At 46.5% G+C, this 140,373-nt stretch overlaps 23 protein-coding genes across 23 annotated transcripts; 11 read left to right on the top strand and 12 right to left on the bottom strand.

The window, feature by feature from the left end:
* Window positions 1-4,253: 4,253 nt before the first annotated feature.
* On the top strand, window positions 4,254-4,925 carry PtA15_1A114 (uncharacterized protein; the record flags this gene model as incomplete). The annotated part of the gene is made up of 1 exon (XM_053165107.1): window positions 4,254-4,925. The coding sequence occupies one exon, from the start codon at window positions 4,254-4,256 to the stop codon at window positions 4,923-4,925; it is 672 nt and encodes a 223-aa protein (XP_053016331.1).
* Window positions 4,926-11,154: 6,229 nt separating this feature from the next.
* On the bottom strand, window positions 11,155-16,012 carry PtA15_1A115 (uncharacterized protein; the record flags this gene model as incomplete). Its single annotated transcript, XM_053165108.1, has 5 exons — window positions 11,155-13,162; window positions 13,253-13,467; window positions 13,567-13,667; window positions 13,741-14,687; window positions 14,832-16,012. 5 exons carry the CDS (start codon window positions 16,010-16,012, stop codon window positions 11,155-11,157), a joined length of 4,452 nt encoding a protein of 1,483 aa, XP_053016332.1.
* Window positions 16,013-21,620: 5,608 nt separating this feature from the next.
* PtA15_1A116 (uncharacterized protein) lies at window positions 21,621-22,247 on the bottom strand (the record flags this gene model as incomplete). The annotated part of the gene is made up of 2 exons (XM_053165109.1): window positions 21,621-21,980; window positions 22,131-22,247. 2 exons carry the CDS (start codon window positions 22,245-22,247, stop codon window positions 21,621-21,623), a joined length of 477 nt encoding a protein of 158 aa, XP_053016333.1.
* Window positions 22,248-22,650: 403 nt separating this feature from the next.
* Window positions 22,651-24,711, bottom strand: PtA15_1A117 (uncharacterized protein; the record flags this gene model as incomplete). Its single annotated transcript, XM_053165110.1, has 9 exons — window positions 22,651-22,786; window positions 22,920-23,096; window positions 23,214-23,290; window positions 23,355-23,378; window positions 23,491-23,724; window positions 23,803-24,062; window positions 24,144-24,258; window positions 24,322-24,390; window positions 24,475-24,711. 9 exons carry the CDS (start codon window positions 24,709-24,711, stop codon window positions 22,651-22,653), a joined length of 1,329 nt encoding a protein of 442 aa, XP_053016334.1.
* Window positions 24,712-25,883: 1,172 nt separating this feature from the next.
* On the bottom strand, window positions 25,884-27,751 carry PtA15_1A118 (uncharacterized protein; the record flags this gene model as incomplete). The annotated part of the gene is made up of 7 exons (XM_053165111.1): window positions 25,884-26,543; window positions 26,628-26,715; window positions 26,804-26,955; window positions 27,054-27,202; window positions 27,279-27,395; window positions 27,487-27,542; window positions 27,657-27,751. 7 exons carry the CDS (start codon window positions 27,749-27,751, stop codon window positions 25,884-25,886), a joined length of 1,317 nt encoding a protein of 438 aa, XP_053016335.1.
* Window positions 27,752-28,011: 260 nt separating this feature from the next.
* Window positions 28,012-29,075, top strand: PtA15_1A119 (uncharacterized protein; the record flags this gene model as incomplete). The annotated part of the gene is made up of 2 exons (XM_053165112.1): window positions 28,012-28,725; window positions 28,794-29,075. 2 exons carry the CDS (start codon window positions 28,012-28,014, stop codon window positions 29,073-29,075), a joined length of 996 nt encoding a protein of 331 aa, XP_053016336.1.
* Window positions 29,076-30,645: 1,570 nt separating this feature from the next.
* PtA15_1A120 (uncharacterized protein) lies at window positions 30,646-31,685 on the top strand (the record flags this gene model as incomplete). The annotated part of the gene is made up of 2 exons (XM_053165114.1): window positions 30,646-31,389; window positions 31,473-31,685. 2 exons carry the CDS (start codon window positions 30,646-30,648, stop codon window positions 31,683-31,685), a joined length of 957 nt encoding a protein of 318 aa, XP_053016337.1.
* An 848-nt stretch (window positions 31,686-32,533) lies between these two features.
* Window positions 32,534-33,595, bottom strand: PtA15_1A121 (uncharacterized protein; the record flags this gene model as incomplete). The annotated part of the gene is made up of 2 exons (XM_053165115.1): window positions 32,534-32,749; window positions 32,858-33,595. The coding sequence occupies 2 exons, from the start codon at window positions 33,593-33,595 to the stop codon at window positions 32,534-32,536; spliced, it is 954 nt and encodes a 317-aa protein (XP_053016338.1).
* Window positions 33,596-34,282: 687 nt separating this feature from the next.
* PtA15_1A122 (uncharacterized protein) lies at window positions 34,283-35,087 on the top strand (the record flags this gene model as incomplete). The annotated part of the gene is made up of 2 exons (XM_053165116.1): window positions 34,283-34,774; window positions 34,905-35,087. The coding sequence occupies 2 exons, from the start codon at window positions 34,283-34,285 to the stop codon at window positions 35,085-35,087; spliced, it is 675 nt and encodes a 224-aa protein (XP_053016339.1).
* Window positions 35,088-54,909: 19,822 nt separating this feature from the next.
* On the top strand, window positions 54,910-56,240 carry PtA15_1A123 (uncharacterized protein; the record flags this gene model as incomplete). The annotated part of the gene is made up of 2 exons (XM_053165117.1): window positions 54,910-55,662; window positions 55,752-56,240. 2 exons carry the CDS (start codon window positions 54,910-54,912, stop codon window positions 56,238-56,240), a joined length of 1,242 nt encoding a protein of 413 aa, XP_053016340.1.
* A 789-nt stretch (window positions 56,241-57,029) lies between these two features.
* Window positions 57,030-58,082, bottom strand: PtA15_1A124 (uncharacterized protein; the record flags this gene model as incomplete). Its single annotated transcript, XM_053165118.1, has 4 exons — window positions 57,030-57,215; window positions 57,385-57,485; window positions 57,630-57,733; window positions 57,829-58,082. 4 exons carry the CDS (start codon window positions 58,080-58,082, stop codon window positions 57,030-57,032), a joined length of 645 nt encoding a protein of 214 aa, XP_053016341.1.
* Window positions 58,083-59,175: 1,093 nt separating this feature from the next.
* PtA15_1A125 (uncharacterized protein) lies at window positions 59,176-60,978 on the bottom strand (the record flags this gene model as incomplete). The annotated part of the gene is made up of 6 exons (XM_053165119.1): window positions 59,176-59,310; window positions 59,398-59,691; window positions 59,774-59,937; window positions 60,006-60,145; window positions 60,264-60,528; window positions 60,600-60,978. The coding sequence occupies 6 exons, from the start codon at window positions 60,976-60,978 to the stop codon at window positions 59,176-59,178; spliced, it is 1,377 nt and encodes a 458-aa protein (XP_053016342.1).
* Window positions 60,979-63,308: 2,330 nt separating this feature from the next.
* On the top strand, window positions 63,309-63,871 carry PtA15_1A126 (uncharacterized protein; the record flags this gene model as incomplete). Its single annotated transcript, XM_053165120.1, has 3 exons — window positions 63,309-63,519; window positions 63,627-63,736; window positions 63,809-63,871. The coding sequence occupies 3 exons, from the start codon at window positions 63,309-63,311 to the stop codon at window positions 63,869-63,871; spliced, it is 384 nt and encodes a 127-aa protein (XP_053016343.1).
* A 2,320-nt stretch (window positions 63,872-66,191) lies between these two features.
* On the bottom strand, window positions 66,192-66,754 carry PtA15_1A127 (uncharacterized protein; the record flags this gene model as incomplete). Its single annotated transcript, XM_053165121.1, has 3 exons — window positions 66,192-66,254; window positions 66,327-66,436; window positions 66,544-66,754. 3 exons carry the CDS (start codon window positions 66,752-66,754, stop codon window positions 66,192-66,194), a joined length of 384 nt encoding a protein of 127 aa, XP_053016344.1.
* A 2,149-nt stretch (window positions 66,755-68,903) lies between these two features.
* On the top strand, window positions 68,904-69,706 carry PtA15_1A128 (uncharacterized protein; the record flags this gene model as incomplete). Its single annotated transcript, XM_053165122.1, has 5 exons — window positions 68,904-68,961; window positions 69,045-69,132; window positions 69,245-69,314; window positions 69,387-69,498; window positions 69,585-69,706. The coding sequence occupies 5 exons, from the start codon at window positions 68,904-68,906 to the stop codon at window positions 69,704-69,706; spliced, it is 450 nt and encodes a 149-aa protein (XP_053016345.1).
* A 21,612-nt stretch (window positions 69,707-91,318) lies between these two features.
* On the top strand, window positions 91,319-92,151 carry PtA15_1A129 (uncharacterized protein; the record flags this gene model as incomplete). The annotated part of the gene is made up of 3 exons (XM_053165123.1): window positions 91,319-91,343; window positions 91,419-91,909; window positions 91,996-92,151. The coding sequence occupies 3 exons, from the start codon at window positions 91,319-91,321 to the stop codon at window positions 92,149-92,151; spliced, it is 672 nt and encodes a 223-aa protein (XP_053016346.1).
* Window positions 92,152-93,544: 1,393 nt separating this feature from the next.
* Window positions 93,545-94,687, top strand: PtA15_1A130 (uncharacterized protein; the record flags this gene model as incomplete). Its single annotated transcript, XM_053165125.1, has 4 exons — window positions 93,545-93,568; window positions 93,643-94,444; window positions 94,521-94,552; window positions 94,628-94,687. The coding sequence occupies 4 exons, from the start codon at window positions 93,545-93,547 to the stop codon at window positions 94,685-94,687; spliced, it is 918 nt and encodes a 305-aa protein (XP_053016347.1).
* A 2,898-nt stretch (window positions 94,688-97,585) lies between these two features.
* Window positions 97,586-103,929, top strand: PtA15_1A131 (uncharacterized protein; the record flags this gene model as incomplete). Its single annotated transcript, XM_053165126.1, has 12 exons — window positions 97,586-97,706; window positions 98,081-98,301; window positions 98,394-98,978; window positions 99,068-99,243; window positions 99,329-99,983; window positions 100,067-100,458; window positions 100,529-101,978; window positions 102,058-102,244; window positions 102,305-102,938; window positions 103,013-103,463; window positions 103,543-103,648; window positions 103,733-103,929. The coding sequence occupies 12 exons, from the start codon at window positions 97,586-97,588 to the stop codon at window positions 103,927-103,929; spliced, it is 5,175 nt and encodes a 1,724-aa protein (XP_053016348.1).
* A 2,228-nt stretch (window positions 103,930-106,157) lies between these two features.
* Window positions 106,158-106,702, bottom strand: PtA15_1A132 (uncharacterized protein; the record flags this gene model as incomplete). The annotated part of the gene is made up of 3 exons (XM_053165127.1): window positions 106,158-106,274; window positions 106,371-106,434; window positions 106,554-106,702. The coding sequence occupies 3 exons, from the start codon at window positions 106,700-106,702 to the stop codon at window positions 106,158-106,160; spliced, it is 330 nt and encodes a 109-aa protein (XP_053016349.1).
* Window positions 106,703-107,014: 312 nt separating this feature from the next.
* On the bottom strand, window positions 107,015-107,751 carry PtA15_1A133 (uncharacterized protein; the record flags this gene model as incomplete). Its single annotated transcript, XM_053165128.1, has 4 exons — window positions 107,015-107,022; window positions 107,101-107,167; window positions 107,243-107,309; window positions 107,384-107,751. The coding sequence occupies 4 exons, from the start codon at window positions 107,749-107,751 to the stop codon at window positions 107,015-107,017; spliced, it is 510 nt and encodes a 169-aa protein (XP_053016350.1).
* A 10,846-nt stretch (window positions 107,752-118,597) lies between these two features.
* PtA15_1A134 (uncharacterized protein) lies at window positions 118,598-121,233 on the bottom strand (the record flags this gene model as incomplete). The annotated part of the gene is made up of 11 exons (XM_053165129.1): window positions 118,598-118,630; window positions 118,726-119,468; window positions 119,533-119,914; window positions 119,978-120,080; window positions 120,152-120,367; window positions 120,447-120,476; window positions 120,565-120,684; window positions 120,764-120,799; window positions 120,861-120,914; window positions 120,983-121,005; window positions 121,099-121,233. The coding sequence occupies 11 exons, from the start codon at window positions 121,231-121,233 to the stop codon at window positions 118,598-118,600; spliced, it is 1,875 nt and encodes a 624-aa protein (XP_053016351.1).
* A 15,188-nt stretch (window positions 121,234-136,421) lies between these two features.
* On the bottom strand, window positions 136,422-137,316 carry PtA15_1A135 (uncharacterized protein; the record flags this gene model as incomplete). Its single annotated transcript, XM_053165130.1, has 6 exons — window positions 136,422-136,475; window positions 136,547-136,645; window positions 136,708-136,808; window positions 136,877-137,029; window positions 137,091-137,168; window positions 137,241-137,316. 6 exons carry the CDS (start codon window positions 137,314-137,316, stop codon window positions 136,422-136,424), a joined length of 561 nt encoding a protein of 186 aa, XP_053016352.1.
* Window positions 137,317-137,890: 574 nt separating this feature from the next.
* On the top strand, window positions 137,891-138,806 carry PtA15_1A136 (uncharacterized protein; the record flags this gene model as incomplete). Its single annotated transcript, XM_053165131.1, has 2 exons — window positions 137,891-138,071; window positions 138,166-138,806. 2 exons carry the CDS (start codon window positions 137,891-137,893, stop codon window positions 138,804-138,806), a joined length of 822 nt encoding a protein of 273 aa, XP_053016353.1.
* Window positions 138,807-140,373: the final 1,567 nt, after the last annotated feature.

The following is a 140,373-nucleotide window of genomic DNA, read 5'->3' on the forward strand; positions in this document are numbered from 1 at the left end:
CTTGCTTTGCCGGAGATGAAATTCAGCTTCTTCGAAGTCGCGGATTTCCTTGGCTAACAGCTCATCCCTCTCATCGTAGCGGGTCTGCCTATGATGAGGAGGAGGAGCATTGTTAGTTACACGTGGGTTTGGTATCTGCGGGCTGCTCGGTAGTCTCGGATCCATATGTGGCGGAGGTCCTCGATCATCCGCTTGCACTGAATCTCTTGGCTTGTTCTGTGTCGCCTTTCCTTTCTGACGACCCTGTGCTCCCGTCGTCTTGGGGCTTGGCGGCATTCGATCCAGATTGGATTGAAGGAGTGCGATATCCTCCTCCAACCTGGCCCTGTGGGACAGATCGTCAATATGCCAGTTGGATGTGGCGGCCGATTTCGATGTTGATTGCCGGTCTTTGGTGGGGTCCATCTGAGACTTCGGGTAGGAAAAAAGGTTCTATGGGAAAGTTGGTCGGAGAATTGATAAAATGAGGTACGGGAAGAGGATTGGTGATGGGAGATAGGGGAAAAGATCGGAGAAGGAAAGGAAACAAAACTGATGAATAGTGTGGGAAAGTCGGTCGGAGGATTGATAAGAAGGAGGTGTGGAAAGAGAATTGATGATAGGAGATAGGTGAAAAGATTGGGAAAGGAAAGAAAAATGCTGATGAATATTGGGCGTAAGGAATTCAATATTTCGGATTGTCGGGAAAGTGACGATAGAGTATAGAGAGGAAAATATGAAGATGGGAATGAGAGAGGATTAACGAGGTTAGGGAGAGTGTATAGATGAATATCCGGGGATGGCGAGGACAGAGAAGTTAAAACAGAATAGAGTATGTGGATTCAGAGGGGATATCGGGTAGATAAGAGAAGAAAAAAAATGGGAGAGTCGGTCCACGTGTTGGAGGTGAGATAAAAGGTTGGACTTGTCTCCTCCAAAAATCACCAGCTTTCAAGACTGGGCCACAGTCTTGTGTTCGGTAGGATGGCTAGTCCTCCTAGCCTATGAAAATTTTTGAAAACAAATCCTTACTCTTATAACACCGTCGGAGTTGATTCTGGGCAATTGTTGGAAGCCCGGATTTGACCAAACTAGTTAGGTTTGGGATCGACTCGGTGATTTGATGAGTAATCGACCTTCTTTCTGATGATTAGTCAGTCGGATAAGCAAGCTAGTTAAGCTTGACGGTCGAAAAACGGGAGTGTGTCGGAAAGAGTGTAGCGTCAAGGGCTCATAACCTGTTGTGACACGACAGGCTAGGGTGACTCTGAATGGTGATGAAATGACAACAACGGCATCCAGGATCTGATCCTGGATGCTGAATATCCCGCTACTGCGGCGAGGTTGAGTATGCGTAGCCCCTTGGGCTACAACACAGAAGCCCTAGAGGGACACGCATCCGGCCACCGTTTTGAAAAATAAGGCCCTGTTTGGAGCCAATATAAATATAGGTGATATAATCATTGGTTAATTCAATGAAAACTACAAAATTCAACATAAAGCCTCCAAATATTTTTTCTAGGCAACCTACAACACTGGTCTCTTCAATTATGAAGTCAGATTCAACTGATTCAGCCATATTCAGTACTGTAGTACCATTATATTGCTTTTGACCAAAACAAAGCAATATAATGGTATTATGGTGCTGAAGATGGCTGAATTAGTTAAATCTGACTTCATAGTTGATGAGACCAGTACTGTAGGTTTCCAATAAAAAAAATGGATTCTTTATGTTGAGTTTTGTATTTTTTATTGAATTTACAAATGATTATATCACCTATATTTATATTGGCTCCAAACGGGGCCTAGAAAAATGTGATTTCACAAAACACAGATGCATGAAATGTGTACCAAATGACCTTCCAACTCCGGGTTTCCATGAAAAAAGAAGTTGGATTCTTGAATTGGCTTCCTTCTAAACATAGCGTTCCAAAGAACCGTTACTGTTTCTCAAACATGCAAAGGCATTTTTTCTCCAAAAAAAGCATCTTCAAATATTTTTTTCTCAAGCTCTTGCATGAAAAAATGAGCTCTAAGATGAGCAGGAAACACTGCGCTGGGGCAGGCCTCAATAGCAAGCCGGCGGCAACATCTGGTCATCCTGACCCGGGTGAGCCTTGGCATGACAGCTTCCGGGTTGATTTGACAGCTGCAGCCATCACAATCAGATGTGTTGGAGCAACTCTCACCCACCTTACAGCATAATGTGCGGACAAGTGATTGGGCGGCTAACAGTCAGCCCAAGGTGGGTCAAGCCACCAAGTGGCCGCCGGGGAACAGACCGGCAGACCTTTGGCGAATTGACCAATGTCAGTCTGCTGCACCTGCTGTTGTCAAGAGGTACATACGGCGGACTGAACTAGGGATGGCAAAAGGGTACCCGGCACCCGTGGGCGGGTACCCGCCTGCACTGACAGGTTCCCGCAGACAGGTAGCGGGTGTGCGTGCAGGTGTCCAGTTTGTGTGAAATTTGAGGCAGGTACCCGCACCCGTGTTAGGCTAGCCTAACTAAGCCCCTCAAACAGAGGGGGGGGGGGGCACGTTCCAAAGGGACTCTCTGTAGGAGAGGCTTATGACTTATGTCATACTTTTTGCCTGAGAGTTTGGGGCTTTTGTGGCTTTTTATGCCCTTTTTTCCTTTCGTCCTCCACACAGCAAAAACTGACAAGCCTCTGCTGAAGCCCTGAAGGGTCAATATAGCTGACCATCTTGGCTTCATATCCATTTCCTCATAATGAGGATTGGATGCATGAGCTGGATTGGCCGAGGCATATTGACCAGAGCTTGGAGAGCTTGGATCTTGTGGAATTGAATTGAATGAGCATACTGTTTTCCGAGGTCAGTTCAATCCACACATGTTATACAGCCCAGAATACCCCAAAAACCATAAGTTTGGAGGGTCATGGGAGGAGAACGCTTGGACTTCCAGAGACGTGTGTAGCGGCAAAAGATAGGGAAGAGTGAGACAAGTTTCATGATCCAAAGGGCATGCCTGGGGCCCTTTGGGAACAGGGTCAAAATTTGAATGGCACAAAACACCCACCAAAAGGCCTCAAACCCTCAGGCCAAAAAGTGGACATTAGTCCCAAGTCCCTCCTTCGGAGGTCGCGCTTTGCGCCAGCCCAGGCTGTACCAGGGCCCTCCGCAGTGGGGGACTTGTGTTAGGTACCTGCAGTCAAAATGCCTCCCATACAGGCTAGGGATGGCCCTGGTTAATAGTTGGTGGGTACCCGCCTACAGGCGCCGGGTACCTGTCTGTTGTTGCAGGTACCCGCCGGCAGGTGTGGGTGTCAAGAATTAGTGAAGTTTTGGGGGGGTACCCGCACCTGCAACAGGTACCCGGGTGCCATATGCCATCCCTAGACTGAACGTGCTGCCCTGAATTTGCACGGCAGCTCAATCACAGGGTGGCTGCTGTTGTTGGGTTGTTGGTCCAAGGCGGAGGGAGCCCAAAGTGCTTCTATGGTGTAGACAGAGAAAGAGAGAGAGGCATACCTAATACCTACCCAATCAACCAGCTTCTTTGATCAGCTTTGTCTGAAATTATCAAGACAGGTCTCCACTTAACTTGGAATCAGCCCTTTTGGTTGGTGGTTGGATGGTGCAAAATAACAGTTTTTCCACATGTTAAAAGATGTATTTTGACGGAAACAAGAATACAACTTCTTGTTTCATGGAATCCCAAAGTTGGAAGGTTTAACATGTGGTACACGTTTCATGCACGTGTATTTTGTGAAATAGCATTTTTTGATTTTTCCAAACAGTGGCCGGATGCGTGTCCCTCTAGGGCTTCCGTAACGGGGGGTTTCAACTACATAACACAAGGCAAGACAAGGGAAAAAAAAAACTATTATAGCTTCTCCTGCTTATTGTCAGTGTCAGGAATCACCAGCCATTTTTTGTACCATCGCGCCCGGTGAAAAACTCATATCATCCTGACTTGGTAGAGATCAATTTAAGGTATGTCAGGGTGTCCAAGGGTAACTGTAAATTCATACTTGTAGGATTAAAGTAGCTCATACTAATAGCTTTACACTTGGATTCCACAATTCAAAAACCTCACCACGATATTAATCACTTTCTTACTACACGACCCGCAGCCCGAGTCTTGTCATCCACCTCACGAAGTTTGTCACACCTGATCACAAAGTTTATCAGTTCTATTCCCTCAAATCCCATCTTAGTCGCTAACCAATTAAATGTATGCATTCATATCAGCATCTTTCCGCGACATAGTTTGATCCCAAGACTACCTCGAAATAAGAGACACGAAGATGAGAAAAAACGTACTCTTCCTTCTTTCAAAATGGCTTGTGTTTCTCGTTTCAAAGAGCAAGGGTGTTCCGGCCATGGTAGGAATGGGCTCTACGGATTGCGATGCGTTCGGACCGTCGGGAATAGACAACATAGATTGGGATCTGCTCGGAGGATTTCATGATTATATCTCTGGTTCCACAAGCCCCGGTCAATTGAGCCAGGGTGGTGATCGCTCCGGAAGTTCACTTCGAGATGTCAAAGCGGGTGATCCTTCGACATGCTGGGTCACACTCATGTCTGGTGAATATGAGAAGCTCACGCACGGTGTCCCTCACGCCATCCAAATCGGCAGCGACAGAGGGAGGAGTGTAACCGATCCAGCAAAAAATATCGACTTTCATTTGTTCAAGAGCGGTCAGTGGAAAGCTACCCAAGGGTCGAGATACTTCACTATCCGCAACAATTCGCCCACTCATTCAGTCGCCTATACCCTATATCATCCTGATACTCGTGAATTCCTTCCAGAAAGACAACTCAATCCCCGCGGTCAGAAAGTTGTCGCGATCAATTTTGATGAGGGAAAAATACTAGTAAATGTCAAGCAGGGTCACCAGGTGATTTGGCTCGGACCAGCTGATGCGGCCGGAGGCATTGTGGAAAGGCGAGCTTGGCTGATACGTCAAACGTGATCCAGGATCGGGTGGAAACTTGAATACTGAAGGAAGCCAGAAGGATCACTTACAAAATTTCTCAATTATTCACGTGCACATCATACAACACTGTACAACTTTGTTTCTCAAAAACTTGGACCAGTTGCTCTTTTTTCAAGGTTTTTGTGTAACAAGTTGACAACCATACAGAGATCAATGTTAAATTGATCATCATACAAAATTTGAGCTGGATCACCTCAACATCCAAAATTCACATATGTGTAAGATGCCCCACTAGTGGTCCATACTACTTTTCACCTTGGAAATTCCAATAGCCATCGCATTTGATTATGCCTCAACTGCTCCAGTTTTCCCAAACTTCAATGTTTGTGTAAGAGCCCTATAAGGGGAGCTCTTCACTGATAAGGACAAGGGCGCTGAGACAGAGTCTTGAAGTTCTAGTACCCAATGTTGTATTGCAAAGGGGCGGAAGGCTAGCAGGGGAGAGATCAGTATCTCTCTATACAATCAGGAAAAGGAAAACAGAGAGAGAGAAGAAGAGAAACATACCTAGCAGGGGAGAGATCAGTATCTCTATCAAGCTAGGTGGGAGCCGGAGGACATGGAACTATATGGGTCCCACTTGGGACTCTGTGAAATCTTTGTGACACCCCAAGAGGGGGCTCACAGTTCATCCCCTCATCCCCAGGCCAAAAATGCAAGGGTGATCACCAAAAATCTTGTGTTCCCTCACTTGATCATGACCAACAATGGCAGTGAATTTATCAGTTGCATTTTCAAGCGATTCATACCTAAAAGATGGTGGGATTTTCCTACATTACATCAATCAACCGCTGAATTAATCACATTGTTCCCAATGCCACATCAGACAAAACAGTTTTTTTTGTTCTTGAATGTTTCAGGTTATATTTGCAGTATTCACAGAGGGGATTTGATCAGTGAGTTAAATGTATTTTCAGTAAGCCACTAATTGAAAAGTGCAATTCAATCCAAATTTAACTGTCTGTCAGATCAAAGTATAGAATCTAAAGTGATACCTGTTGGGGGGTACCCAGCACTTTACCTCTTGCACCTCCAGGGCACCTGTGTGGTGCAGTGTGAGGTATCAGCTTTTGGAAAAAGAATCTGTGTGCCACCCCAGTACCACCCACAAGTACCACCCCAGCCATGAAGACTGCACATTCTCCATGGCTAGAAAAAATTGGCAATGAGGATTTAGCAGCCTCAATGGCTGAGGGGATTTCTACCCAGCCATTGAGACGGACAAGTCCAGATGGTGAGAAGTTCTTTTCAATTGAGATGGGCAGGATGAATCATCTTGGCCATTGAGATTGAGTCTGTATGGTCTAGTATTACATTCCAGAAAGGGTTGCAGAGCAACTATGGCAAGGCTGGTGAAAGGGAGAAGAACTGTCTGAACTGACACCAGGGGGGGGGGGGGTATCCGTGGCACTTCCTACAGAGTGCTATACCGTAATTCCATCAGACCAGGGTACTGATGTGATGTGTCTATTTATCATGAAAAACAATGGGTAGTTATGTTCTGGATAACAGTAGTGTAACGGTAATGTAACAGTTTTTTAGCCATTATTGTTATAGTTACTGTAACAGCAGTGTGTTATGTTACCACTGCAATGTAACAGAACATTATTGATTTTTGTTACTTTATTGGTGCCCGCAGAGTGCCAGATAAATGATAAATTTTGGGGTGGAAAGAGCCTATTTTGGCCTGTTGGTACAGGTGCAGGTGTCCATTCTGGGTCAAAATTCAGGTTATAGGTGCCCACACCTGCCATGGGTACCCGGGTGCAAAGTTTCAGCTCTAGTGGGAGGTCTGATTTTGCTCTGGTACTACGATTTGACTTTGGCGCTGTGGGGCCAACTTTCACAAAACCATGTAACCTGTGCGGGTTTCTGTGACACATAGAACATCACGCAGCCATATTGTGCCAAGATGAGTGCCCCGCAAATCCGATCCCAGGGGCATTAAACTAGCTGATTCCTTTAACAATTGTATCTGATTTTCATCCATCAGTACAGAAATCCTTTCAAGGATATTTTCTGAATTAACTCACAAACCCTGGGTAATCTGAGGCTCCCCTGGACTTGTCCCAGAACTCTAACTCTGTTGGGACAAAATTCAGCAGCTGAAGAATGTGTCACACAAATTTACACATGTGTGCTGGTGTGTCACATTTTTCATCACTGAGCCAAGTGATGCCAACCTGAGTGCTCATGCAGAGCCAGAGGCTTAGGTGGACCCTTCAAAAATTGTTTATAACTTTCAGCCATATGTACACAAATTATTTTGGGGATATTTTCTGAAGTCATACAAAACTCCTGATTAATATGAGGTTTTTTCCGCTTGACTTTTCCCAGAACTTCAAATATTTTGTGGAAAAAAATCAGCAACTAAAGAATGTGTCACACAAACTTACACATTTATCTTTTTGTATACCACTAAAATATCTTGAGCTTTTTGGGATTTATGATAAAAACATGATAGAATGAAATATATAGAGCTGGCACTTTGCACCCGGGTCCCCGCAGCGGGTGCAGGTACCTTGATGAATTTTGACCCAGAATGGCCACCTGCACCTGCTGGCTGTTACCTGCGTACTTTCATGGGTACCCACCCACAGGTACCTAGTAGCCGCCAATGGGCACTAGGGGCAAGCAGAGCCAGATAAGAAAAATAGGGTTGGCCTAAAGGCACACCAAAATATTACTTGAAGCACACCATTTCTTTGGCATGTGGGGGTGGGTGCACCAAGAGAGTTTGTGTAAATCGTCCAACAACACCGATTTATTGGTGAGCCAGGCCAAGTACACCAATTATATTTATGGCATACGGGTCCTTGCACACCAATTTTGCAGGAAAAATTGGTGTTCCAGCTTCAGGAAACCAAAAAGTAGGGTGTAGAAAATCAGCACACCCCTTTGGGTGTTGTGGAACTCCTAAAATATCAGGAAAGAGCTGTGAGGGGAAATAGTCAACTACACTACTAATAATGTAGAACAGGCTACATGTGCTGGTGAGGCTGCCCTCTTGACTAATTGTAAGAGTCCCATTTGGAATCTTCACTAAAGACTTGCAAAGGTGCTGAGAAACCTGTCTTGATAGTTTCTAGTGCCCAACTGTGATTTATTTCAAAGGGGGAAGGAGCTAGCAATGAGAGATCAGTATCTCTCATTATCTACAACTGGGGGAAAAGGGAATAATGAGAGGAAAGAAAGAGAGTACATACATAGCAATGAGAGATCAGTATCTCTGAAGAGCTAGGTAGGTGAGGAGGAGCCGGGACTATATGGGTCCTTCTCTGTGTCTTGTGATATTTGTGTGACACCTTGGGAGGGGTCTCACACTAATGCTGGTGGAAAGATGGGTAACGTCAAGGCTCTGAGGTAAAAGTTAAAGAGATATGTGCAGGGAGATATATTTCTAGGGTGATGAAAGTGTATCCAAGTGAGGTGTAAAAGGTTTGCTACAAAGTGTATGTGGGGGAAGGTGCATACAGAGTGTAGTGGGTGAAAGTCCATGATTGGGATACAACATCTAGAGGTGTTTATATATATGATAGGTACCACAGGGGGGTAATACATGATGAGCACATAGTAACAATATCTGAAGATGAGCAGTAATGATGAAGGTACAATGACCAAAGAGTGTATATGAAATGTAACTATGTAGAAGATGAAATAATGATGAGCAGAAGTAACAGACATAAGGTCCAAGAAATGTACATAATGAAGATGAGAATTTGGTAATAGCTATAAGAACTATGAATAAATGTATTGCTGATATCATATGAAGGGAAAAATGTGTCATGAAGCTATGTGTAATCTACAGTCCTATGTAGCTATGATACTAATGAATGATGTATGTAATAATGCTAAGGATATATATGAAGAAAATACCTTCCAAAACTGTGAATGCCAATAACTGCTGATCCATTTGGAAATCCTAGGTGAAATGAGTGAGTGACTAGGGGTAAAATGGGGTGTAGAATCTGAATATGAAGTAATAAAGGGATATTTGGAAGGTTTTATGTGATATGAAAGTGGTGGTATGAACAGGAACAGGGTTACCACAGTGTGAGGATTTGTTGCACATCCAATAAAATGGTGTGCTTGCACCATTTCACTCCCCATCTTTCTCTTGGCAAGCTGGTACAAATCCAGCTCCTGGAAATATGGTGGATACCTTGGAATGACACTCCTTTGGCTAGCTTGCCAGGAGGAATATTTACCTATTGGCAAGCTAGACCTTTGACCAGCTCACTGAGGGTGTTTTTCCCAGAAAGCTGGTCAAATTCCATATTTTCAAGAGGCATGTATTACTCTTGGCAAACTGGATTTGTACCAGCTTGCCAGGAGGTATGCATTTCTTTTGGCAAGCTTGCCGGGAAAACCACCCATGGTGAGCCGGTCACAGGTCTAGCTGGCCAAGAGCTCTTCAGGCAAAGAACTACATAGCACCTCTCCGGCTTGCTGAGAGTTCTCAATGAGCTATATTTTTACCAGCACACTGGCATTGGCGTGCTAGGCCTGGGGACCCCAGAAATGTTGCAGGAATTCCCACACCACACTTTAGTCAAGCTGCACACCAGTCAAATATGCCATGCCCGCCCTAAGCTGAACTTAGCACAAGTCCCTTGCTGTTATGGTCTGCTCTGTGGAGAGGAAGATGGAGTCTGGGGTCTGGGGTTCTGAGTTTTCTGGATCCAAGATGTTAGATTGCGGGATGAGGAAGAGGCTTGGATCTCCAGGCTCTCAAACCTTGAGCATGGTTTGTGACATGTACGTGTAGTCTGTGTACATGTGAGTCTGCGCTGCAGAGCCCGTGCTACGGCTCATAACACTTGCCTGCCGGGGGGCGTGGCTCAAAGCGCCTTGAACTTAAGTGCAACCTCCAGTCAGGGATAGACTTGCATGGAATCCCTCATTCCTGGTGTGAGAGCCCCACGTACAGCTCTTTGTTTTTGCAGATGGCCAACTTTGTGCCCCCAAAGAACTGAGTCCCTCCCTGGATACTAAAGAAAGGTCTGCTTCTCTTTAATTTGGTGGCAGTCACAGGCTGATAGCACTTGGTTCATGGCCTGGAGAGCAGTTTGAAAAAGGTGTCTTTTTGAGATGCATTCCTGCCAATGTAAGCATGAATGCAGTATTACACTGCCTTTCAATAGATTGAAACAGCTTTTGATACAAAGCCACATTTATTTATTCACTCTCAATATAGTCTGCTTTTCTCGGTGTTTGAAAACTAGAAACACATGAGGATCAGGCCTTATATTGGCAGCTACAAGGCCTAAATTGCATCAGAAGAAGCTCACTCCCAAGCACTTCTCAAGTCCAGAGGCCTCAGTGGGCTGATGGTTGATTTAAAAGAAAGGAAAAAAGTGAAAAAAGCCTGATACAGGCTGGTATTCCTGGGGCTCTCAGGCCAGATACAGGTTTTTGCAGGTAAGCCTCTCTGTGAGACAGAGACCCTGCGGGGCTGCGGTGCTGCCTCACTCGGAGGCTTTTTTAACCTTGGCTCTAAGCACGGATAAATTCAGGAGTCACAACTCCCAAATAATTTTGGCCCTGTTTGGCAGTGTCATATTACGCAGCGTAATGTTCAAAATGCAATACCATTACATATTGTAAAAAACATTTTTTTACAATAGTCTTTTGAAAGTAAGCTTTCATAAAGCTTGATTGTTTACTTCCAAAAGATCAGGCCCAAAAATGATGTTTTACATAATGTAAAGGGGCATGCCCCAATTATTTATTGCGTAATAATGACGCTGCCAAACAGGGCCTTCCATTTTCGGTCGAAGACTCGCAAAAAGAGCGTACCCCAAAAAGAGGGGCGGGTCAACGTCGAGTGGCTGGTCGAGAACCGGTCCGCGCGACGTAAGCGACTTTTGGGAGTTGTTTTCCCAATTCTTGGGAGTTGTTTTTCCAAGCCTCATGAAATATATGTAAATATCTCTGATCTTTCTTGCTTCTTGCTTAACTCCCACACCCCTCTCTACTTACTTCTCTAGATGGTATTGGACAAGATGATGTATGATTTTTTATTCAAGGCACAAAACAAAATAAGTAGAGGATTTCAAAATATCGAATACTTTGAAGCATTTGGAATTAAGGGCTAAATATAAGTAAGCGTAAATCAAGAACAAGTTACAAGTCAGAAAAGCAAGAAAATCAAGGGTTTGTTGGTTGGAAGTCGGATCACAATAAATAAATAAAATAAGAGGTGCTACCCTTCTTTGTTTTCGATCAAAAAATTTGAAGAAAGGGGATGGAAACCGTCAAGCTCGTGAGTCTCGACGACGATTCTACGAGCGAAGTGGATAGCGTCCTGGACCTGACCAGTCATCTTCAGGCCGACGACCTGTAAAGCCACCTCCATGAGCCGTTGGTCGGCCGTGCAGACGTACTTAAAGAGTCTTGCGGGGGCACAGGCTTCGCCATACTGTACCGGGCCGTTCCCATCGACGAGGACGACCTCGCAGGGGCCGGGTCCGGCTACCGACGGGAGAGTACAGACGAGTGTGTTAGCCGACCAGAATTCCGGCCGGACCGGCCCTCCCACACCACCAAAATCGACCCGGAGGTCCCGGTCAAAGTTTTCCCCGAGGATCGTGATCTCGATCCCACCTTCCACTGGCCCTTCGTTGGGCACCAGCTTCCTAATTCGAGCTTGTGCGTTTTTCAAAACGCTCCCAGTTGCTTGTGATCGATCGGTAATCACCGCCGGGTGAATGCTGACTGATCCCCCGCGCGCCTCGGCTGGAACCTGGGTGACCGAAGGCTTGAGGCTCGCGCTTGTGACTGAAGCTTGAGGCAGGATACCCGAATTGACGTTCCAATTCGTCAGAGAACTACCTAATACGCACATAGGAGAATTTTCAACTGGAGAACCGGTCCGTGAGACTTCGTTGGGGTGGTTGGAATGAGCGTCGATTTGATCTACGGGTTGTTGGTCTGGGGAATTCTCAGATTGAGATGGTAAGATGCATAGAGTGCGATCCACTTCACTGCCGTTATTGCTCTCATCACTGCATCCTCTACTTTGAGTGCATACAATCGAGCTGGATCGACTTGTAGAGTTCGAAAACTTTGCGTGATGATCGTATCCTGGGAAATCAATAAAAGGCTTCGGGCTGGCCTCAGAAGAGCCTGAGGGTGGTGGGGTAGCAATTCGGGAGCCAAATGGGCAGGCGAGTCTTTGATCCGGTGAAGAGGTTGTTGTGGAGCAGCTTGGGTGAGACCGACCGTAATTATTTCCAATATGCTGAATTGCCGAGTGGGCTCGGTCGCCTTGGGAAGAGTGTTCCGAGGGTCGAGACTCCTGATCCTTATGTAGTATTTCAGAGATATCTGTAGCAGATGTCGAATAGTCGATCGACCTAGTCTCGTCGATCGATGTTAGGGATTGAAAACGTTTGTCTGTAGGCTGACTCCGTGCGTTTTCACTCGGGTCCTTCATCTCAACATCGATCGACAAAATGGGCTTGGCGTCAGGACGTGAAAAGACGGGCATGTGCTCCTGGTAGGACTGTTTTGGAATGGATGGACACTCCTTCCACTGGTAATTTGATCCGGAAATAGGTTGTCTCATGTCAGGCGGTAACGTATGCATGGGCATCGAAACGGTACGGTCATAGGATCGTTGATGGAGTTGATGGGCTAGAGGTGGTGAACATTCTTCGAGCGAGCGAGAGGATCCTGGAGGGGGTATAATTTGGTAATCTCCGTCGAACTCTGAACTTTTGTCGGCCAATGAAGCATCGCAAGGTCCAATCATCTGATTGATGGTAGCCGTTTGATGTGATCCGGTCCTCTTCCCAATATTTACGCGCAGGTTTAGTTCATCGGGAGCCTTGCGTTTGCATGACGTGGAAATTGATCTATGGGACTGTAAATGGAGGTAATCATTTGCGGCGGCATTAGGCGTCCACCGGGGGGTAGAGCCATAGCTCCCGTCATCTTGGGCTGGCGTGGATGCTAGCTGACTATTGGATTCACCGGAAGTAGTAATCGACCTTTTCTTTGTACGATGGGCACCAGATACACCGGACGCTGGGCCAGTAGTAGGAAGCTTGCGTATTGGTCGAGGACGTACTTGACTGTCTTCGGCGTCCGACCCAGATCTGGCCTTCGCAGCAGCAGCCACTGCCTTGTGATCATCAGTGATCATTATAGCGGGAGTCGTAGCAGTTGCGACAAAGCGATTGGTATGGTCACGTAAGGTAATCTTGACTCTGAAGAATAGTAGAAGCGTTGGGTAAGTTCTGGCAAGATGTCATGAAACTTGCGCAGAGGAGCAAAAGAAGCGGTTGAAATAAACGAACCGGAAACCCCTTTTTTCGCGATGATGACGGCAATAACAAGTGATCCGGGTTGGCAGCGTGACTTCTCCGGAGTCAAAGCTGACGTACTGGCCACAGTTGAAGACCACAATTTTTCGTTTCTCGTCTTCCGGTCTTATCGATTGTTCCGCCTCGTCACTTTCGATCTCTTGAGCGGGTCGGACCCGAGCATCTCTCTTTCGTTGGAGTCTTTTTTGCTGGTGTTTAGAATTCAGGCTTCGTGTCAGTTTCTAACCTCGCATACTTCTTCATTTAAGATGACGGCTGATTAAATGTCACATTGTTGCAGAACGTACCTCGCGAACTTGGCAATTTGAGCAGCAATATATCTCTTCTTGTGGTTCGCTTTCTCGGACAACAGCGACATCCAAGAAGAGTGTTTCTTCTGGGGGGATTCCTGAATTCGGCACGAAATAGTCAGAAGCTATGTGAAGAAGATGCCAAAATTGAATGAGAAAAAGCATGCAAACCTGTTTTAATCAACTTTTTACTCTTCCGCTTAATCGCCGAGTAAACTGGGAGCTTGATGTGAGACCAGTTGCCCAAGCGTGAAAGACTATGTTGTGTTGAGGTTGACAGGCCACCATTCTGATCGATCGAAGCCCCTTCGCCAGTGACAAGGACCAGTGTGAGTTTGATCTGGGTCTCAACTCGGGTTTTGGCGCCTTCGGCTTGGAGTCCGATGAGCAATAATTTGAGGTCACCGGGGTAAGGTTCTGAAAGATTGAGGCGGTTGAGACGAGGAATAGCCAGTTCAACTTCAGTCGGGACCTCGGCAGCTGCAGTGATAGGCTTGTTGAGTGCACTGTAGGACGCCGAGCGACTGATAAGTAGATTTTTGTGGTGGTGGTTGGGGTGGATTACTTCAGAAGTGCGGCGGCACTGGTCACCAGATTGAGGGCCGGACAAAGAGAGACTAGCGGGTGACGGTAATGGGGACGTTGATGTGAGGGACGGTTCATCTTTATGATGAGTGAGATGGACAGCCGAGGGGGAAGTTTGGGGTTGAGAGGCAAAGGCAGGATCGATGGCTGGTGTTGATCGAGTGCTAACTGAGGCGGTGGTACTCAAGAAGGGTGCTGAAAGAGGCGGAGGTTGACCCGAAGGAAGGATTGACGGGTGAGGTGAGGATGCTGCGGGGGTGAAGAGGTCAAAAGAATTGAGCAGATTGTGAAAGGTATCATTGAACTCGCGAAGGTCCTGGAAGCTTGTGATAGATTGATGATGAGGATATAAGGAGGTTCCAGGATCGGTAGTCGCAAATAAGGAAGACAGCGGATCGGCCGGGACGAACGGTCTACCGAATCCGTCCGAGGATTTTGGGGACCTTTTGGGGATAGATTGGGATGAGTGATCACTGCTGGTGACACCAGCTGGTTCGTAGGAGAACGAAGAAGAAGAGAGAGGGGTGGAAGGACTGGATAAACAGATCATCGGCAGGATGGAAGAAACATATGTATCAGCTAAGAGCACCAAGATGGGCGGCGGGGTGCATATGTAGGCCGAGCTGAAACGTGTTACAGCATTTTTTACGTGCCCATTCAAGCGGGTTGTGACTCACGCGCATTGTTCCTCAGCTACCAAGTGGCTGAATTCCAGTTCGACGGGCTGCTGGTTGTCTTCGCTCTCAGAGGCTACCGGGTCGGTTGCCTTGGCCGAAGCGGTCCGGGTTGAGGAGGGTGTGAAGTCAGACCAGAATTGGGAGAGATCGAGTGGCTGGGTTTTCGGCGGCGGCTGAGAGTAAGAGGAGGTGCTCATCTGATGGAGGAGGTCGAAGGAGGGTCTGATTGGATCAAGTGGGTAGCAGTCAATTGTTGTATCTAAAGAATGAATTGGATGGGGATGGTGTGGGGTGGACTGATAACGAGCATCGGCTGAGATTGAGATGGCGGATGAGATTGGATGGTTGAGGAGATTGGTGGAAGAGCTTGGCTTGAAATCTTGGATGGTGGTACCACCACCACCACTAGGGCTAGTTGTGTTGTACTCGACAGAAAAACAGTTCTCGAGATTATTATTATTATTCCTGCTAGTGCTGCTGCTGTTGTTCTTTGTTGCTGAGGACGGGGATGAAGGGGATGGAAAGCTGAGGAATGGATGGAAGTCGTCCTGGTCGAAGCTGCTGAAGTAGGATAGGGATGGGTAGCTGCTATTCTCCTTGGATGAGTCTCCGCTCAAGCCAGGCTGAGTCTGAGTCTGAGTTATTTTCTCTTGTTTTCCATCCTCCGACGATCCAGTGCCAGTGGCTGTGGTCCTAGTACTACCCCGCACGTCTGGCTCATCGGCCTGACTCTGGCTGAGACGAGCTGGGTGGATATTCCTTAGCGTCGGCTGGTCGTGGTCCTGGGTTAGTTGCTGCTCCTTGCAGGAGCTGTCGTCGCTCCACCGGCCGGTTGAGGAGCACTGCGCCGGTGCCGGCGGTGCTTCCCGAGCGAGCCGATCGTCATATGCCGGGCTGAGGTCGCTCGAGTCAGCCGACGAGGGCTCCTCGGGCCCAAAGAGGATCGAGGCGAGCTCAGTTTCCAAACTGTTCCGCGTCGCACCATTCTGTGGCAGAAGACTACCTTCCTCGGCGATCCCCGTCGGTGCTCGGTGTCCTGGCTGATGGGGGGCCGATAATCCGTCGTAGGACTGTCCAAAGTACATCTGGAGATAATAATCAACCCCCTCTGAGGAGCCAGTCGCATCCGAGTCTGACTCTGGGGTCGGCTGTTGGTGCTGATGACTGATCAGCGGTCTCATCCTCTTGCACACGACGATCTGCTCGCCAATTGGTTTGTTTTTTTCCTCCAAGAAAAATTTAGGATGATGAAATGGGAGATCGGGGAAGATGACGGCCAATCCAAGAATTTCCAAGACCACGCACGAGTCGCGGCCGGACAGATAAATGACAGACAGACCGGCGGGGCTAGACAAGACACGCAGCCTGGAGATGATTTCTACGGATAGGAGGATGTGGATGATGATGATGAAGAGGGTTCACTAAACTGGCCGATTCGTCGATAGGCCTGGCGATGATGTACCCGGTTGATTGATTGAGAGGTCAAACAGGATAAACAGGTCAATCAGCCCCCATTCATGAACTGGCCACCAACCCAAAACAATAACTACTTAATATCAACACATTTGGTTAAATAGTGAAATTTATAAACATAAGAATCAGAGCGGGAGAGGTTGGATCTCCTCTGAGTTTTGAACCCGGTGCATTCTAGAAATCCACAAGCTGAAGAGCTCAAGCCAGCCAGAAAGAATCACATCGACTAACTCACCAAGACTTCAATCCGCAGGAGGTAGGATTCACTGCTTCATCTAGGAGCACCAACACATCAACCAACACCCAACAAACCGTTAACGGATATGCGCAATCGGAACCCCTCCCCACGTGCGTCTGTCCAACAGGAGAGCGCTTCAGGCTCGTTGACCTTAACGAGCACTAGAAAAGAGATAGATATGGCAGTAGAGCAAACAACCTAATAACCAGTCAGACTTGGATAAAGGAGAGCGGACCGCGAATGAGACCAAGGATCGTCCTAAAAACAAAGCCCAAAAAAAATGCCGGTGAAGCCAGCGAACTGTCAGGAGAGCAGGACCGAGAGATAGAGATGGAAGGTTTTCGATGGTAAGTAACAACTTCGAGTCAAGGGAGAGCGGATCAGAAGGAAGATTGGCGTTGTACCCGGGGGTGAGAGCAAATAAATCAGAATAATACGAATGTTGAATGACACATCATCATCGCCAATCAGAATCAGGAAAAAAAATGCGGAAGGAATGTAGATTAGCCAATCTATACCAGAAACACCTTGGTGGATTAGTATAAATTCAGTGACAAGAACCACCAACACCGAATTCTCCACTTCAATGATTAACGAGATGATGATGATGATGATAAGAAGATATCATGATTGGCGTTAATGGTCGATTTACGATTATAAAGGGCTTGGAAAGCCGATTTAAGATTCATTTTTGATGGACATACATAAATGAGTATAAGGAGCGAAGAGCCCAGAGGATAGGCTTTGCGGGTAGAATAAAAACGATAGAGACTAGCGAGCCGAGCCGAAATGGGCACAGGCGGAAGAAGTAACAGAGAGATTCGTGTATTTGATCAAGCCGTTCGACGAGCGGCAGAACCGAAGGCCGGCGAGCGAGTAGCTGGCACAAGGAACCTTGTTCTCTAGATTATTAGAGCCAGGTGTAAGCGCATATATAAATACGTCAAGACATAAATGAGAATGAAACGGAAACACACAGCTTCTAATCGATCTACGACTGCCTGGTGAGATTGGAGTATGAATAGTCTTACTCCGGGGCTCTATCCAATTTAACTGGAGGCTGTTGGCAGTTTGTTGATCGGTCGAATGCCTCCAAAGCCACCAGCAAGTAAAACCGTGATGCACTTGGAAGTGACTGCCCAATCTACTAAGAATGCGTAAGCCCACACTTATCCGGTTTGCCGAGTGTGTATGTGTGTGTGTGTGTTTGGTCTACAGGCTACGGGGAGCCCAGGAAAGGGACATTGAGAATATTTTAACAGGCAAATGATCCAGTTGGCCTTTTTGATCTCGAAGACTTATCTCAACATATCCTATCTAAATATGTAAGTCACTGGACTTGAGTATGTAGATCAGAAAGGGGAGGAAGCGATCATATCAATCAAGGAAAAGTAAAAAGCAAGAAAGAGGAAGATAGACACAGTGGACGCTGCTAGGGGTTTGAGAATTATTGGATGTAATTTTGAACTACACAGTGGTAGGAGTAGGACGACAAACTCAAGAATAGCCACGGTAAATGTATACCATTGACGATAGGCAAAAGGAAGAAGGCATTCATTGATGGATGGAGAATCTGCTCAAAACCAACGCCTCTAAATTCCACTCCAAACAAAAACGCCAGATCATAATGGCGATCCTTAAAGTCTCATCAACACCATTCCAAAATTAACACTGTTGGATAAACCTGATGAGAAGAGTGATGCATGGATATTTCCCAGCCATCGCGATTGAGTTTGAGGGCTTTATCTGCTCACTCACTCCGAGAGTGCTGAGCGAATGAGAAGTGTGATGCATGGATATTTCCCAGCCATCGCGATTGAGTTTGATGGGCTTTTTTGTCGCTCACTCACTCCAACAATGCTGACCAAGTACGCGCTCCCCTATGTGGTTAGGACGGGGCAAGGCGAGCGAGAATGTTCGAAGGATGATAGGGGAAGAGAGCACGCGTAGATTTTATTGAACTCACTTTTCTATATGCTGTTTTCGAGGATGATGAGTCGAGTGATGACTGAGCGGTGCTGACAGAGCCGATTAGCGCGTAGAGGGAGAACTTGAGGTATTATGTAGGATCAAACTTGGTTGATACTCCACTAATCGACAGGCCAGCTACGTATGGAGACGAGTGGTCGATTTTTTGTTTGTTTGTTGAAGGGGAGAGTGGGTAGGTCGGCCTATGTATGAAGGACTGGAGAAATGAGCGGATGGAAGAGGACTGATGATGAGCAAGCTTTTTTTACTCTGGCATTACTGTCGTCATCGACATGGTCAGCATCAGCAGCATCAACGTACGGATAGGAATAATTTCACCTGTCGTGCATATATTCCTCAGCATGCGAGTGGTCGTCGTCTTAAAAGCTGTGAGAATGGATTTCGATAGAAAATTTAGCTAAGAAGTAGATTATGATACAAGGGCCAAGGCTGTGGAGATGATCAGTGAGAGAGCTTGGTTTGGTTTAGCTAATCAAAAATGTCTCCCAAAGTTGAGAAATGCAGCAGTGGTTTGCCAGAAGGATACATAATTATTTTTAGTAGCATACTTGTATCCACTGAGGTTGTTTGAGTACATCTAACCCTCCGTCAGCGTTAGACGCCGGTCTACCGGTCCAACCTGGTCCAACACGCCGAAACAGCTGCAATATAGTGTACTATACGCAAATAAGATATCTGTTAAAAAACTGAGGCTGTCGGCTCGACCCGACCAGAGTAAAAATGCGAGAGACCCGGGCGGATCGCGTTGTGAGATGTGCAAGATAAGCTTGAAGCTATAATGCCGGCGGCAGCACCATGATTTTTTCCTTCATGCAGCGCAGCCGGCGATACAGATTCGAGTGTATGTACGGTGTTAAGAGTCTCTTCAGAGTAGATATTTTACGCGTAGAAGCACTGCAACTACGTGGTAAAGTAGCCTGAGTAGTGAGGCGCTTGGGTGGATCTAGCGGAAGTGTGGCCGGTTGATTTTGGAGGATAGACACATGACTTATTTACACTCACTTCGCTCAGCTGGCCGGCCTCTGATGTCGGAGTCGGAATGGATTGGTCCTGATGGGCTCAGATCAGTCATCAACCCTGGCTCAGCTCGGTCTGGTGACTCACAGGCCTCTTGACTTCACACTTGACCTTGTATGCAGTCGTCTCCTTCGATCCGGATCACTTGAGGCGCTTGGTCTCTGGAAGGTTACAGTTGGTTTACGAGTTCCTCGTCTTAACCGAGCGTAGTTAATCTGTTGACGGATCACGAGGCCGAGAAAATGGATCAGAAGGCCAGGTCAAGTCCGTGGTCGATCAAGCTCGTTTCCTCAAAAATCAGAAGGGATAAGAGTTGATCTCGGAAACAATCTGTGAATGGAACTCAGAACAATCAAAAAAGAGATTGATCTCAGTTGATGACGGCTTGGAGTCCTCAGTCTGGAGTCAACGACCTTCAATCGGATAAACCGCATGAATATTGAACATTTGGGAGCGCATACATGCCCGTCTTAGCACACATCAGAGAAGCCACGGGATTTTCAGCACAAAGGCGGCGACACTCTGGGCAATCATTGCTCGCGGGACAGCCGCGCTCCGTGATGCTGTGGCTGCTCCAGCAGTGGATACTATAGCGGCTGAGGCTAACACAGTGCGATCTTAAGAGGTTGTTAGCATCATCGACTGGCAGCAACAGCCTTTTGAATTTTTTGTCGAGTCCATCTCGCAGTTGACGATGTGAATAATGAACAATATATGATTGGAATGAGCGGAGGGAAATCGCAGCGGGCTGGGTCTATGACCTTTCCTAACCCTCATCTCGAAGGTTTAATGGAGGAGATGGGTGTCTTCTATGTCGAATGTATGCACGGAGACTTCTATTTGCCTTGCTCTCAAAGCAAATTATTCACAGCTCTGTGTCACTCTACCCCATCATCAGATATGTGACTCACACGCTCTGCTATGAATTCAACGCACTCAGCTGGCACGAAGATAGGAAGCAGGGTCTTCTGTGAATATGCAGACGGCGAATTGAAGATTTAACGTCCTTTGCTATTAATTTACAAAAAAAATCCGGTGGTGAATGACTGAAAGCTCTCTCAGTTTTATGATAACTCTTCTCCTATGGCCTGCATTGTCATAAATAGTCTCAGGATGACGTATGGGCGCTGAGTATCAGCCCTCCAGAATGACGATTCTCCATACGGAGTGCTGCAGCTATGGATGAAGACGATGGATTGCGGGTTATCTTTCCTCAAGGTGCACATCACACATTTTGTAGCCGGATCAACCGGATCTTTACCTCAAGACGGATGCTGATCGGCCCTCAGTACATACGGCCAGTATCAACGACAAGCAGTAACAACTTGATTTACCAGCATAACGAAATATGACTTCTTCTGTCTTTCATAAGATCTTATCGCCATTTTCAAGGGCAAAAGAAGCATTAGTTTTACTTGGTAATCCCCTGTGTTTGCAAGTGTAGGAGCGGTTGATTTCACTGACTTTCCCTTGTTGTCAAATTTCTCTATAATTCCTGATCTGTAGATCCCGCCAAACAGACAGATAACTATATAGCAAATGTCAATTCCCAAGTGAGACTTACAGAGAAGGCATATCCTTGCGTATGTTAGGATAGGACAAACGGAAGTCAACAATGGACAGTTTTCACGATTATCATCACGAGAGGCTAGCCGAGTTACACATTCATGCCACGATTCTTGGGCGACTAGTGAGTCCTGACCGATTATTTCTCCACTAGAGGAGGTAAAGTCAGCTTTTTGTCTAAATGGAGCCCAATTACTTTAATTACCACTCCCCAAAATCAGGAATCTGAGCTTTGTCGGTGCAGCCTTACTGGTTCTCGAAGAAGGGACGATGAAAATCGACCGGCATTACCATCCGGATGGCTCCGCAACTGTCTTCCCGACGATGCCGGATTGACTTTGAAAAGTGTGCTTTTTAATGCATGAATGTATGAATTTTTCAGTGATTGGATCGACGATGATCCCAATTCTCAATCTAAAATGCCAGCTTTGGAAACTTACCCGAGGAAGCTAAACTTTTGCTGCCAGTCACGCCAACTCACGCTCAACAACAAGCATGAACAATTTTTATTGGCCGGCTCGGGTGGCCAAGAGAACTTTGCTAGGCTCGCAGGGCCCAAAATGGACCAAGTTGATGAATTCCTTGAGCGTTTTAATGGACTTGACCATAATGTTGCGACGCGAAGGGCCGGGGCAGGGTCCTTTATACGCGTCGCGCTGTGCTAAGCCCTCACGGCCGCCTCCAAGGCAGTTCAGTATCGGACCGAGTCCGGACCGGTGGATCCGGTTGTGGTCTGTTGCGGCCTTTTCGGAGCTTTTGGTGTAGGTATGTAATTGATCAGCACTGCCAACTGGGTCCGGCTGCAGCAGAAGCACGTCCAATCCTGTAAGCTCACAGTCAGCAGATGTAGCGCGATAGCCAATTCGCTAACCTATTGACAGCCGAACTGGTGCACATAATAAAAGAGCGTATCATCCAGCCTGACAGTCTCGAGTAACGGCAGCGATCTCAGACGAACTGCGACAATGCCGATGGTCATAATCTACTCGACCACAATGAACTCGGGACGAACCAACCTTGGTCAAGGGCACATTCAGAGCGAATAAGCAGCTGTGCAGCCTGGCCCTACTTCTGCAATGATAGCCTTTGTCGCGACCATCGAGCCACACCATCTTCGAGACCACAATTTTCATGGCCAGAGTGTGAGCATCAGTAAATATATTCTTCTTCATTTTCAGTCCCGAATAAAAAGCTGGATCTCTGTTTCTTTCTTATCACTTTTTTCTTTTTCTTTCTTCTTAGTGGTTTTCGTACCAGTCCCTAGCACCTAAAAACTACAAGTATTAAAAACTTGCATTTAAATAGGCCGCTACCGCGCGGATGCCTACCCTACTCTTAGTGCGCAAAGTCTAATCAATAAGCATTTGAAAGTGTTGCAAAGATTTGATCCCACATTATGAAGTCCCATCAACTACAAAGCACACTCGTAGGAGAGCACATCGACAAGTTTGGATATAGGGCGACTCAGGCACGGTTGCCTAGCTGAGAGGAATGGCCGCCTGGTTGATACTATGATGAGTTTATCACCTGATGGAATCAAATAGGCACCCCAGCTTCCCGACATGCCTTGACTGTTCCAACGTGGGTTTTTCTCTTCTTGAACTCCGGGCTTCTACAGTCACAGACAGGTAAGTCGATGATACACTTTTGAGCGCCATTGTTTTCAACCGCGCTGTAGTTTTCACAAAATTGTGAAACAATAAAGAAATAACGTCATTTAGTTCAAGAACAAACGTTGACTCGTCTCTTGGAATGGACTGATATTTAAGCTCGTCTCCGTATGGGTTTGGGGAAATGGATCTTACCTCAAGTTGCTGTTGGCGTGTGTGATCCCTATTTCCTTCCGCGTCTTCTGGCATTCAATCGCGGAAGATGTCAAATACTCGGCAGTGATCCCGAATTTGCTTGATAAAACCCCGGCATTCGGGATGTGATTTTTCACTTGCGAATTTCGTGGCGAGACTGTGACAATATTGAACATGCTACGCAAGGATATAAAGATTTTAGGCAAACTTAGTTTCAATGCGAGCATGTCCAAACAAATTTTCCTAATCCAATGCTTAGTTGGGGAAGTGGCAAAAGTTAAACCATTTACTCACGTGCCGTTCGAGTTACAGTAAGACAAGACGTTATCACCGGACCATGCACCGTTCTTTCCACCACCACTGCAAGGGTCCTGCGAAAATTATCAAACCGTCAGTAAAGGGAATATGCATCGAATGGAAGGAGACAAATCTCACGCTTCCAATCGTCACAAACGCATTCTACGGAAGCAATGTGGAAAGAATATGCCAGGTCAAGGTTATCATTACAATCACTAACAGAGTAAGGCTCCCATTTCAATCAAGTGTGAATTTCAGCAGTGTTTTTACTCACCATAGATTTTAGGATGTGAGCTAATGACGCTCCCACAGTGATGTTTTGAAGTTCATTTGCAATTTGCTCAACACTGCGGAATTGCCTGGGGTCAAGATAAGACCCTCCAGATAGGGCTCCAGCCATACCCTCAGGGGAACTAATACCGGCGTGAAGCAGTGAGTGAGTTTGATTTCTGAGAGCCTCCTGCACTTGCTGTTGGTAATTAGTGATTTGATAATTCACTTCGGAGCCCTGAATGAAGTAAGAATTGTTAGGGTTTAGAAATAGCGTGAACATGTATTCGACGGTAGTTAATGATTTCAAACTTACCAAGCTGAAGGAATCCTTTGGAGCATCCTTGTATCGTGTAGTAAGCGAAACGACGTTAGCAATCGTGGATGGAATCAAAACTAGACCTGCGATCCAAGTCGCAGCGATCGAAACCCATCCAGCTATGCTCATCACTAAAGGTAGGATGGTGACCACCAAGCTTGCAAGTGCGGCACCCATGGCGAAATGAGTTTTTTGAGAAAAGATCCGTAGGTTGTCAGGTTGAGGGAACAATGCCGAAACTATGCTTAGGAGGTTGGCTGAAATGACCAAATTTGATAAGATAAACATCTAGTAAGTGGGTAATTGGTTTACTCTTTCGAGACTCGTGTTGAGGTTACCTTGGACTAGAGACATGGTGAAACCGATGGTCGTATGCAGATTATTCATTCTCTCGGTCCACTCCTGAATTGCAAACAAAACATACCAATCCAAACCCTTGACTGGATGGCACATCTAAGGCAAAAGGTATGTCCAGTAAGAAATCGGGTTTTCCATTACCACCACAACGATTCTTACCTGGCCTGCATTGCACCACTCCGATATTCCACAATGAAAATTTTTAGCGCCCACGTTGGTGGCGTAGTCCTGTTAAGATACAATCAACAACGCACTGTCATGAGCATGCGTGTCCTATTTTCTTTGGGTAAATGGATGAGGGAATCAACCCACATTTACTGTTAGATTTTGACCACCGGGGTATTCCGAGATGTACTTGTCTAAGTCCAATTTTTGCCATGTTTCTTCAGTGAACGGCAATGGATCGCAGGTAGATTGTAGCTGAATTTGATTTGGGGGATGATGGAAAGCAGCTGTCCAGCCGAGAAAGATGCACACTCCGGGAATGAGGGAAGTTCTAACTGGTAATCGCCTTCGAAGTTTGAGCATGGTCTCTTGCCGTGAAGCCATATCGGCCGTTGCTCCTGTAGGGTTGCTTGATAGCCTAAAGAAGGTCCGCTGGATTCAGAGGGAGGACGCCGCCCTAAAGCAGAAAAAGACTCAGGCTGGACCGCAAGGGTTCCCAAGTGCTGAAGGCAAAGTGCGGTTCCGTATGGCTTCGGACGTAACAGATGAGGTCTCGCCCCGTTTTGGAAGGCATCTGAGACGGTTTCAGCGCCATCACTCCGGTCCAATACGTCTTCCTCGCGTTCCTGAGCCGGAGCGGGAGAGGAACGGCCCGGGGCCCTACAGATAATGTTTATGCGACGAGCGGTTTCAATCTAACCACAACTTGCTGCATAAGTTCCGGGACTGGAAGCTCGTGCTGGTGATACAATCGAACCCTACCGGATCTACCGGGGCCACCCCATCGGTTGCCTGTTCGGTTTGGAGCGACACGTTTGTCAGGACTTGGTCAATCAAGGCCTGACCTTTCTGATTCCTCAGGTGTAGGCTTAGCTCACTCAATGGGTTTCTCTGGAAGTCTGTGGTTTTCAGTAAACTGCGGCTGGCAAGGTTTACCATACTTGTCTCCAGCCATCGCATGTGCCACAATCACAAGATATTTTACTCAAATGCTGGAGCAGGGCAATATCATGTGGTAGTAGTTTACAACGTGGAAGCTGAGATGCTGGTCTGTGTAAATATCAGTCCCAGTTCTCCTCATTATCATACCGTATGTGGCTGCAAACTATGGCTCAAGACTCAGAGTCAACACCTAAAGAATCTCAAAGCTCTGACGCAAAGTTTTTGGGATGAGTTAAAAGCACCTTGGGTTCAGCCAGGGTTAACCCCAGTTGGGGGAGGAGGAATATTGCCGTACTTAGGGCGTCAGAATTGTACAGGGGTTTAACAGATCACAACAAAGTAGATGATGGGTTGGCCTGATGTCACCGGTTGGCAAGTGACACTTTATTTTTCCTGGTGTATATATATACGCATATGTGATAGTGGAGAAACTATGCTACTCAGTTCATCAATCAAAACAATAATGATCTTCAAGATAGTAAAGCAAGCTGCGGATTTGGATGGATTGATTTACAAGAAGGGTTATTATGTTGGAAAAGTAAATTGCCGAAATCATATGACCTGAGGGGAAGTTGATAAAAGTTACCTATTGGGATCGTGAGATACGACAGAAATTAAGCAGAGCCGCAAGCTTCAAGAATGTATTTCATCATTGCGTTTCCCTTGCCTTTACCCTCTTCGATCCGAGGCTTAAAGAACTCTGCGGTTTGCTGAAACCGGGCTTCGTACAGCTTGAAATCGCCATAGCTGATGCACTGACTCCATCCACGAGCGGCGAGTACGAACTCGCAATCATCAGCACGATAGTCGAGGTTGTGTACGGCAGCATGTATTGCCTTCTCGAGTCTTTCAGGGGAACGGAAGAGATGGTGGATGAGACCAAACCATAGACGGAACACCGGCGTGGCGGCAATTTCCAGGTGGAGGAAAGGGTTGAGTCCGAGTTGGTGCCAGCAGTCGACGATTGCAAGGATGGTGAGATGGCTGTTTGGAGGCGAAGGCCCGGCGGCTGGCTCGCCGATCGCGAAGCTTGAAAAAACGTCGTCCGAAAGAAACATCGGAGGGGGAGACGATCTCGGTGAGCCAGGAGGGCCGAAGACATGATCCCGACCGGCATGAACTCTCTTTCTGAGTCCTTCTTCATCGTTGGATACCATCAAGACGAACAGCTCGGTAACCGAGCGGGCGAACTGGTCGATCTGAATTCTTGCGATCGGATTCATGATTGCCAGGCCAGCGTAAACATGCCACTTGGATGAGTATATACGCAGGGTCTGTCAGATTGTTGGAAGAAATCATCAGCCCATATGCCTTGAAACGCAAAAGCTTAGGTTTCTTCTTCCATCGTACAAACGTACAATATTGATCTTAGCAACCTCGATGCCGCCGATATAACGACCCGAGTCCCAGGGAAAGCGACTAGTCGCATGCCAGGCGGTTCCCATGCTGGAAAGAACGATGGACCCACATCAATCAGCGAGCTCACTCTAATTTATATGATACTCGAGTCATTAAGCTGTGATGCGAAGGATACCTGAGGAAAGCAGCATGTGTGCATGCCTGGGTGTTGGCCATCACGACATCGTGTTCCTCATAGCTAAGCTCAACGTATCGACTGCGAAGGGGTGCCAAGATGTCCTTAACCCATTGCTTCTCTGCAACCGAGCAACGAAAAGGGATCAAAACCTGATTTAAACCGCAGAAGGTCAACTGATGTTTGTCGTTGAACTTGATTTTTAAAAAAAAAACATGAGATGGGGACGAAGAAGGAGAAGGAAACTGACTAATGCCTGGCCATCCGGTGGGATTGAGGGGCCATGCAGCGAATGAATTGAACACACTCTCGTGTCGCTCGGTAAGTACTTTTCGAATGCAGCCTGTTCTGGAGCTTTGACTGAAGTTTGCGCTGCGACTATCGCTCCGAGTTTCGTAGCTGTCGACACCACGATGACAAGCAAGTGAGTCATGTAGCCTTTTTTTCTCCAAAAAGGGATGATGTGAGACTCAACATGGTCCGTATTGTGCTACAATGCTGTCTATGTGTTCGGAATCGACCGAGTAAATGATAAAGTCAGATGCTCGACTGACTAAATGACCATCAGCGACCACCGCGACATTGGGCCGATCTAAAACGAAATGTGTATCTTTGGTCAACCAAACAGAGGGCTACATTGCAGGCGAGGGTACAAGTCATGAGCCGGCAGATGGGAACGCCACCTTTGTAGTCGACCAGCAACTGATCGAGTTTCTCGGGGCGATCGCAGACCAGCAGCCTACAAAAAAGTTCCGGGGGGAGGAAAGCGGTGTTAGCCGGAATGCCTGCTTGGATAACAACACGGAGAGAGGGCCGAGGCCGCTTGAAGGGTAAAAATGGTGGTCTACGTAACTGACAATGACCTGCAGCCGCCAGCCTGTCTGCATACATCCGACCCATCTCGCCCATTCCGATCAAGCCAACCACCGTTTGTGGTGAAAGGTTCATCGTGCTGCTATCAATCGACGTGGCTGGATGCTGAAGGACCCTCGACGGAGACTGGCAAGCCTATTCGTGCAAAGGGCAAGATGAGGAAATATACTCGATTCAGGAGTAAAAGATGTACATAGTACTAGACATATGCTTAAGATCCAATCGTAACTGGAATTTCTTGGTTATCGTCTTCCCCACTTCCCCCACTTTCAGACTCCGAAAATCGCCAGGAAGGTTTTAGATACAGCAACTGTCGAGCTGTACGAACCATCGCCATGCCGCTCAACGCTGTCTCCGGTTCATCCTGTACCATCCATCTCCTCCAACCACCAACAGTGCCGGCATCAGGCGCCGGATCGACCACGCAACCTTGTGCCGAATACAAGCACGAGACAACCGTCGATCCGACGACTGGGGCGGTCCAAGAAACCGTGACGATCGAATCCCAGCAATGTCCGTTCGAAATCGCCCTGGACGTCAAGCCCACAGCGTACTCGCGCATTCGATCGGCAACGCATTCTCAACCGCCGATAGCCAGCGACTGTGTTTGCGAGATCTACCTCGACGGGATCTATATCGTCTCCCACGTACAGCCCAAAACCATCGGGGCGGCGCAGCTTCCGGTCCACATCGCGACCATTGTTTCGCCCGATTATTCGGTCATTCGATCGCTCCAATTCGCCACAGTCAATCTAGTCGACCCGGATCAACTTCCGCCGGCGGAGAGGATCTGCGAGGATCAAAACGTGATCAAGTCTCTCGGAACGATTCGAGTTGACGTCTTCAAATGTAACTCGGCTTACCTGCAAAGAATGAACTGGAACGGGGTTCCTGCTGTCTCTACTTCGAATCAAATGAAGTTCTCCGAAAAATCTAAAAAAGCTTGTCTTGCTACGACCGCCGGCTTATCTGCACAATCAGTCTCCGGCCTGTCACCTCCTAGTATGCAATGGTATCCCCAAGCGGCAGAAGCCACTCCATTCCTTCAAGTCAGTCTATCCCTCGAACCCCGCTTGTTCTATCCTTAGCTGACTTTCTCTCGTTTGTTCTTATGTAGTTCATTTTTGACTACAAACCACGAGTGATCCTGGAAGCCGAAGGGACTATTCCTCAAGCAGCAGCGCCTAAAGTCATAGTGGATTCGGCGAAAAATGAGAACAATCCCAAGGCACAGAGCAAGAACAATAAGCGCCTCAAGACTGAGGACGGTGATGACAAGATGCGCGGCAAGACTGAGGGCGGCGATGACAATAAGCGCGTCAAAACTGAGGATGACGATGAAACAGTTCCCCAGAAAACTTCCAAGATTATCGACTTGACTGGTTCTGACGATATGTAGTGATTACTATATTGTATCTACCGTGGCGCTATCTACTTAGTCTGTCTTTTAGGTTTGGGCCTTCTCTTTTTTATCTTTTTTCCCAGAAACATTATCACCCATGAAGCCCTTGTAGCGATTAAAATATTGTATCCACCACTAGTCTGTATTTTAGTTTTGTGGCTTCTCTTTTTACCCTTTTTCCCAGAAAAATTATCACCCATGAAGCCCTTGTAGTGATTAAAATATTGTATCTACCCTGGCTCTATTCCCTCTTTAGTCTGTATTTTAGTTTTGGGCCTTCTCTTTTTATCGTTTTCCCCAGAAAATGTATCCCCCATGAAGCCCTTCTGATCCACGCAGCATATTTATCAACTTTTCTCATTTGGTCAGATCGAATATCTGTGTAAAAACAAACACAAATCTGCTTTTCTACGTGTTTATTCATTGTGACCTGTGGCCCCATGACCTTTCTCCAAAAAAGTGTTCTCTATGGACAACGCTGTGGTGATAGCCACAGGCTTTTGGAGCCTCAGGAAGACATGGAAGGGGAAACCCGAATGAGCTCACGCATGCCCCAACCTACCAGAGCAGGCTCGGTCACTGTCAGACAGTGCAACGGCTAACATAGAAAAAGCTATCTCATCTTTTAATGTTTATCTATCTATTCAGATAAGGGGCCACAATCAGGAAGATATGATAGAGCCATGTCAAGAAAACCGCAACTTTGACTATTTTTCTTAAAGAAGTTCAAGGGGGTGCATTCTGTTCTGGTTTATGCATCGGCTGCGGGCTGCCGACCCAATCGGTTTCCTATTGACTCGACGACACCAAAGCCAAGAGGTCGGACACCATGGCTTCGTCGTCAAAAAGGAGATCGAGTGTCATCGCACGACCGGGATCATTAGGGGCTAGGATAGTTCCGAAGGAGGGCACGGTGGGGATGCCCAATGTACGGTCAATGAGGTCGTCGATCTGTTGCTGTTGGAGGAGCATCGATAGCAGCAAAAGATCCCGACGGGTCTGTTCCTTTTTGCTGTACTTGGGCATCGGATGAGTCGTTGAGGGGTTGGCCAGACAGAGGACGCGGGTTCAAGCGGCCAATGAGATGGGTTCTGGATGTGGTCCGCTGGATGGGATGATGACGGGTTAGCTGGCTTAGAGCGGAACACACATGGGACGTGGGGGTATGGGTACTTACTCGATGGGCCGGACGAGAGTCGTGGAGGTGAGCGGGCGATGGCGTCGGTTCGGTCCAGAGCGTTTCCGTGCTGGTCAGTGGTGGGTCACTTCTAATTTGAATTCTGGCGGCTTCAAATTATTGAAAGTAGGAGGACTTCCCATCAGGCTGGAAAGTCAGATCTGAGCCGACAGATTTCAGATTTCGCAGGGAGATCTAGGTCCCCGAAGATCCCCGAGGTGGTCCAGAATTCAGATTTCCCTGCGAAATCTGAAATTCCAGATTGATTACAAAATCTTTTTCACCCTTTGTGAGTTCTCATGAGTTCAAAGGCCCCGCCAGCTCCAGCCACTTCCACCTTCCATCCTCTCACCAAAGTTTCTTCGCCGATAAACTGACCAAGAGCCCAACATGCCAGTCAACTCAGCTTCAGGAGCATCGTGCACTATCAATCTCCTCCGACCATCACCGCCATCATCAGTCCAGCCACCCACTCAAGTTCCTTGCCACGAATACAAGCATGAAACAAGCATTGACCCGACTACTGGGGCTGTCCGAGAAACCGTGACAATCGAATCACAACAGGCTTGTCCATTCGAAATCGTGCTGGACATCAAACCGACCGCCTACGCGTCAATTTGTCCAACTTCTAATCAGACTGACTCGACCGCAGCCAACGATTCTCAATTACCGATACCAAGCGACTATATCGTCAATACAACACTGGACGGTATTCCTGTCTCAGCTTATCTACAGTCGAAATCGGCGCGGAACTTTCCAGTGAACCTACACTCGGTCCTTTCACATGATCGTAAAACTTTCAAATCCTACCAATTTGCCAAAATCAATCTCGTAGATCCGGATGACTATCAAGATGTCAAAAACCCGGCGGATAAGATCTGCGAAGAAGAAAAGGTTATCAAGTCACTTGGAACGATCCAACTTGACGTTTTTAAATGCACCCTGGGCGAACGACCCATCGGATCTGCAGGCGGCTTGCACACTTCAACTACAAATCAAATGAAATTCTCTGAGCGATCTAAGAAGGCCCGTCTTTCCACAACTGCTGGTTTGTCTGAACAAACAGCCTCCAGACTGCCACCTCCTCTAACCGTGCCCTACGTGATAACACAAGACCCCCATCCATTCCTTCAAGTCAGTCCAGCATTTGTCTAGCCTCCGTCCCACCTTTTTTCTTCTCCTTACTTCGCTGACTCTGATCCTGTCTGTTCGCACAGTTCTTCTTTAAATATAAACCGCGAGTAATTTTGGAAGCTGAAGGAACTATCACACGTCCAGTCGTTGAAGTCGAAGTCGATTCAGAAAGCGAAAACAAATGCAAGGCGAAGAACCAGAACAATAAGCGCGTCAAAACTGAAGCTGAGGATCAGAAAGCTCCCAAGAAAAAATCCAAGATTATCGATTTGACCGGCTCTGACGAGAGTGATTGAAAGATGGTCTTACATCATGGCTATTTCCCTTGGCCTACTGTGTCTGTGCCTGTGTCTTCTTTTTTGATCATTTTCTTCCGGTCACCTTAACTTGCAAGCTGGTTCAATCTAGCCCATTGATCAGCTTTTCTCTTTTTGTGAGCTCTTAAGCTGAGTAGAAATATGGACACATTGTTGCTCTACGTCGTTGTTTCTTCAGCTCCACCGGCTTAAACCCTGATGTAAGGATGCATGATCTTGGGTGTGATGGCTTCATCCATAGACAAGCTGCACAGTGGGCGTGTGACGTACATGGGCCCAGAAAAACATGGAGAGTGGGAACTCGAATGGAGTCATTGGTGGCAGAACAGACCAGGCCTCACATCAAACTCGGTTACCGTCTCATGATCAGGTAATCAGAGAGGAAAAGGTATTTATGTCTTTCGCTTTGCTCTGAGTTGAATTTTCTCCCCAAATGATCATTCACAGCACAGCTACAAGGGGATTTAATTCCGAGGCCCTGCAAAATCACATCATCACCAGAGCATCACCCAATCATGCATGCTGCTTCCCGAAGGCTCTTCGAGAATTAGGGAGTCTTCAATTCACACATGTTCGGTGGGTGGGTGGCGCGGTGCTCTTCTCTCTTCTGGATCGCGTTAATGGAAGTGTATTGACCAGAAAAGCAGTTATTCACGCTGTCAACTAGAGAGAATGGATCCAAAAAACATTACACACGTCTCATTTCTTCTGACCCGATCGACAAGCTCACTATTATGTATGTGGCGGACTGGATAATTTACTTAGAAGGAATTGAAGGAAGCAGACAGAAGAGGCCAACAAATAAGAATGCAGAGAAGATGGTATGATTAACTACTTTCGTCGCCAGAACTGGTTAAATCGATGATCTTTGGCTTTTTCTTGGGAGCTTTCTCATTACCCCCCTCAGTTTTAACTCTTTTGTTGTTTTCGTTCTTGACTTTAGGCCTGACTTCTTTTGCTGGATCTGCATCGACTTCGACTGCTGGTCGGGTGATTGTTCCTTCGGTTTCGAGAATCACCCGCGGTTTGTACTGGAAGAGAAACTAGGTGAATAGCACGCATCAAGTTGAAGAAAAGAGAAGAAATTTATTCAAGTAAGCAAAAGAAAACAGAAAGGCGAAGGATGTGTACATAGTGAAAGCAAGCCTTACTCGAAGGAATGGAGCAGGATCCAGTGCTTTGGCATACAACTCGCCTGCAGGAGTTGGAAGGCCGGAGCTGGAGCTTTCGGTCAAACCGGCCGTCGTAGAGAGACGAGCCTTCTTGGATCGTTCAGAGAATTTCATCTGATTGGTACTTGAGGGTAGGACTCCGTTATTGGTTGGGGGTATTGGTCGGTAGTCAAAGACACATCTGGTAATGTCGAGTTGAATCGTTCCAAGCGACTTGATCACTCGTTCATCTTCGCAGATCCTATCCGCAGGGTTGGTGCTATCCCGATAGTCGTCCGGATCTACGAGATTGATATTGGCAAATTGGTAGGATTGGACGGTCGAGCAGTCGCGCGAGAAGAGCTTGTCTAGGTATACTGGAAGGTTCCAGGCGTATTTCGTCTGCTTATAAACCCCAACGTGGATACCGTCTAATATTAAATTGACGATGTAGTCGAATGGTAACTGTAGTTGAGACTCGTTGGTTGTCGTCAGGTCAGGTTGATTAGGGGGTCCACGAATTGACGAGTAGGTTGTTGGTTTGAGGTCCAGCACGATTTCGAATCGACTAGCTTGTTCGGATTCGATCGTCACGGTTTCTTGGATAGCCCCATTTGTCGGGTCGATGCTGGTTTCGTGTTTATATTCGTGGCAAGGAACTTTGGTGGGTGGCCCAAGTGGGGATGGCTGGAGGAGATTGATAGTGCAAGATGAACCAGAGGCGGCGTTAGCGGGCATGGTGAAAGTCGTCCTGGTCAGGTTTTTGGCAAGCAAATTTCAAAAAGATGCATAGGAAAGGAGCAAGGCTGGAGGCCGAGGCTCTCGGCGATTCCGACTATCGGGTAAATAATTTGTGAATATTCAGAAATGAAAACCTGATGAGATCAAGATCAGGAGCTTGCAAGAAGTGGGGCACGACGTCAGTCCGACCGCCTGTCGCAGCAAAACAAGGTTTGCTCCGTGGGCTGCGCACCTTGTATTCTCAAACACTTCTGCTGTCCATCCCAGCAAGACCGATTCTCTTGGTGAGCAGAGTATTCTTCTTCCCCCCCCCCTCTTGAAATATCGTGATTGATCAATTAAAATCTGTTTGACCGTTGTGCTATCCGTCCCGTGACGTTTTCCGTACAGCTTCTGATCTCCGTCAATCGAGCTACATGTGGCGATATCTTGATTCACATCATGCCGGTCAACGCTGCCACCGGTTCATGGTGCACTATAAATCTTCTCACACCATGTTCACCATCGTCAGTTGAGCCACCCACACCCGTACCTTGTCAATAATACAGGCATGAAACGACCATCGACCCAAAAACTAGGGCTATCCAAGAAACTGTGACCATCGAATCGCAACAAGCATAACCGTTCGAAATCGTACTCTACGTCAACCCAACAGCCTACTCATCAATCCGTCGACCTCCCAACATGCCTGATTCGGACTCTCAATCACTGAAACTAGACGACTACGTTTGTAACATCTACTTGGACGGGATTCTCATCGCCATTCACAAACGACCACTATCGATATCTGATCATCCCCGCCGGATCGAAAAGGTCTACTCAAATGATCGCAAAACTTACAGATCTCTCCAATTTGCGAATGTCAACCTCGTTGATCCGGATGACTATGCTTCGAAAGTAGGAGACCCGACAGATAAGATCTGCGAAGATGAAAAGGTGATCAAATCACTGGGAACGATCAGAGTGGGTATCGCTAGATCACCTCTAGCCCCAAAAAGGGGGCTCTACACCTCACCCAATGATCATAAACCTACCAATCAAATGAAATTCTCGGAACGCTCCAAAAAAGCTTCTTTATCTACCACCGCTGGCTTATCGCAACAATCAGTCGTTCACCGTCAACCTTCTCCGACGATCTGGGATGTAAAGGCGCTTGATCCCAATCCATTCCTTCAAGTCAGTCTCATCAATGTTGCATTTCCTTCCTCTGGTCTCGATCAAAGCTCATCTTCTTTTTTTTAAAAAAAATAACTGTATCTAATTTATCTTCAAATCCAAACCACGATTGATCTTGGAAATTACTGAGGGAACGATTGAAAGTCCGGCAGTTGAAGCAGTCGAGGTCGACACAAAACCTAAACCGGAACCCAAGGAAGATATCCAAAAGAATAAGAAACGTGTTAAAGATGAGGATGATGACGAAGTCATAGTTATCTACAAGAAGTCAAATATCATCGATATAACCAGATCTAGTGGCGATGAGCTTTAATCTCCCCGCGCCGTGATGTATTCTGTATTCCCCCTTTGAGCTGCTTAATTACATGCTTACCCTCCATGGTTTCCCCCTCCTGGGATGCTCGATTCAGTTTATGTATGTATGCCAATACTTGTACACGGCGGACGCAAAACTCCAAAGTATCTCCGAAAGTGTTTCGGAGAGCCTCCAAAGTACCCGCCAGCAGCAGCGGACGGTCGGCACTTGGTCAAAATATCTGACGAAGTTCCTCCGAAGGAAGATTTCAATGGAACTTCGAATGTACTTCGGAGAGCCTTCGGAGGAAAACCTTCCTCCGAAGGCTCTCCAAATGTCATTCGAAGATCCTTCGCCAGGCCTTCGGAAAAACTTCGAAGTATTGCTACTTCGAAGCCCCTTCGAATGGCGACTTCGAAGAGGCTTCGAATGCATTTGAACTGGCCTTCGAAGGCACTCGGAAGATTCTTCGAAGGCCATTCGAAGTGTGCGTCCTGTCGGGCTCCCCAGATCGGCCCCCCCGATCGGGCACCTCTGATCGGGCACCTCTGATCGGGCACCTCTGATCGGGCTCCCCCGATCGGGCACCTCTGATCGGGCTCCCCCGATCGGGCTTGATTGGACAGAATGCTCCGGGATCGGGCGGGCCCTTGGGCCCGCCCCTCACAATTGCTTGGGATATTGCTGCGTGTATTTCTCATTCGGCTAATATATCATTGTACGTACAGAGGAGAGACAGAAGGGGGGGAGAGAGACAGAAGGGGGAAAGAGAAAGGGGGAAATAGAGAGAAGGGGGAAAGAGAGAGAAGGGGGAAAGAGAGAAAGGGATAGGGTTTTAGTTGGGAGGTAATACAACTTCCGGGGGGGGTGGATTTTCAGCAATGGAGGCCACGTGCTCCATGATTTGTTCTTCGGAAGGGGGCTCTTGGTTCTCGGCCGGGTTGTTGTCAACATTGTGGACGGTCTTCTTACCGTCCCAGAGTTGTTGGTCGAGGTCAAGGATGAGCTTAGAGTACGCCACGCCGTATGCGGGCGACTTCTTCCTGATTCTAACTAGGTCCTCGTCGATATCGTCCCAGAAGGAGATTTGCTTCCGGGTCGATTGTCGACGTTGGGTGATTTGGTTACGGTTGGCCATGAAGCGCAGGTAGGACAAGCGGATCTTGGCGCCGGCGGGAACTTTCTTATGAATGAATTCGTCGTCCGCCTTTTTGAAATCGGGGTGGAAAGTCGAGTAAACGTGCGCAATGAGCGAATAGAGGTTGGGTACCTTGGAGGGGGTCCCCCCCGTGAGACCGACCTTGATGAGCAGAGCCAGGGCAGTTTTTTCTTGCTTCACGTACTCGGTAACAAGTGCTTTCAATTCGGGGCCATTGTGACCCGAAGGCGGTAAGTGCGCGGCGCGGAATTCTGCCGACGCACTCTTGATTGCACCCTGTTGAGAGATAGGTGAGAAAATGTACTGCAATATACTGAGAGAGGAGAGACTTACGATGGCTTTGGAGACCGGGGTCTCATTGACTCGCAACCGAGTTGCGGCGCGGCTGCCGTAAGATCGAAGGTCCTCACAGAGTAACACTTGTCGGACGGTCTTGCGGAGATGGGTCTTGAAGAGGTTGCTGAACTCGAAGGGGGAAGCGGTTTCGTCCGGAATAGTGATCGAGCCAACGGATGTCGAGCGCGGATTGAGGCCATTATGGAGGGCCAATAGGAGTATGGCCATGTTGCGGGCTTCTGGCGTCATCTGCAAATCTGGAAGGCTTCAACAGACTACCTGACCCGAGTAAGAAGGTCGATCACTCACCTGAAATAGGGGCTGGGCCCGTTCCATCAGCTCGGGACTGAGGGAAAAGGTGCCCTCAATGGCTTGTAGGGCCACCTGCATCTCCTCAAGGTCTTCGGGCGAAAGGGCCGCAGACCGTCCGCCACTTGATTGCGAGGATTGACTCAGTTGCCTCGAGTTGGCGCTGCTTGGCGACCACGCTTGATGGGGTTCGGGTGGTAACGGATTCATGGCGTAAGGGGACGCCGGTGCACCAGTTCGGGCCACTGTGGGCGTGCGTTGGGGTCCTGCCTCGCTCGGTCGGTTGTGCACGTCTGGGGGGTTGGAACCTGACACGCTTTCAGCTGAAGGGGAGGGGGTTGGAGATGAGATGGGGGAAGGAGTGAGTGAGTGGATCAATACTCACCAGGAGGATGATTGGGCCCTCTGAGGGCAAGGGAGTTGTTTCCGACGGAGGAGGCGGGGTTGCTTCCAATTGGGGGGCCTGGGTGTCCGGAGAGGTTGTTACCGGGGATGAGGCGTGGGTCATGTCCGGGGGTTAAGCTGTAGTCTTGATGGGTGCCCAAAGGGTCGTAATTACCTTGAAACTTGTCCCAGGATCGCTGCCCACCAAGGGGCTGCGACACTGGGGTTGCCTGCGACATCGAAAGCGGTTGCGCCATTGAGTTGGGCTGCACCAAACCGTTCGGGTGGGGCATCGGATTGGGTTGCACCATTGGGTTTGGTTGTGGCGCCATTGGATTTGGTTGCGCCATCGGTTGCGCCATCGGTTGCGCCATCGGGAAGACTAGTGTGGGCGAGGCCCGAGGGTCTGGGATGGTGTCGGTGCCGTGGAGTCCGAGGGGCGTTGTGGAGTCCAATCGAGTTTGAGTGGCGGTGATGGGTCGGTCCCCTGGTGATGTGGCAGTGTTTGGACTCCTTGAGTTCGATGGAGTCGGGGTTTCATGGCGGCGCGGCGCTGCGGACTGCGCAGCTAAGAGGGGCGGATCGTGCATCAACTGAAGTCCAGGGGCTTCCCTTTCTTATAAAAGCAAGCTCTGTCTGAATTATGATAATGATAAAATACAATTTTCAAAGCACATTTTCATAAAATAAAGGCACACAAAACACATTCAAAAACACAGTCAAAATAAAGGCATTCATTCCTCCCAATTCCCCACATAAATACCGTATATCATTTGCCCCATTTCCACTATCAAATTTGCATATAAGTAAAGCTTGCTTGGGAATATCCTAGTTCTGTTTTTGCCATGCTACCACAAAGTCCCTGGGGTCGGCCCACAGCCCCCCCAAACATTCACACTGGTAAGCAGGGTTGGGTCTGATTGCACCAATTGGGTGAACTTGCTGATATTTTCTGGTTTATGATCAGGTTTTGAGCATCACATGTATCCTGATGGTACATACAGGTACAGATGCATTATGTGTAAATCAAAATGGGCCAAGGAGGAAAATATTCCATTACATCTTAAAGCCTCCACACATATAAGAAAGTTCAATGAAGTACAGGCTTTCCGTAATCAGATGGCACATTCTTCACAAAGTTCACAACAACCTGCCTCATCAATACCGCACACTTGGACCCAGGACCCCCCCGAGCTGCATGTTGACATTGGTCCAGAGTTTCTGCCTCCACCTCTGCCTGAGGGCTCTCCACCTGGCCATTCCCAAAGGGTGGAGGTGGATATGGATAATTCAGATGCTTTTGGTTTTGGATCGGATGCAAGACATGAAGTTGTTTGTGGACCCCAAGAAATGGAACGCTGGGTCCACAATGCATTGGCGGCTGGATTGATGGATGAAGAGGTTTTATTCCCTAGTCAAGATGCACCTCTCCCTGATCATCAATTTGCAGAAGCATGCAAAAATTCCTCTTGGTTCCCTTTCAGATCCAAGGAGGTAAGCTGTCTATTTCACAGCTATGTCTCATCATCATCAATAGTTTCAATAGATAATGGCTGATTTTTTGCTTGGCATGGCCATATATATAATTGATTAGGAAAGCGTTAGATGTTCAATTAAAACAGCATGTGTCAGTGTTCAATAACACCTGCTATTATCTGAGTCTGAGGGATATTATTGGACACGTGGGCCTCTTTTGATTTATGACTGTTGACTGTTGATGAGTTCTGAAATAGTGACCTAGTGCTGACCTGCCTTGTCTCATCTTCCAGGAATTGGCTAATCCAATAGTACACCCACATTTACAATTCTACCCACATGACACCAATGGTAAGAACATCAGAGCATTGTACCAAAGTGCAAAATGGCGTGAACACCTCCCCCGACAACACCGTGTGCAGATGGCTGCAGTAGGAAACCAACATTACTATATTTTTGAGCCAATCACATTGATTGGATCACCAGATAGTTACATTTTGGTGCCAATATTTTTCTACCAGAAGGTCACTGAGGTAGAAAATGATTTATACGCAAAGTGTATTAGGCCCAAATTCACTCATCCAGATGAAGAAGAAAAATTCCATTGCTACATACGGCCAGACATCGGGTATCATGACCAAGATTTACAGGAGATACCTGTCAGATTATTCAACAAGACTTACCAGGAGATCTTTCATAGATCTGGAGAATTGTTGATGTCCAAGTGTGGCAATGTGATATGGGGTAAGCTGCCTTTCACATATCATGCTTCACATGGTTGTGCATGTTCACTAATCACCTCATTTGAATCTGTATCTAATGACAGAACATGGAATGCCAACTTATTCCAAACCAATCCCAGTTCCCAATGAATGGAGAAATAGGGCAGACAACAGGGTCATCCGCCATGTTCCCATCACCCTATATTCGGATGACACCTCAGGTAACCAGTCCAAACAATGGAACAAGCATGTTTCATACTACTTCACATTAGGTGGCCTGCCTCCAGAAATGACCAATATGGAGTATAATTGTCATTTTGTTGCCACCTCTAATGTTGCATCAGCCTTGGAAATTGGGGAGCCAATTGTAGCAGAAATAAAGTAAGTCCAATATATGTTGAAATGTTGAAGGCTTTTCAGGAAGGACATCTGAATCTGAAATTATACCAAATGCACATAGCACATTGGCAAATGGAGGTGGCATTGCATATGACGCGGGTATGAAACAGGAGGTGATGTATATGATTGTCCCTCTGGCATTCCTGGCGGACTCACCAATGGCAGCTGAAATTACCAGCACACCCAATCCTGGCCAAGCAAATAATCCTTGCAGAATGTGCCATCTGAGCGTGCAATCCAAAAGCCAGAGGTGCACATTGGAATTTCTACGATCTTTCTTTGGCCTCCCAGAATTACCAGTTTCCAGACAGTGGCATGAAACTAGATCTCGATCTCATGATCTTTGGGAAACATATTATACGAAGACCAAGAATGAATTCCTAACCAAAACTGCACAGTATGGGTTGAAAGACCAAATCAACCATAGATTGATTGAATTGCACACACAGAAGGTACATGAAAGGATCAGAATCAATGAACTTGCAACAAATGCACGACCACGAATATTCAATTCATACCTAGAACTTGCCTCCTTTGATGGTTGTAATGACACACCAGTGGAAATACTACATGTAGTCCTACTTGGTTGTGTGAAATACCTTTTGGCGGACTTCATGAAAAATCGGCTAAGCAAGAGGCACCTCAAAGAAGTGGAAGCCAGATTACAATCATTCAATACTGATGCACTCAATTTCCCACCTCTTCAGGCCACTTACATGATGGCTCACCATGCATCCTTCATTGGGAAAGATTTTTGAATAATATTGCAGGTGGCCTCATTTGTCTTTTTCCCATATATGACAGAAGACATGAAGGATCTATGGTTCTCAATGTGCTACATAGCAAGTATGGTGTTTCAGACCACCATCCAAGATATGGAAGAGTATTTACAAGAACTGACAGCTGTTATTTGGCAGTTTATGTATCACATATCTAAAATTTCAGGCAGATGGTCAAATAAACCAAAGATTCACATGCTACTACACCTCCCTCAATCAATCAGGCGATTTGGACCACCAATTCTGTTTGCCACAGAGAAATTTGAGAGTTACAATGGCATAGTCCGCACTGCGTCTATTCATTCCAACAGACAAGCTCCCAGTCATGATCTGGCTCTCACATTCAGCAATTATCATGTAGAGAGGCTCTTATTCTCTGGTGCCTATATTTATGATCGTCAAACAGGAGAATACTTCCAAGCATCATCAGAAATTACAAACATATTTGAACAGAATGAACATATTCAACGCTCTTTTGGTTACAACTCAAAATCAGTGAACCACATGATTTCATACCCCTACTTACACAATCCCAAAGTGAATCCATATGATGAAGAGCAAATCCCATCCGCACTGAGGTTAAACTTCCCAAACAGTAGAATCAGGCAAGTTTCTTCAATCAAACTTAATTCAAAGGAAACCATTTACAAGGGAATGTTTTATTTGGTGAGCAAAGATGCAAAACACTCATAAAATACTACCACTGATAACCAGTAATAACAACACTATCCATTTTATGTGGCTAATAGGAGCAAGGATCCCAAAATAGCCATGTGATAGCGTGTGTTCAATCAGTTTGGGAGGTCACTCCAGGGAATCGATTCTATTTGCGTCGAGTGGAATGCACACGTGGGCAGATAAATCATCATACACGAATGTGGACGCTGGCCAAAAGTTCCACATCAACCATTGTACCTGTCCCTGTAAGTCCCTCTGATATAAAAAACACATGAGGATCCACTGAAAATAATCAAGAAGTTCAAGAGAAAGCTGATTCCTGACAATTACAAACAGGTGGTCAAGTGTTGTCTCAATGTACAGCATAACTGCTTTGATGGAGGCTGCAATATGTTTGAAGGCGCAGTGCCAGTCAACAAGCGACAGGAGGGAACATCTGTGTGTCATCACATCCAACACACAAACTATAACAGTTATCTGCTGAATTCCTTTGCACATCATGAGGGTCAGATCCACCGCCATGAATCTTCTTTGCAGCCACAATACATTCCTGAATCACTCATGATGAACGCATTACATGAGGGACTCCAGAAGTGGCGCGGAGAAAATGAGCCTGATGATCTCAGTGATTAAAATGTCTTTGTTTATTTGAATGGATGTTCCTCTACTATGTAGAATTTTTCAGCCCATCCATTTCATACAAGGGACCCCAACCATTTCATCCAAAGGATGTAGCTGTTCACCACATACATTTCATTAATGGGTGTAGCATGTTTTGTGTCAATCATTATTTATGAAGCTAGCTTGGGAATTTCTCTCCATCATTGTTGTGCAAGAAAGTCTGAATGCTTTTGTATAGCCCAATTGAACTTAGTTTTTTTGGTTGACTTCTTTATTTTTCTTCAGAGGTAATTTGGATAAGTATTCTTCAGAGTGAAATTGTATAAGCATGATATTCCCATCAGAGTAATTCACAAGAAATCAATAAATAAGACACAGAGATTGCATCAGCTTGCAGGAGATTGCAGGTCAAACCAAGAGAGAGCAGGATTGGTAATAGAGGCAAGCACAATAGAATAAATCAGCAGAAATAAATACATCATAAACACACAAGGGGGGCATGAGCTTATGGCACAAAACAAGAATTGCAGGGGGTGGGTCACAGGGGTAACAGGACATTTTAAACAAACAAATGAGCAGTGGGGGTGGTGGCGGGTGCGGGAGGGAACACGTCAGGTCTGGTTGAGTCGTTTCATGGCCTCGGGGACGCCGTCTGTAAGCAAAACCGCAGGCCCGTAGCGCATCCCGAGGTCGCAGAGGGTCTTGACAGAGGTGGTCTTGAAGATAGTCCAGTGGTAGAGCGAATGATTCTCGATCACAGCTTGAGTCACCTTGTCCTCGGCCTCGATGTGGCACAATTCGAGATACTGGTCCATTGACAGGTCGCGTGGTGAGGTTGGAGGGGTTGGGGTCGCAGGTTTGGGTTGACTGTTGGTCTTGACTCGCTTCGGTGTTGGGGGAGATTGAGTCAAATGAGCCGACAAACCGGACGAAGCTAGTTGATCGACCCGTGACGACCGCTCCTCCTTTGGCGAGTGGACGTTGTTGCCTCCATTGTTTTCGTCACCAAAGTCGCCGGAGAAGAACCTGTCCGTCTGTTCGACGAACTTATCCAAGAATGACTTGCGTTTCGGTGGCCGGGGGGGGGGGGGGTTGGGGTCGTCTTCTTGCGACGCCACATCGTCTTGTTGGGGGCTGGGGTCGTCTTCTTGCGACGCCACATCGTCTTGTTGGGGGTCGATAGGCGGCGACCCGTCGCAGGACTCCTCGCGAGCCTATTGGGTCCAATCATGTAAAGAACGTGAGTTCTTTCTTGTCAGCAAGGAGGGAAGAAAAAATAACCCGCTTACCGTTGGGTGGGTGTCCTCCTGCTGAGACGACATCGGTGGCTTCGTTGGCGGAGGGGAGCTGGTGGGGGATGTCGAGGAGACTGGTCCAGGTGAGCGATGCCCTTCGCCATGGATGTTGGCTCCACTCGCCTCCATCGAACGGGTTGACATTTGAAGGTCCTCCGGAGGTCCATCGAAAAATAATGGAGGGGAGGGCTCCGCCTCCGAAGATCCATCGAAGTCACCGGCATTCGAAGGGCCTCCGGAGGTCCTCCGAAGAATATTGGGAGGGGAGGGCTTCGCCTCCAAAGATCCTTCAAAGTCAGCGGCATTCGAAGGTCCTCCGGAGGTCCTCCAAAGAATATTGGGAGGGGAGGGCTTCGCCTCCGAAGATCCTTCGAAGTCAGCGGCATTCGAAGGTCCTCCGGAGGTCCTCCGAAGAATATTGGGAGGGGAGGGCTCCGCCTCCGAAGATCCTTCGAAGTCAGCAGCATTTGAAGGTCCTCCGGAGGTCCTCCGAAGAATATTGGGAGGGGAGGGTCCTTCCTCCCAATGTACTTCGGAGTAGAGTGAGATGTCAAAAAATTAGGTTTTATCCGGTCCAACCCGGTGGTCGGACGGATATTTCTGTCACCTTCAAATGTCATTTGAAGTTTTTGCCCCACCTTTGGAAAATCTTCGGATTTTCTTCCAAGATCATCCGAAGGACGGCGACTTTGGAGGTCCTCCAAGTGAGAACCCTCACTTCAAAGGTTTTTCGGCAAAAAACCTTAAAAGTGCGTCCGCCGTGTACGTTTGCACGGCCGGCGCTATTTGACACCCGAAGTATGTACATCAGTTTTTCTGTCCTGGCGCTTGAGTTTGACCCTGCGGGAGATGACAATGCAAGTACGGGGCGCACGTTTTTTGCAAACGGCCCAGGATGCAGACAGCTCACCACCTAGTGTCATAACGGTCCAACTGCTGGCCATCCAGCGGAATGTTGACCGGGTAGGTCAACACATTGGGTGCTCTGACGCTGTTTAGGCAGCCAATAGTAAACCATAACCCTGTCAGATGACCAACACTGTGCGGTCATGGCAGTGGGACACAGGCACACGGTTGACAATCCAGTGGTTTGACTGAGCCTCGCCCATTGTGCAAATCTCTCAAAATTTATACAGAGCCAGGCATCTAACTTGACACAAGTGCCCCGGGCTGGAGGCTTGCATAGTATCCCCCAATTTCCTCGAGCTTAACAAAGCCTCACTGTGAGAGCCCCGAAGGGGCAGCCCCGCAGGATCTCAGTCTCACAGAGAGCACGAAGTGCGACCTCCCCGACGGGAGGTTGCACTTCGTGACGGGAGGTTGCACTTCGTGACGGGAGGTTGCACTTCGTGACGGGAGGTTGCACTTCGTGACGGGAGGTTGCACTTCGTGCCCCCCGGCAGGCAAGGGACTTGTGCTAAGTTCAATTTCCTAGGGGAGCACAAAGTACCAATTGGCTGTAAGGTTTTTTTAACTTCTTAACACATAGCTCCACCCCCAGCACCTCCAAAGTTCTTAACCACAGCTTCCTGAACCTTCAGCATCTCCTCTACAATTCTGTCTACTCAGAATTTTTGTATCACCATTGATGTATTTAAAAAAAAACTAAAACATGACTTCTCAAAAACTGGATCTGCATAAGCTGTATTGCTTGTAGCTCCTGTGCTATCATACGGATCCACCATTTGCTATCCAATCAATATCATGTGGATAGAACCCTGGCAAGCCCCTACTAGACAGCCTTGCATAAATTGTTTCAAAATATTTTTTTGGTAAACCTGTGAAACATTTTTCAAACTGACACTGCTTGGATTTTTTTTCTGTGGCATAGTGATGTACCATGTTTCAATCTGGTCTTCTTTTCCAAGGGAATACTTGGTGTGTTTCAATTTTGTTTGTGCATAAAGGTGCATACATAGTGTGCCTACATACCTGCTCTGCCCTGTCCCCTCATGCTCCCAAGTTGAATACATTAAAAGTGTCAAGGAAGGTCCGAAAGGCTTCTAAAAGTCATTTTTTTTTTGTTTTAATCCAGTTTTTGTTATACTTTGGGGGGGGGGGGGGGGGGTGGGGGGTTCACAAATGAAGTTTACAAAACTTTAGGACACATTTTAAGGTGTTTATGGACATTTTCTAAAAAGAAATTGATAGATTTGACTGATTACTGAGTATCACTTGCTTCTGTGAAGTTTACCAAAATTTTAAAATTTTGTTCATCAAGACCTTAAATTTAGCTCCAAAGTTTAGTAAAATTCAATTGTGAACCCCCATGTTGTCAATGATAACCAGAACACTAATTTTGTACTTTTCTTCAGCAAAACCCACACAAATGGCTGCAGATGTTACTTACATATGTAAGGCCCCGTTTGGCACCGATATAATCAGTGATATATTTCACAAATATTTCACGATTATATCGGTAAAATGGTGATGGCGTTTGGCAAACCAACATATTCAAAACATGAAATAATTTTTAATTACAGTTCCTACATGCCGATACATTGGCAGCAAAATCAGACCCACCCTTGCAACTCCCAACCTCGATTATTGACCTCATTGAGTGGATACATCATACAACACTCCACTAGCTTGATGTATCCACTCAATGAGTGGACTTGTATATCCACTCGATGGCCCAGTTGGTCATTGAGTGGATATAACACTCCACTTGCTCGATGACCCTCGATGACCAACCGGGTCATCGAATGGACTTATCCACTCGATAGCCTGGTTGGTCATTGAGTGGATAAATACTCCACTTGATGGCCCGGTTAGTCATCAAGTGGAGTAGGTATCCACTCAGTGACCCGGTTGGTTGTCGAGTGGAACATGCTCCACTCAATGACCAACCGGGCCATTGAGTGGATATAAGTCCACTAAAACCCTCCTGTTCATCAGGTGGACTACAATACATCCACTCAATGACCGACTGGGTCATTGAGTGGGTGAAGTGGGTCATAGGCTATAGCCACTCGATGACTGGGTGGGTGGTCATCAAGTGGAGGGAGAGTTTGTCCATTCGCTTTCTTGGTTGATTGAGAGGTGGGTGGTTGGCTGGCTGGGTTTATACCAATGTACTGACAAACGCCAGCAATATATTCAATTACATTTTATTTTGGGTGAAATAATCAAAATGTTACGGATTATTTCACCAATTATATCGGCGCCAAACGGGGCCTAAATTGTTTCAAACAAGAGTGCAACCGCTGTGCTGCGCTCAAAAAAGCATCCTTTTAGCGCAGTGCCGCGGGGGACCGCTACGCGGCCATCCCAAATACTGGTAGCGTGGCAAAAGTTAAACCACCGCTGCACTACCGCTGAAATTAGTGGGTTCCCGCTTTTCATCCAACCCAAAAAGTGGTAGTGCAAGGGGTGAGGCTGCTACTTTCAGCGCAGCGCAGCAGGTGTACCCTTGTTTCAAATGGGTCAATATAAATGCACGCCACTTTTTGACTAGATGCACGCCAAAAAAGTGGCGTGCACGCCTGCACGCCAAAATAAATGGCGTACAGGAGCAGTGCACGCCATTTGTTTGGCGTGCGTAGCCCTGCACGCCAAAAATACTCCTTTTTGGAAGAATTTTGGCGTGCACAAACCCTCCACGCCATTTCTTTTGGCGTACAGGCGTTGCACGCCACTAGTTTGGCGTGCATATAGTCAAAAGTTGGCGTGCACCGTTTTACATGCAGTTTTTTGGGGGGCACAGTTGGCCACTGCTCCCCAACGGCATGATGAATAGTGCCTCCGCCACTATGAATAGTGCCAGGATGAATAGTTTTCATAGTGGCCGAGCTTGGCAGAGTCACTATTTACAGTGGCGGGGCTTGGCGGAGGCACTATTCATAGTGGTGGAGCTTGGCAGAGGCACTATTCATAGTGGTGGAGCTTGGCGGAGGCACTATTCATAGTGGCGGAGCTTGGCGGAAGCACTATTCATTGGCGGAGCTTGGCAGAGGCACCATTCATAGTGCGGAGCTTGGCGGAGGCACTTTTCATAGCGCGGAGCTTGGAAGAGGCACTATGAATAGTACATGAAATATGTCATTGGGCCGCAGTGGTCACACCCTATTTTTTTGTGTGCAACTGTTCCCGCCAAAAAAATTACATTCAACATGGTGCACGCCACTTTTTGACTAGATGCACGCCAAAAAAGTGGCGTGCAAAGCCTGTACGCCAAAAAAAATGGCGTGGAGGGTTTGTGCACGCCAAAATTCTTCCAAAAAAGAGTATTTTTGGCGTGCAGGGCTACGCACGCCAAACAAATGGCGTGCACTGCTCCTGTACGCCATTTATTTTGGCGTACAGGCGTGCACGCCACTTTTTTGGCGTGCATCTAGTCAAAAATTGGCGTGCATTTAGATTGACCCGTTTCAAATACACTGTGTCAAAATTTGAAAAAATGAACATACTGAAATAGTTGGTTTCAAACAGTTGGTTGTCCCCAAAAAACCAAAACTACATCCATTTCAAAATGGAAAATTCCTGGGAAGCAGGATATTACGTTATAAGGCTGTCTAGTAGGGGCTTGCCAGGGTCCGTGGATCCATCAATCTGCAGGCTTTCTAGGTCTTATGTGGATACTTGGCACATTGTAAAACAGTGGAACTACTGCGCTGCAAACAGCGCGGTGGTTTTTGGGAGTGCTGTGCTGAAAATCAGTGGGACAAGCGCTGCACTGAAAATAAGCTGGCAAGCGGGAAAAGCGGTGCGCTGAAAACAAGCAGGAAAAGCGCTGCGCTAACCGCTAATTATTTTCACTGCAAAAATCTGTAGATTTAAGGGCCTCTAAATCAGCGGTCAATCAGCGGTCAAACCGCTGAGAACAGTGGCAGCGCAGCGTAAAAACCGCTGAATGACCACTGACTGCTTTTTCAGCGTCAGCGCACTGATTTTGTGGTGCCCCAGCATGGTCATAAGGACCAAGTGAGTTCCAATGGGAGACAAACGGGTGGTGGGGAGGTTGATTGGGTGAATTAGCTATGTAGTAAACACGCTGGCAGCGCCGCTGTAACTGCATCCATGTTCAGCACCTATTCGGGCGCAGCAAAATCAGCGCGCTGAAGCCAAAAAAGCAGTCAGCGGTCATTCAGTGGTCATTCCGCTGCGCGGCGCTGATTTTCAGCGTTGGCCCCCTTTAGCGGTGCTGCGCTAACACTGATCAACAGCAGGCGTCCGCGGCAAACCACTGAACTCAGTGTTAGCGCAGCGCTAGCGCTGATTGGGGTGGAGGATCAGTGGTAGACCGCTGCACTGCGCTAAAAGTGCAGCTGATGTCAGCGCAGTGCAGCGGTTTCACCTTTGCATTGCATGTATCCTAAGATCACCACTGCGCTTCCCTATGGCCAGCTCTGGCCTGACACCTTCAACACCAGCATCTTCCATTGAAGTACGTATACTACTAAGAACTATTGAAAAATTGAAGTGGTTGTTGAAGCCACCAACTTGTGTACTGTGAGTGCGAGAGTCAAACTCACATACTCAGCATTCATGAGTGATGCTCTAACCATCATGAGATGATTAGTACACACAACACTTGATCAATAAAATTCAATAGGATATTGGGACCAATTTGAAATCAAATAAATCTCTGTTACCTATTTAAGCTGTTAAAATTAGCAGTAACAAGATTTTGTGTGGCCCAGCTCTATTGTAACAAGGTTGTTTTTCCTTTTTTTGTTTGCTTTTGCTTTGGGTATCACAATGCTTTATCATGTGCGGTAATGCCTTTTATCACAGTACACTTATTTTTTGCTACATATGTTGAGTAGAAGAATATTAGGGGAGAAAACACCATTATTTCCACCTTTTTTGTTACCAGTAACAAGTAAAGGTTCCATAACTTAATCTAAGTGACTCTCCGCTACCGCAACGGAGCCCAAAAACAAATATGATAAATTTTTACTAACAGTAATACACTACCATTACAGGTAACATGGCTGAAATCAATATGTTACTGCTAAAATACCATTACTCAAATTGTACTGGGCCAGTGTTGGTACACATTGCTATGTTGCTGTTGAATCAAAGCACAACAATGACTGACTTGTGGCAAGTATTGTCTTTTGAATAATGCTTGGAATGAATCAAGTCTTCTGGTTTGCTTATACTGCACTTAAATTTATTTTAAACTTCACACCCAACTTTAAATGAAATTGAATTCCACCTGGGATGTCTTTGTGTAACAGCCCAGTGCTTGATTGGCCCCTCCCTGCCTGTCCCATACTGGCAGAGGGCAATGGCTGGTAGGGTCAAGAAGGCGCTCCAGTTCTATATATGAACTTTATTTTTCTCTAACTCAGCTTTTAGACCCCTACTGGAGGACATTGGCTCTGTGGGTTGATTTGGCCTTGGAACTCATTTGACATCAGGCAAGATGCACCATGCAGAAAGGATATGAAACTTATGGAGTTGACCTTGGTCAACAAAACCAGAAAAAATGTGAAATTATCCAACCTTTCTTCAAAATAAAGTATGACATTTCTGCATAAACTTTTATTGTAAGTGCTGCACAACACTCCTACCAATGATATTCAGCTGCATTACGTGGAAGAAGACCCTATTGAAGTGTGAGCCCTGAATGTGGAGGAAATCACGTACAGAAAACCCAGCAATCAAAATTTCCCATGCACAAGAGACTTGCTAATGCAAGTAAACCTATACTAACTTACCCTTGGCTAACAAGCTGTTTGGCATGTACAGATTGTAGAGATCGTCTATTTGCACCCGTTGCGGGTACCTGCTATCCGCTGGCGGGTACCCGCCAGCGGGTGCGTGTTCGGGTGCGGATGCCTGAGATTCCTGAAAATTTCCGGCGGGTACCCGGGTATTAAACATCCGCACCCGCTCACATATGTAGATACAGTTGACATCCAATGCAGCCGGGTCTGTCACCTGTGCTGCGGTTTCAGTAAAGCCGTGACATGCAAGACGGCTTCCCTTCCCTTCCGCCATCCACCATCAACTCCAGCTGGCATCCTCCGACAAAGCAAAAAATGCCCCGATCACGTAAGAGACTCTGACAACGCTCGGGAACCGAAGAAAACTCCAATGGAAACGGGCACACAGAATCAAATGACAAACAAATAGAATCCAATGACTTCCAAAAAGATGGAAACTCAACCAGCACCCCCAGTGCCACACCTGGCGGGGGCAAATCTACTGATGAACAGCGTCTAGGTAAGTAGCATATTTCTTTTGCAGTTTTGGTTGGGTTTCCAAATGCTTGCCTGATTTATAACTCTGTCTGTGCATGTAGACCATGCTAAAAAACTTGCGCAGAATCAGGTCAGTTCAGCCTATGCTTTGTACAAGATACCCGAGCTTTCGAGTCAACTGGACAAATACAGCCATCCTATGATTGCCTGGCCTTGTAAGATGTAAGTTCCTCAGGACTTTTTTTGGTATTTTAAAGAAACAAATCAAAGAAATCTAGCTTAGACACTTCCCAACTCTCACTAGATGTGGTAAAAATATCAATCGACCGGCGTACGACTCGTCATGCAGTAATCTCCTCTCCCATGCAGCTCGATGTTCAAGGAAGCAAGAGACACCTGCAAACAAAAATACCTTGGCGTTATTTGGTGTTTGTGGGACCAGCGAGATTGACCCCCGAGAGGTGAGCACTCCTTTTTTGTCCATTTACTCTAGTTTCTCTGGTCTGACCAAATCACACATCTAGGTGTTGCAAAGATGTGTGATTTGGTGTGCCAAGGCGGCCAAACCTTTTTCAACGATTGAATCAAACAGCCTCCGGCGTATTCTGCATCCATCAATAATCAAGAATCTCCCCAGTCAAAGGATGGTCTTGAACGCGATTCATATGTTATACTTGTGTGTCCAAGAGAAATTGAGTGAAGAATTGAGGGTTGGTCTGATTTCATTTCATTTTCGTTGGTTTTCATGATGCAAACATTTACAACGGTTTTTTTCCAGATGCACAAAGGTGCAATGTACTTGGGTGTGGATGTGTGGCAATCTCCTAACGGATTTGATATTCTAGGCGCAGTGATATACCGGCTTGTTGACAATGGTGCCGGTGATTTCACATTGGAAGCAAACCCTCTGGATTTTGTGCAGCTCTGAGGAAGGCATACTGGCGAATACCTGGCTAGTGTGGTTCAGTACATTGTTGAGAAGTTTGGATTAGAAAAACGAGTAAGATTTTTTTGTTTTATTGCATGCATTACTAATGTATGTCTGACACCGTCCCTTCCTCCCTCAAGATCTGTGGCATTGTTTCTGACAATGCATCTAATAATGCAATGATGGTATCTGAGCTGGGAACACTTGGCTGGAAGCGCTTCCAAGGTGAGCCCCAGTGGATACAATGCTTTGCTCACATCCTCAACCTCATCGTCAAGGCAATTATGCAACCGTTTGGACGTCAAAAAAAAACACTGTCGAGCCTATTGAGTTGGGAGATTCCGATGATGATGATGAAGAGCCTCAAAACCTGGTGGATTGGTAAGCCAATCAATTGCACCAATGTAAACTCAACTGATCTCACATGTTTCCGGGTTGGATTGATGGCTTTCTAGTTTTGACGACGCGAATGATGGTGACGATCCAGATGGGGAGGACCCTAATACACTTGAAGCGGAAGAAGGAGATCTACAACCCAACAATGAGCTCACTCTTTCCGAGATCAAAGACCTTGAAAAGGAGTCGGAAGATGATTTATATACTTCAGCCTCATGTCGTCAGTCCCTTGCAAAGGTTTGCACTCAATTCTCTCATAACTTTATCGATCACTGTATTTTTTTTCACACATCTTTACCTTCAGTTTCGTGGAATCGCAACAAAACTTAAGAAGTCCCCGAACTCTAAGGATAAATTTATCCAAATATGTTGGGAACAAAAGTGTAAGAAGCCACACAATATTGAGCGTGACGTACAGACCCGATGGAACTCGACATACAAACAGCTCGTGAGCATTGTCAGATGCAAGGAAGCAATGTGAGTCTGATTTATAATTGATGATCAATCACTTGGGAGGTGAACTGCTCTAATTTGTTTTTCATTCCAGTATCATATGGCAACGCAACAAGCAGTTTGGGACACCTCGGAATCTACATATCAACCAGGAGGACCTAGACTTAGCGCGGCACCTTGTTCAGATTCTGGAACCGTTTTACGGATTCACTCTTCAAATATCGACCAATTCCTCGGCTCGTGTCGCTGAAGTCGTTGTCTTGATTGACCAAATCACCGCCAGCCTTTCAACGGTAATTGCAAATGAGGATGAAATTTATCCTCTAGCTTTACGAAATGCTTGTCGTGCCGGGCTTGGTATCACCAATAAATATTATTCGCTCACAGACTGCTCACCCATTTACAGAATTGCAATGGGTAAGTCTTTGTATTGGGAATAATTTATTCATAATTGCAGTTTCAAACAACTTTGCTAACACTTAAATTCAAGTTCTCCACCCATCTTTCAAAGATGAGTACTTCAAGCTTGCGAAATGGCCTCAAGATTGGATTGATGAGGCGCTTGATCTGACTCGCGAGATGTTTGATAAGTGGTATAAGCCCAGGCGAGCCACTTTGACCGCAGGACCATCAAAAACAGCAGTATCAAAGGTAATTTTCCTTACATTCTGAATTTACAATTTAAATAAAAACAAAAATTAATATCTCTCATCTCGCCAGCCCCAGACCGGTGTCCTGATGGGGCTAGGTGCTGCTGCTGCTGCAAGATCAGCTGATGCTTTGTCAGACCCTGTGGACATCTGGCTTTCTGGCGGGCTCGTTCTGGACAACGGGGCGCCAGTCAATGGGCTCAAGTGGTGGGCCAAGCAGAAACGTGCTGGGAACACTCACCACGGCCTTTTACAAATGGCCCTTGATGTCTTATGCTGCCCATGTGAGCGAGTTTTTTTTATTTCGTCAAAACAAGTAATATTGATTCTGATCATGCTTTCTATATAAAGCTACAACCGTAGACGTAGAGCGCACCTTCAACTTTGGCAGAGATTACGTCTCTGCTAGGAGACACAACCTCAGCGCAGAATCTGTAAGTAGAGGAATGACCTTGTCGTTCTATTCGAAGAACAACAAGGTTGGACCTCTGGCTCTTCATGAGTACATGAGCAAGAATAAGGACAGGGTCAAGACAGGGGTGAAGGAAAGGGTACAAGATGTGTTGACAGTAGATTGAGATATAAATAGTAATGAAATCCGTTTGAATTAGTGAGTTTTAGTTGGCGGGTACCCGCCAATACCCGCACGGGTACCGCCGGTACCCGCTCTGCGGGTGTGGGTGCGGGTGCAGGTGTCTCATTTGGGCCAAAAATGCCGGTGGTACCCGGGTACAAAAAAATACCCGGGTGCAAATCAACGATCTCTAACAGATTGCCAAAATGGTCTGCAGCACCATTGCTTTTGCTTGCAATTGTTGATGCAATGGTTTCCAGCTTCAAAACAGTATTCAATTCCTTGCTTTTGGGGTGTCCAAGCAAGTTAAACAGTACCTCAATTACTACAGCTTGGGATGTTGCTGACTTATGGCAGTGGCAGCACTGCAAACACTATTGACAGAGGCCCAGTCCAACCTCAGGAAAGCTTTTAGGAGCGCATTGGCTCAGCAAATCTCACCAATCATGTGCATAGACAACCTTGACATTGAGCAACATGTTCATACACAATTGGTAGGCCACTGTCCACATATGTTTCACGGAACATGGTAATATTAATATGTTCATTTCCCTCCAGCTGATCTCCTCAAAAAATTGGAACCGTCGCAGCTCACTGTCAGTAGTTTTGATAACACAATGAGAAAATATTATTCATCATTCCAAATTGAGCTGCACATGTTTCTTCCAACTCAAGACTCCAAAAAGCCATCAGGCTTATCAGGAGTGGTGAGCTCATTGGGGTCAGGAAGCGGAGAAGGGATTGCAGGGGAGGATTTGATGAGGTTGGTACTTTCTTGCGTCTAGATCCCATGGTCTTGGGTGGAAGAGGGATTGGTTTGAGGTGGAAGGGAGGGGGAAAGATTTCACATCATTTTTTGATATTTTTGGGGTCGGACAAATGGAGCCTAACTTATTGCCCCAAGGGCTTTGTCACATATTAGTCACCTGCAAGCTGAACAGGTCTGCAATGGGAGGCGCTCATTTCTGCCACCCCTCTGATGACTGCATCAGAGATGACTGAAGTTTATCTGTTCCAAGCACCGCGCGGTATTTAAGCACACCGTACTCCCATGTCTTGCGAAGCTGTGCCGCCGACTAAAGGCCGTCAAATAGGCAGCCTGACGCCGATCCCACAACCTTGCCGGTTGGCGTGCTGTGGTTTCAGTCTTTCCACTCAAAGAGTTGTTTTTCTGGCCTGGGCGGCTTGAAGACCGCCCGCCGTGTATGATTGTTGTTATATATCCAGCTCAACTTTGCTGTCATGTATTCGCTCCATCCCTGCCTATTGAGAACATCTATTCCAAAATAAACATAAAGTTGAAAAGGGAGCTCTGGTTGGGGCACATCAACTCGCCCAAATATCGCAGCTAGTGAAGCAACGTTCCTTTGTCTTCCCCACCTCTGTTCATTCAATCGCAGGTTCCGGACGAAAGTGACGCCCCATCTTTCCGGTGAGAAGCATTTTCCCAATGTCTTGTCCATCTGATGTCGCGATTGCTGACAAAGAATTCTGCTGACTGCCGACAGACCCAGGGCAATTCTCATCATGCCCGTCAACGCTGCCTCTGGTGCTTCTTGCACCATCAATCTCCGCCAACGAGCATCAGCCAAGCCCAGGCGATACATCTCAGTCCCTTGGCAAGAATACAACCATGAAACGACCGTCGACCCGATGACGGGGGCTATCCAAGAAATTGTGACGATCGAATCCCCACCAGCCAGCCGATTCGAAATCGTCTTCGACATCAAACCGTCAGCTTACTCGTTGATCTGTCGCCCTGACTCGACCGCAACCACCGGTTCTCAATCCCCGTTCCCAGAGGAGGAAGAGGAGGACCACGTTTGCAACATCTACTTGGACGGGATTGCTGTTGGTACGCACCACCGGCACAAATTGTCGTCAGACGTTCCAAAACGGAGAGACAAGATCTTCTCAGATGAAACAACTAGGTACAGATGGCTCGAATTCGCGAACGTCAAACTGGTTGATCTGAATGACTGCTCTTTAAAAGTGGTTGATCCGGCAGACAAGATCTGTGAAGATGAAGACGTGATCAAGTCACTCGGAACGATACGAATTGATATCTTTAGATCGACTCTAGTCTACGCGCGTAGACCGCGACCCCCAAAATACCCTGGTCCGCCTCTTGTAACCACTAATCAAATGAAATTCTCGGAGCGTTCTATAAAAAATTGTCTCTCTACTACTGCTGGCTTATCTCAACAATCAATAATCAACCATACACCTAGTGATTTGACCATCGTTATCAAGGAAATCGAGCCAAATCCTTTCCTTCAAGTCAGTCTTATTATTCCTTGCCCCCCCCTCTCCCTTGAATAATAGTAACGCTGGCTGATATTCTGTGTTTGGTCTTGTTTTTAATCTAGTTTATTTTCAAATACAAACCGCGATCGGTCCTGGAAGCAGAGGGAACTATTGAACGGCCAACGATTGAAGTAGAAGTGGACCGCAAACATGAAGAGAAATCCAACGAACAGACTGAAAATGAGAATAAACCGGATCAAGTTGAGGATGATCAATTTGTTCGCGAAATGTTAGAGCTTTCGATCTACAAGACGGATCTAATAGCGTCGATCACTGATCTTGCCCTCCAGACCCTCATATATATCATTTCTCTTTTGACCAACCTACACACTTACCCTAAGTACTCCCCAGCCCCTTCACTATTGTGGAGAATAATATCATTTCAGGTCGTGCTGCTCCATGTCCAAGCTTGTTTTACTGCTTCATCAGCCTCCTCAGTTTACATATCTCCCTCGATCCTTTCCCATGTATCTCTGTTCCTGTTGCAGGCAGATCTTTCTATCACCACTGGATCTCGATTGATTAGCTGGGAGAGGCATGATAAGTTTTGAGAGGTCTTGAGGCGAACAGTAGAATAAGGATATCAAAGTCGAGGATAAGCAGAAAGAATTAGCTGATGAAACCGCAACTTCCGATTGAAGGATCGAGAGATCAGGAACCCGCAAAAAACAGGTCTGTGGCATCATCTTGACTAGAGCGGGTGATGCGAAGATCCGGAAAGCATGAGTTCACCAAAGTTGTTGACATCCAGAGTGTCAACCAGAGTATATATGCCCTGTTTTGGGACCACACTTACTCACCAAAAAAACCGTACATAAACCAACCTGATTCGAAGGACCTTGGATGTAATAAATTCTTCAGGTCTCGAAATGTGGTCCAGCCGACTCCAGGTGTCTCCTGGTGTCTCTCTTTGGGGATTCGCAAACATCAATTGAGTTCAGTTGATCGACACGTGTCGCGCGCACTCCAGTTATCTTTTCAGGACAGACATGTACAATCAATTCATTTCTGATTCCTTGGCGAGGTCAAGTTGTGTGTGTACATGTTTAGATAAACTTCCAGACAAAAAGAAGCGGGTCAGATTTGGATGAGGTTTAGTGTACAGCAGTCATAGACTGATAGAGGGGGAGGGGGATTTTGATAATTTTGGAATTGACTTTTTTTGTGGACCCAATCCTCAATCTGAAGATTGGGGATCGACAGGGATTACTTGTATCTGGTGATATGTGTATGGAGGAGCTAGTGATGGACGCATGTAATAGCAAAACAGATAGAGAGAGTCAAGGACACAGGTGCTAGAGCTTTCGACCGGATGGCGTATCGCGCAAGACGATGATAGCTCAGTCGAGGGGATTACGGGACGAGCTTGCAGCAGGCAGACAGCCGACCTTGGTCGGTTTCGGCTTGGGTTTCTTGAAGGGCTTCGAGGCGGCGTTCTTGGTTGCTGGTACGGTTGCCGCGGTCTTCTTCGTCGAAGCGGAGCCGGCGGAGTTGAACCGCCGGGCCTCTTCATCGAGCATCTCCTGCTGTTGATATACAATACGGGAGCCGGGTTGGGAGAGGTCGTCATCCACACATACGGGACCGCCCAAGTTTCGCAGAATGAAGACACACAAATCAGAGGAAATTGTATGCATCACAAGCTGCAAATGATGAACGCTCTTTGAATGGTTGGATATGCATCCCAGGACTGACCAGGACAGTTGACTTCCTGCACACTAGCTTCACGTCTTCCTCCCGGATCGTAGTCCGACCCGCATGATCCGCGAAAGCCTTCAACTCCAGAGCGAGATTTTCTATTTTTTTGATGAATTAAAAGGTAACGCAGAAACCAGGGTTAGAGTCAATCTTTATAGAGAGATAAGGTCCAATCTGATGGAGATGGATGAGTGGAATTAGGGGGTAGCCTTGGGTTATCGTTGCGATCGAGAGTGACTTGCCTGCTTGAGCGTATACGAGCTCGGTCAGGGAGGCCACAAAGGGCTCGCTCATCGACCGCCCGAGTTCGATTTCTTCTTCCTGGGCTATCTGGGCGACCGTATACCTTTTCTTGGGGAGGGCGTCCGATTGAGTTTCGAAGAGCGATCAGCTCAGTTGATAGTATTCGAGACGAAGGCTATGTAGCCGAGAATAACGTACCAGACGGCTGCTTTGAGAGACTGGAAGAACGAGCACATGAGGGACGTGTTGAGCTCCAGAGATGAGGGGCTGCTCACCTGCTCGTCGATTCCCGTCGTCAGACTTTGCTCGTCTCCCTCATCCCTGCCGATCTCCTCTCGCTCGCCCAGATCCTCGTCAACACTGTTCTCGTCACCATCCGTCGGTTTCCGCTTCCTGGCTGTGCTTGGCTCCTTTTCGCCTCCTGCCGATGTCGTCTTTGATCCTCGGACCATACTCCGTCCAATGTATTCCTGATTATTTGGGATATTATCTGATGGCTATGCTTGTCTGCAGTTGTTTCAGTGCGCCCATCAGCTTCCTCTCACCCAGTCGATCATCGAAAGAGGTGCTTCCAGACTTACATATTTACCTCTTCTGTACGGATATGCCAATCAATGTGTATTTATCAACATGCTATAGCACATTCCTTCCGCAGCCAGCTCCGCGTCTCTCCACCCAGCTGTTGATACCCAACGACAAGAAAAACAACCACTCTGACCGGTCATTGAGAGGACTCAACGCGACTCAAGCCTCTTGATCACCGGTACAAACCGATCATCAAGGGCCCAGGGGCGTGAGCTCTCTCGGTGACCGGCACAAACCAGTCATCGAGAGGACTCAAGCTGCTCGATGCCCAGTCATTGAGAGAATTCAAGCTCCTCAATAACCGGTTTGTACAGTTAAATTTGGTTCTTACCGCGCAGTACTTTAGCTTAGCATTTGGCTGAACCAATGCAGATGCTCTGAGAAAGAATAAATATATATTGATGTAAACAAGGGGAAGATAGAGGAAGACAATAGCCAAGCGGATTCCAGAGCGGAGAGGAAGAAAGAACGGAAGGGGCGTCTTCTTCCTTCCTTCCTTCCTTTCTTTTTTTCCTGGGTTTTCTTTCTCAGGCTCCTATGTAAGCCACCATACGACTTTGAATGAATAAGAAAAGGAAGTGATAATGGTAGCAGGAGTGTACAGGTCTGCGGCGTTTCAGATAAGTTTCGGGAAAAAAGACGTTTCTGATCTTGGTCTTCTTGTCGTTATGGGTGGTGAAGAGAAAGGGAAAACAGTTATATAGAAGCTACTCTAGGGGTTTATGTGTTGAACTATTCCATTTCTGGAAAGGGATAAGTTCATTTTATTGGTCGAAGAGAGGGAAAAAAAACAAGACCAAAGGTAGAGAGAGAGATAGGACGGGAGGGAAGGCAGGCCGGATACGGCTCCAGTGAAATGTTGACTTCTTCCCTTGCAAGCGCACTCTTTATTCTCCGTCTGTTCTAAGTCAAGCATAAGGTCAAAACATGGAACCATGAAAGATGATCTTCTGAAACGGCTCAGGAAGCTGAGACGTCGTTGACTTCGACTCCCGAGTCGGACACCGAGCCCTTTGAGCCAGGACTGGCCAAGCGACAAGCCGCCTGGCCTTTCGCGTTCTTCCAGAACACCACGTCGCCTTCATCTTCAACGAACTGCAATCGCGACGCACACTCCAGTTAAGACGAATGTACAAAGACTTCGATGAGCTAGACAAGGGGGATGGGAGAGAGGATACGTACTCGACATTGGTTGTAAACCTTCCACAAGCTCACCCAGGCGTTCTCGTCCGACTTGCGGTAATGGGCGCCCAGCTTGGCCTTGATAGCCTCAGTGGCATCCCAGGCGTGGTAGTGGGGGATTTTCGAGCAGATGTGGTGGGCTACATGGGTCTCGGCGATCCCGTGGAAGAAGAAGCCGTGGATGTTGCGGTCGATGGTGCAGAGAGCGCCTCGTTGGAAGTTAAACGCCCCCTCTCGGTAGTGTGGAAGCATAGGGTCGTTGTGTTGAAGGAAGGTGATCATGACAAGCCAGTGCTAGATTGAGAGCAAACAAGGTGAGCTTGGCTTAGGTCGACATATTGGTCTGCATTTCCTCCATGGAGCTGCGACGGCTTACGTTGACGTTGAAGTAGGGTACGATGTAGTACTTGAAAACGGTCAGGAAGTCAGTCTTGTATCCCAGGATGGTGAGACCAGCGAGCGTGAGCCCGATACCCAAGTCGGACTTCAAGATTTGGGAGCGGTGTCGGGCATCATAGATGATCGAGTTAGGATTGAAATCTGGATGTGGTCATTAGACTGTCAGAGAGTGAGCGCCCTGATGATGACGATCTGTGATTGTGGCTTACGGTTGGTCCAGGATGGGTAGCGGGCTTGGCCGGAGGCATTGCTGAGGATGTACATGGGCCAGCCAAAGAGTTGTTGAAGGAATAGGTTGAACAAGTTCCACAAGGGAGCATCTTCCAAGAGATCGTCCATAGTTTCATAACTAGGTTAGATGATCGAAATTTCGTCAGAGAAAAGGGAAAAAAAAAAAAAAACAGTTAGAAAAGCTTGGCAACCGCCCCAAAAGTTGAAAAAGAGGCAGATCATAAACTGAGACTGACAGTGAGGGTGGTAAAGTACCCTCTCGTTCGCGCTTGGATGCGTTTGAGGGCAGAGGTGGTGCGCCACGTTGGGAACGAGTCTTTGGCACGAACACCTGGTCTCGGCTCATATGACAGGTTGCGGCGTGGTGTTGGGCATGGCTGATCCTCCAGGAATGGTAGGGGACCAGGAGGAGGGAGTGAAAGATGAAGCCGACGGTGTTGTTGATGGTCTTTGAGCTCGAGAATGCCTGATGACCGCATTCATGGGCGAGGACCCAAACGCCTGGATGATGATGATCGGGTGTTAGTTAGAGTTTCATGGACAATATATAAGATTTAGAGAGATAGACTGACCAGTCCATACCAATCCGCTGGCATAGCCGTAGAATGCCCAAGCGGCGATGCGGCCGAGGGTGACGAGGCTTGGATTGGAAGTGGTTAGCGAGTCGAAGAAGGGGTCGATGAACCGGGCCAGATAGATGAAGGATGAGGCCAGGAAGATGTCCCAGAGCAGATAGACGCCCGATCTGAGTGCCGATCGCTGGAAGCAGTGGGCGGGGATGGCAGAGAGCAGTTCTTTAATGGTGAATTGTGGAAGTTCGAAGATCGGGAGGGAGGACTGGTTATCCTCGTCATCGGAGGCAGAAGATGCAGATGAGCCGGCCAGATGGATGACGGGTACTGGCTGGGTGCGATGGTGGAGGGTGGATGGGGGTTCTTGTGCTTCGGACATGGCGGTATGTGCTCTGGGTAGCTAGTAGTAGGAGATGGAGTGGTGGGAGGGAGAGGGCGGATGGCGAGTGGCCGAAACAGATGGGTTTTTAAGTTTGCGACTTGAATCGCGCAGCCTCGGCAGAGGCAGAGGCAGAGGCACGGGCAGCCGGAGAAGACCAGGTAGAACACAACCACAACCACAACCACACCAAAACAAAACAAAGCAAAGCAAAGCAAAGCCACCCCCTGAACCACACTCGGACACCCACACCACTCATTCACATGCACCAGGAAGCAGCCGATCTGCCAGTCTGGGAAGTCGCAACCACCGGAAGAACATTGGCCAATCACCCAGGAGAAGAATCGGCCAACAACCCTTTCTTGTTCTACATCTCACTAATATGTAAAGAACTCCATCCAAACACTCGCTACCACTGCATCATACCCGAATCAATTGGCAGGCCAGAAAGCAGGTGGAGGCACGTTTGACCCGGCAAGGCAAGACTGCTTACGAGCAACATACGTATTAGTTATTACACCGCCTTGAAACTGACGTGATTTATTGATCAGCTGTAGACGGCAATCGATATCACACATTCGAAACAATTCTGCTAGGTCGGTTGGGATGTATTGTATACGATGCGAGCATGCTTTGAAGCGACTGCCGTTTGGGTAGAGTCCAATAGATTCCCGTTTTAAAATTGCACCCTCCTCAGTCATCATACATAGCCGTTTCCTATTTGTTTAAATTCATAATATGTAAGAATTAATGGTCTTGGAAAGCTTCGGACCAAGCAAATCGATCCTGAGGGCAAAGAGTCGACAGCCGAGAAAGACAAACCCAGCACGCAGATTCCCTGGGCAAGCCCGGGTGACGATATGTATTCAAGCAAGGAAAAGACAAAGGACTTGGAGGAATTTAAATCTGGCAAATATTTGTGAGCAAAGACTTGGATTACAATCGGCCGCTCGCTCCACAAACAATTCACAGCTTCCATCATTCCAACCGCCCCTCCCCACTCCCAAGAAGAGCGGAGGACTTCGGTTACGTATCGCAACAAGTGCTTCATGCCAGTGCCAACGGTGCTGCATGCACTGAGAGAGACACCGAGCCAACGTCGCGACTCCCCCGTGAGTGCCAGGAATTGCCTTCGACACACATCTGCCGAAACTTTCTTATTGAGGTTTGCGGGCATCCACATTTTTTTTTCTTTGCTGGGAATGTTCGGGACTAGGAGGGCTCCTGATTGGCAGTTCCCGATAGGGTTTTCGAGATCCGTGGGCCCCTGTTGAGCTGGGTGGTGAAGAAACGATCATAACCGGCCGGCGCAGCCTCGGCAGGCGAGCGAGAGCTTCCTGCCGGTCAGCCTGGTGTTGCGTTACACTCCGACCAGGATAAATCTCTCTTGGCCGACAAGGTTATACATATGCAGGGCCAGCTTGGTGATCAATGCGCAAAAGAGAGAGTAGAAAGAAAAAGAGAAACAACGAAGGATTACCAGATAAATATTCAAAGAAAGAGATGGAGGAGGCGCGGCTGGCTGCACTGTCGAGGGAAAACAAACGGCCCTTGGACAAGGGGGAAAAGCTCCCGGGGAGAGCCGCGAAGGGGCAGCCCGGCATGGTCTCTGGCACTGTCGCACTTGTGCGAAGTTCGCTTGGAGAACTTCCACAGAGGGTCGGAGACCAGGCGGGAGTGCTCCCGGTCAGCAAGGGACTTGCATTCATACGATTCCTTGGCGCCTGACTGGCCCAAGACTGTGAAGAGACTGAGAGCTAACTCAATGCCCTTCATTAGTTGCGAGACAACAGTTGCAAGACGATGTGTTGCGATTCATCAGTTGTTATCTTGACCTCACAGCTAGACTACCTCATTAAATCTGGGTCTTTGTTCGCCGATCGGTGTGATGGGTCGTTGGTCCCGTCTTCCCTACCGATGGCTGTCTCTATTGAAGTCGAGTCGGCAGCTTGTGAGATGTTAATTTGTTGCCTTAAAGCGTGTCGGGATGGGTTCCTAATGACACCATACATTTTAGCTGATGTCTTGGGCCACCGAGAGTCGAGATCAATGACCTTTCGACGAGAGGATGCAGTATATTCATTAGACGACCAAGAAAAGATGGCGTCGGCTGTTTACTTCTCAAAGCAAGCAGTAGCTATCAGCGCTGTGCCCTAAGCAAGTTGTATTTACTTGACAACTCCCAAAATCCGCAGGCATAAAAAGGGGAGGATCCTGCAGCCATTGATGATTCCTCACCCTCCATCCTCATCTTCAAGTCGCATAATAAATCATTTTTATAAATTTTCAAACCAATTTCCAAAATAAAACATTACCACCAAGTTCCCAAGATGCAAAGCTTCAGTTTATTCGTCTTATTCGCAGTGTTGTTGATCAACACTCAAGTCACTTATGCGGCAACAAAGACTCCTCAACTTCAACCAAAATCAGTTTCGTGTCCCGCTGCTAATGGTCCTACAGACCGAAAAGATGCTTATTGTGTCAGAGCATTTACCGCTCAAGAAGCCGCTGACCCTGCGAATAAAGGCAAAACCATGTTTAGTAAGTTTTATCGGGTTTTTGAATCGATCACTTGAGTTATCTAGTTATCATCGAGCTAATCTCCGGTGTATCTAAACAACAATGATTCTTGTGCCACAATCGTGCAGAGCGCTTTGTCGAACAAGTTGACGGCAAATTTACCTGCCAGGATGTGGATTTAAAGAAGGCACCTGCCGACGCTGGCTATTGTTGCAACGCTCCGGGTAAAGTTAATGAGGTGAGTTTCGAATCTGCAATCTTCAAACAACACATAATAAACAATGTGATCTAACACCCCTCCCGATGGCAGGTTTCACCAAGCCCCCAAAAAATGTGGGATTCATGCACCCAAGTGCAATTCCTCAAGAAATAAGCTTCCCCCGGCCTTTGTCTTCAAAGTGGACCGTTCTCAATGGCTGGACCTATCACATGCAAATTCCATGCTCATTCTAGACTTATTAAATTCTAAAATTGTAGTAGAAAGTGATTTTTGACAGTGTAATTGTTGAGTCAATCACTTCAAATAGACTAGAAGAGGCCAAGTCAGCTTTCCCGCTGCAAATTACATGACAAAACTCCCTCCCCCCTCACTTGAACATGTCTAAAAGATGATGTCTGTTGCTGCAAGCACTGGAGATCACACGAGTGGTAGATGAGAGAGAGAGGCTGGTGAGATGGGCAAGAACAAATTTTAGGCATATGATCTATCAACATAAAACAATCATTCAGGGGGTAAAGAGAACAGGCAAGAAAGCAATCTGTGAACCTGGGTGTGTCATGTGATGGTAGGTCACAAGAAGTTTGATATGATTCTGGATATATTTCAATATATCGAAATATCAATAGAACAAGAGAAGGACAAGAGAAGAAAGAAATGATGGTGTGAGTTTGATTTATAATTGTGGGAACTTACATCCACTGTCTATGCTACAACCTTGAAGTGTTGGATGCCAAGCTTCACCAGATTCAACAAGCTCTTCACACAAAGAAAAATTGGCAAGAATACAAATTAGACAAGTCTAATCAGCCCAGGTTTTTAGACTATGTTGATGATACTAGATAGTCAAGGTTCTTCAGTATAGATGGTCAAAATCAACCCGTTGCGGGTGATATTTGCTGGCGGGTACCCACCAGTGAGTGGGGGGTACAAGATTTTGCTAAAAGCCAAGAGTGTGCCTGGGACACGGGTATACTATCAGGTATCCACCCAATTGTATGGGAAGGAATCTCACAGGAGTGTGCTTTGCAGTGCAAAACTGTGTTTTTCAGTGTTGGTGGTGAAGTTTGTTTTGCATCTCAGAAGTGTGTTTTCAACTGCAGAAGTGTGTGTTTCAGTGCCAGTGCAGAAGTGAAATTTGCAGCGCAGGGGTGCATTTTGCAGTGCAAAAGTGTGTGTTTCCTGCAACCACACTTCTGAAACTGTCCTGCAAAAAGCACTTCTGCACTTCAAAACACACTCCTGTGGTTCAAATCACCTGTGTCAATGCAATCCATTGGTTTTAAACCAAAGATAAATCTGCTGTTATCTTTGGTTTGGATCCAATGGGACAATGGAGCTGGGCAGAGCTGTGTGGAGTGAGGGTAAAATAAGCTCCCCACACACTTTTAACCAGTATTTCTCATTGCCTTTTTTGTAAAAAAAAAAAAAAACTGTCTAACCCCTCACCCCCAATTTGCAGATGGGGATAGGGGCAATTGAACTGGCAACCTGCCTGTCATCACTTTGCAGCGACTAAGACACATTTTTTGCAAGGGGCTGTTTGGGAGTAAATATAACCCAGGCCAGCTCCGCTCAGCTCTATCCAGCTCCACCATCCCATTGGTTCCAAACCCAAGATAATGGCAGATTTATCTTTGGTTTAAAACCAATGGATTCAATTGACACAGGTGATGTGAGCTGCAGATATGTGTTTGGCAATGCAGAAGTGCTTTTAGCAGTACAGAAGTGTTGTATGCAGGAAACAAGCACTTCTGCACTGCAGAATGCACTTCTTCCCTTGGGAAAAAATGGGCTGATTAGACTTGTCTAATTGAGGTTCCTGATTAGACTTCTCCAATTTGTGTTCTTCCCAATTTCTCTTTGTGTGAAGAGCTTGTTGAATCTGGTGAAGCTTGGCATCCAACACTTCAAGGTTGCAGCATAGACAGTGGATGTAAGTTCCCACAATTATAAATCAAACTCACACCATCATTTCTTTCTTCTCTTGTCCTTCTCTTGTTCTATTGATATTTCGATATATTGAAATATATCCAGAATCATATCAAACTTCTTGTGACCTACCATCACATGACACACCCAGGTTCACAGATTGCTTTCTTGCCTGTTCTCTTTACCCCCTGAATGATTGTTTTATGTTGATAGATCATATGCCTAAAATTTGTTCTTGCCCATCTCACCAGCCTCTCTCTCTCATCTACCACTCGTGTGATCTCCAGTGCTTGCAGCAACAGACATCATCTTTTAGACATGTTCAAGTGAGGAGGGAGGGAGTTTTGTCATGTAATTTGCAGCGGGAAAGCTGACTTGGCCTCTTCTAGTCTATTTGAAGTGATTGACTCAACAATTACACTGTCAAAAATCACTTTCTACTACAATTTTAGAATTTAATAAGTCTAGAATGAGCATGGAATTTGCATGTGATAGGTCCAGCCATTGAGAACGGTCCACTTTGAAGACAAAGGCCGGGGGAAGCTTATTTCTTGAGGAATTGCACTTGGGTGCATGAATCCCACATTTTTTGGGGGCTTGGTGAAACCTGCCATCGGGAGGGGTGTTAGATCACATTGTTTATTATGTGTTGTTTGAAGATTGCAGATTCGAAACTCACCTCATTAACTTTACCCGGAGCGTTGCAACAATAGCCAGCGTCGGCAGGTGCCTTCTTTAAATCCACATCCTGGCAGGTAAATTTGCCGTCAACTTGTTCGACAAAGCGCTCTGCACGATTGTGGCACAAGAATCATTGTTGTTTAGATACACCGGAGATTAGCTCGATGATAACTAGATAACTCAAGTGATCGATTCAAAAACCCGATAAAACTTACTAAACATGGTTTTGCCTTTATTCGCAGGGTCAGCGGCTTCTTGAGCGGTAAATGCTCTGACACAATAAGCATCTTTTCGGTCTGTAGGACCATTAGCAGCGGGACACGAAACTGATTTTGGTTGAAGTTGAGGAGTCTTTGTTGCCGCATAAGTGACTTGAGTGTTGATCAACAACACTGCGAATAAGACGAATAAACTGAAGCTTTGCATCTTGGGAACTTGGTGGTAATGTTTTATTTTGGAAATTGGTTTGAAAATTTATAAAAATGATTTATTATGCGACTTGAAGATGAGGATGGAGGGTGAGGAATCATCAATGGCCGCAGGATCCTCTCCTTTTTATGCCTGCGGATTTTGGGAGTTGTCAAGTAAATACAACTTGCTTAGGGCACAGCGCTGATAGCTACTGCTTGCTTTGAGAAGTAAACAGCCGACGCCATCTTTTCTTGGTCGTCTAATGAATATACTGCATCCTCTCGTCGAAAGGTCATTGATCTCGACTCCCGGAGGCCCAAGACATCAGCTAAAATATATGGTGTCATCAGGAACCCATCTCCGACACGCTCTACGGCAACAAATTAACATCTCATAAGCTGCCGACTCGACTTCAATAGAGACAGCCATCGGTAGGGAAGACAGGACCAACGACCAGCCCCCCCCCCGATTGGCGAACCAAGACCCAGATTTAATGAGGTAGTCTTAGCTGTGAGGTCAAGATAACAACTGATGAATCGCAACACATTGTCTTGCAATGAAGGGCATTGATTTAGCTCTCAGTCTCTTCACAGTCATGGGTCAGGCGCAAAGGAATTGTATGGGGAGGCCTAGTGGTCTCCGACCCTCAAGTTCTCCGAGCGAACTTCACACAAGTCCCTCGCCTGCCGGGGGCGCAACAGAGTCAGAGACCCAGAGACCATGTCAGGCTGCCTCTTCGCGGCTCTTACTGGGAGGCTTTGTTAAGCTCGTTCTCCAAGGGCCGTTTGCATGGGGTGGGCCACAGGCGGGAGTCCGGGACAGGCGTGTGTGCTGTGACAGCAGCGTGTAATGCGCGAAAAGACAGTGAAAGGGGTGCAATAGGCATGTATTGGTAATTGTAGCTATTTATGCATTCATGGATGCGTAGAAAAGAAAGACAACGGGCCAGCAGGGTCTATTGATACCCTGCGGTATGATGAGAGAACAACCATAAGGAAATGCTCCCTCGGGGAGAGACCTGAGGGGCTCGAGGGAAGACAACCGGCGAGGTATCTTATAATGAACAACAGTGGAAACGGGCCATTGGCCCAAACGTGGAAGAAAGGAAAAGGGGGCAAGGGGACATCCTCGTCGTCTTGATCGTACATCTGGTCGTGTGGATACCCAAGCCCGTCGCGACGAGGGTATAGCTGGAGTCGTCGGAGCCCGCCGGGTGTCACGGGCACGGCTACATCCATCGACACCGAGAAGACTCATTCGACTTCATGTTGCTATGATGAGATTTACCCATCTTCCTTACTGTTTACATATTCCTTTACCCTCATCCAGAAATCCGCACTCAGCCTCCAATTCAACGGCTCAATCGCCCTTGCTTTCGCCGTTGTGACGATTCAATCACCTTATCGAAATTCCGATTACCTTTTGTTCCATTCACCTCGATCAAGTAAAGTTTCTCACAATTTAATTCTAGCCATGGAACTTCTGTTGAGAGATCTTATCTGATAGGATCCGGACTTGTCTCTCCTCAGCACTGTTTCGTCGTTACTCCTGATTCTCGACTGCTGGCGGTCCGATTTTGAATCCCCCGACGCCAGGTGCGAAAGGTGTGTTCCATGAGTATGTTTACTTTCCTCTCATCGCCAGGCCGATGGACCTCAAATGCACTCATTATTGTGGCTGAGATGGATTCTCTCCTAGTCATATAGGTTCATCCAGTCCAATTAGTCACAGGTTGTTCTCCTTTCCCATCGTAAGTAACGATAACATTCGATCGGTGCTTTCTTGCCACATTCTTATGGAAATACATTTCCTTTAGAATAGCGCAGGTAGTTTATTGTCAAGTTGTGCTAGAATGTTCACGATTGCTTAATGAAATATAATCTCCCTTCACTCAGTTCGTCTCTGCTCTGCTTGAAACCACTTCAACGCGTGAGCCTTCCTTCTCTTTTTAAGCTGATTTTTTTCTGTTCTCTTGGCTGATACACATTATCTTTGAAAACTCTCAAATTTAAATCTGCGTCTTGAAGTGCATCCTTTTGTTTCCTGTTCGATACTGCTTGGCCCATTTTGATTCGGAGGGTATTTTCCTAGGTGATCACTTTTTTCCTGAATCCGAGAGTAGGCACTCTTAGTCTCAACAAAACCCGGCCTTTGGTTTGCCGACATGGGCAACTTGATCTGGAGTGATTGGGGGCGGTTAGTCGCCCTCACCGCTGGATATTGTGAGCGTTCAACCATCTCCACCAACTCATTTCGTCATCCCAAAGATAGTCTCAGTTTCTCAACAAGAATAAATTTGCGACAGGGAACCTATGGGGAGCACTATGGGGTATATTTTACCGCAAGTACCTCTGGGACTTTGTAGGCGGTAAACTAGGTCCAGTTGGGATCATGTCAGTATTATCCTTCGTTTCTTTTAATTTAAACCGTAAAAACTTCGAATGAAAGTGAGGCTGATTATGACAAAGTCTCATATATATCCTCCCGGCTGGTAAACCTTTCAAGTCCACCCGGGTTTGCCGCGCCATTCATCCAATTAATTGTAAAGCTTCCAGCAATCCAAGGGGCTTGTGCAGTACGTGTCAGATACCAATATTCTCATCTTAAATCTTCATGCTAACAAATCATTTCTTGCACTTCATGATAGATCTGTGGCTTACTTACTGTGCTGTTCGAGTGGCCTGTGTTCCCTGGAACATTTCTTTACCGGAGTCTGGCCTTTAAAGTCGTATTCTACTCCCTTTCTGGGGTCCTTGCCGGTATTTCTGACTTCATGTCTTCGTATTTGTGAACCAGTTGAGGCCCCCCAAGCAATCTAACTAAGCGGATCTTTTTTCCTTTGCAGGCATTTGTTATCAGACTGCAGATGCGTCAGTGATCTATGCGATAGCGATTCTAGCATATGTTGTCGCACTAGGGAAGGACGAAATCGTTGGAGAGAAACCAGCCGATAATTCAAGGGTTTGAGATCGTTGCATCAATTTGTCGGCCACTCATGACGATAAAACCACATAAATTATAATTCAACCATAATCTTGGGGCAATCTAGTATCGCCGTCAGGTAGTACTAGAAATAACCTGAACACCCGCTAGTTGTATTCCTGTAGCAACCGACTGAAGATTAGAAAAATGGATATCACTCCGGGATGCCCATTGAATGCGATTGATTGGCTTCTTTTAAATGCAGCTTCCTTTGGTTGAGTACGAAATCACCGGGATTTTTTAGTCGTTAGCGTCGTTCTTATTTCAATGTACATACCAGAAATTTCATCAACCTGTTAATATAAGCATTCTGGCCAAAAACAATCCAACCCGTTCCAAAAGTTTAAAAACACTTTGTTGATACAAACATTTTTCAACCGTTTTTCATTCGTTCTTGCAACCCCATTCGCAACTTTTTCCCAATCCGACAACCCAAAAGTGGATCAAAGGATGTGGGGATACCTCGGCTAGCTCTTTGTTTTAGGGTGCATCTATTGCCATCTTGATAGCACCCTTGGCATGTTGAACCATCAAGGCTTATCAGGGCTGCTTAATCTTCGTGAAAATGCTACCCTATGTCCCGCGTTCGCCGAAGTACACCACTTTACTACTTCAGTGGCGATGAGTTCAGTCGTCGCACATGATGTACCAGCCCTTCAGTCTGTTGCAGCAGGGCTGCGAAACCGGCCGGAAATAGCATTTGCGTGGATTAGTTTGAGCTATTTCGAGCAGTCCGTCCGATCATTTTGTAAGATTGGTGTTTTTTGCGTTGATAAAGTGCATTAGGTGCATGTTGTTACTTGTCTTGAAATTTGTCCATCTTGAACACACCTTGCAGTAACGCTGGCCCGCAGGTGTAGATGCACCTATTTCTGGCTCAATCAGTTGTCGGAGTGTATCAGTGATTTGTATTTTAGATATACAGTCTAGCTGCGTCCAAATTTTTGCATTTCCTGTGACATCCTGTGATGGCCTGCAGGATTAATTTGAATAAGGTTTGCAAGGCACTTGTAGCTATTTGAAGGCTTTATAAATTGTCAGCTCTAGGCATATTTTATTTCTCGAATTCCGCCCTCTAGCTATCAAAACCTTCTACTTTCTTCCCATCAACTGATAAAATGTTTATCAAAATCTTAATCATTATAAGCGCATGGTCTACCTCATCAACATTTGGTATGCCTATTGATGAGACAGTTGAAATTCATGCCACAAGCAGTGCTGGTGAACACCTATGGGGTAAATTCTCCTGATCTGATTCCATAAAATCATCATATGTTGATGACTAATTTTTATCTCAACCCTGAACTCAAATTAAACAGCCCTTCCAGTATCACCAACAGATAGAGAGATGGAAGAGCTTTCAACAAAAGCTTCCTTTTGTGGTACCTTTGGAAAAGATGCATTTCTGGTCAATACTAAAGAAGATGTTGAAGATAGGAAATTTTTGTTTAAATATATCTATCAAGGATCCCCCTCATCTGCCCCTTTGACCATTGAACAATGTTGGTAAATCATTCAATCTAGAAAGATTTTGAACTGCTCTATTTCAATATCATGAGGCTAACTCTAGCTATCTTTGCAGATAAAAAGATGATTGAGGATAAGGAGAAACACGGTGAGTTTAGCTTTGATTATCTTGTTTTTTTTTTGTATAAATTTGCATGCAGTTGCTTCACATATGGTGTTGGGGGGTGAGGATTTTTTCGCTTTTGAAACACAAAGAGAATTTTTAGACTCTTTCAAGGAATGAGTATTGTCATGCTGCTACTGTCAATTTTTGGAAGACTGCTCAAATGTACTGGAACAGCCCGGGCGACTAGTTTAGTGAAGAAGAGTTCTTGGCACCGGTTTACTGAAATGCATTTGGGGGAACTCCTCCTTGTTGAATTGGTATACCCAGAGCCAAGTTTTCTGGGACACAATCTTTGTTGATTTACTTGTAAAATCAGGAAGTTGCCAGGGTCCCTCCCTTGGCAAAAGGTTGACTAAAGGTGCCAGTTGGTCCAGTATTTTCCAAAGAATTAAATAAATGAACCCTCTTTGTGTTTTAAAAATTAAAACCCGCCCCCATGAAGCACACAATCATGAGATCACAGGCAGACCCTGCAGCCTGCATGAAGAGTACAGAACCACTAAAAATAAGCTGCTAACAGGTGAATATTCTTGTTTTTTTATGTACATACAGAGAAAATGAGCTCTCTTTATCAAGATTCACGGGATGTTGAAGCAATGTTTGAAGACGTTAGGAAATATCTTACACTCAGTCAAAAAGAAAATTTGGTTGACAAGGAGACAATTGAAAGGTATTTGAAGGCATTCAAAATTTCTGAAGAATTTAAAAATAGGATTTCACTCTTCAAGCAAGTCAGGTTTTGGGCAATAGTACATTCTGAGTTAAATGGATCACAAAAAACACAATCAAGAAATAACTCAGATATTCTTCAAATAATATTAAAGAATTCACAGAATGGTCAGATTTCACAATGGTTTCAAGAAATTATACCCACTCAACTACTGCCACTAATTCCAGAAAGGATATGGAAGGATCATGCAAGCAAACTTGTCAAGGATATAATAAAACACATTGGGGATTATAAATCAGAGCATGAATTTGATTTTCTCCAATCTGGTTCAATCATACATGTATACTGCTTTCCTCATCTGTTTAAGACCATTGATTTCTTGTACAAGAATGAATTCATTGATTCACAGTCCATAAAGAGGTTATTTAAAAATAGGGACATGTTTAAACTAGCAAAAATATGCACACATCACTATTTTCAGAGTGGAAGTGAATGGTATAGCAATGATAGTTTGGCAGGAATAAATGAACACTGGGTCTGGCCATTTGGGTTCAAGTTTTATGAGGGTAAGCTATTTGATCTAGATTGACATGTGGATTTCAGATTTTGGGCAGAATCTTAACAAATCCTTTGGCAAAAAAATAATACAGCCCTCAATAAAGAAGATCAAGTGAAGCTGAATCTCAAGTACTTGATATCAAATATAAAGGCATCAGGAAAAGCAGAATTCATATTGCATACAACTGAAGAATGGGAAGCTATATCCAATTCATTGGTGAAGTATGACAAGTATATTGAAAAAGAAGAGGATCAACAAACCAATTCAAAAAATGTAATATCAGAAAACATTGAAGAGGATGTCAAAAACCTTCTAGTTGTTCTACTAATGATAAATGAACCTCAAAAAATATCACAGTATGCTCATGCAAGAAAACTATTTACTAAAGATTTATGTGAGCTTATTGATTTTATTGAAAAGAATTTTTGTCCAGGGGTTGTAAAAAAGGTTTGTGGAACTGAACTAGGGAACGAAGATGAATATCACTCATTACTCATATCATCAAGGATAAATAATTTAGCCTACATGGCAAGAATGTATAAGGTATTTTCTGTAATTGGGATGCCCAATCTAAAAAACTATCCAAGCAAAACTAAATATACACGTAGAGCTTATATCAATAAAATATTGGGCCTCTATCCTGAATTCTTGAATATAACCCCACCATTAGATAGAAATAATCAACTCTGGTGGACCAAATTCAATACACCCAGGAAGTGTCTCCTACAAAATTTAAATTGCCTGGAAGATTCAAGTTATATCAGGAAAATAGTTGATCCAGGGACACTTTGGGAATAAATGGAAGGCATCTGAATTTTTATCAATGAAGAACACATTTCATGAGTTTGAAATGAAGTATTTCATGATAAATCTCTCCAAAAAATGAATTGAAAAATGAATAGGCATAAGGACTTCCTGACAAGCTGGAAAACCAGATTTTCTAAGATTTTGCAAAGAAATCAAGGCAGATCAAGGCTTTGGGCCAATTAAGCCTAGATTTCATTTACAGGAGGACCTCCATTTACATGCCTAAATAAGAAAGCTCAATTTATTTCTCCTCCTGAAAAATAAGAACCTTAGCACTCACTGTTAGTCACTTTCTTGAGATTTATCATTTTCTTCATGTTTGAAACTTTTTTTCTCTGATTTATCATTTCACTCTATTTAAAGTTTTTGTTTCTCTCTTTATGGGATTTCCACCTCTTCCCATGGAATTCAGAATGGTTAATCTCTTGTTCAGTTTTTTTTTGGAGATCTGTGATGTACCAATGTGAGAGTTGTTCATTTTGCGCTTGTTGGTGGGTACCTGCCAACAGGTGCAAAATGCCCATCAGACCATCTCTATACCATTCCCGGGAGGATTTCTCTTTCTGAGAACTTGAAGGAATACTCCCCCAGAGAAATTTCAAAAAGCCCAGCTCTAGACATGGTCACTTCAAACCCGTTGCGGGTATCCGCTATCCGCTGGCAGGTACCCGCTGGAGGCCCTCGGGTACCCGCCAGCGGATGAGGATGTCTGAGATTCCGGCAGAATCCAGCGGGTACCCGTGTATTCCGGCGGGTATCCGCTCTCCCTAGGGTATGGGAGCTGCAGGGGTTGGCAGCCACAAAGCCGTTCTATGTTGCTGTCAATCGGGGGGAGTCCCTCCCGGTCAACAGCAACATACAATAGTTGACCGGGATGAGTCCTTCCCGGTCGACAGGCATATCGAGCAGTCAACCAGGAGAAATCCCTCCCGGGTGACAAATAGACATACCAGTCAACCGGGAGGGACGACTATACACACCAGTCAACCGGGAGGGACGACTATACACACCAGTCAACCGGGAGCAATCCCTCCCGGTATGGAGCTCCGTCCGGTACAGGCCGGCGGGAGCGCTGGGAGGGGAAAGATGTTGGAGTGACTGCCCTCTGTGTTGGTCCGCGAAAGAGTCGTGAAGATCGGATAAATAGCGTTGGGAATGGGGGGGGAGAGTGGTTTTGAGTTTGGTACAACAAGAGTTTGACACTCGTCGGCGGTTTTGAGTTTTGGGTTTGGTGGGAGATTATCAGAAGAGAAGATCGAAAAGGCACGTGCGTAAAATTCAAGGTTAGATTGGCGAAAGATATCAGAAAGATCAATAATATTTCAATAGCCTCCGACTTGGATCAGTCCAGAATGCTATAGCCTCCTCTCCTACAAGTTTGTCCGGAACTTGGATTCCTGGAGACCTGTCACATACGGATCATCATCTCCCTCGCGCGCCTACCCACCATAAACAACAGAAGAAAAAGAAAGGAAAACACAAACAAGAAAAACATAAAAAGAAACAGGATCATGAATAAGACAAGAGATGACTAAGAGATGAGAGCAGACAGAAGGAACAGCAGCAGATTGATCAGAAGAAGACAACAAACTAGAAATAAAACCACAGGGACAAAACTCTGTGTTAGGACCAAGAAATGTAAACAATGAGTTTGAGAAAGAAAGGAAGAAACAACAATAAATGGGGGGGGGGGAAAGGAAAGGTTGGAGATGAGGAGCTGGAATCCTGAAGGCCTGAACCATGAATCTTGACGACTGATGCCAGCAAGAGCAGAAACTGAGAACTGATCTTGAATGTCTTGATCCTTCACGTGTACCGGTCTGGCCACCACACCGGTCAACAACTATACACACCAGAATCCCTCCCGGTTGACAACTAGACATACCAGTTGACTGGGAGGAATTGCTCCCGGTGTGGTATGCTTTATGGTTACCCATCTAGCTCATTTCAAAATTTACTTTTTCCTCATATGTACACTCTCAAATCAACCAATATGGCGGCACCACTGGATTCTACGGCCAAAACTACACAGGACACCATGGACAACACACCTTACACCCCTCTGGATCAGAAGATACAACCCCTTCAAGACACCATTATTCAGTTACATACACACAAAACACCATAATCAGGTCATGTAATCCGTTACATGAACCACACTTACCCAGGACATGTAATCAGCTACATGGACCACCCTGACAGCTTGTCTACCCTTTACATATACTTTACCTCATCAGCTGCACTCATTACATTGTGCTATGCACATGTCATGCAGTGTCATGCAGTGTTATGCACACTTGATGCAGGCTTATGCAGTCTAATGCAGTCTTATGCAGGTGCATGCAGACTAGTGTAATAGGGGCTGCAGCCTGAAAGTTGACAGATGACATCATTCAGGTGTCAAGATAGCAAAAACCCCTCATGCAGCTTGCAGATGACATCAGTTGACAGGCCAGGCCAGCTAAAACATCTCACTTCCTATTTCTCACTAGCTAAATTGCCTCATATGACATCATGACCTCACGTAACCTGTCAACCACCAGCCAAAATACCTCATTGTAGTGTTCAGGGCAGCTAAAACCCCTCATTCTCTTGTTCCCCTGGAGCTAAAATGTCTCACTTTTTTCTATTTAAGGAGGCTCTCCTCCCCCCAGTTGTAATTTCTCTCAGCAAACTACTTGCACTCAGCTTACCCCACAACAGTACAATACTTGCTCACTCTATAGTATTAGCCCCACTCTATATTGTGGTTTTACACCCTTGCATACAAATTACAACCTCATTAAAACACTTGCACATCAGCTACATCACCATAACCCTTAAGCCACCTGCTCAAAGTAGGTTATCTTTTGATACACCTCTACTATCACTACATTAACCCTTCCGATTGTAGATTGGGGGGCTTTTTTTAGTGTCTAGTGACGCAGGAAAGGCAGAGGTAACCTCATACATCCCTTTCCGCACTCAGCAAAAGGTTCTCAGGAACACTTTTTAGCTTTACAACAGATGACGACTATACACACCAGTCAACCAGGAGGAATCCCTCCTGGTCAACAGTCATATCAAGCAGTCGACCGGGAGGAGTCCCTCCCCACATTGAGCATTCAACCGGGAGGAGTCCCTCCCGGTCAACAGCCATATGGAGCAGTTGGCCAGGAGAAGTGCCTCCTGGTTGACTGAAATATGCAGCAGTCAACCGGTAAGCAAATTTTGAGGGGAGGGTATCCGCCCAGACGCGCGGGTACCCGCTGTTGGATGCGGACGCCAGGAAATAGCTAAAATTGGCCGCGGGTATCCAAACACGCGCGGGTACCCGGATACCAAGCACCCATCTCTAACCAGCTCTGTCTTACAATGAACCTAGCTCAACAGACGAAGATGATGAGTACGTGTGGGGAAGGATAATTATTCATTGCAACAACAAAGAAAGGAAAAGAGAGAAAGAAAAAAAAAAACTGCTCACCTAGCTCAATGGATGAAGATGATGAGTATGCGTGGAGATCTGTTCTAAATCGGGCACAATCCAGCTTCTCTGGTGTGATGCCCTGGTGTGTCTGGGGCTGCGGAATTTTCTCATCAAGCAAAATAGAAAGGAGGATTGGTTGATGGTTGGAGGCATGGTTATCCAGAGCAATGTAAAGTTCCAAAGTGTTCCTGAGAACCTTTTGCTGAGTGCTGCAAGGGATGAATGAGGTTACCTCTGCCTTTACTGGGTCACTAGACAATAAAACAAGCCCCCCAATTTATGATTGGAAGGTTTAATGTAGTGATAGTGGAGGTGTATCAAAAGATAGCCTACTTTGAGCAGGTGGCTTGAGGGTTATGGTGATGTAGCTGATGTGTAAGTGTTGTAATGAGGTTGTAATTTGTATGCAAGGGTGTAAAACCACAATATAAAGTGGGGCTAATACTGTAGAGTGAGCAAGTATTGTACTGTTATGGGGTAAGCTGAGTGCAAGTAGTTTTCTGAGAGAAAGTACAACTGGGGGGAGGAGAGCCTCCTTAAATAGAAAAGAGTGAGACATTTTAGCTCCAGGGGAACAAGAGAATGAGGGGTTTTAGCTGCCCTAAATACTACAATGAGGTATTTTGGCTGGCGGTTGACAGGTTACGTGAGGGAATTTAGCTAGTGAGAAATAGGAGGTGAGATGTTTTAGCTGGCCTGGCCTGTCAAATGATGTCATCTGCAGGCTGCATGAGGGGTTTGTGCTATCTTGACACCAGCATGATGTCATCTGTCAACTGTCAGACTGCAGCCCCTATTACACTACACCACGGCAGTCCACCGACGTCGGGTTACCAATCGTTTTTGCGGGCAGTCTGACCCTCCCCGACCCCGCCAAACTTTGTTGGTTGCTGCCGTCGAGCTGCCGAGGTTTGCAGCCACCCTGTCTGCCAGCCAACAAAGGCTGTTGCATGTCCGACCGCCAGCAGGGGCAGGTCGTTGACAGGCTGCCCTTGTTCAAACAAATCTCTCAGCGACTCTCCAGGTCGTGAGATTATTGTTTTTGGGCAGCCAGGAGCGGCCCGTCAGCAATCAGCTGTCGAGCCACCCATCATGTGATGGGTGCGTGGGATCATGTACTCGCACCTCTGCCGTGAGAGGCTGTGAGAGGCCGTGAGAGTCCAGGCATGAGACACTCGGCGCGCGGCAAAAATGTCTTCCAAGCGAGGCTCAAACTGATGTTGCAATGGAGCAAAAGCTCAGAGACACTGCATCTGCCAACTCGGCCACAAACTAATTGATTGTTTGGTTGGTAGGATTGGAGTATGGGATGTAGCATCCTCAAGATGGGCTGACCCAATTTTTTGTGAAGTCATTTTTTGTCAAAAAAAAAAAAAACTCTTCAATTTTTTTTTTCTCGAGCTCTCACATACAATTATAACCTCTGAGATGAATAAGAAATGCAACGCTGAGGGAGGCCTCAACGGCAAGCCAGCGGCAAAACGCGGTCATCCTGACCCGGGTGAGCCTCGGGGAGACAGCTTCCGGGTTGGTTTGACAGCCCTGTGAGCTCAAGTCTTGAGTATCAGATATGTCAGAAAGAAGACTGACCGTCGCGAGACGCCGACGACGTGCTGCCCTGCATTCGCACAGCAGCCCAACAGTGTGTCTTATGTTGTCGGGTTGTCGCTCCGAGGGAGCCCAGGACGAGGTCGGCTGACAGGCAGCGCGAGTTGGGTCGAGCCACCGGGTCGCCGCCAGGCAACTGACCGGTAGGCTTGCGGCAGATTGACCGAGGTGGTCGCCTGTTGTCAAGAGGTACGGCAGCCTGACGGTTGGAGATCCCAACGACGTGCTGCCCTGCATTCGCACGGCAGCCTGACAGGACGGACACCCTGACGCCGTGCTGCTGTGCATTCACACGGTAGGCCAACGTGTGTCCCTTTCTCGTTGGGTTGTCGGTCCGAGGGAGCCAAAATCGCTCTTGTGGTGTAGTCTGCATGCACCTGCATAAGAATGCATAAGCCTGCATCAAGTGTGCATAACACTGCATGACATGTGCATAGCACAATGTAATGAGTGCAGCTGATGAGGTAAAGTATATGTAAAGGGTAGACAATAGAGATCGCCAAGTGGACCCGTGCACGGGTACCCAGCACCTGTGGGCGGGTACCCGCGCGCGGGTACCGTGTACGGGTCCGGGTGCGGGATTTCGGGCAAAAAAGCACCAGGTACCCGGATACCCGCCAAAAATACCCGCGGCAGGCGGGTCTTCCAGGTACCCGGGTACCCGCTGTTACGGTCACCGAGGGGGTTGATTCCTCGAGATGACCGGGACAGATCCTGGTCATCAAGGGGAATCAGCCCTCTCGATGACCGGGACAGACCCCGGTCATCGAGAGGAATAGTACAGCCCTCTCGATGACCGCATCAAGAAGAATCAGCCCTCCCGATGACCGGGATCTGTGGCCTAGTCATCGGGAGGGTTGTTTTCTCTCGATGACCGGGACAGATCCTGGTCATCGGGAGGAATCAGCCCTCTCGATGGCCGGGACAGATCCCGGTCATCGAGAGGAAACAACCCTCTCCATGACCGGGACAGAACCCGGTCATCGTGAGGAAACAACCCTCTCGATGACCGGGATAGAACCCGCTCATCGAGAGGGTTGTTTCCTCTTGATGACTGGGACAGACCCCGGTCATCAAGAGGAAACAAGCCTCTCGATGAGCGGGGTCTATCCCGGTCATCGAGAGGAAACAAGCCTCTCGATGAGCGGGGTCTATCCCGGTCATCGAGAGGAAACAAGCCTCTCGATGAGCGGGGTCTATCCCGGTCATCAAGAGGAAACAAGCCTCTTGATGAGCGGGGTCTATCCCGGTCATCAAGAGGAAACAAGCCTCTCGATGAGCGGGGTCTATCCCGGTCATCAAGAGGAAACAAGCCTCTCGATGAGCGGGGTCTATCCCGGTCATCAAGAGGAACCATCACTCCCGATGACCAGGATCTGTCCCGGTCATCAAGAGGAAACAACCCTCCCGATGACTGGGACAGAGCCCGGTCATCGGGAGGAACCATCACTCCCGATGAACAGTCTGTAGCTGTCATCGAGTGAGAGTGTTGGATAAAAAAAAGCACAAGTACCCGCGGTACCCGCAAAAAGTACCGCGGGTGCCGTGTACGGGTACGGGTGTCTGAATATCACAAAAAACACCGCGGGTACCCGGACACGCGGCGGGTACCCGGGTCCACTTGGCAATCTCTAGTAGACAAGCTGTCAGGGTGGTCCATGTAACAGATTACATGTCCTGGGTAAGGGTGGTTCATGTAACAGATTACATGACCTGAGTATGGTGTTTTGTGTGTATGTAACTGAATAATGGTGTCTTGAAGGGGTTGTATCTTCTGATCCAGAGGGCTGTAAGGTGTGTTGTCCATGGTGTCCTGTGTAGTTTTGGCCGTAGAATCCCGTGGTGCCACCATATTGGGTGATTTGTGAGTATAAATATAAGAAAAAAGGGAGTTTTGAAATGGGCTAGATGGGTAACCATAAAGCATACCACAGCAACTCTGCATTGTTTGACATGTTGTTTGCAGCATACATTAACCCAACATAAGTCAATTGCAGTTTGTGCCCCCTTGGGATTCAGAAAGGTTGGTATCCCAGCCGGCAAGGCAAGGATGAATCCCTTCTGCCCGCACAGCTTTATCAGGTCTTTTGAGGTCAAGTGTGTATGATGATAGTTTGGAGGATTCCAACAAGATTTAGGGTCTGCCTTTTTGCACACCAAAAAATTACCCCGCGCACACCAAAAAGGTGTGCAAGTCTGTGCACACCACATTTATTGGTGTGCATGTCTGTGCACTCCAATTTCCATGGAGTGCGGGTCAGGTACTCCAAAGACCACGCTTCCCTGGAGTTCTCAATGACCGGTTGATGCTGGTCATTGGGAGGACTCATCCCTCTAGATGACCGGTATAGACCGGTCATTAGGAGGAAACAGCCCTCTCTATGACCGGTGCTGGTCATTGGGAGGACTCATCCCTCCCGATCATTCATTGGGAGGACTCATCCCTCCCGATCATTCATTGGGAGGACTCATCCCTCCCGATCATCGGGAGGACTCATCCCTCCCGATCATTGGGAGGACTCATCCCTCCCAATCATCGGGAGGACTCATCCCTCCCAATCATCGGGAGGACTCATCCCTCCCGATCATCGGGAGGACTCATCCCTCCCAATCATTGGGAAGACTCATCCCTGCGAATCATCGGGAGGACTCATCACTCCCAATAATCGGGAGGAAACAACCCTCTCAATGACCGGTGGTGGTCATCGGGAGGACTCATCCCTCTCGATGACCGGGGTAGACCGGTCATTGAGAGAGCTGTTTCCTCCTGATGGCCGGTCTATACCGGTCATTGAGAGGAATGAGTCCTCCCGATGCATGGCGCTGGTCATGGGGAGGACTCATCCCTCTCGATGACCGGTATGGCCCGGTCATTGAGAGGAAACAACCCTCTCGATGACCGGTGCTGGTCATTGGGAGGACTCATCCCACCCATCCCTCTCGATGACCGGTCTGTCCCGGTCATCGAGAGGGTTGCTTCCTCCCGATGCCCGGGACAGACCGGTCATTGAGAGGGTTGCTTCCTCCCAATGACCGGGACAGACCGGTCATCAAGAGGAAGCAACCCCCTTGATGACCAATCTGTACCGGTCATCAAGAGGAATGAGTCCTCTCGATGACTGGTGCTGGTCATGGGGAGGACTCATCTCCTCGATGACCGGTATAGACCGGTCATCGAGAGGGTTGAACTTGTTTCCTCCTGATGACCGATCAGGACTGATCTGTATCCGTCATCAAGAGGGGTGAGTCCTCTCGATGACCGGTGCTGGTCATCGGGAGGACTCATCCCTCTCAATGACTGGTGCTGGTCATTGGGAGGATCTCGATAATCAGCACCGGCCATCGAGAGGGATGTTTCCTCCCGATGACCGGTCTGCCCTCGATGGCCGGTCTGCGGCGGCCGTCAAGGCGGGAGTGCAACAGGGTGCACTCCAAGGTTTTTTGGAGTGCGCTTCTGCACACCCAGCATTTCCTGGAGTGAAAATAGTTCACTCCTAAAACCACATCTTTTTGGAGTGAGCTATTTTCACTCCAAGAAATGCTGGAGTGCACACCTGTGCACTCCAAAAAACTTTGGAGTGCACACCTGTGCACTCCAAAAAACTTTGGAGTGCACACCTGTGCACTCCAAAAAACTTTGGAGTGCACACCTTTTTTGGTGTGCGCGGGGTAATTTTTTGGTGTGCAAAAAGGCAGACCCAAGAGTTATCACCAGGAAAAAAAAATAGTCACTTGATGACAAGTGACATCATGCCAGCTCCAGCGGGCTACCCACCATCTACCCACCATCTACCCATCATCTACCCACCATCTACCCACCATCTAACCAGTTTAAGAATTTCCACAGGAGATCCTCAGTTTTTGCTGGGCACCACTGATCCCCATTTCTGGTCAGCTGATACTCAGCTTTAGCTCCCAGCTTATGCTCAGCTTTGGTGCCCATCTCATGCTCAGCTTTGTTGCCCAGATCAGAACCAGTCCTGGCCCAGCTTATTTTCAGCTTTATTCCAGTCATGGCTCAGCTTAGACTCAGATTAGGACTATCATTGGCCCAGCCAATGCTCAGCTTTGGACCAGTATTGGCTCAGCTGATTTTCAGCTTTGGATAAATCTTGGCCCAGCCAATGCTCAGATTCTGAGTCTGATCACTCCTGTAACAGCTTATGCTCATCTGTGGACCAGCCTTGGCTCAGCTGATGCTCAGCTGTGGAACAACCTTGGCTAAGACAATGCTCAGCTGTGGACCAGCCTTGGCTCAGCTGATGCTCAGCTGTGGAACAACCTTGGCTAAGACAATGCTCAGCTGTGGACCAGCCTTGGCTCAGCTGATGCTCAGCTGTGGAACAACCTTGGCTAAGACAATGCTCAGCTGTGGACCAGCCTTGGCTCAGCTGATTCTCAGCTGTGGAACAACCTTGGCTAAGACAATGCTCAGCTGTGGACTGTTGTGTCGAGAGAAAAACCCATGAGTCTACATTGCTCCTCCCCGACCGCCTCTTCAGCACTCCATACTCCAAAAGTGGAGTTTGTACACCCCAACTCTCAACACCCCCCCTCAAACTCCACACAACTAACAACAAGATTCTAAAAAACATGATATAAAAGAAAAAAAACATAACAGAAGATAATTGGAGTTGGTAAAAAGATGAAAGAAAACATAGACAAGTGAGGGAACAAAGTCAGAAGATTACGGAAACAATTTTTTCATTGAGTTTGAGTGAATTGTTGCCTTGACCGGTTTTGTTAAGAAATCCGCGATGTTGATGTTGGTAGAAACCCAGTCAAGCTTGATGTGATGTTCGCGGACAGCGTCGTTAACAAAGAAAAAATTACGTTCAAGGCTTTTCATTCTTCCCTTCGATGCGTTATCATCTGAGATTAAGACTGCCGCTCTGTTGTCGCATTTTATCGATAATTTGGGGTCGATATCGAGAGATTTGATGATTGGTAATAGAAAAAGAAGAAAATCCACTGATTGACCTAGAGATATGAATTCAGCTGCGCATGTCGATGTTGCCACCACCTTTTGCCTCCGGGAGCCCCAGGCCACCGGAGCACCGAACAAAGTGATTACGAAGCCCGATGTCGATCGTTGAAACTCTCCACCCCAGTTCGCATCCACCCAAGTCGTCATTTCATCTCCCGATGCCGATAGCTTCAAACGTTTCGATCGTGTCGTGTAGATATATTGTACGAGATGTGACAAAGCCTCCCAGTGTGAGTCGTTAGGATTCGTACTGAACCTGGCAAGGTAATTAACCGCGAAGCTTATGTCTGGTCTAGTTCCCAACGCCAGGTAATTTATCGAGCCTATTGGTGATTGATATAGTGTTGCTGAAACCGGTTCCCCCCACGAAGTTGTAAGATTGTCGCCAGTCAGCGGGGTATGAGTAGTTATCAAGAGTTTTTTCACTTCCTTCCTGTACTTTTCTACTAGCTGGTCGATAAGCATGTGTTGACTGAGAAATATCGCATCATCTTCGTACTCAAGTCGAATGCCAACGAGTTTTTCAGGCTTTGAATCCCACTTGAGGCGCAGGCTTCGGTCCATGTTCTGTCTTAGAAGTTCAATATCCGGTTTGTTGTTGCCGAACACGATCCCATCATCCACATGAATCCATACTATAATGATGGAGTTACCCTTCTTGTACCTGTACAGACACTCCTCCACTTCGTCGCATTCAAATCCCCAGCCGTGGAGTAAACTCTTGAAATGTTTCCACCAGCAACGGCTGGCCTGACGAGTGCCGTATAGAGCCTTCTTGAGTTTGAGTACCTTCCCATTCAGATGAGGAAATAGCTCGACGGGTGGATCGACGTAAATAGTCTCTTCGATTGGACTGTGGACAAAAGCCCCGGTAATGTCAAAAGAATTGATTATCCAATTATTCCTTACCGCCAGAGTGAGCAGTATTTGTAATGTCGATAAAGAAGCTGTTGGAGCAAACGTTGAACAAACGTCCTTTCCAAGACGTTGTTTGAAACCTCGTACAACGAAACGGGCCTTCAGTTTGTTGATTGAGCCATCCGTGTTACGCTTGATGTCAAAAACAAAACGAGTGCCGATGGAGTGTCGATTTTCTTTTTCCATGATGTCAAATGTGTCGATTTCCGTTAATTGATCCCATTCTTTGATGCACGCTTTACGCCACTCGACCCCTGCCGGCGAGCTTAGAGCCTGTCGTAGGGTGGATGGAATATCTGCGTCGGACGTAGCTTGTAAAAGATCGAGTTGATTATCTTGTTCCTCACATATTTCCGCTGTTCGTTCTTGTCCCAAAGTCAGAACTCTACGGGCAATCGGGTTATCAGCCAAAGACGTGGGAGAAGGAAAGAGAATTTTCCCTTGGAAATCCAGAAAAAAGGCACACTCAGAGTTTATTACTTTCTGAGTAATGAGATTCCAGAATAGCCATCCCCTCTCATCATCCTGGTAGCCAACTAAATATCCCGTCCAGCCGCGTTGATCGAGTTTACGGCGCCGGTCTTTTGGAATGTGAACGCTGGCACGAGAACCGAAAGGATAGAACGTGTCGGCACAAGGTTGACGACCGGACCATAGTTCCAACGGAGTTGATTTACAGCGCTGGTTGGGAATTCTGTTGACAAGGTAGCATGCGCATCGGTAAGCGTACGACCAGAGTTTCGAAGGTAGCTCAGAGTGGGCTAATGTTGTTCGGGCAATGTCCCCCAATGTGCGATTTAGACGTTCAGCTTCCCCATTCTGCTCTGGTGTGTAAGGGGATGTAAAGATTATCTGTGATCCAACAGATTCAAGGTAGTCCGAAAGAGGTTTTACACCATATTCTTTGGCATTGTCGGAACGAATGAACTTTGGCGCCATCTTGAAGTGATTGACCATTTTCTTGACGAGAGATATTAGAATTTGAGGGACCTCAGACCAAGATTTCATGGGAAAAACAAAACTGTAGGTAGTCGCATGATCGCGGATTGTGAGAAGAAATCGATTACCGGAGACATCGGGATCAAAAGGACCCATGACGTCGGTGACAAGGAGACCGAGTCGATTTTCCCGGGGAATTACCTCGGGTAGAGAATGGCGGCGTCTTTCGCTTTTAGTCTGTTTACAAGTTTCACAGATGAAAGGAGTCCAATTTTTCAAGTCAAAAGACGGTACGAAACGTTTCAGGAAATCTTTCACAATCGTGTCGGAGATGTGGCCCAATCTACAATGCCACTCATACGCCGGAGATATGGATTGACTGGAAGATCGAGTCGAGACAGCGCGAATGTTGGAAGTAAAAAATTTGAAAGAACCCGGAGTGATAACCCAGGACCAATGAATGAATTTAGCGGTGATAGAAGCCAAGTTTGAAATTAAATGAATGTCGTGGTTGGGGAGAAAAAATGGTTTGAAGCCGGATTCAATCAACTGGCCGAGACTAAGGAGTGTGCCGGTCATCTCCGGACTGTACAATACTTTCGGGATTGTGAGGGTACCATCCCCATTGACCATCTTGAGGTATCCACTATGTGTCGCCAACATAGATCCGTCGGACGAAGCCAGCTTCAGCTTATAATCGGAGATAGAGAGAAAAAGGATTGGAAAGAGCCGCTCACGTGGTGGGTCGCCCCTGAATCCAAAACCGTGCCATCGCCGGTAGCACCCTTCGCATCCACGCCCACAGCCGATCGAACCGCCACATTCGGATCCTGTCCTGTGGGTGGGTTGTTTGGGGGTGCCACCTGGCGGGCGAAACCGGAGACAGGGCGACCATTGATGGGGGTATCAGGGGGCGGCAGGTTGGCATCCCTGCGGAGTGTCGGACACGACGACCTCCAATGCCCCGACGCCCCGCAGTACGAGCAAGGTTTACCGTCAAAAACTGCCGGATTGCTCGGGCTGGTGTTGCCCTTTTGGATGTTATTGATAGCAGCTGATATGTCGTCGACCGTGGGATGTCCGAGCCGTCCCACATTTTGTTGTCTTTGCTGATTGGGAAAGTTGGTCTGGTTTCTCGGTTGGCCTGGCAGCCCGCTCCGAGGGCTAGATCGACCAAGCTGATTTCCTGGGTTGTTCCAGACTGGTTGTGATGAATTACCCCACGCCGAAATTCTGGGAGCTGACGAGTTTGGGAACGTTCGGAAGACTGAAACATTGGGATGTTGATCGGAATCGAACCGTACGCTCTCGCCGTACGCGGAAGTAATGATCGTTTGTATGTCTCTGGCAGTAACGTCCTTTTTGGAGCCAAGTTGCAGTGATATATTCTGGAAGAGTTGAGAACGGGACATTGAGGGAGGGGTAGGGGCAATGGCCTGTAGAACAAGGCTTTCGACGAGGGAAGGTAGACCTGCTCCCACCTTCTTAAGATCTGAAAAAATATTGAAGGTTTTGTTGAAAAGACCCTGGAGTTGTGACGGTTCAGTCGCTGGGCCGGTAATCCGTAGTTCCAAAAGTTTATCGACCAGTTCGATCTGTCGAAAACAAACCGTTCCTTGGAAGTTCGCCTGAACTGCCTCATACGCGTCTGTCCCTGAAGTACACCGATCGACCAGAGACGATAGCTCATTGTGGACCGTAATTTGGATGAAATACAGAAGGCTGTTGTTCTCTTGTACCAATAATTTCTTGTAGTTTTCTTGATTGTCGAAGAAGCTAGAATGCCCGAGTGTAAGTAGGATAACCCTGGTGAGTCCCCGCTTCCATTTGGTGAAGTTGCTGCCGTCGGCGGCCAACGGTTTGACATCTTGTTTATAGATGCTTGGCTGTTGAAGGAATTTGTTCTTAGGGGAGACGTCGGTTGTGCTGGCTTGTGACATGTAGAAAATGGGAGATTCTGGTATCGAAATGTTCTCGGGGGAAGTCGGTGACGTGTCAGAAGAAGTTTGGGGTGTGAATCGTTCTCGAGGTATGTTGATAAGTGGGCGGTATTCGGGTGTTGGGATTACAATCGCGATGGGTAAGCCAAAAGGTTGTACGACGATTTGTTTGCCTGATGAAATCGGGGCCAATGGTGATTCGTCAATGTGCCGGGTGATAACTTTAGAAAAGATATAAGATACTTCCGAGATGAATGGTGAAGGGGGTTGATCTTCTTCCAAAGGGTCTGGTTTTTCTTCAACGGGAGACAGTGGTAAAGGGGGAAGTGCGAGTAAAGCCTTGTACGCTTTTGTTTGTTTCGGCCGTTTCGCTCAAGTTGGCGGCGGCAGTGGTCCAGAGATCTGAGGTTTTTCACGTCAAGTACTGACCATGCACCTATTAGAGCCTGGAGAGATTCCTGGTTGTATCGGCTATTAAGATGTTGAGCAATCGAGTCTTAATCTGTTGTGTCGAGAGAAAAACCCATGAGTCTACATTGCTCCTCCCCGACCGCCTCTTCAGCACTCCATACTCCAAAAGTGGAGTTTGTACACCCCAACTCTCAACATGGACCAGCCTTGGCTCAGCTGATGCTCAGCTGATGCTCAGCTGTGGACCAGCCTTGGCTCAGCTGATGCTCAGCTGTGGACCAGCCTTGTCTCAGCTGATGCTCAGCAGTGGAACAGCCTTGGCTCAGGTGATATTAATCTTTTGAATAGTCTCAAAACATCTGATACTCAGCTTTAAAACAGCCTTGGCTCAGCCAATGCTCAGCTTTATACCAGCATTGGCTCAGCTGATGCTCAGCTTTTGAAAAGTTTTGGCCCAGCTGGTGTTAATCTTTGGAACAGTATTGTCCCAGCTGATCCTAAGCTCTGCACAAGCCTTTTCCAAGATGATGCTCAGCTTTGGACCATTGTTGGCTAAGCTGATGCTCAGATTTGGAATATTCTTGGTCCAGCTGACACTTGGATTTGTATCAGGCTTGGAATATCCAATGCTCAGCTGTGGCCCAGGCTCAGCCAATGCTCAGATTTGGCCCAGGCTCAGTCAATGCCTACTGCTCAGCTGTTCCTGGGAAAAAATTAGGATCAGCTGACTGTGCCACATTGAGTGCTCTGGTGCAGTCCTGCAAGCTCTACAAGTGCTGGTGGAGCAGACTTGGAGCAGCGCTGGAGTAGCTCTGGAGCAGAAACCAAAGCTGCATCATGTCACTTGCCATCAAGTGACTATTTTTTTTCCTGGTGTATGGAGATTTGAATTCATCATGAGAATGGAGGGAGTGTCACGACAGTTGTTTTTATTCAACCAATCACTTAGTATGGGGATGGCAGAGAAATTTGACGGGGGATTATAGATTGAGAGTATGTGAAAATGTAGAGGAGTGTTGGTATTGACAGTGATGGAAGCAGCCGTGAGGAATTTATTATTGTCTGGCAGGCAATGGAAATGATGGCTTGGCATTGATTTGCTGACATAGATACAGCACCTAGGTCTGTTCTTGCTGGAGTTTGGTTGAGAGATTTGGTGCCAGTTAGGGTGGGTGGGTGGTAGATGATCAATGAGATTAGTCCAAGGCTCTTGAAGTAGAAGTGCAAGGGAGGAAGCTTCACAGTGTAGTACGCTGAGGGTGAAGTCTTTTCTGTTATGGCAATTAAGTTGGAAGAGTGAGAAGCAGTGGGGGGATTGCTTGGAAAAAAGGGGATTAAAGGTCTTGGTAAAATTTGAAGGTAATGAGCTTGAGGTAAAGGGTTTATTAGAGGGAAAATCAGGGGTGGGGGTTTTGAAATTTGTACCTATCATTGGCAAAGGTTGGAGGGCTTTTCCCTAGTTAGTTTTTCAAGCTCTTTGACACGGATAGGGCAAGCACTGCTGAAGGGGGAGTGATCATATTTTGGGTCTGACAGGTCTACGGTAGGAGAGGATTTCCGGCCCACTTGTAGGCACTGTTGGTAGCTTCTGCTGGAATCTTCCATTTCTTTGCAAGACGCAGAGTTGTGTCCAGCTCCGTAACGCAAGCAGAGAGGCTTATATTTACAAGAGTGGGCCAGGTGGCCTACCTTCAAGCAATTGTAGCATTGCTTGGGACCCTGGAGGTAGTGTTGCCCTTTCAGGTGCAAACTATTATAGCATTAGCCAGCTCTTTTGATGTCAAGAGCCAGACGTCTGTCTAAAAAGTAAATCAGGAGAGTGCTGGAGGCCTTACCCAAATCCTTGGGGCTGAGGAGCCATTGAATCTTTTCAATTTCCTTTGGATCAATGTTGTTTTGCTTTCAGAGCAGCTCAAAATGTTGTTTATTGTTGACTTCGAAGCTAGTGGGGCAGGAGTGAAGCAGAACGGGGTGGGAAACTTGGGATGTAACAAAAACAGGGTCAGCCTTCTTGGTTCAGAGGTGTTTGTTGTTGAGAAGCCATTTGGCCGCTCTTTGATCTTTGGTAAAAATTTTAACATCCCCGTTGGGGAACTGGGCTACCGCTTTTACCTTGATGGGATCGTTGTCAATTGTTGCTTTAGCAAAAACTAATGCTTCATTGATCTTCTGACAGATGGCTGCCGCTGTAAGGCCTTCAAAAGTTTTAGGTTGATCGAATCTTTTCCTGATCACCACTTGACCCAGTTTAAACCTGTTGATGTACTTAGCCACACTGGGGATTGAGGTCCTGGCCGCCTTCTCCGAATGGAGAGAGGTTGGCCTAGGAGGCAAGTTGCTCGGTTTTGCGGCTGTATGAGCCGTCAAGTTAGAAGAGTTTGGTAAAGACAAGGTCTCTACCTTCTTTTCTAATCTGGCCATATTAGCCGCAATCTCTTTGATCCTCACTAGGAGGGTGTTAAAAGAGTCCGCTTGAGCGGCTCCAGACGGTTTGGGAACCTGGCCGGAGACCACCCTCTTGAGGTTCTCCAATCCAGGGATCAAAGAATCAACCACTTTGGTTAACTTGTCCACTAGTTGGTTTTCGACGACAGGCAGGGAGCCCTCAGTAACAAACATGTCCATACCGGACATATCGTCACTGGTCGCGGGGCCTCCGCCCTGCGGGAGCAGGGGGTTTGGCATGGGTCTAGCTTAACTAAGCCTCTTGAACGGAGGGTCCGGGGGACCCCGCCCGGAGGGCTCTCCGCAGGAGAGGCTTACGCCTAATGTCTGAAGTCTGGCAGGGAAAGGAAGGATATTCAACCCCAAAACCACTAAACAATTATTTAAAAATCAGCAAAATATGTACAAAAAAACTGAATAGACAGTTTCATTGGCAGTGCTGATGCGCACCCTCACCCAAAATTTTGAGCAAAAAGCTCCAAAACTGATTGAAGGAATCCGTTTTGAAGGTCAAAGGAACCCTGAAGGATATTACATTGCTCTGAAGATCCATTTTTGGATTTTCTGATAATATGCACAATTGAGTTTCCTATATGCAAAAAAATGCAACACTACATGTGTAGGATCTGCGGGTTTGCAGATCCAGGATCCACCAGGCATGATGGTTGCGCATCCTTAGTTTACATTTCTTCATGTTTTTTTATTTTTAAACCATTAGTACAGTGCAAATGGTTTGGATTGAGGAGATGAGACCTGTGCCAAATGAAAGCTGAGGTCCAGAAGTATTTTTTGGCTCTGGGGTAGGTCCACAGGACCTGAGGGGGAGGCTGGCTGAGGCTTAATATTTTCCCTCCAGCCATTTGTGATTTCTTTCCCAGCCAAAATTTTGACATTACGCGCAAGTCCCTCCCTGCGGGAGGGGCCGCTTTGCGGCCAGCCACAGCGAGCCTCCCACCATAAGTTAGGGCATGGGTAGATGAGACTGGTAAGCGCTGAAGGGTTGATGGAGGGAATAGGGGAGAGAGCGAGTGCTCTTGTGAATTGCAAACGGGGATAGGGGGAAGGGGTTTCTTGTGTTAAGTTAGAGGCACAAGTCCCCGCTTGGTGTCCCGGGGGCGGAGGGACTTTCAAGTTCGGGGGTCTTGACCGTTGTTGACTAAACTTGAGCTTGCCAGACATCGTAGATCGCTCGAAGACCATCCAGACATTGAAATATGACGACCATCGACTCTTTGCCTTGTGAGTTCGCTTCAACTACATCGACAGTCTGCTATAATGCCTCCTGACCTGCTCGGGACGCTCGAAAAACCACAGACTATGATCGCGACCTCGACGTGATTCCGAACCTTCGGCAGAGGATAGAGCGGGAGATCGAACTTGAGTTAAAGTCAACACCTCAACCAGCGTCCAATGCCGATCCGCCGCCTTCCTACCACCCTTTCTTGTCCGAGTTCCCAGATCTACTTGCATCGCCCACCAGATCGACCAGGCTAACAGATAAATCAGATCCCAATTACCAATCCGACGGGTCGAAAGATTCCCTAGATATCGAGCGATTCCATATTCCCTACCCTGATGATCACACAAGTCTGAAAAATTGGGAAGATGCTTTATCAAACGCTAAATCCCAACTAGAACACCAGCGACTACGTCTGATCAATCTCGATCTGATTGCTAAACATGGGGCCAACCATTGGAAACTCTCAAACTTTCTGGTAGATCAAGAAATATCGAAAGTTGATAAGTTGGTAGAACATTACAAAACCGAGATCGACAACGTAAATCGTCGCCGGAAATCCCATCAGGTCTGCTTTTAATCTTGTTTCATTTCCTGGCAAACCTCCACCGCATCAGATCGCATCACTTTTGTTAACGCAAATCGATGTTGCAGACCGATGTAGGAGACAGATTGACCGATCTGGCTCAGAAGTGGCAGAACTTGGTTTCGACGAATATTTCCCTCGAAATTACCAACATCAATCTGAAGCTCGACGTGGAGGCTTTGCAGAAGGAGGCAGCTACATTGAAAGAAAAACTTAGTACATAGCTTGTGCGCTTTATCAATTAGAAATGTTACTTTCATCGCTCGATCCATGCAGCTATCTGGGCCTAGGAATCCTAACAAAGTATTGCAAACATCCGCAAGCTCTCTGACCAACTGGGGCACTACAAATCTATCATTGTGGATCAGGCCTCGGGCCGGCCGGTGGCGCTTGGGTGCCGAACCGGTCGAACACGTCCACTCGGCCACTGCTTGGACAACTGGCCATGCAGTTGGTGCAGGCAGTGTCTCGAGTGTACAGACGAGCGTCTTGAAAGGTGATCACCTTCGCGAAGACAGTCTTTCACCCGTTAAGCCGGGTCATATGTGTTTTGTCCATCGAAAGGAGGTAATCTTATGGCGCTTGACTAACAGCTTGTTTATTGTATACATCTCTGTCTGATTTTCAAATGGTCGCAACTTGCTTCATGACTGTGCTCCTGGCTCACCGGACCCAAACCTGACCAAGTTCCTCCTGGGTCACTCCTCACTTCAGTCGCCGCAAAAGGAAAGTGTTTCCGCGCCATGTATGTACAAGGGACAAAATTATGTGGTTAATAAAGCTCCGTTCCCACTTTTAGCCTCTTGGTACCCTGAACGCCTTCCCCGGTTTAGACTCTGAGCCATGACCAACCATCCACATGTCTCCCGCATTCCCTAAAATTTTCGGACTTCTGGGACATGTAACAAAAAAGCATTCAGCAGATTTTTCCTGTATGTAGAAAGTCTTGTGGGTTATTGGGATTGGAAGCGGGATCGGAACCCAAACACCAAAAATCACAGTTGAGGGCTGTCCCCGCATGCACAACTTGCCAACTTGCATTCTTCATGCCCAAACATCCCCTGTTGATTCTGGGGTGGTCCATGCTCGGGCTGGTTTAAACCGCATACCGTAGGTGACTGTATTGGCATCGCGTTTGCCTCCAAGAGTATGTACAGCTTCATCTGTGTACATTTGTACATAAAATTGCTATAAGCCGCTAAAAAATACATATTGGTCTGACTTGCCCAGGAGGTTCTGCAGTCTGACTGGACGAGTCTTCCTGCTACTTCGCCGGGGTTTGACCGGCTGACGGCTGTCGATATCATAGGAGCACCTGCCAGTCGTTCGTCAGGCTGCTTTAGCCATCCCTGCCCCTTCCAAGCTTTCCTCCAAATAGAGAAAAAGGTGGCAGAGCTATTGCATCTCCGACTTCCCAAACGTGTCCCCCTCAACCTACCGTTTTCAAACTCAACTACTCTGGCTTCTTAGCACGAACAATCTTGCTTATCATCGTAGCCAAACTTGGCCTTTAGCTGAGCTGTTGGCAAAGCGTATCCCCTTCGTCAGTGTAGAAGCCAGCACGGTTATCCTCCAGTTGTATCCCTGCGCATTCGTCAAAACAGTAGGTTGTCGACCATGGGTTTCACCAAGTCATCATCGGTGAGCTAAATCTTTTGTTATATGCGAGTCAACACTCATCACTCATCTTGTCCTTTGTTCAATCCAAACATCAGAAATCCACCAATGCCCACAATGCATTCATGGGGCGAAGTCGTCGTGATATCGACTCTCAACACTTCTTGGGTCCTATCAAAAGCAGAGTTACCTACTTCAACGGCTCCATGACCTGGATGAAGGGAAAAGCGTTGGTGAAGCACGGCGAAGAGGATTTGTTTTGCGAATTCGAGGGAGATCCAAATTTCATCGAACGCCGATTTGGTGGCAACGTCAAGCGCCCTCGTGAGAAAACCATGGACGAAGACCACGTCCCTGATGAAGAAGCCAGCGGGACCCAACCAGAACCAAAAGCTCACCCCACGTCTGAGAGAGCAGTTGACCCTCAACCCAACAAAGAAGACGAACCTGCTCGTGTCGCTCCTACCCCCAAACGCAGCCGAGTTTCTGATCCACTTGGCCTAGGACTAGCTCAGCGGGCCTTGGCCGAAACGGGAATCGAAGGATCAAACGAAGGACCGTCGCGTAACACGCGCTCTAGAGCTGGTAGTAGCCTGCGCGGAAGAGGAAGCCACGGTGCGGCACTCGCTATTGCAGCCTCGCGAAAGAGTAGCGGTCGGACCGAAAGAACATTGGCGCGCAAAGGAAAAGGGAAGGGCAAGGCTACGGATCCTGATCAACTGGCCGAAATCACTGCTGGAATCGACGGATTTTCGGTTTTCAGTAATCATCAAATCGAGGAGGATCCCCGCCCCACCAACGTCGCGCCTGTAGGGCCATCGACAAGCAAAAACGTAGAAATGGATGCGGGCGAGTGGGCCCATCCGGTGACCCATTCTGCCAAAGTTGGTGTATGGCTTGGTAAATACCATTTTTCTTTCAGTCGTCCGTGCAATGGCCATCGCGTTGATGAGATATAAACCTTTCATCGTCACAGAAAGAACGGCAGAAGCCGGCTCGCAGGCCCCGGTAGACGCACCGCGAAGCCGAGCTCCTTCATCAATCCCCGGTATTTTCATCACATAGAACCCCACGTCCGACAAGGCGATTTCTAGCGAACAAGTTTCATCTGAAGTGGTCCTCAAGATCATTGACTCGCTATAAAATTACGTTTGCTATGATAGTTCCGATTATTACGACATGAGTTGTGGTGCAGTTTCTCGTAGCTTGTGCTTCCTGGTTTTCTTTGTTACAGTCCACGCCCGTTTTTTGTTTTTGTTTTAATCCATGCCCGCCTTGAATAGTTTTGGAGATCTTGAGTTCTGTGCCCTTAAATTGAATGTAACCCGAATTGTTAGTAGTTTCACAATACCTATGGTATCGGTATGAATGGTTCTGATGTTGCGGAATGGCATTCTTACAGCGTTCGACACTGGTGAGATAAACCACAACGGATGTAACATAGGACCAACCCTACCCGCACACAATGACAGAGGAGTCAAGGAGAAGAAATATATAAACCTGACGATGCCGGATGAAGCAGCAGTTCCAATAAAGAATCTCAGTGGGTTCTTCTTTGACAAAGTTTCTGCACCATCTTGACAATGTTCCAAGGGAAATGAAATGATGTAGACCCCTGCCGTAACAAGGATAAGCTTGTTAATCAACTTGTGATCAATTGCACCTAAAAATGTTGTCAATATACGACATAGCCAATGCTCTCTTGGGGTAGGCAGGCTTATGCGAGTGGACGCTTCAAGCTCAATTGGTATTTTCATCAGAATGGATGGATTATGTATGTTTACTATCAGTCACCAGCAGCATATCAAAAATGGTAAAACACCTTTCAAAAGGATTAGCTTCTGTTAAAAAGGGTTCTGTATGTCCATTCCATGCCAATGCTGATTGCAAGTAGTCAGCAAGCTTTTTTTTATGATCATTCCCAACTGGGTAATATGCTTGGGACAGCTCCATTTATTAATTAAAATGAAGAGTATGAAAACATTGCAGGGGCTTATCCAGTCAAGCTTGATGAATATCATTTGTGTAAAGATGATGTTGATTAAAAGGCCTTGTTTCAGCTCCCGGAGTCCCAGGTACAGGTAGTTAAACTGCTTGGAAGTCCCTTCAAATTCCCCGCATGCTGGGATAGAATTTGTGGAGCATATTTGGGTCATAAAAGATGCACATCAGCCATACACAGAATCAGTTGTTTTTATAGCTCAACCCAAAAATGAAATACAGGAGCTTACATAGATGGAACATCAGGGCAGCTCAGATTGAAATATATAACAGCAGCTTATTGATGCGGATGGCATACACATCAAGATTCAGTTGTTTTGGACACTGATAAATATAACTGTGCATAGTTTTTATCATCAGCACCAGTAAATGAATGTTAAATTTCCAGGTCCAATGTGAGCAACACTATCAAGGAAATGGGAGATTGTTTTGAGCCTATGGAGAGTGCTTGGAGGGTGTGACTTAGCTTGAAGATTGATTGATGATTAGGATATGTTGCTTCCTTTAGGAGACTTCAACTGGGGAGCTTACTAAATTGGATGCCAGCCCCGTTTTTCTGAGATCAGGAAAACTTAAAATGACTGGTTGAAAGCGAGGAGATAGGACAGCTATTTATTTAACTTGATAAAAGCCAATTATAAAAGCCAGCTGGAAATATCTCTGGGCATGAAAGAATGTTGTCTTCATCCTCGCAGCCGTCTGGAATTGCGTCTTCGACGCAGGGCTGGTGCAGCGATCCATCTCTAGGCTCTGTTCGATGATACTTGATGCTGATTGTGACTTTAGGTAGCAGCTTTTTGTTATCATGTAGGGGGTCAGGCAAGGTCTGGCTGGCAGTCCGGTTGAAGCAAGCTTATGTGTTTTTTTTTTCTCCTCTTCCTGTTCTTCCCGTTTGAGATTGGTGAGGGGTTGCCATAGACAACCAAACAAGCTGGACCCGAGGGATAGAAATTTGTTGTCAGTTAAGAGTGTATGTGTCGGCCATGCGAGCATGGGGGATGGTGATAAGAAGTTTTCTGCCAGCTGGCCATGCGGATAAAGAATGAGGGTGATCACATCGACTGGTGGTTGATTTGATAGGGTGCGGTGGCCAGGTGCTGTGCAAGTTGTGTCTATGTTACGATTTGAAATTTGAGTTAAAAATACTTGGCGACGGTGACTCGGAAAGTTGATTGAGGATCGATTTTATAACCGGCAGGATGTTGTCTGGATGGCAACAACCCATCCGTGCTCGTCATTTTCCTGCTCGCTGTCTCTCGCCTCGCTTCTAGTCCGCCCCGCCTGATCTTCGCTTCCCCCTTCGCCTTGCAAGAGCCAACGACACTTCGCGATGGTCTAGATTGACCAACAAGCAACAGCTGACCAGCAAGGATTACCTCTTGACCATCAAACAGCATACATCCAGCTGCTGCACTCGAGACAAAGCAACCTCTTCTCGCCTCTTGCCTCTTCCATCCATCATTTCATCATCGTCGTTCACATACAAACCAGTTCAACCGGTCAGTGTTCTTCTTCCCTCGTCTTCTTTCTCCCCCTTCCCGCCCCTGCTGCAGCATCCTAGCCTAGCGCATATCCCGAACCGACTCCCAAGACTATCATCCAACCTGAACCCACTGCTGCTTCACTCTCTTCACTCCATCACCATCCAACCCTCGCTGGTGCCCACCCATCTAACACCCACACCGACACACTGTAGATACTCAGATCGTGTGTCCCACTGTTTCCAGTCACCCACCTCTGTTCAAGCTTCGGTACATGCTGGTGTACTGTAGAACAGCCGAAAGATAAATGTATTTACATACAGAAGAAGCTTTTCCTAAACCTGCAATCAGAGTCCCGGGTGACCATCCCACATACAGATCGCTACGCTCTCAGCTCGGACCCTCTCGCCAGCTCTGCCTTCTCGACAGCCCTCTCCAACCTAAATAGTCGCCTATCACTAATTCTGCTCTCCCTCCCTTCTTCTCGCATCTCAGCTGGCTAGAGACCACACCCACCAAACCATACACCCTCCCGCCTCCTCTTCAAGTGCAACCAACCATGGACTCCAATCAGGCTCGTTCCTATGACAATCGAACCAATCAGACTCCTTCCAACGAAAGCTTGATGGGTCCCAATCCGAGCTCGTTCAGGAATCAAGAACCGATTAGTGGATCATCAAGTCAGTCTCCAATCTTCCCTTTTCATTCCCTCTGCTTGTTTCTCCCCCTTTTTTTTCTTCTTTTCTTCTCAACCTTTAAGCTTGATTATCCCGTCATCCGCCCTATCTCCCCCTACTCCCCCCCACCCCAGTCCTACCACCACCACTACCACCTCTTTTCCCTTCGTTCAACTGATCACACCCTTCGATTACGATTACATATACAATACACTACCCATCATCCATAACATACGCATATATATTTCTCTTTGTAGAATACAGTCTTTCTCCACACATAGTCTCATTTTTCTTCTTTTTCTCTCTTGCGGTTTATTTTCCCCTCTTTTCTGACCCTAATCGCTAACTCACATCCTGAATGTCCACTTCACATTCAGCTCCGACAGCTTATGACTCGTATGGCTACCCCTCAAGCGGCACAACCGGACCCGATCCTTACTCTCGACTTCGCGAAGCCTACCCGGCGTGGAGCTCGGACTCTCAGATTCCCTTGAGCAAGGAGGAGATCGAAGATGTCTTTATCGACCTCGCCAACAAGTTCGGCTTTCAACGGGACTCGATGAGGAACGTCTACGATCATCTCATGATTCAACTTGATGTTCGTCAAATCGCTTTCGTCCACTACCTCAAAAGGCCCGTTCACGTCGTACTGACCTGGCTTTCATTTGCTTTTCGTTGATATCGATCTAGTCGAGGGCTTCTCGAATGTCACCCTCTCAAGCTTTGTTGACCCTACATGCAGATTACATCGGTGGAGAACATGCCAACTATCGTAAATGGTACTTTGCGGCTCAACTCGATCTTGACGATGCTATCGGCCAAACATCCAACACTATCCTCGGGACCACTGCGGCCTCCAAACTCAAATCGGCATCAGCCAAATCTCTAGAATCTGCTCGTAATCGATGGCGTCAGGCAATGTCAAACATGTCCTCCTACGACCGCATGCGCCAGCTGGCCCTCTATCTCTTATGCTGGGGCGAAGCAGCTCAAGTCCGATTCATGCCAGAGTGTCTGTGCTTTATCTTCAAATGTGCCGACGACTATTATCGCTCGAGTGAATGTCAAAACCGAATCGAACCCGTCCCCGAAGGACTCTATCTCCGTGCCGTCATTCGTCCGCTCTACAGGTTTTTCAGGGATCAAGGTTACGAACTCATTGACGGTGTCTATCTGCGTCGTGAGAGGGATCACCACGAAATCATCGGTTATGACGACATCAACTCACTCTTTTGGTACCCTGAAGGCATCGCTAAAATCACTCTGAATGACCGAGTAAGTTATCTCAACTTACACGCCCCTGGTTTTGACACTTAACCTGGCCTCATTGTCTTTTTATCATTTTGCGTTCACCACCCTGCTAGACTCGATTGATAGATATTCCTCTTGCTCAGAGATACATGAAATTTGATAAGATCGAGTGGCGCCAAGCATTCTTCAAAACCTATCTCGAAAAACGATCTTTTGGTCACATGATCGTCAATTTCAACCGAATTTGGGTCTTGCACATCAGTGTCTATTGGTATTTTACCGCTTACAAGTAAGCAAACTGATTTATGACTCTTGAAGTCGGAAAGCTATCGAGTTGATTAAAGCTGACTTCTTTCTATCTTCGGCTTACTTAGCGCACCTGCCGTCTACACCTTACCTAACCAACGAGCACCTGCCAAAGCTATGCAATGGTCCGCCGTAGCACTCGGGGGAGCCGTATCAACTTTGATCATGATTATTGCAACTATCATCGAATTTTCATACGTCCCTACCACGTGGAACAATACATCTCATCTCGCCCGAAGAGGGACGTTCCTCCTCCTCACTCTTGCTCTCACAGCTGGCCCCACAGTATACATTGCTGGCTTCGATCGTGATTCTTCTACTGCCTACATCATCGCCATGGTTCAGTTTGGTATATCTGTGGTGGCCACTGTCTTGTTCTCTATCGTCCCTTCAGGCAGGATGTTTGGTGACAAGGTTTCTGGCCAGGCGCGCAAGTATCTAGCCAATCAAACATTCACTGCATCCTATCCCAAGCTGGAAAGGGCCTCACGAGCTGCCTCGATCGCACTATGGTCCCTTGTGTTTTCCTGCAAGTTTGTCGAATCCTATTTCTTCTTAACTCTCAGTTTCGAGAATCCCATTCAGGTTATGGTCGGCATGAAAGTTCAGGGATGCAGCGACAAAATTTTTGGTTCTGTTCTCTGCCGCAATCAACCCGCGTTCGCTTTGACTGTGATGTTTGTCATGGACCTCACCCTGTTCTTCTTGGATACATTCTTATGGGTTAGTCAATCATTCACACCGTCCTCTACTTCTTCTCAGGCCGTGAAATCCATTTTTGATGCCTTTCATTTTTGTTCGGCTAGTATGTCATCTGGAATACGGTTTTCTCGATTGCCAGGTCTTTTTCCTTGGGACTGTCGATTTGGACCCCTTGGTCAGATATCTTTACAAGATTACCCAAACGAATCTATGCCAAGGTCTTAGCCACGTCCGAGATGCAAGCCCGATACAAGCCGAAGGTTTTGGTTTCTCAAATTTGGAATGCCATCATTATTTCGATGTACCGTGAACATCTACTTAGTATAGATCATGTCCAAAGACTGCTGTATCATCAAGTTCCCAGCGAAAACGAAGGCAAGCGAACCTTGCGAGCTCCGATGTTCTTTATCTCTCAGGAGGATAAAGGTCTCAAGTCCGAATTCTTCCCTCCTGGCAGTGAAGCTGAAAGAAGAATTTCATTCTTTGCGCAATCACTGTCAGTCTCATCATCAATCTTAACATTGGACTCTTGATGTGCTAATTTCATTTTTTTTTCTTTCAAATAGGACTACATCTATCCCTGAACCGCTGCCCGTTGATGCCATGCCCACCTTCACCGTTTTGACACCACATTATTCTGAGAAGATCTTACTGTCTTTGAGAGAGATCATCCGAGAAGAAGATCAAAATGCGCGTGTCACTTTGCTAGAGTACTTGAAGCAACTTCATCCAGTCGAATGGGACAACTTCGTTCGAGACACAAAGATTCTTGCTGAAGAAGCCAACGTCTTCCCTTCCTATGCGTTTGCCAACGGTCAAGGCAACACTAATTCCAGCGATGAGAAGGTCGAAAAGAAAAAGAAAACCGATGACATTCCATTTTACACCATCGGGTTCAAGTCTGCCGCCCCTGAATACACCCTCAGAACACGAATCTGGGCCTCTTTGAGAGCGCAGACTCTGTATCGAACCGTCTCCGGCTTCATGAATTACTCGAAAGCCATCAAGCTACTCTATCGTGTCGAAAATCCAGAGGTTGTTCAGTTGTATGGCGGAAATACTGAAAAACTTGAGCGCGAATTGGAACGCATGTCACGGCGTAAATTTCGCTTTGTCGTTTCGATGCAGCGATACTCAAAATTCAGCAAGGAAGAGATCGAAAACACTGAATTCTTGTTGAGGGCTTACCCCGATCTTCAGATTGCATATTTGGAAGAAGATCGTGAAAGGAAGGAAGGCGGCGAAACACGAATCTACTCTGCACTGATTGATGGTCATTCTGAGATCCTACCCGACGGCCGACGACGACCCAAGTTCCGAGTTGAATTACCCGGTAATCCGATTTTGGGTGACGGAAAGTCAGACAATCAAAATCATTCAATCATCTTTCATCGAGGTGAATATGTCCAACTGATTGATGCCAATCAGGACAACTATCTGGAAGAATGTCTCAAGATCCGTAACATGCTTGGAGAATTTGAAGATTTCCATGTTTCTAATCAGTCTCCGTACTCGGCCGCCGGTGCCAAGGAGTTCTGTAAATTTCCTGTCGCTATCGTCGGCGCTCGTGAATATATCTTTTCGGAAAACATCGGAGTTCTGGGTGATGTCGCAGCTGGAAAAGAACAAACCTTCGGTACCCTGGCTGCTCGGTCGCTTTCCTTTATTGGTGGCAAACTACACTATGGGCATCCAGATTTTTTGAATGCCATCTTCATGACCACACGTGGAGGGGTTTCAAAAGCCCAAAAAGGTCTCCATCTATCCGAAGATATCTACGCTGGTATGAACGCTTTCGGACGAGGTGGCAGGATTAAGCATACGGAGTACTATCAATGTGGGAAAGGTCGAGATCTCGGTTTTGGGACGATTCTCAACTTCCAAACAAAGGTCGGCACTGGTATGGGTGAACAAATGTTGTCCAGGGAGTACTATTACTTGGGAACTCAACTCCCCCTAGATCGTTTCCTCACATTTTACTACGCTCATCCTGGATTCTTCATCAACAACATGCTTGTGAGTTTTTTTTTCTCGAATCCAAAGCGCCTTCAGAGAATAATTTTGTATTGACTACGGTGGTATTTTATATCTGCAGGTCATCTTCGCTGTTCAATGCTTCATGTTTACCATGGTGTTCCTAGGAACGCTGAACAGCTCACTCACTATTTGTAAATATAATTCGGAGGGGCAGTTCATTGGGTCGCCAGGCTGTTACAATCTTGTCCCTACTTATGACTGGATCAAGAGATGTATCGTGTCGATATTCATCGTGTTTTTCATCGGTGGGTTATTTCACCCCATGTCCATGGTCCACAGTGTTTGCTGATTGCATTTCCGTGTAGCATTTTTACCGCTCTTCTTGCAAGAATTAACGGAAAGAGGCGTTATTTCGGCAATCATTCGACTCGGCAAGCAGCTGGGCTCTTGTTCACCTGTCTTCGAGGTCTTCAGTACTCAAATTCAGTCACATGCCTTGTTGACTGATATGACCTTTGGAGGCGCGCGTTACATTGCAACCGGTCGAGGGTTTGCCACCACCCGAATTTCGTTCGCAATCCTGTACTCTCGTTTTGCTGGGCCTAGTATCTACCTCGGGATGCGGACATTGTGCCTACTGTTGTATGTGACGATGAGTTTATGGATGCCTGCGATCATCTACTTTTGGGTATCCGTACTGGCTCTCTGTCTAGCCCCGTTCATCTTCAATCCCCATCAGTTCAGCTTTACGGACTTTATTATCGACTATCGAGAGTTCCTCCGATGGATGTGTCGAGGTAATAGCAGGTCTCATGCTAACTCTTGGATTGGATATTGTCGGCTCTCTCGAACACAAATCACCGGATTCAAGAAAAAAAGGCTCGGATTGCCCTCTGAAAAACTTTCAGCTGATGTCCCCAGAGCCGGGTGGAAAGTTATCCTGCTCTCGCAGATCCTGGCCCCCACCTTTCTGGCTATCATTTTATCGGTTGCTTACATGTTGAGTTGATTCAAGTTTTCGTTGCCCCCACTATTGCATTAACTGACGCTTGTATTCAATTTTTTTACCCCAGGTTTGTCAAGTCGTTTAGCGACCCGCCGGTTAATGCGTTGCTGCGTTTAGCAATTGTTTCCCTCGGCCCGGTCGCATTCAACGCAATTACGCTGCTTACATTATTCATGATCTCACTCTTCTTTGGCCCGGCGTTATCGGCCTGTTGTACAAGATTTGGATCGACGATGGCGGCGATTGCCCACGTGATGGGGGTCGTCGGGCTGGTTGGGTTTTTCGAGTTTCTGTGGTTTATCGAGTTGTGGAACATCTCCCATGCAGTCTTGGGGATGATCGCCACGATTGCGATCCAGCGAGCCTTGTTCAAGATGCTCATAGCCTGCGTCTTGAGTCGCGAGTTCAAACACGACGAGACTAATCGGGCTTGGTGGACCGGGAAGTGGTACGGTCGCGGCCTCGGCACTCATGCTTGGTCTCAACCTGTCAGAGAATTCTTGGTCAAAATCGTCGAGGTGAGCTTGAAGACATCTTTCCTGGATTTCTCCGGCCATATGACTGAAATGTGTGGTTCTTTTTGATATCTGCTTCTAGATGTCACTCTTCAGTGCAGATCTCTTGACTTGCCATTTCATCATGATCCTGCTGTCGCTCCCCTTACTCATCCCCTTCTCCAATCGAGTACACTCGACCATGTTATGTAAGTGCCCGAATAGAATTTCATTTTTCTGATTGTTGGAAATTTCTGTATCTAACTGTTCTGGGATGGGTTGTAATATTTTAGTATGGTTGAGGCCCAGCAAGCAAATCCGACCGCCTATCTTCTCATTCAAACAGCGCGCCCAACGTCGGAAGATCGTGGCTAGTTACGGCTTACTCTATGCGCTCTCGATTGGATCTCTGATCGCCTTGATCGTCCTGCCTATTGCCTTCAGGGGATCGCTAGATGAAGCTAGCTGCTCGATTTGTCGCAGCATTTGAGGGAGCCCATTGATCAGCAGCCTCTCCTTTTTGACTCTCCTCCGACCCATGTTTCCCTTTTCAATCTCCCTCTCTTTACAGTCCTCTTTGGTCTTTCGTTTGTACGTTCGAGGCCCAGTAGGTATCCAATATTCGTAGACAACCTTAGTATCATTCGTTCAACCAATCAGTTTGCTTACTCTTCATCGTCATCCTCATTAACATCATCCGCTTGTTTCTCCACTCATTCCTTATCAATCAACAGCATCTTATCTCTTTCTCTCTTTCTCTCTCTCTCTCTCTTTACTCTTCCAATTCATTGTATTTTTTATCCCTTACTTGTCTTTCATTTTGCTCTTTATTCATAATTTTCAACTTCTTCTAAATCAATGTATGTGTCTACCCTGTGTCCATTTTACTTTGTTTCCTCTTTGCCTTCAAAACAACACTCTTTTCTTCTTTTTCTGAAAAGTATACTGTTCCATATTATTTTTTTTCCCTTTTCTCTTATTCACATTTTCTTTCTTTTGTTAGGTTGGTTGGTTGGGGAAGAATGTGTGATTATATACAGATGATCTTTACAGTTAAATACTTAAATAGATAAGTAATATTTAATTCCATACATTCATCATTCATGGTAATTTTGAAAGATTGGCTGTTTGAGTTCCCCAACAGATCCATCATTTGTTTGGATGGTGGTATTCCAAGAGGTTCCTGTTGCCTAAATGTCATGCTTTAGAGGGATCTGCTAAGGCCCTGTTTGGCAGCATCATATTACACAGTGTAATAATAGGAAACATGCTCATTACATATGGTAAAACATGTCTTTTTAGGATAATCTTTTGAAAGTAAACCCTCATAAGGCTTGGCAGTTTACTTCCAAAAGATCAGGCGGAAAAGTAGTGTCTTACAGAATGTAGGAGGACATGGCAAGATTATTTATTGTGTAATAATCACACTGCCAAACAGGGCCTAAACCTTATTTGCTAGTGAAACCTGGATATCAATCAATTTTCACCAGCCAGTAAGGTTTAGCCTTTCCCTCCAGATCAAGCATTTTAGCCCATGGGAAGTCCTCCAGTGGACAATTTCCTGTCAATCTGGAAACCTAATCCGGGCTAACTTAGCGCCCAGTGCGGATGGTCTCAGAGTTTGCGGCCAAAGTCGCAAGCTCTTTTGGGCTAGCTGTAGTTCATTCCTCTTCCGTAGTCAAGGCAAGGAAGGGGACCCCCCTTCTTGACCTCTCCATCCCGCACTTGCCGCGGGGTGCTGCACCACAGTGCTTTGGGACAAGTACTAGGTGAGAGAACGGCAGCCAAATGGGCTGCGGGGGAGCAAACAGGGCACCGTGGGTTGCCCTCTGTTCATGGAGGTGGCTAAGTGGGAAGCCCTGATGGATCGGAGCTGGGGCCGGACTGCTTCAGTCATGCAAAGACACACGCACAAATGCACCCGGTGTCAGAATCTGAGCTTTTAGTCCGCTCACTTTCTTTGTTCCCAGTTCCAGTTCCTGTTCCTGTTCCTGTTCCTGTTCCTGCTCCCTGTTCCTGTTCCCTGTTCCTGTCCTGTCATCTGTCCCAGTTCCTGTCCCCTATACCAGTTCCTGTCCTGTCCCCAGTTCCAGTTCCTGTCCCTGTCACTGACTTTTTACAGATGTTAGTTTATTTTGTCTTGTGTGTTACATGCTGTTAGGCCCCCTCTGGATCTTGTGCAGGGGGCTCTCTAGTTGTGTATAGTTGTCCGCTCCTCGAGTATGAAATAAAATTATCGAGTCTGAGCCAAAACCACTCTAGCCCCACCTGAGCCATCAACCTTCAGCAAAGCTCCTCGGTCAACCCCTCCGCCTCGCCTCTCAATCTCTCTGTCCACAAGTGAAACCTCAACACCCGGGAGATTCATATATGAATCCCCCATCAATAGAAGTTCCCAAGCTCATCACTCCGAACTTCCCCTCTCCGCGCCCATCAGAGACTTGCCCACTTCAGGTCCATTCAGACCCAACTGGCGGACTCCCAAAGCAAGCTCGGCCGCGCAAAAGCAATGGCTAGGATACAAAAACTAGATGAAATTGCAACTGAATACAATGTCCTAGAGTGCTTCGCACCGATACAAGCGTTCTAAACCTCAAGCAATTCCGTCAACTACTGAAACACACTGCTTTTTCCGGAAAAAGTGCCATCCTGGCTATGCGGAGAAAACAGAAATCACAAAATTGCAATGGGAAACTGAAGAAAAGCAGCTGAGCAACATCACTGGCGGGCCTTGATTTTCTTGGTCGCTGGGACAGTGAATTTGGGCTGTTCGATCTCTTTGCCCGAGGTGGCGAAGACATTTGAGAAGAAGACATGTTCCTTGTTGATATGTGGCTAAGGGAGACAGCAGCACATGAAAGTGGTCAGAGCACGCACACTTTTCTCAGAGTAAAAATAGATCAGACATGGTGGCAGTGGCTTTGCGCTTACTTGGAAGCCGTAGTGGGGGGTATCCCATGTTTTGTCAGCTGGGGTCTTTTTGTCAGCGAGGGGGCTAGCATTGGCAAAAGTGTTGCAAAAGAGCACAATATTCAGTCAGTTTTTGCCAAATCAAAATGATGCTCTCCTTTGGGATACACAATGAGGAAGCAGAGCAATGAGAATCAAGCGCACAATTTAATCAATTGAATGTGGTATTCTCCCTTTTGCCTGATGTCTGGAGACATTGCTTTGGGGTCATTGGCCGTGGGACCTGAAGCCATCTTCAGAGGATCGGTACCGATGGAAGAATAAACTGTAAGGGTGCTGATAGGAGAGAACATGTTGCAGATACGAGCGATTGTCAATAATCTTTGCCCCAATAAATAATTGCGCAGCGGATCTTTCAAAACTTACTTCTTATCCCAGTCAACGGTGACGGCAAAGTTGTAGCTTTGGTCATATACCAGGGGAAGCTCGAGTAGCGTCTTGGTGGTCCAGTCTCGCACTCTGATGGTTTTGCTGTTGCTGCTGGGCTTGTGTTCGTAATTTTTGGCGTCAAAGTCGGACCCGCAGAAAATGTCGAAGACATGATCACCTGGTTAGGATAAAGATTAGCGTCATGAAATGTATGACTTGTGGATTGATGAGTAGTCTTACCTGTCTACAACGATGAAAGAAAGCAAGGAGACAAGTCAGCACGTTGTTAGGAGTGGGAATCAGGATTGAGAACTTACAGGACCTTCAATGCTAGCCAGAAGGTATCCATGCTCAAGTACAAGCGGAGCATCTGAGGCCAATCGGATCGTCTACGGATAAGGATGCTTTGGTTCAGCTGCTGAGTCTACATTGCGAGTAGCGCTCTGGCGAGAGCCAGCACGCACCTGATACCAGGTTGTGGTCCCAGAGAGAGTGGTGGTTCTGTCAATAACAGGATTGACATCCGTTCGTCTGCCGAGGCAAGGTAGATAATATGTATTTAAGTAAATGGCTAAAAACAAGCGGCCGAGTAGAGGCATCATTACCTGAAACCGAATTGTGGAGGGCCGCTGCCTGGGACGAAGATTGAGTTGTCGAGAATCCTCAACTTTATTTCAGGCGCCGAGTTTTCTGGTTGCAGGATTTTAACATATCTAGAAGCCTTTGAGGCACCTTTGACAATGTATGCAATGAGTTTCCTCAGAGCCGAGTTGGTGTTATCCAAGTCTTCAGTTTTCATGTCGGGAGTGATCTTGAAATCGAAGACCCGTTGGGGAGCACCAGAGCCGGACTCTGCGTCGAGGCCAATACGTGTCCCCTCGGCTCTTGCCTCATCAGCTGGAGCAGCAAGCGAAAGACTCGCGAAGAGGAAAATAGCCATGAGGATGGCCCGTTGCATATTTCCGGCTAGCATCGTTGAGAGGGGTTAATCTGATGAGACGAGAGAGATCTTGAATGGAGAACTGGTAAAAGACGACCCGCAACTGAAAGAAATGTAAAGATTAATGTGATGGAAAAGGCAACGCTGAAGATTAGATGAGGAAGTGGAGCAGGGGCAACAACCCTCTACTTTTTATAGGCCAGTACCTTGCAAGCTGGTCTGCCAGGGGCCAGGAAGGGTGACTTGATTGCGGAGCCGGTTTCGCGGGGTGCAGATAAACCACATCCTATCCATGGCAACACAAGGCTTAGGCTTGCATGTAAGGCTTTAATCGTATATTGTACACATTCGGACCCCATACTACGGTAGCCCATCCACTGCTGGGGCTAACCCAAACCAGCCGCGCTGGATACATACCTTCCTGACAGCCCCATCCATTCGGATCGGAAAGCTTCTGCAACACCTTCCAGGCGCTACAACGGTCGACGCCCGAGTGGCTGGCCGTGTGTATCGATGAGGCACACCAGCAACACTTCTCCCTGGGTGTAAAGTTTACCTTGTTTCGGAGACGGCCCGGTGGCGGGAGACGCGTGCGGCCCGAACTAACTTAGGCCCCGTTTAAAAGTTGTCGACCCAGGTCGGCGCCTAGCTTAACTAAGCCTCTCGAACGGAGGGTCCGGGGGACCCCGCCCGGAGGGCTCTCCGCAGGAGAGGCTTACGCCTAATGTCTGAAGTCTGGCAGGGAAAGGAAGGATATTCAACCCTAAAACCACTAAATAATTATTTAAAAATCAGCAAAATATGTACAAAAAAACTGAATAGACAGTTTCATTGGCAGTGCTGATGCGCACCCTCACCCAAGATTTTGAGCAAAAAGCTCCAAAACTGATTGAAGGAATCCGTTTTGAAGGTCAAAGGTATAATTTATGGAGGGTATCTTGACAAGGATCTGAAATGAGTTGATGGTGTGCGGGTTAGATCTGCCCGACTTTAATGAAGCTTAGTATAAGAGAACTCTAACCTGAAATGAGTTGATGGTGTGCGGGTTAGATCTGCCCGACTTTAATGAAGCTTAGTATAAGAGAACCTGATGAGATTCAATAATGTTTGGAGTGGAGTGTGAACGGCACGACAAAAATAGAAGTCACAATAAAACCAGAGGTTTTTCCTTTCTTTAGTTGTTGATTTGATTGATTGACTAAAAGAGGAAGAATAATAACAATAACAATAAAACAATACTGACTCTAACCTGAAATGAGTTGATGGTGTGCGGGTTAGATCTGCCCGACTTTAATGAAGCTTAGTATAAGAGAACCTGATAAAAATAATGATAAGATATGAAATATTAATATGATGATGATGATGATAAAAGAAGACGATAATCTTGTAATGACCTGATGAGATTCAATAATGTTCGGAGTGGAGTGTGAACGGCACGACGAAAATAGGAGTCACGATAAAACCAGACTAGAAACATAAGACAAAGAAAACATAACAAAACAGAAACCTTTAGTTTTCCATCATTACCGCCAACCAAGAGAGATGAGTGAATCGATGAACTTACGGTTTTTCCTTTCTTTAGTTGTTGATTTGATTGATTGACTAAAGAAAGGAAAAACCGCGCGAGAGAGGAATTCGAGTTTTGAAGGTGCTGACGTGTCTTCTCATATTGAATGCGTGTATGCATAGTTGGGCTGATTGGGTTTTGAAGTCGGGAAATTCAATAAAAGGAACCCTGAAGGATATTACATTGCTCTGAAGATCCATTTTTGGATTTTCTGATAATATGCACAATTGAGTTCCCTATATGCAACAAAATGCAACACTACATGTGTAGGATCTGCGGGTTTGCGGATCCAGGATCCACCAGGCATGATGGTTGCGCATCCTTAGTTTACATTTCTTCATGTTTTTTTATTTTTAAACCATTAGTACAGTGCAAATGGTTTGAATTGAGGAGATGAGACCTGTGCCAAATGAAAGCTGAGGTCCAGAAGTATCTTTTGGCTCTGGGGCAGGTCCACAGGACCTGAGGAGGAGGCTGGCTGAGGCTTAATATTTTTCCTCCAGCCATTTGTGATTTCTTTCCCAGCCAAAATTTTGACATTACGCGCAAGTCCCTCCCTGCGGGAGGGGCCGCTTCGCGGCCAGCCACAGCGAGCCTCCCACCAGGGGGGACTTGTGTTAAGTTAGGGTCAGCGCCATCTTGTACTCAGGTATGGCGCGGGGCCTAGATGCCGGGGAGCAACGCCCAGCTGCCGTTCCCCTCTTGCGGGGCCCAGGTGGCGCCCCCGACCGCGTTAAGTGGGTGCCCCAATCGTCCGGGTGTGTAGAAACAGCCATTCCAGCTTCATTTCTCTTCCCTGGTCGGGGAAGGAGGCGGGAACACCCCCTTCTTCCTCTCCTCCCACACTTGCCGCGGGGAACTGCGCAGTAGTAACCCGCGGCAAGTACCAGGGTGAGAAGCGACAGCCTAAATGGATAGATATTCACAAATTATTTACCCAATACAAATAGTTGGAATTGCCAAGAGCCTTGGCCTCCAGCCTTGCTTGATCTGAGCCGCCAGATATTAGAATTTGCAGAGAAATCTAGGTCCCCAAAGATCCCCAAAGTGATCCAGAGTTCAAGATTCCAGATTTCCCTGCAAAATCTGAAATTCCAGATTTATACGTTCATGGAAGTCCTCCAGTGTGGAGGACATCAATCTGGAACTTCAGATCCAAGCCAATAGATTTCAGATTTTGCAGGGAAGTCTAGTGCCCCAAAGATCCCTGAAGTGGTCCAGAGTTCCAGATTTCAGATTTATTCAAACTCAACGGGAAGTCCCTCACTGTACCTGGTGTGATCACCCACAGGCACTATGGATCTACAGAAAACTGTCCAGATTTTTACTTTGTGGTGTCCTGTTTGGAACCACAGGTAAAATCTGGACAGCAAAACTGTTAACAATCCAAACAATTTTCATCAACAAGGCCTGCTATGCTGAGAATCCTGTCTGGGTTTTGCCCCAAACAGTCATGAGCCTGCTGAGGTCAAAGTCCATTGCATTGATCAAGGAAAACAAGACAACCAAAGTTTTTGGATCATATGAGAAGTTGAATTGTTGTCAAGTAAGTGCTCAGGCTTTTGTAAATCTGGTCTACATAACCAAGTAGCCCCACCAACATAAGGTACTCAGTGCAATCCCTCAATGTGTTGGCAGCCAAATAGCTTCATAGTTGTCTGATACTGTTTCTGATACTGTGGAAGCCAAAAGATTATTTAACAAGGTTAGTTTCTCCCTCCCTTTTGGTCTTCCTCTGCTTTTCACCCATCCTGATCATACAGATCAATAGGGCCCATCCATATTGCCCTATCCTGTGTGAAACCTTCTTACCTCAGAAGGTTTCACAAACTCTCTCACACACCATAACCCCAATTGGTCAACTCTCACTGGTCAATACAGTCCTTGTGGTGGAGAAAGAGAATCATGCTGGCCATACATCTTTTTTGGAGGACCTATTTGGGACACATAAACCACAGGTGAGGTTTTGAAGTTTCAATCCATAAAATTTACTGGAGGGTACAAAAAACCAAAAAGCAATTGGAAAGCTTCCGGTATGCTCAAAGAACCGGAATCATTCCAATCAAAATTCAGGTTAAAACCAAACTCAAAAAGATGGGTCTGCATTGGAACAAAGCCAAAATGCATTTGACTCCATTCCATAAAACATGCTGGAATCTCATTCCAGTTTTTTTTTCATGTATTTTTCTCAAATATGATGGAGAAAGGCTCACAGAAGCAGGTTTATAGGCTTATATACAAAAATCACACCAATGACAAACTGATCTGCTAGTGCAGCTGTCAAGCAGCTCATGCAGAGTGACCAGCAGTATGTTGCTGGTTTGACCCCCTCTTTTGTCAATGTGACTTGTCCCTCACTCATTTTGACCCTTGAGCAGCCCACAGAGACCCAGACCGGCCTGGAGCAACTCCAAAGCAATTTTGAAACAGGTTGGCAATCCAAAATAAATCAGGAATTTTCCAGATTTCTTTTTGGTGAATTGCCAGCCGTCAAGGGAAAGTCTGCCCTTGCAGGCGGTGTGGAACTACTCAAAGGGGAGAATAGAGCTTGGAAGGTAAATGGATAGCAACACTAGTACTAATGTAAGCTATGCAAGGGTGCTGATGAGGCTGCCTTCCTGACTAATGCTGAGGGGATGAGAGTAACACTAAGAAAAAAGAAGAAAAGGTGTGGCTGATTTCTGCTTGATCTTAGGAGCTAGTACTATGAGCTTTAACTACTGACTACTGAGGGTAAGAGAGATGGAGGATTGATGAGAGTGGGGAACTTATAATTTCTGTATCCAAAATTATCTATAAATTCTGTATATATTTCTCTGCATGAGGTACAAGTGAGGGGGGGGAAGACAATTCTTATATGAAAGGAGGGATGAGCACCGACAATGAAGAGTTCTGGCTATGAGAATGAAGGTTGTACAAATGAGGAAGAGTGATGTGAACATAGTAACAGTATGTAATGATGAGCAATGCTGAAAAGGGAATGCTGGTTATGGGAATAAAAGAATGTACTAATGGGGAAAAGTGATGAGAACATAGTAACAACTTGTAATGATGAGCACTACTGAAAGAGGTAAGCACAGATCTAATGATGTAATGTGTACAATAGCCATAGTACATAATGAGGAATGTATGTAAAGGGTTTAGTATGTGAAAGTAATTATGTAAAAGGGATGTACTGTAATGATTCCAGTAAGTTACTAATGAATTGAGTATTGTAACTAATGAAGACTGTAGATTATCTGTAAGTCTTATATCCTCTATAACTATTGAACCATTGAAGATAAGAGTATACTATGTATGAGTGACTATATGTAAAATTTGATGTAGAATCTGAATATGCAATAATAATGAGGTATTTGTGAAGGGTTATGGAGAAATGGGCAATGTAATGATGAATATATTGTAAAAGAAAGCAATAAAATACTACTTATGGTTTGGAATGGAGCACCACAGCGGGCAAACCAACACCATGTAAGTTGCCAATTGAAATTATTTTGATGCGCTTCACCTGTGGTGGAGATGCTCTGAAAAAGGGATAGATGTCACAGGACCTTACCAGAAACTGTGACAGGCAATGCTGCAGAACTTAATATGTACAGTGGGTGCACTACAATTTTTGGTGCACCATCTTTTCATTTCTGAGGGACAAGGATGACTGTTAAGGCTCCATTTTGTTTCTCATGAGGGCTCAGGAGGTCAAGGCAAAAGATGGAAAAGACATTATGTAGCAGAAAAGATAAAAATGATGAAATTATCAGCAAATGTTCAACTTGCTGGATTTTGTTTTTTGAAAAATATGAGAGAATTGGGATATGTGGGGGGAATTGGGAGGAATGAATGTGAAAGAAAAAAGTCAGAAACCTTTTGATTTTCAATTTTAGACTTTTGAGCTTTTGACCACCAGATTATTGCCTTGATAATCACACATTTGATCCCAAGCCAGGGTGTAATGGTGGTTGCCATTGATAAAATGTCCATCAATGATCACATCATTTCCAAGGGGTTTCATGAGGTATTAGTGGTCTTGTGTGAGCCTCCTCCTGAAGTGTCACACATAAATCACAAGACACAGAGAGGGCAGTCATAATCAGCGTAGTGGGAGTTGCAAAACTTAACTCATCTTTTGATTTTACAGTTCCAGCAAATGTGAGCAACAAGATTAGGCTTAAGGAAAATCCTGGCCCACAATCACTCATTGAGAGAATCTCAGTTAGCGCCAAAGGTAAGCAACTGCAGAGAACTCAAGATAAGCTGATCAGATAGACACTAACGTGCTATTGCTTCTTTTAGACAGAACTGTCAAGAGAAACCAGACAAATCAACCCAATACCGCTCAAAGAGCAAGAGAAACTATTGGTAAGAGTATTGTGTCCTTAGTCAGGCATAGCGGTAAAAGAAAGGCAGTGGCTGACGCAACACTGTTTCATAAACAGACAACATTGCATCTCTTCTTAGCCGTTTTGCCAAAGCCACGTGAGGAAAACCTCAGGTCAAACAACCACCCCGAGTAAGAAAACACTGCATCTTGAGAAAAGAGGAAAGAAAGGTCCGGAACTAATACTGAGATATCATGTGTCTAGATAAGACCGAGTCAATCATTTAACTCAACATATATCCTCTTTTCCTATTCCTTTCTTTTCATTCTCTTTCATCAGTAGAGAGCGGCCTAGTTCCTGCTCTTAGGTAATTATTTCTTACTTCAAGACTTCTTTCATCTCTATTCATCAGTCATTTGTATTTACAATAATAGAAATTCTGATGAAGAAACAACTCTTAGTTCTTTGGAGTTTTTCAAAACTTGGGAACCTAAACTTTTTAACAGCCAGGAAACAACCTCCATTTATACCCTACATATTTCAGTCTGATACCCTGGACCCAACCACAGAAACAAACCTCCATTTATACCCTACATATTTCAGTCTGATCCCCTGGAGCTCACTAAAATCTGAGTTTCACACTCCACTTTTGCTCCAATCACTCAAATATTTTCCATATCCAACTGCCTTATTACCCTTAGAACCAGTTGTTTTTTGTTCCGCCTCCACAAGTCCTTTGATAAATTCTCTCCGTTATTTCCCACCAACTCCTGCCTTTTTCTAATCCTGGCTACATATATTCATTTGAGATTCCTTCACTTCCCAGTTTACGCATCTCCACTATTCCTATTTCTCATTCTGGCTCTTGGATAAGCACAGATAAAACTTGATTTCTGCCACTTCCAGCAGGACTGGAGCAGCTCTGCAAGAAGAGGCTTACAACCAATTATCTTTTGTTTCATCTCTGCAATTCTCCAATACATTCCCACCATTCTTTCCCTTCTGTAGCATGGGCTCCGCAGTGCAGGCTCTCATATGTACATAGCTTACACACAAATGTCACGGACCAAACTCTCAAGGTTTGAGAGGCTGGAGATCCAGACTGCCTCATCCTGAAATCTACCATCTTAGGATCCAGAATCCCAGAACCTCAGAAACCAGACCATCTCTTTCTCTCCACAGACTAGACCTTAACAGATCACAGCTATGTATCTCAATTTCATATACCCTCAACTCATTATTAACATTCTGGCTTCTTTCCTAGCAGAATGGAATTTCCTTCAATGTTATGCATGAATGTTGTACCTTGCAGTGCATAGAGATGGCTGGAATTTCCTTGTCTGCCCGTCCCCCTGGACCAAGGCAAATTACTGCCTGATCTAAGTAGGTGTTGTATCCACCCATAGATAAAATTGGAGCTCCCAAAAGCTCTGGAATTCAGCATGGGTTGATACAGGCAAATGTCCATCTATGTTGATTTGTCCGTATGATGTCTGGCTTGGTTATGCAAGTTGCTGGTTCCAACATTGTGGAGATCTCTTGGCCATGCTGGGAAACTTGCAGTACATTCACCAATGTTTCCAAAACTCATTGATCTTTACCCAGTCAAAAGTCTGTCTTTTTGTTAACAATGCCAGTCATCTGCGTGATCACACTTATGCACCCATAATTTTTTTATTTACATTCAGCTAATCTTCATCTCATTTCCTTGGTTGCTTTGTCAACCATTCCAAGGCACAGTGCTGAGATGGCCTCTAACTTAACTAAGTCCTTCTCTATGTGGAGGGGGAACACCGTCCCGCAGGGACCCTCCAAAGGAGGGACTTATGCGCTATGTCGCCCCTCTTGCCTGAGAGCATCAGGAAAATCGAGCTTTTTTCAATCTGCTGTACAGCTGCCATCTCTTATTGGGTGACTACAAAGTCACCCAACAAAATGAGGGGCTTATCCAGGAGAATCTCTGTGTCTCCTTCTTGAACTTGTGACAACGGTGGGTTGCTACTTTACTCTACAATAACTGGGGCTGTAGAGTAAAGTAGCGAGCTGTGCCTGACATTTTTACAGTTATTGTTAATGCTAGCGCGCGGATCGCCGCATCACGGTTATCGTAACTGGCCTTTTTTTGTACAGCCGTTACTAGTAAAGTAACGTTTTATCGAGAAAATTAACATTTTATTAAGCAATTGAGGGTCAGATTGGCCCTTATAAAGCAGAGCAACACTTTATTGAGCAGTGAAAGGCCAAATCAGCCCTGAAATGGCCTTTTCTTGCTCAATATGTTGATAAATACCTGCTGCTCTGCCCATAGATATTGTAGCGGCCTTGAAAAAAAAACCCCCGCCCAGTGCAATATCAATATTGCACCACATTTTCCCATTGCTAACGGTCCGGTTAGCGTAAAGGGACCAAAAATTGCTACAATAACGTTGCGATATCAATAACCGTAAAGTAGCGACCCACCGTTGCTTGTGAGGGCCTTCAATGTTTGGTTAATTGTGTGTTTTCCATTTTTTTTCCTCCAAAGAGACTGAAACAAAAAATCCTGTATCAACTGCCACATCTCATGGAACAAAGATTCCGCATGAAATACAGCAGTTGAAATGATTAATCAAAAAGCGTAAATAACCATTGCTACTTAAATATCTATACGCACTCATGGGCTACAGTCATTTAAACAGCATAGTATGTTTCAGCACTGAATACAGTTTGAATGTGTGGAAGTGCCTGGAATTCAAGTGTAATGCCCAAGAGGAAATAAAACAATCTACACATCAAGATAGTGAAGGGATGGAGACAAAAAAAAATAGCAGGTAAATGGGGACCGCTTGCGTGGTCTCACAAATGAAAACTAGAAGGAAAAGCGTCCAGAGACAAGTGCGTGAGGTTGATTATGAAAAACTGCCCACCAAAAGCTGAAATGCTCTCAGGCCACGGAGTTGACTTAGCACGTAAGTCCCTCCTTCAAAGGTTGCTGCGCTCCCCCAAGGAGGGAAATTAGCTAAGTTAGAGATGGCCTGTACCACAGCAACAAATTCCAAGTTTGGATTTCAATTTCAATTTCACTTTCTTCAAAATATGAAATTCATACACCCAGTATTGCTGAAACCACATAATGAGCAACACTTGGTACACCATTTTTGAGAAATTTAAATCCCATGTTAATTTGGGAAAATTGGTCTCTATGGTACAGGCACCGGGTGCAAAAGTGTGACATGAATGTGGATAAGGTTAACCTGTCCTGCAGGTGTTACATGACAGGCAGCACCTGTGAAATTACAGGTCAATTGGTCAGACCAGGCACCTGTACAAAAGCTGCCTGATCTGTCACATGCCCAGTGACTGTGCACTGGGTTTCACAGAGCTGTCATTCTCATGACAGCTACATAACTTGAAGTCATGCATTTCTGACAGGTCATGGCACACGCAGGTCTGTCATGACTTGTGAGAGGACTGTGTAACCTGGTGAGACATATTTTTGCACGTGGTCAGGCGACGATTCTGAACAACAATGGGCCTATACTATACTCTACTATAACCAGGCCTGTTTATTATTATATAGGTCTGGTTGTACCACTCTATACTAATAACTGTACTAGTATTGGCCCTTGCTGCAAGTGGCCCGTATAGTATTCTGTGGTTTTTCTCTGAAACAAAAAATGCAGGTATAGTAACTTTTTTTGCCCCTGGTTACCGCAATAACGCACTCAACCTGGTGTAAAAATAAGGCAATGACACTACCAGCATAATTGGCTGGGCTGAGGTTATCCCAGTTAAACTTGGATGCACTCAACCAATTTAAATTTGGTTGATCTCAACTGATGAAATACAAATCTAAGGGACCCCCCTTGGTTTTATATTTCATTGGTTGAGATCAACCCATCTAAGATTGGTTGAGTGCATCCCAGTTAGACTGGGATGACTTCATCCTAGCAAAATATGCTGGCAGTGTGACATGTGGGCTCCTGATGATTGTACAGGCAAACCATGCCACCTACCTGGTCCTTGCGTTAATAGCAAGGGCTTATTTAGGAACACCAGGTAGGTCTTGTTCTTTTGAGAGATTGTTCTCTGTGGCTCCAGACGTGGTCCTCTGTTCCCTTCAACTACTTCAAAATCCTTCAGCAGCCTTATGTGGCTTTGTGAGGATTTTCCCCTCTCAGGGGACTTTGCTGAGGCCGGAAAGGCTTTGAGTGCTCTGATCCCCAATCCCAAGATAGATAGATTTCATCCCTACTGAGAAGTGGTCCTGGACACATCTGGCCAGTATAGTATTGAGATTTTTTTTTATTTCTCCTTCATTTGGATATAGTATTTTCAAAAAAAAATCCTCATGTAATTGGATATAGTATTAAAAATTCATTATGGAATATGAAAATAACAGTACTGTTATTGGACCAAAAAAAATACAATAACTATACTATACCAATATCTGTATAGTAAAGGCCCATTGTTGTTCTGAAGCAGTAAGTTGGATGGAAATTTTATGATAAACAACATACAAAGTGTCAAAGAAACCGCCATGAACTAGCTCACTTCCAAAGCTCACAATCACACAACAATTTCAAGCTTGAGTTTTCCAGCTCTCAATACCCAATTGATTAAGCACGACCATATTGCTTGTGAAGTCTAGCGCTTCAAGTGCTTGCAACTCGAAGCCGAGGGGGGAAAACAGACTTGATGTTTGAAGGAGCTACGAAGATTGTTTACTCATGAGGTAGCTTAGAAGGAACAAAAAATTGCAGCGTTTATGATGGACTAAAAACTGGTCCTTTCGATAATGAAATGGGACAGAAGAATGCGAGATGATAATATGAAATGAAGTGTGCGGGAAAATTCGACCCAAATGGAAATGCGAGACTATTGTACGTGGGGGCGATTTATAGCAGTTCACTCAGAAGAAGCATGAAATGCGCGACTGTTTTGATAATGAACTTGTAGCTGAAGATTCTGAACATATAAGAGAATAAAAGCTCGAAGCATATTACCTGGTTTGTATTCAACGCCAATGAGGGTTCGGATGGTTTGCCGCCTGTGGTACAAGATCGGTCAGCTTCTGACTCATAGATATGCTCTTGGATAAGCAGGCGATGGGGCAAGAGAGTGTGAACTGGCCCGATAACTTACGTTTCCATTAGTTTGCGGCTGGGGAGCTTGTTGCCCATTAGCGGCCGCAGGTTTGTTTGGTAGCATGAAGGAACGGGCCGAGGTAGCATAGTTTGGAACGAGGCGTGGAGCGTTCTGGGCTAGGGTGGCATGTCGAAGAGATGCGGGGTCGTGCGCATGATAAGCGCCGGGCTGCCTTGGGAAAGAGTTGGTGGCTGCTTGCTGGCCGTTACTCAGCGGGTTTGCGCTATGAGGTGCCATATTTATTGACGCTTGGGCTCGTTGAGCCAGCGCTCGAATCGCAAGGTTGTCGAGGGGAGGGAGTCCGTTCGTGCTAGATCGGGTTTGAGCCACAGGTCGGGTCGAGGATGGATTTTCGTTTGCCATCGAAGTGCGCTGGGGCTGAAACGGTGTGGTGGGTGACTTGGAAGCACCTTGGCTTGAAGGCACAGGCGCAGAGCGACGCGGTCTTTTAGGTAGTGACGCTGTCGACGTACTGGGACTCGAGGCAAGGGTTGGGTCAGGGGTAGGCGCGTCCCTTTTGGCAGCGGTTTGAACGGACAGGTTACGCCTGGCCATGTCGCGCAAACCCGAGCCTTCAGGTTTGGGGTCCTCTGGAAGCGCCGGCTGGGGGGTTGGGTGAGGTACGAACCACCCCTGGTATTTGCCTTTCAGCCTGGTCAAGTCGAAGTTGTGGATCCAGTTCGCGGACCAGGTCGTGATGGTGGTGTTACTTTTCACTTCATTGGGATAATTTTTTCGGACTATGCAGCGGAGCACATTGCGGTCAGTTCATTGCGGTCAGTTAAGTAGACGACTGCAGCCTACCGTCAATTTTGTATAATTCCACCATCTCCAGCACCTTGCCCTTCGTTAGGTTTTTGGCGTGTACCGAGATTAAATACGGGATCCATACCATCTCGACGGGAGCGATCATTGTTCTCTTGCCCCTTTGGATGGGGTGAAATAATGCGTCGGGGGTTGCTAATGCGACCGTGTACGGTGTCATGGGAGGCGCAAGCGTCGAGAGGTCCATGAAGTAGTCAAGAATTTCCTTGGCTTCTTTTTTGAGATCCGCGGGGACCGGGGATGTGGAAAGGGAATCGAGTTCCTTCTGAATTTTGACGGTTCCAAAATGTCGCGGGGGATCGGGCGAATTGTAAGTTCTGTCCCGTATTGTAAAGACGATCTCCGCCATGGTTTTGAAATCCTAGGATACACCGATACACCGTCAGTGCACGACATGAGGAAGAAAACCTATCTTGTTACTCACAGTGCCCCGCTTCAGGTTGGCTATCCTTCCGCACCAACCGTTGGGATTTTCGTCGTTTCTCACCATATATTGCTCGGTCAACTCGCCGACGTAGCATCCCCAACTGAGAAACATGTCAGAACGCTGGTCAGCAAATCAACAGACTTGAAAAAGCAGTGATGTTTGAGTACTTACGGGCCGGAAGAGGCGTGCATTTTCTCTCCCGCAGTCAGAGGTTTGCCCTCCTGGACGAGTCTGAATATATCCCGCTCTTGAAGCTCGGTTAGCTGGTTGTACATCGCAGCAGTCAGCCCACGAGCAAGGAATATCTCTTGCTGCTCCTCCGTAAGGAGCTTTCTTGACGGCTGCGGCGGATCGGATTGCTTGAAAAACAGCGGCTGCTTCGGCTTGCTGAAGATTGTGCCAGGATAACGAGCGGTCAGACATCTAGTAACGAAGGGCACGGGGGGGCGAATAAGCCAGTACGTACATGTACCAAGGGATTACCCCATCGAGGAACCTAAGCAGGTGAGGAGAAGGATCAAAAACAAGGATGGGGCAGTCAGCGACCGAAGCATAGAAACCACAGGAATAAATATAGCTCTCACAGTTTGATACTCGTGAGGCGTTGCTTGCCGTCCATGCAAACCCATCGGGCTTTGCGTTTTCTCCCGGAACGATCGAGAGTAGCTGGTCGTTCGTTGAAGAGCAAAGTTGGGACCCACTTACTACGAGTTGAAAGACGCGCGTTCGCGTTAACTGCATGTTCTGTTTTTATCTGGAATTGATAGAGCAACCCGAACTGACTTTTTTAATATCGAATCGATAAGCGCCGATTGGGCACTGTCCACAGAAAACAAGGGTTAGCTGAGATCGTCTCAAAAAACCAACCTGCCAAGCTTACGGCTTGGTCCATACGACATCACGCTGGTAGGGGGGTGTGACGTCTATGCCCTCGCTAGCAAAAAGTAACAAGCGGATCTTGTAAGTCCACAATCACCGCGTCGAACGTCAAAAGAGGCCTACTTATTCATTCTGTTGTACAATTCCTGTTTGATAAAATAAATGGTGGATGAGTATGACTGTTCGAAAAAAAAACGACAAAAAACCAGTGATCCGAGTCAAACGGAAGAGCTTCTCACCATAGTAGAGTATACACGACAGTTAGCGCTTGGGAGGGCTCCAGGAATGATGTTCTGATCGACATCCGCTTCGCTTCCTTCGCCCTCCAGTTGATCTGACTCATGGTCGGAGTCGGTGGCGTATCCGATAGGCATGGTGTGCGCTGGAGTGGTCAACACATAAAGCCATGGGTTAGTCAGTCAAGGAATGGGTGTGATGTGTTGGGAAGGAAGCGTCGAGGAGGAAGTCCAGGATTGGCTGGCCCCGTCGTCCCGGGGCGAACGCGGCAAGATGTGTTTCCGTAAGGAACGAGCCTCATGGAATCGGGACCCGCAAGCCGGTTGCTACATACATGATGCAGCGGCGCGACCGGGTGACCACTTCCGGCCAGCCGGTTGCTACATATGTATATGATGCTGCGGCGCGACCGGGTGACTTCCGGCCAGCTGGTTGCTACATAAATACATGATGCAGCGGCGCGACCGGGTGACCACTTCCGGCCGGCTCGGGGGGGGGAGGGGGGGAGGGTTCTCGGAGTTTTCCCGAGCGGGGTTGAAGAGCGGAGAAGAGGATGGGCTTACAAGCTGTGTAGGTGTGCTATGTAGCAAGGTTCACGGGTTGGAGAGCGCAGACCAAGAGAGGAGTCGAGGCCGTCTCAAGTGAGGTGAAGAGCTGGGATGGGATGTATGGGGGTGAACAAGGACAGCTGGTGTGTCTGGTTAAGTAACTGGCTGGTGAGCTATGTAAGATCTCTGTTCAGCAGTAAGATGGAAGATCTAATGAAGTGTGTTTGTTTGGGGCCGGAGATGTATCTGGAGGGAGCAGATTGACTGGAGAACAAAGAGAACAGAGAGTATGTATTTGTGTGGTGTGGTCAAGTCTGCGTGTTTCAAGAGGGATAATTGGATGGAGTCAAGTGGGAGTGGATGGGGGACAAAGGGTCAGAGATCTGGTTATTTGGGATGGAGGAAAGAAAGGATGGGGTGGAATGAGGATGCATGTACAAGTACTTATATTGCAGATTGGGATAAATACATGTAGGAGAACAGCTGCCTCTGTACAATTTGCTTGCAACTTCCACAACAAGGCACAATCAGATAAACCCATGAATCCATGTGGATTTCATTCAGCAAGCACTGCCCAGCCCAACCACAAACTGATCCAGATCAATTGTTTCCCTCCTAAGTGCATAGTGTGCCAGTTGCTCTTTCTGTAAAAAAAATAGCTCTGTTTCAGGGTTTTTTTTTTCACTTGCAGGCCCAAACTGGATATGGTCCAATGTGAAAGGGGCATTTTAGAGGGTTTGAGCCACGGGGCAGTGAAGGGTTCATCTTTCAGGGGACCCTGCATGGACCACCTGATCTGGGAGGTCAGCTGGCACCAGCGCTGTGTAGTGGATGAAAATGGAAACTTACACATCCAAACACTAGAGAATCTGCCGTTGGACCCGGGGCAGGTACCCGGCACCCGCTGGCGGGTACCGCCCGCACCCTCCTCGCACCCGCGGGAGGGTGCCGTGTCCGGGTACGGGTCCATGTTTTTTGGGTGAAACGGGTGCGGCACCCGAGTACCCGCCCAGGTACCCCAGCTTACCTGGATGGCGCGGGGGTTTGGTCGGGGCTGGGGGTCCCAAGAGGAATCACAGCCCTCTTGATGATCGGGACAGATCCCGGTCATCAAGGGGAATCAGCCCTCTCGATGACCGGGACAGACCCCGGTCATTGAGAGGAACCAACCCTCTTGACTACCGGGACATGAACCCCGGTCATCAAGAGGAAACATCCCTGTCGCTGATTGGGACAGAGCCTGGTCATCGGGAGGAATCAACCCTCCCGATGACCAGGACAGAACCCGGTCATCGAGAGAATACAGACCGGGTTCTGTCCTGGTCATCGGGAGGAATCAGCCCTCTCGATGACCGGGACAGACCCCGGTCATCAAGAGGAAAGTACCGCCCGTACACCTCCGGTACACCCGCGCAGGTGCCGGGTACGGGTGCGGGTGCCTATTTTCTTGAAAAAAAGCGGTGCAGTACCCGGGTGCCCCAGCAGATTCTCTAAAACACTCCCATGTAACACAACTAAACACAAAACAGCAAAAAAAGGCTGGAGCTTGATTCTTTTGTTGACTGTGTTTAGATATGTGGGAGATTCAAAACCCATCCATAGTTTGCCCGCATCATGCGGACTGACAAGCTCATGATGGGTGACGCCATTAGGGTGTTCAAAGTTGACTTGCATAAAATCATGACACCATAAAATCATAAAATTCTAAGCTGAAAAAAATATGTTGCACCCAAGCACTCAAATTAGAGCAACATTTCTAGAATGGTACATATGAAATCATCACTTGAAAGTTTTATAATTTTATGATTTTATGCATTGAAAATTTTATGATTTCAACTTTGAACACCCTTCATGTATGAATGAAGCAGTTCACACAAGTTTAGGCAAGTTTAAAGTATTTTTGTGGGCTGTGTTTCTTCCTCTGTTCAATTGGCGGCTGGTTACCATTCTCAGATAAACACTGTTGACCAAAACCCTAGGCCTAATGAGGTAGAATTGGGCAACAAAGCATCTTGATTCTCCATTGCGTCTTCAGTTGCAAAAGCCAAATGAGTTGCCGCTTGATACCAGATGTCAAGCAGTCAAGTGCTTATACAGACCTCTGCGGAACAAAATAAGCTCAACGGAACAGGTCAGTGCAACCAACTCCTAGTTTCCATGGATTCACTTGGCTGTGTTGGGCAACACGGACAGCCAAGCAATCTAATTGGAATCAAGGTCTGGACTCTGTTTCCAACAAAAAGAAAACATGGAGACTGAAAGGGGTTTGTCAATTATTCATAGAAAAATTGGAGGGCTCCTGTTTTCCTTTGCAATCTTGGTTCAAGTCTGTTCAAATGAGTTTGGAGAGAAATGCCAGGCTTTAGGGCCTGTACCATGGGCCTCAATTTTGAAAAATTTCAACTTTTCTTGCCCTGTACACAAAAAATGAAAACTAGTGGAGGGTTCAAATGTTGAAATTCTTCACATTTAGGCTCAAGCCTACATTTTGGCCAGGCTCAGTGTTTGTCCCCAGAAATTTTGAGGCAAATAAATTTGGAAAATTTCAATTTTCATGCCCTATGGTACAGGCCCTTATAGTGTTACCCTAAGGAAAAAGATATTTATGTACATGGATATTACACAAAAGACATTCAGTGGCCAATATTCAAAATTGGGCCACATGAGATTCATGAAATGTCTTGAGGAATACATAAAGGGACTTTCTTTTTAAAAAGTGTAATTTTGCCTTTGGCATTGCACACTATTCATATGATGTTATCTACCTACAAGCATTTTTATGTTATTTTATGTTTGTAGTTTGTTTTTTCAGTACTTGTTTCTATGGGGCCAAGTTCTGTAGAGGATGTGGTAATCTTAACAGACAACTAATAAGTGGGTTGAAGGTTGAATGGGTGGTATGTTTGTCCAAGCACAGAAGTGGTAGCGGCCAGGGGTTGGGTCCACCCGGATTTGAACACCAGACTTGTCACTCTCTTCAAAGTGATTATACTATGTTGTTGCAGGGGAGACACTGAGCTTTTGTGGGTGATGGTTACCGCTAGGCCATCTGGACCCCTTAAAGGGACTTGGAAAAACGACTCCCATAAATTGGGAAAACAACTCCCATATGTCAGCGGGACCAAATCGTGACTGGGCCCAGATGTCAACCTAGCCCCTTTTTTGGGCTACGGTGCTGTTTGGGAGTCGTTTTCCTAAAACAGATTTTTTTTGGGAGTTGTGGCGACTAATTAGTGTTATGGTCTGTTCTGGGGAGAGGAAGATGGAGTCTGGGTCTGGGGTTCTGGGGGTTCTGGATCCAAGATGGTAGATTGCAGGATGAGGAAGAGGCTTGGATCTCCAGCCTCTCAAACCTTGAGTATGGTCCGTGACATGTAAGTGTAGTCTATGTACATGTGAGTGTGCGCTGCAGAGGCCGCGCTACGGCTCATAACATTATCCCCCCTTTAATGCCCAAGCCACCTCCTTTTCTGGTTGATCAATGAGAAATAAAAAAATAAAAAATAACTCCTCTTTTGGCTCTGCATTCTGTCCCTGGGCACCATGAAAAAACCCAGTGGGAAAAAGCTTGCCCTCTCACTTTCTTCTCCGCGTCCTCCAAGGCCTAGCCACCACCTCCAAAAATTTTGAGTTGAAATCCGCCAATAGGTCTCCGCTGTTCTTCAGGTTTGCCTCCGGTTCCCACAAATTCTCCGCCGGTCCAAATCCACGCCAGCTGACAAGGTATTGAGTTGTCTTCTCTCTCTGCCGGCTGTCCAGTATGCCGTTGACCTCCCACTCATCTCCACCGTTAACTGTTACCAGCAATGGTGGGCCAGCTACGCTAACCGTAGCGTAGCGGAATTCCGCTAACTTTTAGCGTAGTGTTAGCAGAATTGCGCCTTCTCTGCGCTAACGCTACGCGCAAAGGGTGCGCAGCTAATTTAGCTGTTAGCGTAGATGCGCGCAATTGCGCTAACGCTACACACGCAGGGCGCAAAAGAGCGCGCGCTACGGTGCGCCACAGTGCTTTTAGCTGAAAAAAAGGCCTTTTTTTCTGCTAAAAGCGCTGTAGCGCAGCGTAGTGACTGTAGCGGCATGCTAACACTAAAAAACAATTGGCGCGCTGTTAGTGCCTCTGAAACGTAGCGCAGCGTAGCGGCGCTAATAGCGCGCTAACGCTACTCAAAATGGGCGGGCGCTTTTTGCAGCTAGGCTAACACTAAGTGGCCCTGTAGCGTAGCGGCCTACCGTTGTTACCAGCTGTGCTATCTACTGGGAAAACAAGCTTGCCAGCCGTTTCAGGGAGTATGGATGAGGGTAGTCTATTGAAATCCCATTGCGGGGGCGGTAAAGCACACACCCCCTTGTCACAAATCCTAGCTTTCCACATCATGGGCCCTTGGCCCTCTGTTGAGGATGTTTTTGGAGTGGAAAAAACTGCAGAGGCAGTTGCAATGTTGGAGGGTGCAGGTGGTCCAGTCAATTTGGTGTCCGTGTTTGCAGATCCGTGGCATCCCAAGGATGCCGTCATATGTGTCTTTCAGTTGGGTGATGATGAATTTTGATGGGCGGTGTGGAACTACTCAAATGGGAGAATAGAGCTGGGAAGGGAAATGTATAACTACACTAGTACTAATGTAAGCTATACCAAGGATGCTGATATAAGAGCTGCCTTCCTGACTAATACTACTGGGGATGAGTGTAACACTAAGAAAAAGAAGAAAGGTGTGGCTTTTCTACTATGATCTTAGACTGACTAATACTATGAGCTGACTACTTGTACCTGTAGGGTATGAGGAGGAGAGGAGGAGTAGTGGGGAAAAAGATGAAAGGTGGTGTGCAAATGTGAATGATATATGCAGGGGGATATATTTCTGGTATGTGTGAAAGTGTATAAGATGTGTGAATGGCAATGTTATCTAATGGTGTGGTGAAATGTGTACTGATGAAGGTGTATCTAATGGTGTGGTGAAAAGGTCATACAGGGTGTATGGGGTAGAAAGTGCATGTGCATGTCTCTCCCTTTTTTTGGGGATACAACATCTAGAGGGGAGTATATATGTGAGGAAATACAACAAGGGGGAAATCATGATGAGCACAATGTAACAAGGTCTGAAGATGAGCAATGATGAAATGTAATGATGAAGTGAGGTAATGATGAGCACTATGTAATGTAATGATGAAGTGAAGTAATGATGAGCACTACGTGATGTAATGATGAAGTGAAGTAATGATGAGCACTATGTAATGTAATGATGAAGTGTAAGAAGCAGGAAAATACCAATGAAACTGTATATGCTAATAACTTCTGATCCAAAGGGAATTTCAGGGTGGTATGAGTGAGTGACTAGGGGTAAAATGAGGTGTAGAATCTGAATCTGGAATAATAATGATGGATATGTGAAGGATATGTATGATATGAGAATGGTGATATGAGAAAGCAATGAAAAACACACACTGGTCATCAATTTTGGGTACATGGGTAAACTTCTGGCCAATGTCCACCCTGATGTTTGGTTTGCCCAAACATGAGGGTGGAAATTACAAAATAAAAAACCCCTCCCCGGTAAAAAAGGGGGATTCTGAGCCAATCCAAGTTTACCCCCGTGCCCATAGTTCACTTGTACCAACCTTCAAACCACCAGACACCATTTTTTTTTACTTGTTTTCCTCACATATTTGGGTGAATCCTGCTTTCTGAAGGCCACTTATTTTGAGTGTTCTGGATAAAGCAGGTATGCAGTGCAGAAGTATTAACTAACATGTGGTGCTACATAAGTACCATGTGATGAGAGCAATCAGAGAAATTTTTTGAACCATGCAAATCAAAACAAAGGTAGATAGGATGGGATTCACGTAAAATGGCTGGGTATAAAATCTAAAGATGATAAATTTACAAGAAAAAATGTGTCACCAACATTGGGATTTGTGTGGGCATTCAATAATTCACCACTCAACTTGGATTTCTCAGACCAGATTTTGAATTATTTCTCCAGCTGGCTCCAGGAGCAAGGGAATATTGATGCGCTTGTGAATATTCAACAATCTACCGTGTTTCCCTTGAGAAGCTTTATTTAGGCCTCTGGACCATGCATGTTTCAGTCAGTTGTATTTCAATTTACAAAAATTGTACAGTGTTTAGTCATGTATTAGGCAAGGTGTATATTCCCAAATTAACAACTCTTCAAAATTCACAATTCAACATTGTTTTCTGGTTCATCCCTTGGAAAAAATGGTAGGTAAAATTGACTCCAGTATTTTCACATTTCATATTTATGGGAGGAAAATTGCATGTTACACAGGTTTTCCTTGCTCTGACACTGATTGATACTTGAAGAATAGAAAGTTGATGGCAAAACACTTTCTTTCCAGTTTAATATAGGGGATCCGCATGGAAGAAATATGCTGAAAGGATTCATCAGCCAGTTGGCTGATCCTCCAAAGTTGCAACATTTAAAAATTATGTTGCATGGTATGATGTTATGGGTTTTTTGACTGAAAAGATCTGCAATGAAAATTATTCCCCCTCACTTGGATGAGGATGTATTTTAGAATACGGATAGGTACATTTTTGGAAACACTTGTGTGCATTGAAGTTTGATTCCACAGTTGTTATCATGATGAACCTAACACAAAACTTCAGCCAAGAGATGTTCATGTGTTGGAATTGAGTTACAGATCATTGCAAAACAACTTGACCTACAGTTACCCTTGTATTTGGAAGAAAGTGAAAAAGAGTTGAAGTTGAAATTTGAATCACATCAGACCCCATTGCATAAAAAATTACGGCTTGGCACTCTCTAGAGAGTGCAACAAATTCCCCCCTGGTGTTGGCTCCATGACCAGTGTGTCCTTTTCATGGAGATGTGAAAGGCCCAGCCTGTGATATTGTCCCCCTCATGTACTTGCATGCGTCAGGGGGACAATTGGTGTCTCAACACAAAGCTTTTAATTTTTATGTGGCCATGAAAGGCCCATCCTGTGATATTTCCACATCAAAGTACGCGCATACATTAGGGTGACTATTAGCAAAGTGCAAAAATTTTCACTTGCATGTGCACATGTGAATTTTGAAAAGCAAAAAAAAAGCAAAATTCACCAGATAATTTTTGTGAGGAGGCGAGGATATCTGGCCAAACTGGGGTGGCACCGCAGTCCAACCTTGACTTAACTCAGACTTTCACCCTATTAGAAAAAAATTTCACCATTATTTTTAGCCAAATTCAAATTAATTCCCGCATTTCCAAGAAAATGGGTTTCACTAATTTTACTGCAACATAAAACCACATTCCAGAATTCCAAACCCAATAGTATTGAGTTGAATTTTACTTTAATTTTGTACATGAGGGCATATAACGTGAATTACAAGAAACCCATTTTTTCAGAGGAATTAAATTTGAGAATGTCAATTTTGCTTTGCTATCCTTCAAAATCAGTAAACAGGAGCAATTGATGAGTTGAATTTGGGTGAAATATCATTTCATCATATTTTTTCCTACAGTTGTACCTAGAAAACAAGAGAATTCTACACAAAATCTTGTTGAGTCCCAAATTAATTCTGGCTGACTTTTGAATCACTTCTCCATCCACTTTACGATTCATTTAGGGATGATTTACTAATCCACATCAGGCCCACATCTGACCAAAACTCACATAAAATTCAGCTCTGGCACTCCCTGGGGAGTGGGAACATATCTCCCCTGGTGGGAATGCCGCACGGAGGAAAGGATCTTCAATTCAAGACCATGGCAATGTCTGGAGGATCTGCCACATCATCAAGAGCTGGTTCAAGACACAATTCACAAAGGCTTGTTTGATAAAAACCATGAGACCAGTCTGCTTGACATCTTTTTTTGAAGCTGCAAGCTTTTAAGTATCTGATGGTGGTAAGTGGACTCAATCTTGCTTTGCTTTCTCACAACCAGGGCAGCTGTTCTGGTTTTTTGTCCTGCTGGGTTGAACCATCTCAATGGGTTTTGAGCTTTTTTCTTGAAGATAGTTGTACATGGTAGGTGCATGGGCATCACTTGCATTTGTACATCAAGCAAATGCCAGGGGGATTGCCTTTCTTGTACACAGGCTCCTCAAAATATTCCAGAAGTTTAACATACTTGGCTTTCTTCTTTGTTTTCTCGTCTTCTGACCCGTCTGCGTCAGTGGATTCCTGTTCATAGTTGTAGTGCTTGCCGTTTGCATTGACCTGGAGACAAAAGCCTGAGAAGAAACATAATTTTCAATCAAAACCAAACAGTGTAGTTTATTATATGGTATGCACACCTCTGCTGTGGAATTCAAACCTTTGGCTTTCTTGGCTGTCCAGCGGTCTTTTCTGCCTTTTTTCTTGTCAAAGCACTTGTTGCAGAAGCATTGGGGCATTTCTTCTTCTTATTAGGCTTGCTTCTATTTATACTTTGAGTTTTGGTCAACACAAGGGATCTGAATTTCCACCATGGTTTTCTGTTGGCTGGTATTCTGGTGCCATAATTTGATGAATCTGAGCTTATATTAACTCTGAGTGCAATGAAGGACTGGACTAGGAATGGTTTGATGGTGATTCAGGGGCTATAATCACCAGGGGAGACTTTGACACACTCTCCAGAGAGTGCCAGAGTCTAATTTTATGTTGTTCTGGGTTGGATGTGAGTCAGATGGGGATTAGTAAATGATTGATGAATCCTTCAGAAGTCAATGGGAAGTGTGTAAGTAATGTGGAATTGTCACAGGACCAATATTGTTGTGTAGAAGCATTTCATTTTATAAGGATAACTTGATTACAACCTGTAATGAAATGATAGCTACTCAATTCCCAATTATTAATCATTTATGGCAAATTTCTGTTGATCAATTTCTCTTTGTGAAAGGAGTTTAATACAATTTAAATGTTGTAAAATTTGGGACAACTAAGATATTATTCCATGTTAGAAGGCTGAACTGAAACTATGTACAATGGAAGATTGATCCTTTCTTGGTCTGATTGAGAAATGAAGTGAAGCAGTTATTCACCTAAGAGCAGGTTGGATTGTGAAGACCCGGAGGTTTCACATGAATATCGCGACCAGATTACATCAGAAACCTGGCAGTACTTAGCTTGACTCTCCCCATGCCCCAACTAACCCAGCAGAGAGAAGCTGATCTTATCTCCTGGGTTAGAAATACGAACATAAGTGGTTCCTAGAATTTCTGAGCCACCTTGGCCTTGCGCCAACCCTTGTGTCTGCCCAGTGAAGAGTCCTTTTAAAGGAATATTACACGGATTGCCTTACTTCTGAGTATAAGAGAAATAAATGAAAAGAGAGAACACGAGGTCTTGGGGAGAGTTGAGGAAGGAAGGGATTGGCTTTGGACAAGAGGATAGTCTGTTGTCTGTGATGTTAACACTACGAGTCAGCTAGCTTGCTCAGTGCCAACTGCATGATAATGAATGGAGGAGAGAGGCTCTACCTCTTGTGATCTGCACGCTTGTGGTGACGGTTTATGATTGCAACAAGTTGTTCCAGTTAGGGCTGTGGCTAAGAGTCTGTCTTGGTCAGTCTCAATCATATGGTGGCCTGACTAGGACTTGAAGGTGAACTCACTTGTTGGTCAATGGAATTATAAAAGCGGTGAGGCTGGCTGGGTGATTGGTTATTTTGTGATGTAAAGAGCTGTGTAGACAATAGAGCTGTTAGTCTGATGCCTATTCTGCTGAATCAAAAGCTGCCTCTTAAATACTCACGAGATCAAAGAATCAGAACTCAGAGCTGCCCTGATGTTGCTATGGTCTCTGACTGTGCCTTGCGCCCTCAAGGAGTTGTTGCTTGTTTCATCTGTTGTAGAGATGACAAGGCAACAGGGTTAGCTTATGTGGCTTGAGTCTTAAGGGATGAAACTCGGGGCTTATGATGCATTGCATCAGAGTCTGTTTTTCCTCTGCGCCTTTTAGCGCCTGGAGCATCAACCTCTGTATTCTGACAGGCTGGGTTGCCTTGAGCCGCTAGGCTTTAGGCAGAGGAAGGAGGGGTTGTTACCCCTATTTCTTGAAGCAATCTTTGGATTGTGCATCTTCCTGTTGGTTTGGTCAGAAAATTGGCAAAGTTGTTGATGGTGCAGTGCTGCGAGGCGCAGCGGATGAAGCGTTGGTTCCAAGCTCGGAGCTTGCTTACATAGTCATGGCAGAGGGGATGCAAGCGGGCGGGTGAGGGGCAGCAAGGTGCAGCTCTGGAGACCTCCAATAGCCTGTATAAATGATGTAAACAGGCTATTGAGTAGGTCGTTTCCCAAACTTAACACAAGTGTACCCTCCTTGGGGGAGAGTAGCAACCTCCAAAGGAGGGACTTGCCTCTAAAGTTGCATGTCTGGCCCTAAAGGATTGAGACAAATGGTAGGGAGGATCCTATGCTCCCCCATTTTCCCCAATATCACCCTCTAGACTTCCAATTCTCTCCTTGCCTTTGGCACCATTACAATCACCAGCTTCTTAGCTTATTTCTCCCCACTTCAAACTCCCCCACATCCATCCCCCCTTGTAAGAAACGCGCTGTGTATTTGGTTACATGGTGGATTTCTGTACCCAATCCCCCCCTTTGAGCCCGCGCAGGCTCAGGGAATTTCAAATTTTGAGACCAAAAACCGCTGGATCACCACTCCAGAACCACTTCACAGTAGGTGGAGTGGGCTAGTACTTATGTGTGTCAGCTAGGTAAAAAACTGGGGAATGGAAGCTGAGATTGCAGGCTACAAGTCAGTCCACTCAGATTTTTTTTAAACTAAAAACTACATTTTTAAAAACATTTTGAAAAGAAAATATTTATGTGTTTTTTTGCCAGAAATTCTGGAGTCTTTAGGGCCATGGTGGGACTTTTGTTAGAATTCTGCCCCATGCCCAGAAGAGGGTCTATTTCTATTTTGTTCTTTTTCTTTCCATCAGGTTCCTATAGTTAGCTAGGCCCCTCTTTAGGCCCCTTTTTTTTCACATGTATTTCACCTGTCCCCACATGAAATACAGACCCCACTTAGTTCCGAGCCCATAGCAGCCAGAATTGCTCCGTTGGAGACTTCTGTTCTGCTGATCTGAGTCCCTGAGCATCCTGTGCTCTTGATCTTCCCAGCTCATCCCTCACCACTCTTTGGCTTCAGGCCATATTTTCTTCAACTTTAGAGGTAAGCCTCTCCTTTGAAGCTTGGTTGTTTCCAGTCTACAGGGGTGCGAGCCCGCAAGCTTTTCAAGAATGGCTGTATTTGTGTCTGATTTCGCAATGGCTTTGAGCAGCAGATCAGCCTTGATCTCATTGCCTGTCGGGAAAGCTGCACTCTTGAGGCATGGTTTGGTCCATCTGTGGGCAGGCTAGCCAGTAAAGAGAGTGGTAGCGGGCCAACAAGACCCGAGCTTAACCAAGCCTCTCTGCGTTGGCAAAACTAGCATCAATAAGTCTGGGCAAATACATAATCACAGGGTAAATCTTTGATTCCCAATGTGGAAGAAAAAAAAAATCAGAGGCTCACTAGCAACGCATGCCGAGCTTCACTTCAGGAATGAACCCTCTCGCCGGCCAAGCACGTCCCCGGTGAATATACTAGAGTACTTAGGACTGAGGTATTCTCAAGTAACATAATAAACTCACCTTGGAAGCGAGCATACTTGTACCTGCTCGCTGGGAAGAGATCTTACCCAATGAGTGGCTACTTGGTGCTTGCCACAGAGGAACCATCCTGAACCTTCCCACCAAGCAGGTGCTGCAGCGGTTTACGGGATCCTTTCTTGGCCAGCAGGCAGCAACAAGGAGGAGGAATCCCCTCCCGCCAGGAAGGGTTCTCGCACCCCTCGAGCACGGCTTGTGTAAAGTTCGTGCTTTCCAGTGATTGATGTCTTTTTTGTTGAGACCATAGAACCTCCCTAAATTCTTGCCGTTCTGGCCAAAGGGTACAGCAACGTGGCAGATTAATGTGCATTTCATTATTTGTCAAATATTGTCCCCATTGGTCGCTGAATCTTGATACATAAGGATCAGCATCTTCATTATGCATTTGCCGGGGCTTATTGCTGCCAGTTTCGCCCACCAAGCCTCTCTGGAGGAGAGCCCGCAGGGTCTCTGTCTCACAGAGAGGCTTGCCCCCAAGCGGCGAATTCAGGCGTGAGAGCTGACAGACCGTAGGCCTGGCCAGCACCCAAATTCCACTAAATCAATGCCTACACATTTTTCATGCAACATACGGGGTCATGAGTAGCACGGCCTTGTAGCCTGGCTGCTTGCGCAGCCATCTATCCATCCCCCCAGAGCAGTGCTAGACATCCTTTCAAAAAACACAATGAGTTGTTTTCCAAAAGTCAAAAACTTGTTTTTTTCACTCCTGTACACTCCACTATCCAATAAACTTGCTGTATCCTACCTGTACCGTGACAAAAACATAGTACAGAAGCCACCATAGCTGTACACTTTGGCATGTGTATTTAGCTCTTATGTACTTGCCTCGCATGTACAAATGTATGGACAATCCAAGAATCTTGGTAAGATGATGTTACAAGCTTTGTAACTTCAAGACCGTTTAAGTTAATGACATATGATCTATGTAGGATTGAAGGCAAGATGCAGGCCTTCAATCTGGCACCAGGGCGGCCTGATTGACCCGCAGGAGGCAAATTTAGTGTGGTGTTGAAGTTTGACACCAGCCAAATGGTTGGAGGTGGTCCTCAGCGCTCACACCAAATTTCCCCGCTTACTCCCAAGTCCCTCCTTCAGAGGCTTGTGCTTTGCGTGAGGGGCGCCAGCCTGTCAACTCAGTTACATCCAAGCTTAACCAAGCCTCTCAAACGGGGGTCCCAAAGGGACTCTCCGTAGGAGAGGCTTACCTCCAAAGTCGCCCGCGTGGCCTGAGCAATTTGAGAAAATGGTGAAATTTTCACCATTTTTAAGCTCAAGAATCATTTGAGCAAAAGCAAAGCCCTTCAGAACAATTCTGATTCGGCAAAGTTGTAGCCTTGCTTCTTAGGCATATTTTCCTTGTTTTTTGGAAAAAAAAAGGTGCAAAATAGCTGGTCGCTTGCGATTTGCAGTTGGTCTTGTTCTTTCCTTTTGCGAAGTAAAGCTTGACAGGTGGAGAACTGTTTGGATCATCGGACCATAAACCCTCTCATGGTTTTTTGACTTGCTGCAGCCAGGTGCTGAATACATACTAGTATCTGATCATCAATTCATCATGATTGTTAGTTGGAATGGTGAAAAATTGATAATATGTATTTGTTTTTTCTGCTGTGTGATACTTGGTTATGTATATAACACCAGATACATCCGTTGGGATATCTGGGCTTGAAGAAGTCGGATTGTTTACAGTGGCATTTTATTGACATAATGATTTATTTGAAGGGATGAAGTTATTTGGGAATTTTAAGCTGGAATAAATGTGCTTGGAATCTTGCGCTTCTAATGGTGCCGGCGGCGGGATGTTTTTTGAAGTGCTAGTGATGAATTGAGGGGGTGAGATCACCTCCCAGCCATTTGGCTGGTAGCTCTCCCCCTCGTAAGCTGACTTGGGATGCAAGTCCCTCCCTTCGGGAGGCGGGCCCTTTGGGCCCCCCCAAGCGTAGGCGTGAGGGACTTGTGTTAAGTTTGAGTTACATCAAGCTTGGATTACCAGGTATCTGGTACACGCCGGGGGTACTTCCTGGCGAGCAGGTTTGTGGATCCAACAAGGAGCTGTTGATCCGTGGAACCGACGAGGATCAGCTTGGTAAGTGCTCGGTAAGCTTTTTGGTTCCACAGATCATCATTTTCCCCGTGGAACCAACAGGTTTGTCACTTTTCCCCATCGGTTCCACGAAGCACACTCCTGTAACTTGTGGAGACCACGTTGGCTTGTTGCTCACGTCGGTTCCACCACCACAAGTTTTTTTTTTCACTTCCAACCAGGACTAGCTCAGGCTGGTCCTGAAGTGTTGAAAGTTTGAGAAAATAAGTAGTTGAAAGGAAGAAAAAAAACTTTGATGGAAAATCGACTCGCAAACGGCTTCCTGAGTGGGTATAATACTTATGAGCAAGGAAGTACTACACTATATGGAATAGCGTACACTACGGGCAAATAGGTGTTGTTGCGGCCCGCAGCGTCACCTGACGTTGCATTTGGGGTCGCGGCCGCAGTGACTGCGCCTACTTGCGCAGTCACGCGGGCTTGCAACGACAGGGTGACGCTGCATCCCGCAGCGACAGCTACATGCCTGTAGTGGTAGCTGCTAAGCAACGCTGCTGGCATTTGACTGGTCCGCAGCTGGGTTCGACTCCCACCAGCATCATTTTGTGGGTGCAGCTCTTTTTTCACCAGCTCGGTACTATGTTCCACGTGGATTTCACGGCGGGCGGAATCGGTATCCTCGGATGATCATCACGAGGAGCCCCCGTGATCCATTTGGTGGAGAACACGTGAACGTGTGGACCAGCAGCCGCTGGTCCAACCTCGCGCAGGGGCACTATGGGGAATCCACGAGGATTCCTCGAGATATCCTCGTCGAAGGACTCCCCGGGTGTAGGGAAGGGGCTGGGGGCGCAGGAATGGATTCTGGAGGGGCAGCCGGGGGTTTGCAGGCGGGCTCCCTGCAGCTCTCTAAGCCGCCCGCCCATTCGGAGAAGGGCATCTAAAAGGCGCCTTCACAGACATCTGAGAGGCCGCCTTTTAGATGTCAGCTCTCCAGTATCATAGGTGGGCCTCCGGCCTAGCTCGGGAGGCGCTTAGTTAAGTTAGGCGTGATACGTGCATTGCTGAGCATAGTTCATCAGCCAACAATGAACTGTTGTTCACAAGGTAACGTTAGGCAAGAGCTTCATCATTAGGCAGCGATAGTAACTTCGACCTCAACTCCGGGCTCAATCGACATGGAAGTCTGCAAGGAGAGCAATAAGGGGGCAAGTTAATAATAGTCCAATCACTTGAATCGAAGCTGAAAATACCTACGATTTGTTTGACGGTCTCCGCTGGACTTTGGAGATCAATCAATCGTTTGTGGATTTTCATTTCGAACCGATCCCAGGTCTTGGAACCTTCACCACAAGGCTGCAAGGGGATAAGGTAGTCAGTTTACATGCCAGTGGGACCGAGGGAAACAAAAAACTGACAGTTTTTCGGGTAGTGATGGTTAGTCGCTTAGTAGGAAGACGAACGGGACCCTTGACACGTAGATCCTTGTCTTTCGCTCGGCTAACTAAGTCGAAGCAAACTGAGCAAGACGAACACAGAGAAGGGTCAGTAAGATATCACCTGCGATTTCGAAGCAAACAGAAGTACCTTTCTCGAGCGCCTTAACGTTCTTGCTGGTCAAAGTGATACGGATTCGGTGCGATTTGGGTGGGGGTAAGCCGCCCGCCTCGTAATCCTTTTCACCACCTTTAGCGACGTAACTCATTTTGTGTGCGAGTGGACGGGATGAGTCAGCGGTGACTGTGTAACAACTGATTAGCTTGACTCGGACCTGTTTTTCAACGATGCAGAGGTGCCTTACCTTGAGTGGTATGGGTTGGTGGGGGGCGGGCGGGGACCGGCTGGGAGTGGGCCGCATATGTCGGGGACTTAAACCTAACTGCGAGATAGGGTGAGGAAAGCGGGAGTCATTGCGGACTGCGCCGCGCATTGCTGGGCGCGCTCTCTCCACTCCGCCCCAACGCCTCTTTATCACGCGCGGCGTGGGCCTTGGCACGTGCGCACATCGATGGTACATGAACGGACATCGACGGTATGTATGTACATATGTAGCTGTACATAAACGTAGCTATGTAGCCGCAGAGGAACTTGGATACAACAGGATTTTTGAGTCCCGACGAAGAAAAGAAGATGGTGAGGGAATGTTCCATATGTGTAATGGTGAATGCTGAACAGATTTCTTGGCAAAATGTAAAAGATGTGCCAACGGGCGGCGCGCGTCCTTCATACATAGCAAAAATACACCTCTCCAGAAGCTTACAAACGTTGTACTCTAGGATTTTTGAGTCCCGACGAAGAAAAGAAGATGGCGAGGGAGTGTTCCATGTGTGTAATGGTGAATGCTGAACAGATTTCTTGGCAAAATGTAAAAGATGTGCCAACGGGCGGCGCGCGTCCTTCATACATAGCAAAAATACACCTCTCCAGAAGCTTACAAACGTTGTGCTCCGTCCGGGTACAGGCGTGTGTACACCTCAGCCCACTCACGATAAGAAATTGAAGGGACGAGAGGCGGTCAAGGGGTGCTCCAAAAAGCTTCCAAACATTTTCCTTTCTGCACCTCACAGAGCTTCGGCCTTTGACACGGAGTTTGCTTACCGGATGGCACCTGAGTCGTTTCAATATCCATCTCCTTATACTGGCTATCAGTCAGGAATTAATCCTCATAGAACAAGGTTTACCCCGAATATCGATGCGGCAACTCTAAGCTCGCATCAATCATGGGCGAATTCTTCGTCTGTGGGGGGTAATGCCTCGATGGAAATGAATGTTGACGCGCCTTGTACGTGGTTCAAGTCATGATTATTTTGTCTCCGACTTTGTTCAAAATAGGAGACAGTTAACCTGTGGAATTGACGCACGATTCGTCCCTCTAGGCGAAAACTGCAATTACCAACACCGATGCACTCGGCCGGCGGGGTCATCGTTTTGTCATCGATGCGCTTCTCTCAATTTAACATGCAGGACGGCGCTCGAAAGGCAATCAAGCTCCCGGCCGTTGGCTTGCCATGACTGGCCTCTCACATCCGAAAATCGATATGGAAACCCACCGATTACCAATACGGCTTCAGCAGCACCACTCCTTCCGCGAAGTTCCAAACCTCAAGGGACATTGGAGACAAGTGTAAAACGCGGACCCGGCAGAGGATGCATTCCAACACTAGATGCGCGTCTTTCGCGACTCGAGAATCTCTTAGGAGAGGCTTTGCCTAACGCGTCACAAGTTTTGAATCCGGGAAAATACGCGTCAGGACTCGCCAACAATTCCTCAACGACCGACCATAGATGGGCGTCATATCCTTCCCAATTGTCATTGGCCGGTGCCAGAACGAGAAGAGTTTCGCAATATTCGACGTTGGAACTGCCTGAGGACCCGCTTCTGGATGGTGCTATGGAAGATGCCCTACTAGCTGGACAGCCGATCCACCAGCTTTACTCCTGCGGAAATGCGGCAGGCCTACCGAAGAAAGGAAACCTGTCGACCGCGGGGCTGTTTCTAGAATCATCAAGAAAGTAAAGTGGAAGAATCACAAAGGTTTGCTAAGCCGCAATTCTCAAATCCTTCCGCCCGACTGGACCTCATAGTCATACCTCAGATTCATGAATCACTGTTGGGGATTGACCTACATCTACTATCACCTGTATTTTTTGCATCTGATCTTAAAACAAATAGTTCGTGAATAGTGAAAATGGACATTTTTTAATCTTTCAAAGCTGCGACCACCTTTATATTTCCTCTTTCTGTATATTTCTTACAACTCTCAATTACTTGATGAACCAGTGTATCATGTAGCAGAAAACTAGGATTCTTTGTAACACTAGAGAATGATATTGGATCAATCCATCAAAAGATTATGATGTTATCAGCCACTAAAATTTGAGAAAAAGCACTTGACTCCCAACAATATTGTTAGGAAATGAGTTTCCAAAAAATAATGTTAGTCCATCAAAAGGTGAGGCATGAAACTTAGCTCCCCAGTTATACAGCTTGCGCATTTGCATGAAATACAGCAATGTTATAAAAGCTTGTGGTCGGCTAGGCCCAACTTTTGGGCTGCTGATTTCAGCCTCAAAGCCTGTATGGCTCCTGTATGTCAGGAATGCCATCAGAAGAAAAATCCCAGTTTCTTTGTTTTTAACTTTGGGGCCTCATGGGTTGCACCATTGGAATCCTGGAATGATTTTATGCCAATCCAACCTAATCCAACCCTTTGCCGCACATCACCCCCTGCCCCCATGGCCGGCCTGGCACTCTCCTTGAGCTGACCCAGCCACCCAAACAGGTTTCAAATGCCTGTACAGGCCCGTGGCTGAAATTCAGAAAGCATTTTCAGCCACACAAGCCCGCAAGCTTTTCTAACATGGCTGTAGCTCTCAAATTTGATTGAAGTCCACTAGAGTGCGCAAATTATAAGGGATATGGTTGTGTCATGAGGACCAATTTGTTGGACTGGTATAGTTGTTTGAGGTTTTCTTTTCCAATCATCAAGGCAAGTCCATTCCCAGTTGAATCTACAGATCACTGAAGGGCTTATATTCTAGAAATTCTATGAATGCCCTGAAGGATCAATATCTAGTGTGGTATGCCACCCATCCATATATGTATCTATATCTTAGCATATACTCTTCTCTATACTCTTCCATTCCACTCAAGTAAACTGAGGGGCTAGGGCAGCTTGACAGCAGTCTTCAAGAAGCCCTTTATTCATCTGAAATTTGGAACTAAGAGAACTTTCCTCTTGAAACTGTTTATACTATTGTAAGAGATCAATGATCTGTTCACTGGAGCAACTCAAGAGGGAGGAGGCAAGAATGGATCTTTACTTTAGTTTATGACAACTGGGCCCTTCAAGTTCCAGTAAAGTCAAGTTGTTTTGATAGCATAATTTCATTTACTGGTTATAGTAAAGGAACTTTTACCAATGGCCTGATATAGTAAAGAGTCCAATTTGACATGTTTTAACTGTAGTTATCTTAATAAACAGGCATAAAACTGGGTGTAGATGTAATTTAACCCTGTTTATCAAAATCAAAATGGTAAAAAAAAAGGGTGTGAATGCCTGACTGTGGTGATGAATAGTCTA

The sequence above is a fragment of the Puccinia triticina genome, chromosome 1A, assembly GCF_026914185.1.
Source record: "Puccinia triticina chromosome 1A, complete sequence".
NCBI lineage: Eukaryota > Fungi > Basidiomycota > Pucciniomycetes > Pucciniales > Pucciniaceae > Puccinia > Puccinia triticina.